A 144179-nucleotide genomic window follows, 5' to 3' on the forward strand; every position below is an offset into this window, starting at 1 on the left:
GCCTTGACGGGTCAGGGCTGTTTTGGCAGCAAAAAGGGGTCCAACACAATATTAGGAAGGTGGTCATAATGTTATGTCTGATCAGTGTATTATAATCCATACAATATAGTCAAATGCAGAATCTTTTCTCTTCACTGTAGATCAACTTTTTTGTGTGAATTATTTAGCTTCAAAAATGTTCTTGTGTTTTTTCTATAAAATAATCATGCTTGCTTAAATATTTTATCATCTAATTCTAATGCAATGACATTTGTAAGATTACAAATTTATTAATGTTTGAAATATATTGTGGTACAGTTTAAGGTAAAGATTGACTACATTCTAACATGATCAAGTTAATCAGCCCATGGGTTGGAGACATTAAGTCTTATGTCTTTATGCACCTCCTGACCATTTAGCATAACTAGCTCAGATCACAATATTGTTTGGCTGATTGGTATTAGGATTAGTGATACTCTGGGTTTTTCCCAAAACCTGTATCTTCCCGACCAGTTCCTGTTCTCTTCATTGTAAGTAAAATGAGCACCATTTGTCTTTAATGGCTCTAGGATGGCTCTTGGAATTGTAGTTCCTGGCCAGTATCAGCATGCGAATAGTTATGCTGATTCAATGGGACTGGTAGTGCTTCTCATAGTAGGGTGTGTCCTTTTACCTATACAACATTTGCATTGTTTTGTTCAGAGTGTCTCCTCCCCTGCTGTATAATCCCTCCCCCTGAAATGTAGATAAATTACAAGGTACAAATCCTTGAGTTAGACTTGATGACCTCAGCGGAAAGACAGCACGTTTTTCTCAATAAAGAATCCTGCTGAAAAAAACCTATCCAAGTTCTCCTGGTCTCTACTTCAAGAAACAAAAGAAGTTCACAACACATTCATACAATTTTTAGTGTGAGTTATATGAGGCAGAACATTGTGACACATTAAAATCACTAACAAAACTTGTGCATGTGTTACAGATGTAAAATCCTGAATCTTCACCGGAACAACTTGACGTCCATTCGTCAGCTGCCAAAGGTTCCTGAGATCCAGCACTTGTGCCTGTCTGAAAACAGTATTTCCTCTCTGGGCGAGTTGTCCCTGCTGAGGAGCGCGCCTCTCCGATCTCTGACCCTCAAATGCAACCCCTGCCAGTTTGTGGAGGACTACCGCTCACGGTGAGAGAAATGTTTTACTTCATCAGAATGGTATGAAACTTGGAAAGGTTTTGGCACTTGCTATGGACATGATTCGAAAAGGTTAAATGTCCCATCAAGTTCCATCAACTGTTTGGTTACCGACATTCTTCAAAATATCTTCTTTTGTGTTCAGCAGAAGAAAAAAATACAATTTGACGATGAGTAAATTATTCATTTTTGGGTGAACTACCCCTTTAAGCGTGTTAAGAAACTTGAAACATGAAAAAATACCCTTAAGTGGTCTTTTATTTCATCATAATATATTATCTGCAAGTACAGCTTTTAAAAAAATATTCTTTTAAGATTTGAAGTACACTACAAGTGCACATACAATACAATTAAGCGCACTTCTTTTTCATGAGGGTATATAGAACATATACAGACGTGCTCAAATTTGTTGGTACCCTTACAGCTCATTGAAATAATGCTTCATTCCTCCTGAAAAGTGATGAAATTAAAAGCTATTTTATCATGTATACTTGCATGCCTTTGGTATGTCATAGAATAAAGCAAAGAAGCTGTGAAAACAGATGAATTATTGCTTATTCTACAAAGATATTCTAAAATGGCCTGGACACATTTGTTGGTACCCCTTAGAAAAGATAATAAAGAATTGGATTATAGTGATATTTTAAACTAATTAGTTTCTTTAATTAGTATCACACATGTCTCCAATCTTGTAATCAGTCATTCAGCCTATTTAAATGGAGAAAAGTAGTCACTATGCTGTTTGGTATCATTGTGTGCACCACACTGAACATGGACCTGAGAAAGCAAAGGAGAGAGTTGTCTGAGGAGCTCAGAAAGAAAATAATAGACAAGCATGGTAAAGGTAAAGGCTACAAGACCATCTCCAAGCAGCTTGATGTTCCTGTGACAACTGTTGCAAATATTATTAAGTAGTTTAAGGTCCATGGAACTGTAACCAACCTCCCTGGGCGTGGCCGCAAGAGGAAAATCGACCCCAGATTGAACAGAAGGATAGTGCGAATGGTAGAAAAAGAACCAAGGATAACTGCCAAAGAGATACAAGCTGAACTCCAAGGTGAAGGTACGTCAGTTTCTGATCGCACCATCCGTCGCTTTTTGAGCGAAAGTGGGCTCCATGGAAGAAGACCCAGGAGGACTCCACTTTTGACAGAAAAACATAAAAAAGCCAGACTGGATTTTGCTAAAATGCATATTGACAAGCCACAATCCTTCTGGGAGAATGTCCTTTGGACAGATGAGTCAAAACTGGAGCTTTTTGGCAAGTCACATCAGCTCTATGTTCACAGACGAAAAAATGAAGCTTTCAAAGAAAAGAACACCATACCTACAGTGAAACATGGAGGAGGCTCGGTTATGTTTTGGGGCTGCTTTGCTGCGCCTGGCACAGGGTGCCTTGAATCTGTGCAGGGCACAATGAAATCTCAAGACTATCAAGGCATTCTGGAGCGAAACGTACTGCCCAGTGTCAGAAAGCTGTGTCTCAGTCGCAGGTCATGGGTCCTCCAACAAGATAATGACCCAAAACACACAGCTAAAAGCACCCAAGAATGGATAAGAACAAAACATTGGACTATTCTGAAGTGGCCTTCTATGAGTCCTGATCTGAATCCTATCGAACATCTGTGGAAAGAACTGAAACTTGCAGTCTGGAGAAGGCACCCATCCAACCTGAGACAGCTGGAGCAGTTTGCTCAGGAAGAGTGGGCCAAACTACCTGTTAACAGGTGCGGAAGTCTCATTGAGAGCTACAGAAAACGTTTGATTGCAGTGATTGCCTCTAAAGGTTGTGCAACAAAATATTAGGTTAGCGGTCCCATCATTTTTGTCCATGCCATTTTCATTTGTTTTATTATTTACAATAATATGTTGAATAAAAAATCAAAAGCAAAGTCTGATTTCTATTAAATATGGAATAAACAATGGTCGATGCCAATTACTTTTGTCAGTTTCAAGTTATTTCAGAGAAAATTGTGCATTCTTCGTTTTTTGTGGAGGGGTACCAACAAATTTGAGCACGTCTGTATATACTGAACTTTTAATAACTTGCTGTCAAAACAGTGGATTGATTAAAACGAATTAGCTAATTACAGCTTTTAATTATTATAGAACGCCATACAGAATCATTTGTCTCCGAAATTACATTATGCCCCAAGTTAATAGCTATGCCAGAAGATATAATTTACTAAAAAAAAAGAGCTGACCAAAGATGTGATAGATAGGTCATTCCAAGCGTTCAAAAAGAGTCTAACCTTGAAATTTGTGCCGTTTCCTCTGCAGAGTGTTCTTCTGTTTGCCAAAACTTCAAGTTCTGGATGGCATTCCAAAGCTACCGGAAGATTCCGTGCCTCCCTCCTCACCAGCAGCATCCAGATTTTGTACCATTCTCTGACACCGAAAGAGCAGAACCTGAAGCCAAGATCTGAATCCAGTGTACTGTACCGTCAGAGTGAACTGTGAAAGCTATAAATGCACTTGTATATAGTAGTAAACTCTCACATGCACTCTTTTGAACTGGTAAAAGTACATTTTTATGACTTATTAAAGCTATTTTTGTACCTGTACTGCATTGACTTAAGACAGAAGCAGCCAAGATATACAACATTATTATGAGAAAAGACTACAAATCACATGTGGCTATACTGTAGAATGGATCATGGTGCTTCTATTGTATTTAGCTCACAGTATGGCAGCTGCATGTAAACCGGGGTATTTGGTTGCTCAATGACCAGCCAACCCTTGGTTTGTTAAGTTCACACTTTGTCCTGAGGGCTGTTTTGACAGGCGAGTCCGTTCTTGGGTGGTAGTGCTTGATGCCTGGCTGGTGTGAAGAAAGGGCACGGAGATTAAATCAGATACAGTCATGTGACACTGGTTAGCAGCAGATAAAACTGATGATGTCACTGCATGCGTTGGCTTAGCGTTTCATGTTCTCTAGGCTTATGTGGACAGACAGACCACTGATTGACTCTAGATCAGTGGGACGGACGCATATGAACAATATCTTAAATTATTGGTGGTCAAGAATGGAAAGATTGGGCCTTGTTCTTCCCTTGCGAAAAATAACCATGTTTTTAGTATAGTAAAAGTGACAAATGTTTTTTTGGCTAATTGATTACCATTTGTATTTCCACAGTTTTACCACAAATATCATGGTTAAATTATGGTTAGAGTAGCAAATCCATGGTTAATTCGTGGTTACCAAGGTTTAACTATAATAACAATGTTTCTTATGGTTTTATTTGTAGTAAAACCAAGTTTAATTTTCGTAAAGGGTTTGTAGGCTACGAGGTCTCCTTTAAGACATTATGTGGGCCTACGTTTTAAAAAGTGTTTAAACTTGTGCTGCTTTTATCGGCAAAACGTAGTGTCATTATCATAGATTTACATATAAAATAAAAAGAGAAAAGTATTTTGTCAATACATTTTGACGTTTAGCCGACACATTGATAGCGCTACATTTGTGAACAGCCGTGAACATTTGAAGTGGTTACATAGCCGCGTGTGCGAATGCTTTCGTGCGAATGCTTTCAATATGAAGGGCTTCATATTGAAAGCATTCGCACACGCGGCTATAACCACTTCAAATGTTCACGGCTGTTCACAAATGTAGCGCTATCAATGTGAGAACAACATTTATTTCATATTTTCAACTTAACAGGACAATGGCATTGAAAGCATTCGCACACGCGGCTATGTAACCACTTCAAATGTTCACGGCTTCATATTGAAAAGCATTCATCGTGACCCGCCATTGTCCTGTTAAGTTCAGCTTCAGCGGCGATCACTAATTCATATGCGCTTCAGTGTTTTGTTTTAATTTTGGTGTCAATTTCAGCGTCACTGAAACCTGAGCTGTGGAGACTGTGCGTGCAAGAAAGCAAAGAACAGAGAGAAACCAGAGATCTGACAAAATTATAGGCCTACTACAGCTTATTAAATCTGTGAAAGCGGCTTTGTTTGTCAGCAGACCTCTGCTTCCCAACGGAGAGCATTTTTTCCAGTGTTCCTCAACTTCAAGGATTCATTACAGCTGCCTGGAAAATGATAACACAATGCAGATATGCTAGCTCACAACAACAGAAAAACAAAAAACCAAAAAGGCTAAAAAGAAATATAAATATGTTAACCCTGTCAAATAGGGAAAAGCTTTGGGTGCTCGAGCCCCTGCCCATTTTCAAAATGAATCAAAAGTGCCCCTCTCAGACAAATATCAAGGATAATATCGTGGTCAATAAAACTAAATAAATGTGATTATTATAACATGACAATGTATACAATAGTAACGAACGGCTCAAAAGTCTGATAATTTCTGTTGAGGCGTTGCCATAACGCGTTGATATGGGTTGCGTGCGTTTTGATTGACAGCTGATTTCCACTGTTCGGAAATGGCTCTCGAGCCAAATATGGTCCTTTCAGAGAGTGTGTGGCCTCGCGGGAAAAAAGTAAGCCAATGTTTTTTTTTTTCATCCATAATCAGAGCTAATGTGTTGATTTAATTACAAATCTATATATTAGCTATATATTTTAAAGTATTACACAATTCACCAATGCCCGTTTGTCATGTATAGGCTATACAACAACCAATCGTGATCTGCCAAAGCAAGTTCAAAGTCCATTGGGCGATGTGAAACGCTAATTTCCTGTTCTTATTCATAAATCGGTTGAAAAATACATGGACAGACGAACTAACGTTTGTGGAACGATTTCCTGCGGTTTGTCTCATTTTATAAATTGTATCACTAACAAAATGGATTTTAACAGACAACAAACAAATCCCTGCAAAAAACCACAGCAGCAAACGTCGCATTAATGGTAAGTAGTGTTAAATTCACTTGTACTTATGTATATTGATACACCGTTTACTATTTCATGAAACTATCAAAGTTAACAAAACCCAAGTGCCACCGGCTCCTACAGGCAGGGGCGGGTCTAGACAATTTTTCGTGGGGGGGCCAGGCTGGGGCACAGACTCAGAGAGGGGTGGCACATTTAAATACATGTAAACAGTGAACCAGTATAAATAGCCCTACACTGGAGGTAATAATACTGTATATTATTGATAACAAAACGTATTATAATGAGTGAAAATGAATTAAAAATGAGCAACTTCAAATTTGATATGAAATAACAAATAACTCAACAGTAGTAGAAGAACATGGGTTGTGGTAAATGCAATGCAAGCATGATTTTTTTCCCATCATAATTGTATATAGTTGTAAACAAGATGGACCAACATAATTGACAAGAGTAGAAAAGCTTTTGAGCTCAACAAGAAGCTGTAGCAGTGTTTATTCATATTTATATTACATTATAAATATATTATATTTGTTTCCCACAGGATTTTGTGAGACTATGCTGGGTAGACATTGGTCCCTCTAGGCTAGGGGTTGCTCCCCAAAAGAAAACTGTTCATTTTAAATTTAAATGCATAAATCTGGTGCATTTTGAGAGAAAAATTAAGTGACTAGATCCATAAAGAAATGTGTTTTTTGTAAACAATTTTGTAATTTAGTAGTAATTTATTTATTGGTTGCATAGATATGAATGGTGATGGTATAGGGCACATAAATGATAGTTCATAAATGGTAAAACATGGAGAGTATGCATTCAAACCATCAAAAATATACAGCAAAAGAGGTTACCTTCGTTGAATTAACTTATTTCTAGAATAATTAGTGGGGGCCTGTAATACATATTTATTATGTGAATATTTAGGCTATAGGGTCTAACTGTTCAAATTACTCATGGTTCAGTCTGTATGTGCTATATTCAGGGAAAAAATAACTACTGTCAAATAAAAATAAAGAAAATAAAAACAAATAATCTAACTATGCAAAAGCACAAATAAATACAATCAGAGCAAAGATACTTATAAAATAAACAGTGCTTTTCAGGTTTTTCTGGTAGATCTAACATTAGTTCTCAGAAATGGAATATCAGTAATCAAATGTAAAATTGCATTGCATGGCCTATTTGACTGTATAAATTAAAGACTGTTATTAAAGTTATAAAAGCTAAAGCAGTGAGTGATTTCCTTGTCTTTTGTAGTTTGATTAACATTAAAAACACAGACAGCAGGAATATTAGTTTGCTAGAATACTCAAGACGGTCATGTTGACAATTTTTGTGTGAATTTGTCCGTTTAGGCGGAAGACTTTAAAGAGAACTCAATATTTGCTCGCTATCTGAGACGCGGGTTTGCGCGCTTCGGATGAGCTACTCTACATTCCTGAAGGTTACAGGGAAAGATGAGGAGTTGCTCTCTCCGTGTGGCTCCCCCCAGGCCTTTTAAGTTGAGGCAGCTTCTTCAACTCATCACTTTTAGGAACATGTGCCCGTTGTCTTCCTGGTGTGTTGCATTGGCATGATGGCTTTTCTAAAAAAAAATTGACATTAAAAATAAAACATGTAATGTAATATTACATTAAAATATGTTTAAGACTAAACTTAACTTGTGCCTCATGTCTCACTTAACCCCACCGCCACATTTTTAGAAAAAATCTCTCTTTGCAATTCAGGATAATCTTCAGCTAGCATCATCACATGGTTTTATATGTTGGTAGTTCATCAACATGTGTGATATAAGTTTTTCTACCTGAATCAATTTGCTTTGGCACAACAGTTAAGTTGACAGCAAGAAAATGTACTTTTACATGCAAAAAAAATATTTTTGTGAAAAAAAAACCTGCTTGCCAGAGCACCATGAGGTCCTCTCCTTCATGGCCAAGGGGAAATTGAAGGGGCTTGAAAACATAATGGTCATATGACCACAAATGAGTTCTGTTGACTAGATACAGGGGGTGTCTCACATTACCCCACTCTCCCCTACTCTTTACAGCATCAACCGTATAGTGTTAATAATATAAAATAACCTTTCATTGAAGTAAAACTATTGAAAGTGAGAGGGAAAAAAATCACATTATGAAATAAATGTTGTTCTCTACTTCATGTTGGCCACTATTATTGGCACCCCTAGAAGTAAAATATTACTCAAGTATTTCATTTTTAGCACATCAGGGTGACTAGAAACATGAAATTGTCCAGCCATGACTTCCTGTTACACAGGATAAAAATATGAGGAAACACAAATTCCCTTAATCATTCATCACAGTGAGTAAAACCAAAGAATATAGTTCTGATGTGCAGCAAAAGATTGTTGAAAAAATAAAAAATAGCTGAATTGAAAATCCCCATTTCCACCATCAGGGCAATAATGAATAAGTTCCAATCAACTAAGATGTTACGCATCTGCCTGGAAGAGGACGTGTGTCTATATAGTCCTAATGCATGGTTATTTGAGTAAAAAAAAAAAAAAAAAAAAAATCAAACAGCACCTATATCACTACAAATTGTTTGGGAGGGTTTCAAGAAAAATCCTCCTCGCTCATCCCAAAAACTCCAGTATAATCAGTCGTCAGATACGACGAACTTCAAAAGGGACCGGCTTCGATGGTCAACTATATATATATAAAAAAAGAGCTTTTTGGCAGAAAATCCACCAGATGGGAATGTTGTGGGCCTTTTTTTTTGCTGAGGTCCTTAACAACTTGTTCAGATCCATGGTATCATGGATTCTAGCAAATACCAACAGATAAAACCTGACAGCCTCTGCTAGAAATCGTATAATAGGCCATGGTTGGATCTTCCATCAGTGATACAAAACAAACATCAAAGTCAACACAAAACTGTGTCATTGAGCACAAAATGAAGCTTCTGCTCTGGCCATCAGTTCCTTACAAAAATGAGTGGGGTGAACTAAAGAGAAGAACCACCATGTTCAATGTTCAGAGATTCTGTATGGAGGAATGGTCTCTGATCTCAAACCTCATCAGGCGTTATAGGTAAAGTCTCAGTTAAAGAGCAGTTATCTTGGCAAAAGCAGGTATCAAAAAGTATTGAATAAAAGGGTGTCAATAATTGTCGTCAATTGTGTACGATTTCTCACCCCCATTTTCAATTATTTTACTAGATTTTGTAATTAAAAAAAAAATAAAAACAAAAGACCAAAAGGATTAACAATCCAGATTTATTTATCCTTGTTAATTATTACCAAGGGTGCTAATAATTCTGTCCATTACTGATTATAGCCTAAATGAAATACCAATATGTTTTGTGAAGAATGAGAGGTAGAAAATGTTTTTGGGATGATCTCAGTCCATCATGTTTTACTATTTCACCCAAGGCTCTCAGAACTGCAGAGCTGTCGCCTGAATCTACACATTACTTCTGTGTCACTTCTGCTGCATCTCATCAGCCTTCCAGGAACTGCAGGATGAAAGCAGTGTTAGCGCTCAGTGTTATTTTTGCTTTAGGTGCATTCTTACATTTAATGTTAGACGAAGAGATATTTCTTCTACTCCAAACATCAGCACACCCGCCAGACTTTGTGCATGATTAAAAGAGGATGAGCATTAAACCCTTCACCAATTTTTATTCCGCTCACAATGCCATTATCAACAAAATATTTCTCTGCAAATCACTTTCAGAATGGAAAACTTGGGTGGGGGGGGGTCTATAAACATAGATATTTATTTTAAATATGAAGTATTAAAGCTGAACACGTAACAGGAAAGCTGGTTTCACCAATATTACATCAACTAATAAATCTACAAATCATATGCTTCCCAGAAAATAAAAAAAGTGAAAAAACAAGAGTATTTCATTTTATATAATATAAAAAACAAGTAAATACAAGCAAATAAATAAAAAAAAAAATCTCAATATTGTAGTGATTTAGCATACATTCAGAACAAATTATTTCTTATTTGAGTAAGCTAATCCAACCATTTTGTTTACATTTTGCATATTCAAATTGTACATCTGAATATTATGTCTCCTATTAATTCTCATTTTCAATGTGCCATTCATTTTTCTGCTGTCTAATGTCATATGTTGGACTAACAGTGACAATAAACCTTGAGGACCAGGTCCAGTAGCACGTAGAACACTAGTACTAGTTTATACTAGAATAGTAGTTGGCAGGTCGACTTGAAAAGAAAAATAAAACAGTAAAAATAGTTATCCACAACGGAAACATTCAACAAAGAGACCAGAAACCAAATCATCCTGGCAGCGTTTGAGAACGTTTTCCTTAGCATCTCTATAAGGCACTTGGTGAAAAGCAAATAAAAATCATGTTTAACTAAATGAATTTGGTTTATGTTTAGGCAGCAGAAATCCCACTAAGGTAAATAAGCACATACAGTACAACATATAAAAAAAAAGACAAGCTTTCGACAGCTACAGTTATCTGTTTGAATTACATGTAAACATTAATGTAGTGACATCTGTTGACCTTGCCAAACTCAAGCATGATACAATATTTCTGCATTGCATTATTCATCAACAAGATGGATGAATTACCAACAAGTTTGGCCGGGGTCAGGTGAGGATTTAAGGCTGATTGGTGACTGCTGCCTGTCCAGTAAGATCAGTCTTAACTGTTAAAAGAAGTTTTTTTAAAGGTTTACTTCAAAGATGGAATATATCTCATATGTGGAGCCACAACTGAACAAAAACCTTTCAGTGCAAGAGTTTCTGGTGGATGAAATCTGTGCTTTTAGATTGTCGTCCAGCCCAAAAAAACAAACGCAGGATATAACAGCATTTAAACTGAACTCATTCACTGCTCCTTAGAAGAAATGACAGACAGACGTACAGTAAAGGCAGACAGCAGGTGTTTGATCTGTGAGTGGTTGGGCGTTTTGGTGCATCTCGGTTTCAGAGTTACACAGACCGGAAGAAAAACCGGTTTCCTTTTCATCGGAACGACCCAAAAGAGCCATCTCACGGCACAATGTTTAAGCGGATGGGTGGGAAACCCAATCCAAACGTGGCAGCGTTTGGCTGTCCTTCCTTTCAATAGGCTCACATTTCTGCCCTGCGAAGGGGCGGTTTATCCCCGTTGCCTTCTTCTTCTTCCTCTTCTTCCTCGTAGTTCTCCTCATTGTTACGTTGGGCCGGTTCATTATCCTCCTTCACAACCGGACCTCTGGCCTCTTCCTGTACAGATACAAAGAAACAGCATTGTGTTTACTACATACACCTATACAAGGCATTGAGTCAGTTTGAGTGCTACAAACCATCTTAGATTTCTTTCACAGAAGAAATAAAGTGATGTCCGTATATTCATCCGAATATTATGGAAATGTGTTTCCGCCACAGAATAAAAAATAATCATTTTAATTGCAAATTTGTATCTTTTTTTTTGTCAGAATTGTGATATAAAGTCTCAATTGCGAGTTATAACGTCAGAATTGCAAGATTTAACCCTCTAGGGCCGAATTTTTTAAAATAAAAAAATGTAAAAAATAGTAGCTTCATCGGAATGGTACGAAACTTGGTGACTTTATTGGTACTTGGTATATGAACAAACAAAACAATTAGGGACAGGATTTGAAAAGTCTAAGTGGTTGCACTCGGATCAAAAATGACCCTCATAGGAAATGAATGGGAAATTGGCAAAAATATGAAAATTCAGAGTTTTTTTGTGCGTACAATCTACAAATCAGCCACGATGCAGAAAAAAAGCACACAACAGTGAAGGAGTGGATCTCTAAAACATCAAGAGTGCAAAACAGACAAATACACTCACACACACACTTATACACACAAAAACACACGCACACACAAATTAACGCGTGTCATTGCAAAAGCTAATTTTGTGAAAATTTTGTGTTACTGTTCATTGAATTGTACAAAAAATATTTTTATGAAAATGTTTATTATAAAAGGTTAATAAAAAATGTTATGCCTGAAAGAATTGCATTTTTATTAAGTTACAATTAAAACAATGGGTAACAAAATGCTTTCCATTTGTTCTCTTTCTAATGCAATGTTCAGGTTTGACTGTATTATAAAGTAAAACTGGCACTTTAAATGACCATTTTAACCAACCAAACAAACAAAAAACTTGACAAAAATAGTCTTTGAGAATCTCTTATTATATATTAAAATCCACAACCTGAAAAAAAAAATAGGCAAATATGTGCAAAAACAACTAGAATTCACAAGCCTTTCTACAGAGAGCTGTAAATCCATCTAGTGGTTAAGTAAGCCGTTACACCTCGGGTGTGCATTATCATTCTAATAATTGAACGGCCCGGAGTCAATTATTCCGCTTATACTACGGTTACCACACCTCAAGACATCGATCCGATTATATATTTAATGGGATTCGTCCGGTTTTTGTACTTAAATCGCTATTGTGAGTAGGACTATTTCTTCCGCGTCTCATCCAACAGCTCTTTTGCTAGTTCCGAAACGTCATTTTAAAGCTGTTAACGAAGGCTTGAGCCGTTGATAGCATTCTACTGCAGTTATTAATAAAGTTATTAGAAAGAGAATGAGAGCGACAGAGAGAGAGAGAGAGAGAGAGAGAGAAAGAAAGAGTGCTTGTGTGAATTAGGCTACCTCTCTAAACAGCGCTGTTATTACCTCGCTAGTGAAAAAATGTCACGTGTAGCCTTTAAGTTGCTCCACTATATAGGCGAACTGATCAAATCGTCAGGGCAGCGCTGACAGCTTTTTGTGCAAACTGTAGTGCGTGTGCGAGCATGTGTGATTTCAGTAATGAGACAGAAAAGCTTGCCTTTGTTGTTTTTCATCTGGACTGTCTAATACTGCTGCCGCCCAGTTGTTGAACGTTTTATATTCACTGTAAATATTAAGATTTACTTTAGGAAAATCGTCTGTCATATTGTTGTTTTTTAGTCCTGTAATTTCCGTTATTACAGTTAACTATGCGCAGTGATATGGAACTGTAATGCGGTCAAGAGAGCTGCCTGGAACTACGTTCGCTGTGCGTCTCCCAGAAAATAACTGCACACCTCAGAACGTTCATCAGCCAATCAGATTCAAGCATTCAACGGCCCCGTAGTATAAAATATGATATTGCATGATAATAATGCTCACTGCTTCCACCAGATGGCACCAATCTGATTTAAAAAAACAAACAAAAAAAAAACACATTATATATTAGGGCTGTCAGAAGATTAATCACGATTAATCGCATCCAAAATAAAAGTTTCTGTTTACATAATATATGTGTGTGTACTCTGTTAATTATTATTTAGATATAAATACACACACAAGCATGTATATATTTAAGAAAAAAATATTATTTTTATATATAAAACATTTATATTTATATATATTATAGATTATATAAATGTATATACAGTATATACATGCAAATATTTCTTAAATATATACATGAATGTGTGTGTATTTATATATAAATAATAATTAACAGAGTACACACACATATTATGTAAACACAAACTTTTATTTTGGATGCGATTAAATCGCGATTAATCTTTTGACAGCCCTAATATATGTATATTTTCTATTATATTCAAAGGGGAAAATGGATCATAATTATTGCATAAATATTAATTATTATCATAAAATTCTCAAAACACAAAAAAAAGAAAGAAAAAATATTATTAAACAAAGATACATTTAATTGATTTTACTTAAAAATTAATAATAATTGATTTCAGGGGTCAGGGCACTTTTGACGCGAAGGTCCTGAGTGTGACTGGAAAACGAAGAACCGCAATTATGTATTTTTCCCCTCAGAATTGGACTTCATAACTCAATTTAATATAAAGCAATTTCAAGTTTATATCATGTAATTCTGATTTTATATCACGCAATTCTGACTTTATAACGCGCAATCAGAATTGCAAGACGTAAACTTGCAATTGTGAGAAAAAAGGTCAGAATTGTGAGATAAAAAGTCACAATTATCTTTTTAATTGTTTTATTCCGTGACAGAAAACAAACTTTCATAGAATACGCCAATATAGTAGGCAATAAACACCGGATGACCTGCTACTTCCAGCGAGATTCTGAAATGCGCATCCATTTGACTCTTTACTTTCCAACAAGGCCACAGGAGAGGGTTTGTGAATGGCAGTGACGTGAATTAATTAATTTAATTAATTTAATTTGAATTTCATATATTGGTCAAAGTACATTTCAAGTATGTAACCAAATACAGGATGCGATTTCGGACACAGCTATGGGTTTGGACCAACATGAGGGTGAGTAAATGATGACTTTTCAATTTTGAGTGCACAGATGTGAATAAAGCATGAAGAACATTCCCTAAATCTAAGAGATGAGGTGAAAATGGAGGATGGGTATTTAAAGTGGAGCTGGACTCATGGAAGTAACTGAACACCGTGGAGGACGCTGCAATCGATCTGACTCACCCAACTGTGGCACTGCCACCGTCTACAGTTACAGCGGCGGCTTGTACAAAAGAATAAGTGAAAACGTACACACGTAAGCACTACACAACTCTCTGTGATACATTACAGTGACAGAGACCATAAAATTGTCTTGGAACAGACAGCTGAACTAGAGAGATTCATGGTCCTGCCTTCTAAGTTTTTGACAAGAAACTCAATGAATGCTACAATTATTTGCTAATTTAGGTCATTAACACATATATAATGCTTAACAGATACTAGTTTTTTATTCGCTTTTATACTATTTTCACAAGTAATGTGTACATTTTTTTAAACTCTTAGTTCAAAACTCCAAACTGATCACTTGTAACACAGCTAGTCATTCTTTCAAACCCTGATCCCACGCTTTCATTACAGTTAACCACATTTTCAGTCCACATAATCATTTCAAACACAAGATTATTGTAATATGTAATTAGAAAATTTGGTTTAAACACCGAAACACAACACGTATTTTCTTCTTTCAATTTAGTACTTTAAACAATCAGTTCAAACAATGCAAGATCTTTTCTCTCTCTCTCTCTCTCTCTCTCTCTCTCTCTCTCTCTCTCTCGCACACGCACACGCACACGCACACACATATATATACATATATATATATACATATATATATACATATATACATATATACATATATATATATATATATATATATATATATATATATATATAAAAAGATAAGATTTATATAGATATATAAGATAAATAACTATAGAAATTATGTCTATAGATTAGAATCAATATCTATAGAAATCTATAGGTGTACCAAATGATTAATTGATTAACCATTAAGATCAGTGGATTAAATAATAGACAAATGTATTAAACTGAACTTGAAGAGGTGCAAATCAAAAGTTTGATAGTAAGAGCTTTATGAAAGGCAGTTACTGTGAAGTTATTTTGTGTAGTGAAAAGGATACTTTGGAAAATTGTGTTATTATTGTGTTGAGAATTATTTGATGAATAGAAAGATCAAAAGAACAGAATTTATTTAAAATGGAAAGTATCATTGTCAAAGTCTTTACTGTCCCTTTTGATCAATTTAATTCATCATTGCTGAATAAATCCACCCCCCCACTTCCCAAAAAAACCACAAACAACCGAGCGCCAAAAACAAACAGCAGCCAACTTTTACAGTTCCTCCTGAACCAAAACAACAAACTTGTGCTTCGTCCACATCATGTCGTACCGTAATTAAGAGAAGGCCACCCGTGACGTTTCACTCTGAGCTACTCAAACTTGGATTTCTGCCTTTCTATGGCAACACTATCAACGCCGAAAGGAATCTGCAGCCGTCAGGAGGTACAAGTAAGAGCTCTCTAAGTTGTTTACATTCATATTATTGTACAATATGTATAATTTGTAATTATTGTATTGTGCTTTGAGAGATTAGTAGGGCTGTACTATTAATCGAAAAATAATCTTAACCGAAATTCAGAACCTATAACCAACGTATTTTTCCCATGTCGGTTATTTCGGTTTTAGTCACGTGACCCCGCCCCGTCAGTCACATCAAGTGCAGTTTGCAGGCACACAGAGAGATGCAGGAGCAGTTATCTTTGTTTATAGATGCCCAGAATCACTATAGTAACTGCATGTTTTACACAGTTTACAGGTCAGTTAATTGCCATTCTCCTAAGCGCTGCCACACACACACACACACACACACACACACACAGAGACAGACAGACAGACGGCGCGCGCAAACCCCAAAGCCAGATCGCTTTCACTTTCGTCCTCATAAAGTTTGTCAAGTAAATGCGTGTAAAGGCTTGAACATTTAAAGCGATTGTGCACTATTCAAAAACAACAATACGGAACCTTATCCGTTCAGGGCTCAGCTTTTTTCTGTGACACCGAGAGCCGAGCCGTGTCGCATCTCTGATAACGCGCGGGCGCGCCCTTAAGGCAGACCTCTTTCACCTGCGTCCTCACAAAGCTTTGTCATTTGTATGTGTTTTAAGGCCTACCAGTTTGAACATTAAAGCAATTTTAGGCCATCAGATGTGTATTATGTTGAACTAATGCCTGATATATTGTGACAAACGAACACTCAAACAGAAGCTCGCACCACGTGAAGATCGCACGCAGAGAGCAGCGCAGAAACGCAGTGTCAACGTTGTCCTGGGACTAAAGTAAAAAGTCACTAAAGTAGCTTAGAAACTCAAACGTTATTGGCATATATTTTAATACCTTTGAAGCAAGTACAAACCACAGCTTCATAATGAATAGAGCCAGTATGAGTAGGCTAATTCACACACAATCACTCTCATTAATGCATTCAAATAAAAGTAATGTAGGCCTATGTGCTAATTTATCTGTATCTGATGTACAACAAGCAGAAATCTGCCCCATAGACAATAACTGCTGAAAGTGAACCGTATCCTTCAAGTATTTTAAAATCACAAAGAAATGCACTTTTTCATTAGAAAAAAAAAATTCCACCTTTAATAGTAGAAAATATTTACAGTAAAAACCTTATCAGGAACTTACTCAAAAACCTTATGAGTAGGGGTGTAACGGTACGTAGTCGTTTAACTTTAACAGTAGGCTTGTTTTAAGCGAGGAACACACCTCAATCCTAGTTCCCACACGAACATATGAAGTATTCAGTCCATTTTATCACGAAATTCAAACGATAAATGCTGTTTTGGCGCTCTTTAATGTGACGACTGATCACTGTATAGGCACGTCAATTCAAGCGGCCGCGGCGCGCACGCGAGTGAACGCGATCATCTCTTCCGGAAGAATAAACATTTATTAATATCTAAAGGTATGTTGAGGATAATACTTACTGAAACGTATCATACTTCGTATCAGAAGTCATTCAGTGTCCACAGCTGTTAATTCACTAGAGAAATCAACTCTTTCACTAAATATAAATCTTTCACTATATATAAATTCTACTTAACCTGTTAGTAGAATAGTAGAGTCTTGATTATTTAATGCTATGTTTAGATAAATCAGTCATGAAAATGACAGTCACTAAGATTATATTTCAACAACGAATTGGAGAAAAAGCATCATTTTATAATTAGATTTAGGAGTTAATGCAAAAACTGCCTTATGTGAAGTTTACATGTTTGCACACAATGTGTTATTTGAGTGTTGATTATCCTATAACTAAACATGAATATCAGCTGAATGGCTCATAGTTTGGGCTCTGTTTTTAATCTTTAATATTATAGTAATAATGTGCTAGTAAGGGCTCCCTATATAGTTTACAGCATTATCTTTAAGAAACTTTTAGTTATAATTTAATTCTTTTAAGGACAGACACCATTTTTTCAGTAAACCACTGTTTAATAAAAAATTATAAAAAGCCATTTCTTAAAACTGCTGTACTAAACCCGTACCGAACCGTGGCTTCAAAACTGAGGTACGTACCGAACCATCAGTTTTGTGTACCGTTACACCCCTACTTATGAGGACGGACAAAAAAGCAAAGCAAAAAAAAGCAAAATAATCGTTCATTAATCGTAATCGAGGTAAAATGTTCAATTAATCAAGATTTTTATTTTTGGTCAAATCGTTACAGCCATAGACATTAGGTCATTTAATGTCGTCTCTCATGACGCTTTGCAGACTCTGCTCAGGCTGTGCGCATTCATGTGTTCTGGGGGAGTCGTGGCTTTGAAAAGGGACCTCTGAAGGGAAGCTCTTCTGCTTTCAAATCTAGCTTGCTATTGCTAGCCTCTAAAAAACTGCACACCCTAGCTTTAATTAAATCACGTAAATCTGAAGGATTATTTTTCATTTTATCATCGTCCAGGAGCAATTATGATCAGCAAACCTTCTCAAAAAGCCACAAATTAAAAATATTTTGTACCTGTTCTCCATTCTCCTCATTATACGGGTCTCCCTCCTCCTCTCGTACCACCTCATGCTTTTGATTTTCTACCAGCTCATCTTGAGCCTGGAGAGAGAAAGCCGCCCCGATTAGGTAACAAATAATTTTTTTGTTTTGTTTTTAGGACTGTGTGTGTTTGCATTTGTTATCCGACCTCATCGTCGCCATCTTCCTGGTACTGCTCATCCAGAGCATCTTCCTGTTGGTCTGGGTTTCCAGCCATCTGCACAAAACACACAAAACTTCAGAAATTCTGAGCTGCGTAAAAAATATTCCCTAGATGTCGGCAAGAGTCAGATTCCCAAACTAAATCACTGTGTCCCAGGTTTCACAGACGAGGCTTAAGTCTAGTCCCAGACTAAAATGCATGAGCTGTTTTAACGGAAAGCAACTTGCACTGACATATGGTAAAATATATAAGTCACATTGTTGTTTTTTTTCTAAGGCATGTTTATAAAAAGCTACTTAAATGCCCTAATTGAACTAAGGTCTAATCCTGGCTTAATCTAAGCCCTGTCTATAAAACCAGGCCTGTAAGTGTTTTTTTTATATACAAAAAAATGCTGTATAGCTCCATCTGCACTGAAGTCTCATTGGTCCACAATCTCATTTCACATGCTTATTAATCATCATGCTGAAAACATGTCACGTCTGCTAGTTAAGAGACTCCAGCTGAAAAGAACTGGTCGCTTACCACCAGTTGTTCTTCAGCGGGCGGCTGGTGTTGATTCTCTATGTTGGGGTGGCCTACGGGCGCCGGCTCTTCCTCCTCCTCTTCCCCATGGGGATGGTGGTGCTGCTGCTCTGCCTCCTCAAACTCATCCTCGCCCTGATTGTTGGGGTCGTCCTCTGGATCAACATCTGCTACTACAGGTCGCTGTAAGATTGACGTATTTATCATCAGTACACATGTTCACACACACAATGGCTTGAATTACTCACATTTGCCATGACAGTTTTATGAGGTCATAAAAAGTGTTAAATATCTTACATGGTATGACAAACAAACATACATCTTAAATTTGGGGGCGGAAAAAAGGAACTGTGATGCAGCTTAATGTGATTATTACATTTCAAAAGGAGAAGACTGAATTACATAAATATGAGCGTTGCGTGTTCAAAGTCAAAATGCTGCGATGTTGTGCATTCTACAGGTTCTCGTTTCGAAAAGTAAGTATCAAGCCATGTTTATATGAATACTGGTGCTTGTATATATGTGCTTATAACAGCATAAGTGAACACACCCCATCCTCATGGTGAGCCTGGTCCTCTTCACCTGGCTCGGGCTCCTCATGGTGCACATTCTCCTCTACACATGACAGAGACACACAAAAATATAAACTTCAGGGCCCAGTAGTTAATCTAGATTTGCAAATCTAGATTTGGAAATCCCATATTTTGCTATCCAGGATCAGGCAATCCATATTACTTTTTTTGCGAGAGAACGCAAAAGCTTAAATAGCTCCTTATGAGACCCCAAAACAAACAAATTTGCATACAATATGGTATGCAGTTGTTAGAAACTACTTTTGACTGGTTAATCTCTGATTATTGGGCCAATGTAGTTTATATACAGTGATTTAAAGGTGCACTGTGTAAATTTTAGCAGTGAGGTCGCCCACCGCTCACCCCTCCCTTTCAAAGCACATTGAGAAGCTATGGTGGCCGACACAGGACAAAGATGTCATCGTCTGAGACCGCAGAGAGTATATATAGCAGTTTGTCAGTTTAGGGCTACTGACTACGCAAAATGGCGACTTCACTGAAAGGGGACCTGTGGTATATGTAGATAGAAATGGCTCATTCTAAGGTAATAAAAACATAACGGTTCATTATGTAAGGTCTTTATACACCATAGTTATGTATATTATATTGCATTTCTGTCAATAGATCCTCTTAAATATTACACACTGCACCTTTAAAAAAATACTTCAAATTAAACATGTTATTTTTGTTTGATATTGGCATCTGTTTGGGAGATTATTTTATTGCACTAATATCTCTTTCTTTTCTTTACTGTACTAAAAGGATTAACAGGTAGCCTAATGTCTACTTCTACTTATTACTTTAACAGTTAAACGAATTCAGAACAAAAAAATATATATATAAATGATTGTATACATTACATTATACAAAAGTTTTATTCAATTTCTGTTCCTGAAAATCCACCCTTCTGCTAGGATCAGGATAATCCATATTTTTTGGATCAAAGGTATCCCAATCTTACTAAAAAGTGACTGGCGATTTGATCCAGATCAAAACAAAAATTGGGTTTGTGATCTAATCCGATTGCAGCTCTTATTTTTCTTTTGAACAACGCATTTTCAAGATTTGATCCAATCCGATCAATTACTTTTGAACAACCGGGCCCAGATATTAAAAATTCCATCAAGCATTGAAGAAATTACTTTTTTGAGACACCACGGGTAAAAGTAGCACTGCTATCACGTCAAACCACATAAATTCTTACCTTTCTCCTCCGCTATCTGTGGCTCTTCTTCTCCCTGGACTATATCAGCATCCATGTTTTCATATTGTGCCTTTTTCCTGGTAAATACAGAAAATAAAAGGATTTATAAAATAAACCATTGCAGTTTCCTGGCTTTTATCACTGTGACAAAAACAGTAAAATAGCCATTAAACTCGCACACATGACCATTCTTCATTAACGCAGAAAGTATTGTTAAAAACGTGTAATTACGGAATTAGTAATAATGCAATTGTCTGTAACTGTGAAAAATAAGAGCAACACAGTCTCTCGTAGTTTTTTGTTTTTATAAAATATAATTGTAATAAAAATCAAAGTTTTAAAATAAATTAATAACTGCATGACTCAAGGGAGGGCCTCTGACCGGAGCATCTCTTGCTGGAGTTGTTGCTCTTTGAGATCGGCTTCTCTGTTCTGCTGTTCCTCTCTCTCTTTGTGTAGACGTAATCTTTCCTCTCTCTCCTTCTGCTGCTGCAGCTGCTGTTTATGCAGGGTTTCCTGACGCAGGTGCAACTGTCTGCGCTCCTCCGCCAGCTGCGCAGCCAGACGCTGCTGCTCCTGCTGCTGTTCGTATGCAGACTTCCCCCGCTCCACCTGTGCGTGCTGCACATGCGCCTCATCTGGCACCACCTGGGGGAAGAACAGAAGATTGAGGGCCTTACAATGGGAAATGAGTTAAATGTTGGAGGACAATGCAGGAAGGTGGACTGGCTAAGATAACTCAATATTTATAATAATAGTGAAAACATACAGAAGCATACACAAATATTGGGTGAAATAGACTATGTTCAGACTATTTTTATTCAAATCAGATCTTTTCAGGCAGACTGTCTGAGCTATTAATTGTGAGTAATCAAATAAGATGTGTGTCCTGACATAACAAACCTATCTGCATGGGTTACTTTGGTAACAAAGTAGGCTGTGACATGGCTTTCAAAACGGATGCAGGAAAAATGAAAAGCATCATCTCACTCTCCAAATAAGCGCCCTGTTGAGTCTGAGTGCAGAACTCCTCCATCGCACAAGGAACGGAGGAGACTGGTATATATATGTATACAAAAAAAAAATCAGATTTTTGCTCGCAGTCTGAACATAGCCATAGTGTGTTTTTACTTAGATGGAACTGTTTTCGATTAATACTTGATACATTCAGGCATCTTATAAGACAGCATTGGCATCTAGTTTTCAAATTTTGCTTCCAGGAACTTTTTTGTAGGTGTTGGGCGTGAGACATAGCTTAATTTAAATTTTGTAGGTGGCGCTATCGAGCCATTTTGCCACACCTAATTCTGAAACCCATATCAATACATTTTCACCACTTCTGACGCGTGTGCAAAGTTTCATGAGTTATCGAGCATGTTTTCATCTCGGAGAAGGTAGTGAATTATGAAGATCTTAATATCCACTTATCAGTAAGATCTTCATCATTCACTACCTCGATGTGACATACTGTCAGTGCACTTTTACCTCTTATACATTCCTGTGTATCTTAATATTTAAGACTACAGTATAATGCACATATGCACATTGCCTCTTGTACATCAGTAACCTTAATTCATTTTCTCATAGCTTTATTTATGAAGATTTTTTTATCTGTGTATATTGTACTTCTATGTATATTTTCATCTGTGTTGTATTTTTGCTTTTTTTTTTTCTTTAATATTGCACTGTCCATGGAGCGGACCTGACTTTCATTTCACTGCTGGTTATATATGCTCTATATAATTGTGTATGTGACAAATAAATCTCTTGAATCTTGAATCATGGAGAAGAATAACAGACAGAGCAATTCCAATAGGGTCCTCACACCATCGGTGCTCGGGCCTTAATAAATGTTTCTTAAGCATCAAATCACCGTTTTAGAATGATTTCTGAAAGATCATGTGACACTGAAGACTGGAGTAATGATGTGAAAATTCAGCTTTGCCATCACAGGGATAAATTACATTTTGAAATGCACTATATTGCAAATGTTTTGGGATGTCTGCCTTTACATGCACATGAACTTTAATGACATCCCATTCTTAATCCGTAGGGTTTTAATATGGAGTTGGCCCACCCTTTGCAGCTATAACAGCTTCAACTCTTCTGGGAAGGCTTTCCACTAGGTTTAGGAGTGTGTTTATGGGAATTTTTGACCATTCTTCTGCAAGCCCATTTGTGAGGTGAGGCACTGATGCTGGACGAGAAGGCCTGGCTTGCAGTCTCCACTCTAATTCATCCCAAAGGTGTTCTATCGGGTCGAGGTCAGGACTCTGTGCAGGCCAGTCAAGTTCCTCCACACAAAACTCGCTCATCCATGTCTTTATGGACCTTGCTTTGTGCACTGGTGCGCAGTCATGTTGGAACAGGAAGGGGCCATCCCCAAACTGTTCCCACAATGTTGGGAGCATGAAATTGTCCAAATTGTCTTAGTATGCTGAAGCATTAAGAGTTCCTTTCACTGGAACTAAGGGGCCATGCCCAACCCCTGAAAAACAACCCAACACCACAATCCCCCATCCACCAAACTTTACACTTGACACAATGCAGTCAGGCAAGTACTGTTCTCCTGGCAACCGCCAAACCCAGACTCGTCCATCGGATTGCCAGAGAGAGAAGCGTGATTCGTCACTCCAGAGAACACGTCTCCACTGCTCTAGAGTCTGGTGGAGGCGTGCTTTACACCACTGCATCTGACACATTGCATTGCACTTGGTGATGTAAGGCTTGGATGCAGCTGCTCGGCCATGGAAACCCCTTCCATGAAACTCTCTACACACTCTTCTTGAGCTAATCTAAAGGCCACATGAAGTCAACCTATCACGGTACCACGCTTGAATTTACTGGGTTCCTGGGAGCAACCCATTCTTTCACAAATGTTTGTAGAAGCCGTCTGCATGCCTAGTTGCTTGATTTTATACACCTTTGGCCATGGAAGTGATTGCAACACTTGAATTCAATTATTTGAAGGGGTGTCCCAATATTTTTGGCAATATAGTGTTTATTTACATAGACATTTCATATTTAAACTTGATGCCTTGGGGAGCATCAGAGATTTCTTTCAATACAATCTTTTCCCAAAAAAAACGTACATTTTAATGTAGCCATACTAGTTTATTGGTAATTTAATGTTTGCATTCAGAATCATGTCGCAGGAGTTCTGACCTCTTGAGCGTGACGTTGCTGCCTTTCTAGCGCATTTTCATCTGGTTGGTTGGCCTGTGGCTCCTCCTCCTCCTCCACTTCATTATGTGGCACATCAAACTCCTCCTCTAGTTTCTGAGGCTGCCCCGCCTGCTCCATCTCCTCCTCAGCCAGCTCTCTCCTCCTCTCCTCGGCTCCTCCCATTTCTCCAACTTCCTCCCTGTGGTGCGATTGAGGCTTCTCGACCTCATGATGGTTCTCCTTCTGATGGAGATCCACATGAGACAGATCTCATTCTCGACCATTTTAAATCAGTGACATGAGTGGGGGAAAAAAACACAGTTTTGAATGGATGATGGGTGACCAGTTTCAATACCTCTAGCTGAGCATCCTGGGGTTGATTGTTTTCCTCTGCATTCCCGTTCTGGACAGGCTGAACAGCCTCATGTTGATGGGGCTGCCCTGCAGCTTTTCTCAGACTGGGCATCTTACTGAGCGTTTCCTTCAGCTGTTTATATTCATCGACCTGAACCTGGAACCCATCGAGACCCTTTACATCAGTACAGCACCACACATCCGAGTGAAAGCTTAATATACACTGGTGAAAGGTTACACAAGATGGTTTGGTGGTTAGCTGAAACAAGAGTTTGAATTCAAGAGCCTGATATAAGGCAGAAGAGAAAGAGATTAAAGGCCATCATAAGGGAAATACAAATAAGAACTAGCGCAATCTATATCAATTATTGTATAATTACTTGAATAATGGATTGAGAACCTAAAGCAACATTTATTTAACTAACAAAATAAAATGAAAACCATGTAGTTTTGTAGTATTTACTCATTTAATTTAATCATATTATTTAGAACTTAAAGCTAAATATATTTCTTTGAAAAAAGAAGAAACAACAACATGGTTTTAATTGTATTTATTTATTTGATATTTAATATTAATATATTATTAATTTAATTATTTAATTAATAACTTAATATTTATACTTTTTAAAATAAAAAGATTTAGTTCAAAAGCATTTTATTTAGAACTTAAAGCAAAATGTATTTAATTGAAAAAAATACTAGAACTACATGGATTTAAATGCAAATGCAACAGTGTTAATTAGTTTGATGTCATTAATACTAAACGTTACAGGTTCTTGTACATCAATATGATACAAGAGGTACAATAATCATACACTGTTCGTTCATTGGCCAGAGGAGAACTGCCCCCTTGACTGAGCCTGGTTTCTCCCAAGGTTTTTTTCTCCATTCTGTCATCTGATGGAGTTTTGGTTTCTTGCCACTGTAGCCTTTTGCTTTTGGCTTGCTTATTTGGGGACACTAAATATTCAACGATATTACTGATCTGCCTGTATTGACACCATTGAATGAGAATTGAACTGAGCTGGACATTATTTTCCTGTTATCACTGTAAAGCTGTTTTGAAACAATCTGTATTTTTATAAATAAAGGTGACATTTGACTTGACAATAGAAAAAACATCAAATCAGTTCATCACACAATGCTAATATATGACTTCAAAAGACTATTCTTTTAAATCATACTATTGTTTAATCATTCTCAACTCACACCCAAGATCCTTCAATCCTAACCTAACCTTTCTCCCAGTCCTCCTTCACTTGGGTACCTGTTTTCTTTTCCATTTGAGTACCAAGTGTTGCCAGCATATGGAAGGAAAATATCACTCTGGATGTGTGCAAACACAAACACACACACACACACACACACACACACACACACACACACGCTAAACCCACAACCTCCCAGCATCCTTCCCAATCATCCTGAGAAAGCAGATAGTGACAGTTCTAATTAACGAGCATCTGTACATCTGGTTACACAAAGCTGCAGAGAAAGAGCGAGTAAACAGGAAGTACAGCATGTATGGCTTATCAGAGTCATGCACATTTTAGCATACTAAACAAGGGCAAGAAGTTGAGAAACGAGAGCGAGTGTGTGTGCAAGAGATCAGAATGGCCTTGTGGAATGCGGCCGGACTTGAAATGCAGGCTTAGTCCAGTCCGACACAGCTTGCATAAGCAGCACGGCAGTCTAACTGAATCAGCAGGATCATGTGCTGCTTTCACACTGAGAGCATTTCTACTGCATAATTGATATGCAGTGCTTTGCAGAAAATAATATAAAACATATTAGCACTGTTTCGAAACCTGGTGAGCTGTCTCGCTTCCTACATAAGCAGCATCCTAACCGTCATGGTTATAGTTTGTGATGAAGCCACATTAATAACACTCCTAAATTGCACAGGAAAAGCAACTTAAAGAGCACCTATCATGGAATTTTGAAATTTACCTTTCATGTAGTGTGTAACATAGATCTAAGTGAACAAAAACATCCTGTGATAGCTTGAAATATGACAGTGCACCGTATATATAGTTATTTTCTTTCAAAAGTAAGAGTCGACTCGGAGTAATTTTTAAGAATCGTTAGAAGACCGAAGCTTTTTCTCTGACTAGATGACGTCAACTTGTCAAGTTATTTGAATACGATACGCCCACTTATTGCGCTCCAAGACGCCAGTGAAAACTAGAAAACATCATGGCCACGAGACGCTGTGTTCTGAAGTGCGACTCAAAAGCAAACTTTTTTCATCTGCCCATGCAAGGATGAGCATTTGAAGACTAAGTGGCTTGAAGACAAACCATACATCGTCGCGATTGAGTGTTTATTATTAGTCGTCAAATGTATGTTTCGCGATCTCAGGAAGCTTTTATTATGGACTTTTATTATGGCACATGGTATCTTCTTCGTCTGTCTGTACCATATATGGATTACATGTGCACAGAGCGCCCTCCGGCTGCCAGTATGAATTGAAAACAACACATAAGAGACTCAATCGCTCATGATTAGGCTATTTCTGCCCATTTTGAGGAAGTATTGAATAAAAAATACTCCTCTGTTTAGAAATTTGACACAGACATATGAGAATCTATCAATATGTCTCCTCATCTGCACACTTTTGAACTAAAAGCCCTGAGGGATGTTGATTTGTCGCGAGTCTTCGTGAGGAGTTTTTTTATGAATGAGATCAGCTGAGGCTCATATTACAATCAAACAGTACCGACGCGGTTTTCATATTCATAACTCCTGACACATATTAACAAATTACTGTCATTATAAGACTTTGATGGGCGTTCCGTTTCCGAAAATATCTGCACAGACTATACAAATCACAACTGACTGGGTCATCTGACCAATCACCGCAGATTAGCGTCACGTAAAGGCGGGGTTTTGAAAAGTGAATCACTAAAGGAATCATTTGAGAATCGCTGTCAAAACAGGTAAAAATAAATGCATATTATAAGAAAACTAAAGTCTTTTTTGTCATTGCATGCATGCAAAACTGTTGTTGGGGACTTCTAAAACAATATTTGGAACATTTTAAATGCCATGATAGGTGCTCTTTAATTGTTGCAACATACAATAAGCATTCGATATTATGTTGTTAAGCTAATGACACAATGCTCTAACAAGTATGAAAATGCATGAAATAATCTAATAACACTAAACTATTATTTAATCAATGCTTTTCAGTATTGAATGAAATATTGAATTGTATAGTTCATAACTGACATTTCTCTCACTTCATCCACTATCTTAGATTTACATTTTTACTAATATATCTCATATTTATTACATTAATGTAAGCAGTTCCTTGGGGAAGAAAACAACTTTACTTACAAATATAATGTGTTAAAATGATATATAACAAAATTATTTTGTACGTTTGTACAAAAATACAATAAATAACATATGATAAGTAGGTTTGCTGTTCACATTCACCATGTTCAGCAAAATAATTCTGTATGTGCAGTTCTGTTACAAATCTCATTGCTTGCACAGACAATGTGACTACTGTAACCTGCTAATATGGGTGTATAAATAAATATACACCATTTGCATGCTGCTTACATGAGCTGTGTGAAACTGGACTTTCTCACAGGATATAGACTACATTGCATCTGATCTGTCAGTGTGAATTGCATGATTTAACAGCACACACACTACTGTTTAAAGCGCATGCATGAACACACACACGCGTCCTAACCTGGGCTGCAGCTAGTGCACTCTTGTGGTCCTCCAGGGTCAACACAAGCTGGTCGTGGGTGGATTTTAGATTCTTGTGCTGTTGCTACAAGAGTGACAATCACAGGCAAAGCTCAAATACTGGCATTCAGGATAACCATACCAAATATTAGTATGGACAGTGTGTTAAAGCTAAATTATTATAATCATAAATACAATCGCCTGATGTGCAATAAGATGGATCATGGAAATTAGGCTAAATATGAATTCTAATTGGGTGAATTTCACACAAAAAAATTCTAAAACATTTTAAAAAATAATACATATTATTTAGACTTCTATATACTTTGACTATATATTAAATAGACCTCTTAATGCAATATATATATATTACATTACATTTGCTATATATATATATACACACACACACATTGCATTAAGAAGTCTATTTTTAAGAAACATTACACATATTGCACTGTGAAATTATTTCAGAATCATAACAATTAAGCACAATTCCTCCCTTTGTAATGTTATAAAATAAATCACATGTCATTTAAATTGATGTGATTGTCATTTTTGAATTTCGATTATAAGCACAGTAACAATTACATTATTGTAATATCTGCTGTACTGATGTAATTTATAATTTTTTAATTAAACAAACAACTGAATATAAAATGCATTATTACATTATATTATATATGCTAAACAAACTTATTTAAATATATAGTAAAAGAGAAATAAATAGAACTATGTATGTACTTTGTTATTGTCATGCATTAAATGTGCTTTTTCTTTACATAAAAATGTAAAAATCTTAATGTCTTAAAATAAGATTGTTTCCTCAGGCTTAATATATTTCCTAATTTTATTATAATATTTTTTTATTTGTGATTTTTGGGGCCGCCAAGATTCACCCATTTATCTGTGGCAAATGGAGCACATGGCTATCCATAATCCATAATAACCATAAAACATATTTTGTAATACTGCTCTAAAAAGACATCTAGTGCTTTTCGGCATTACCCTGGTATCCTGAAGTTGCACATAGATGTCCTGATGAGCTTTTCTCAACTGCTTGTTCTCTTCACGTAGGTTATATACATTATCTGGGAAAGAAAGAGAAAAAGAGAGGCAGCTGAAATGAATGTAGCTTTTAATGCCACCATAAAGAGTCCAGAATCTTTTTGTTGGTGGTTGCCAGGTTGTGTTTACTAAGAGAGAGATTGTGAGAACATAATACCTTTGATCTTAGAAATCTCAGACTCTTTGGTCTGATGAAGCTGGTCAAGTCTCTGTTTATGTTCATCTAATGCCTTGTTGTGTTCATCTCCTTGTAGCTGATGTCGCTCTTGTAGTTCATAATACTGCTTTTTTAGGTCATCGTGCTGGTTCTGATGGTAAACACACACACATACACAACAGTAAATTATCTGTGCTTGCTGTGGGAAGAAAATAAATACAGCATGTTTTAATTGACAGTACATCACAAAACATCATTTTTACACAGTAGACGTGTTTTTCCCACTGACCTTCAAAATCTGATGCTGGGAATGCAGAGAATTAAACCTGACACTGGCATCTTGCTGTAAACAAACAGATACAAACAAACCTGGTCATTTAGTAAACATGGCATCATTTTACCTCTAAATGCCATGCCAGAATGCCACAGGCCGTGATATTCGAGAAATATATGATTCGCATACAAACAACCAGATGAGTATTTGACTGCAGGGCAAAGAGTGAGTTTGCTCTTGAAAAACATTTGCTAACCCTGCATTTCATCTAGTTACAACTCAAGTTTTTCCTGACAAAAAAAAATTCTTCATGCCGTCGCGTTTAAAACAACATACCTTTTCTTTATTGATCGACTGCTGAGCCTCTATTTTATACACAAGATAATCTGTGAGGAAAAGGCAAAAACAAGTATTACAACAGAGACAAATGCAATACATATTATGCTAATTAATGAACTATTGCATTTTATAATTTTGCAGAGACATTAATGCATTTTAAAGGATTAGTTCACTTCAAAATGAAAATTTCCTGATAATTTACTCACCCCATCTCATCCAAGATGTTGATGTCTTTCTTTCTTCAGTCGAAAAGAAAATATGTTTTTTGAGGAAAACATTCCAGGATTTTTCTTCACATCATGGTTTTCAATTGCAACCAAAATGTTGAAGGTCCAAATCAATGCAGTTTCAAAGCGCTTTGAAGGGCTTCAGAGACTGCACGATACCAGACGAGGAATAGGGTCTGATCTAGTGAAACGATCGTCATTTTTAAAAAAAGAAATTACAGATTAATATACTTTTGAACCTAAATTGCTCATCTTGCACTGCTCTGTGGCTGCCAGTGATTGCGCAATCACGTTGAGACGTCACACTAGACGTAGGCAAAAGTACCATCCCAACCAAAAGTGTGCAGACTAATACAAATGCCCTTTACCAAAAAATCTCCATCTTCAACTTCAAAGTCGCCCGACATTGTTGTTTTACCTTTTTTTGTTAAAGGGCGTTTGTATTAGTCTTCGCATGGGCCCTTTGTAAATACGGGGGCGGTATTTCTGCCTACATCTAGTGTGACGCTTTCGCACGATTGCGCAATCACTGGCGGCCGCAGAGCAGCACAAGATGAGCCATTTAGGTTAAAGGGATAGTTCACCCAAAAATGAAAATTAGCCCATGATTTACTCACCCTCAAGTCATCCTAGATGTATATGACATTCTTCTTTCAGACGAACACAATCAGAGTTATATTACAAAAGTCCAGGCTACTCCAAGCATTATAATTGCAGTAATAGTTGCTCTGTTTTTGAAGTCCATGAAAACTGCACCTGTCCATCGAATAACGTGCCCCACGCGGCTCTGGGGTGTTAATAAAGGCCTTCTGAAGCGAATTGATGCGTTTGTGTAAGAAAAATATATAAACACTTTAGTTTTAAATATGGATATTTTTCTTACACAAACGCGTCGATTCACTTCAGAAGGCCTTTATTAACACCCCAGAGCCGCGTGGAGCACGTTATTCCACGGACAGATGCATTTTTTTATGGACTTAAAAAACAGAGCAACTATTACTGCTATTATAATGCTTGGATTAGCCTGGACTTTTGTAATATAACTCAGATTTTATTTGTCTGAAAGAAAAATGTCATATACACCTAGGATGACTTGAGGGTGAGTAAATCATGGGCTGTTTTTCATTTTTGGGTGAACTATCCCTTTAAAAAGTATATTCATTACAAAGAAAAAAAAATTGTTTTAAATGATCGATCGTTTCGCTAGATGAGACCCTATTCCTCGTCTGGTATTGTGCAGTCTCTGAAGCCCTTCAAAGCGATTTGAAATTGCATTGATTTAAACCTTCAACATTTTGGTTGCAATTGAAAACCATTATGTGAAGAAAAAATTTATTTAATTTCCACTGATGAAAAATACATCAACATCTTTGATGAGATTGGGGTGAGTAAAATATAAGGACATTTTCATTTTGAAGTGAACTAATCCTTTAAGTGTGGTTTAAAGATCCAAATACTCTTACCCCGGTTTAACAGACAAGGCTTAAACTAGTCCTAGACTAAAATGCATGTTTGAACTGATTGAACTGAAAGCATATCTTAAAATATGTCAGAGCCATTGTTTTGACTCAAGATGCACACCAGTTATGTTTTCCTCAAGGGCATGTTTATAAAAGCTACTTTAATGCCCTAATTCAACTAAGGCCTAATCCTGGTTTAGTCTAATCCCTGTTTGTGAAACCGGGCCTTAGGATCTTATTAACTTGACACTTGGCATAACACAGCAGCTTTGGGCTGCACCAGTTTATCCATCATGCAAGCTACAGGATGTCATTAAACTTCATAATTTCCTCTTTATCAATTAGTCATTGATGTTGTCATATATTATAAAACAAACTTGCCGTCTTTGGCTTTTTTATGGTCAAATCGCTCCTTCTGAAGAGACTTCTCCAACCTGGAGCGATGCTCGTACACAACTGACAGGAAAAAAGAGAGAAAAAGATGAGAAAGGAGGGAAAGGAAAAGTTAGCAGTTCCTTGGGGAAGGAAAGTTGACCAGTGTTGGGGACAGTTACTTTTAAAAGTGAATGCGTTACTCCCTAAAAAAGTTGTAACTAATTGCGTTAATTGGTTGCTTTTTGTGGAAAACAATGTTACGTTACTTTTTCTCACCTGGGCTGGGCTTGTTTGTTTAATAACGAACAAACAAACTAAACTTCTATTTGTGTCATTCTGGATTGTAGAAGAATAAGACGCAGGAGAAGAAAGTTTAAACCTCTTATTTAAAAAAAAAAAGAAAAGAACATGAATGCAAATGTGATGTTTAACTAAAGTCTGTCATGGAAAAAATATTTTCCAATATTAATAGTGAGCCTAACAATGAGAAAACCAGGAAGCAAAGAAGTCTTGTTAAAGGGTAACTAAACCCTAAACCAACTTTTTTTAGTTAATGATCTGTAATACTGGGGCTTTATTAATACTGTTCATTGATTCGAGTAAATGTTTTGACATTTGAGTATAAAGTGTTTTAATTCTATAAAATATGGTGTAAAACCGCCAAAGTGCTGCCCTCTTAAGGTTGAACAGTGGTTACTGCAGTTGAATTTTCCTATTGGACGTTGTGGTCAGGGCTCTGAACCGGTTCAAGGAACGAAAACGAAAACCGGAAACAAACGAAATTTTAAGAGGAACAAAAACGAAAACGAAATCAAAATCAATTTGAATCGTTCTGAACAGAAACGTTAATTTGAAATGACCATTAACCGGTTAATAACGTTATTTTATCGTTCTCTTTAATATTTTAATTTGGCAGTGACCAATCATGAATAGAGTAGTACAGCATGTGATGTGACGGATCAAGCGTGAGTGAAATGTCATCTATGAATCTACCGGTAACGCAAGTCAGTGTGAGCGCGCATTTACATGCCTCAAGTACATTTCTTTCCCCGCTGAGGTCTACAATGAAAGCGCAGGTATTGGAGGACATTCTTTTCGTATGTTTAAATAAGCAGTACGGACTTTAAAGCTACACTGTGATATTTTCCCCCATCTAGCAGTGAAAAGGTATATGACCATCCAGTGAATTTTAGTTTCTGTTCCTCCCAATTCCGATTTCGTTTCAACTCCTACGGTGGCCGATTTAGTCCAAGATTAACATGGCTTCCAGTTCGACCTCGTCCACATTCGACACGGTGCCTGTGGGATATTCTGTGCGCAGTGGGATGGTTGAAACTCAACTGGCCTAATTATTCGGCTAGAAAGAACTGCAGCTAATCCAGAGTGAACTTTGATGATAGTAATGTTTATTCAGTCATCCAATTGCAAGGCATAAACAGGTTTGCGTGGATATGTACATAAATGTGGTTTCTGTGAGAGAACAAATAAGGATGGTAAATATACATGATAATGACATGACAGAAGATACACAGTTAAGAACTGTATAACTATACTTATAAGTTACATGTGTAAAATGTAACCGTAAACCAGAGCTTATTGTACCATATATAGGCGCTAAATGCAGCTGCATTAAAAGGAGCGGAGCTGCCGCCGCTGCTGCTAACAAGCGGTGTCGGGTTATCAAAGTGTGTGCGCCGCTTTAACGTTAGCACTGCAGTGCGCTCTGTATAACAATTGTTAATATGCCGATCAGACCTGATACATATTTCCATCAACATACATTACAAGCAAATATTTTCTATAAACGAATAAACATTGTTGATAACAAAATAACTGAATGATTATTCAAATAGGTGAGCATTACGCTATTGTATGTTGACACAAAAATACTTCTGAGGTGACATCAACTGAATTACGCGATGACACACTCTGAAACACATCTACAATGACAATAACTATTATTACTTACGGAGTTTTTAACGCACAGAAATACCACACAAGGAAAAACAGACTTTTGAGGAATAAACAAGCCAGGAAAACTCAGTATAACTCTGTTACTGGACGCTGCTGAGATGAAAACTCTCTGCGCATGCACCAGACAAGTCTGAACAAGTTGACGCGCACATGCGCGAGGCAGGGGATTTTGTACAGTGCCACCGGTTAAAACGCGAAAGGCGAAGCTTGAATTTACGGGTATGTCCCTCTTTGGCTAATGTACTTTCAAGATGGAGGGGCAACATGGCGACCACCGTTAGATCCCATTACCTTATGTATTTTCAATGGCATATTATAAACTTGTTACGAGAATACTGTGGTGCTGACGCTGTTTATTCTCCATTATAAATAGGCTTACTTGATTCACGTGCTGTTGGGGGGAGGTGTCCGGGAGGGAAATAGAGAAGGGGAGCGGAACGCTTAAAAAGAGTGAGTTGAGTGGCGGCGAGGAGTTAGTCTCGATCTCTCTGGCGTTTTGTTGTTTTTGGAAATTTAAGACACCTCCTGATACCCGTGTTTTAGGTTGTACACGTTCAGGAAATAAAACACAGCCCGTTGGGTGTTTGAATACCGGATTCTAGTCTCCTGTCTGCTTCTCTGGGAAGTGCACAACGTCACACTGGTGTCAGAAGTGGGATCTATAACGTTACCACAGCTGTATGTTCGGGATTCCCAGAAGACAATGGAGAACAAATCGGTAAGATCGCTCCAGTTATCCGCTGAGAAGTCAGAGGGAGAGTCTCGGTATGGGCGGGACGAGCGTAATCCCGAGGGAGAGCGTGCACAGGAGGAGAGAAATGTGCTGATTAGTTCACTGGCGCCCACTAATCCTTTTCTGCCGCTTTTGCTGAACGAATTTGATCAAGAAGGTTCCCTTAAAGCTAGACCAGAGTCAGCCACATCCTGTTTGAGCATGTCTCGTGCTTTTGGTGAACATATTTGCATCGCGAGCACTCCGATCGCGGGAGGCCGCGACACCGGGCGCATCCGGCTGGTTAACCCGGAACCGGAAGTCAGCGGGAATCATAACATCCGGTCTGGAATGCGGATTGCGGATGAAAATGCCGATAAACATGGGTTAAGGCAGGGGTAGGCAAGTTCGGTCCTAGAGAGCCGCTGTTCTGCAGAGTTTGACTCCAACCCTGAAAAACCCTCACCTGCCTGTAGCTTTAGTAATCCTGAAGACACTGATGAGCTGGTTCAGGTGTGTTTAATTAGGGTTGGAGCTAAACTCTGCAGGACAGCGGCTCTCTAGGACTGAACTTGCCTACCCCTGGGTTAAGGCTAATGAAACATTTTCTTTCTGCCCTGAAGATGCAACCTACAGTCATAATCATCCACAAACAAGCAATATACATGTTAAAGAGGGACTTTTTGGCGAGCTGTACAGCTCAGTTGGCAGTCAAGCTAACCCATTTGGCTCATCAGAAAAAGTTAATACACCTTACTCAGTCGCCCCCCCTTACAACACCCAGTGGCCAACCACACTGCCATTTAACCCTTTCCCCCACCAAATGAGCTGTGTCCACAAGCACTCTGATTTACCGATGATGAGTAATATGAGACAAACTATGGAAACTCAGCCAGTGTTGGGCATGTATCCGACCTCATCAGCTACCGCTCACCGCTGTTTCCTGGAGTCCCCAGCCAAAGAGCCCATACCCACCTGCTGCTCCTTTTCTTACCTGCCAATGCAGTCTGTCACACACATACCTGAACAGGGGTCGAGCAAAACCCGTAGCTGTCTGAAATTGGGGGGCTATGACGGTCATTCTTCTTATGAGGCGTTCCGGAAGAAGTTTGAGTTGGTGGCCGAGGCTAATGGCTGGGATGAAGCCGAGAGAGTGGGCCAGCTCGCAGCGGCTTTAGATGGTGATGCACAACAGGTGCTGCTGGATGTCCAAGGAAGTCAGGGGTATAGTGTTCATGCGCTGCATCAGGCTTTGTCTCGACGCTTTGGAGACATTACATCCTCTATGGCCTTACGGCAGCAGTTTCAGGAGCGCACCCGTCAATCAAAAGAGCCCCTAGGTGTGTTTATGGCTGACCTGCGACACTTAGCCCATCGCAGCTACCCGACATTCAACGAAAGCGTGAGGGATGCATTGGTCCTGGATGCGTTTGTACGGGGATTGACCCCAGATCGGTTACGGCAGCAAGTGCGAATAACTCAGCCATCTAACCTTGATGAAGCCCTTGACCAAGCGCAGGTTATAGAGGGAATATTGGATGAACGGCCCATCGGAATGTTAAGCTACAATAATGTTGGCCGCCCCAGGGTTTTTGCTGCATACTCCGGGGAGCAAACTCAGTCGCAAACTGCTAGGGCGAATACGTCCCAGAGGGAGCTTGTGGTTTGTTGGCGCTGTGGAAAAACTGGTCATTTGCGCCGGGAATGTGCTACCCTGGATGTGGCAGTGTCCACTCCGCTGTCGGGAAATGGACAGGGGCCGGAGTAGAGGTGGGGAGGTGCTCTCGGCCCATCAGCCATTCCAGAACCTCCCAGTGGATCATCTGTTGCCTTGGTTAGTCCAGTAGAGTGCTGCCAAATAGAGGCCAAAGTGGATGGACAACTTGTGCGGGCCTTGTTGGATACTGGATCTACAGTCACCATTATTCATCCTAAATTCTTGACGAGAAGGGTCCTTCAGACTGCTCATTTTCCCCTGGTGACTGTCATGGGTGAGAAAGCGACTTTGATGGGACGTTGCGAGACAGAAATCTGGGTGGGGGGACACAGTACAGTTATGTGGATTTGGGCCGCTGAAATTCTAGAATGTTGTCTCCTGGGTATTGACTTCCTGCACCAGGCAGCTGCGGTTTTGGACTTGAGGGCAGCGACCCTAATGCTAGCTGGAAAGTGTTCAGTGCCAATTCACTTTAATTCTATATGGCCAGGTCCTCAGTCACACTACGTGGGCCGTGTGAATCATAACTCACAAGATCAGGGGGTCCCATGTCAAGACTCCCCCACATTGTCACCAACGTTCCAGTCTATAGAGACACCATTCTCTGGCTCTATGGTAGGACGTTCCACCGTTCCACAACTGGCCGTCTCTGATAGTGGGAACTGCAGTCCAGGTGGGAAAAACTCAGTTTCCTTGCAAACGGTAAAAGACGTCTGGGAGAGAAGTAGTAAGGGTTTGGAAGAACTCCAGAAGCAGAAATTGTGGCGAGTGATGGAACGCCATTATAACCTTTTTGCAGCCTCAGCCGGTGATGTCGGGCAGACAGTATTGGTACAACATTGTATAAACACTGGGGATGCACCACCCATCCGGCAACGTGCACGACGGTTACCTCCCACAAGGCAGTCGGCTGCGGATCACTGCCTAGAAGAGATGAAGGCTTCGGGAATTATAGAGTAGAGCCCGACCGATATATCGGCGGGCCGATATTATCGGCCGATATTAGGCTTTTTCCAAACTATCGGTATGGGCATTTATGATGGCCGATAAATGAATATTTTAAAAAAAATTAAAAAAAACGGACGAAACACCGCTCAAACACATTGAGTGTTGGCGTTTCATAGTTTGTCCACCAGAGGGCACCCTACAACGTGCCGGCTGGCAACACCACCAGCTGATCCAGCAGAGTCATGCTGAGCTTCAGCGCTGTGAGCGTTGCATTCACAACACAGATCATCCTTGAAGTGCATGTAAGTTGGCAACGAGCCATACATTGCTTGAATTGAATAACAATTAAAAGAACATCCCCATCAGTTCTCTTAACTCAAATAACATGACAATTTGTAACTGCCAAGTCCAGTTTTGCTGTTACATGTAAGCCAAGAGAGCTGGTAATTACGCTAGGTTACAGTTGACTGACTAAGTTTAACTCGGACAATGTGACTGAATAAGATGTATTTCTTTAATAGTCTGACAGTTTGACAGCATGAGACGTATCATCTCTCCCCTGCCCGTTATTTTGAAAAAGTATACATATTTCTAAATTATAACTTATCATAGACGCTAACCACAAAGCTAGCTAATGCCATGGCTATCAGTGGGAGACCGCTAACATTAATGCGCCTTGGAAATCACAACAAACTTATTCTGCCTAAATAAAGTAATGATTACTGTATTTATAACTAGTATATTTGTAGTTCCAGTCCCTGCATTGTAAATCATAAGTTAGGCTCGTGAAGAGTGAACGAAAGTGCGTGACTTCGTTCAGACGCAGCATTAACAAGTCAAATAATGGATTTACTGCATCATCATAAGTAGTAGATTTTAGAAGGCAGGCAGCAAATGATGATTGAAAATGGTTTGTTGTAGCTTGATGGATAGAATTAAAAGAGTGCATGTAAAGGGATAAGCAAGTTGACATTGTAATTATAAGGTGGCTCATATTTATACTGTATATAGTTTATATTTTGCTGTTGTTGTTATTTATCAGAACTTCTAGAACTTAACTGAATATTTTTTTTCCAGTCTTGCTCAAAGTTATATTTATAAAGCTTACCACATCTATTAATACTGGTAACTTAGATTTTTTGTTTTTGTTATTGTGTTTTCGTCCAAACGACTTTAAGTTTCATATCTTAAGTTTGTATTTTTATACATTTTATTTATCAGAACTTTAATATATTTTTATGTTCCTCTGTTCTGTTGTGACAATAAAACAAGTTTATTTTTAAACTGCATTATCATGTTATTTTAGAGAGGCTGAGGGATCATGAATAACTACTTATAACTAATGTATAAGGGAAATCTGTTTAAGTGTTTTTTACGCGTTTCTGTTATTTTATTTATTTATTTTTAATATATATCGGCTGATATATCGGAATATCGGATTTTTAAGTGACCAAATATTTGTATCGGTATCGGCCTTAAAAATCCTTTATCGGTCGGGCTCTATTATAGAGCTATCGGAAAGCCCCTGGGCCTCACATTGGTCCCTAAGAAGAATGGAGGCTGGCGTTTCTGTGTCGACTTCAGACGCCTGAATGAGGTGACCGTCAAGGACTCTTACCCGCTTCCACGGGTTGATGAGTCGCTGGATCAGATCGCTGGGTCTAGGTGGTTCTCTTCGCTAGATCTGCGTAGCGGGTATTGGCAGGTGCCCCTCAGTGTTGAAGCGAGACCGAAGACTGCCTTCACGACAGGTACGGGCCTCTGGCAATTCAAGACCATGCCTTTTGGTCTGTGCAATGCCCCAGCAACCTTTGAGCGGCTGATGGAGCGGGTGCTCCAGGGTATTCCGAGAGAAGCATGCCTTGTTTATTTGGACGACATTTTAGTGCATGGAAAAGACTTTGAATCTGCCCTGAGTGCCCTTGACCTAGTCATGACCAGGATAGCCCAGGCTGGTCTGAAATTGCATCCGGAGAAGTGCCAGCTGATGCAGAAGGCCGTGACCTTCTTAGGCCACTATGTGAGTGCGGCAGGGGTGGCTACTGATGATCAGAAAACAGCAGCTGTTCGTGATTGGCCAGTCCCATGCAGCCTTAGGCAGTTGCGGGCTTTCTTAGGACTAGCTTCGTATTATAGGAAATTCGTCCCTGGGTTCGCTACGATGGCTGCTCCCCTCCATGAGTTGACAAAGAAATCACAGCGGTTCCAGTGGGGGCAAGAGCAGCAGCAGGCTTTTGAAAGCCTGAAGGAGGCTTTGTGTCATACACCAGTCTTGGCCGCACCAGACCCTAGATTGCCATTCATCCTGGACACAGACGCCAGCAATGTGGGTCTGGGTGCAGTTCTCTCACAGGAGGGGGAAAAGGGAGAGAGGGTTATTGCCTACTAGTTAGTTAAACTTTATTGTCCTTGAAGGCAATTCTTTGTATAGACAGCAGTAGGAACAGTAGTATACACATACACATATTAACAACACAACACAACACATCAATTACCTTGAATTACAGAAAAATCGTTTAAAAACGTAATTGCCGCCGGTATAAAAGAATTTCTATATCTAATTGACTTACACAAGGGGAGTCTAAATCTCCGCCCTGAAGGAAGGAGTTGAAATTCAGCATACAATGGATGAGTAACATCAGAAAGCACTACCTGGCCCTTCCTAATTGTCCTGCACTCATAAATCTGTGAGATAGTCCTTAAATCGGTCCCCACTATCTTACTGCACATTGTCACAATGCTTGTCAGCTTCCTCCTGTTCTTTAAATTAAGGTTACCATACCAGCAGACGATGGAAAAACTTAAAATGGCTTCAATGAAGCATGTATAAAACATTTTCATAAAAGAAACATCCATGTTAAAAAGTCGAAGTTTCCTTAAAAAATGCATACGCTGAAGAGCTTTTCCTCTAATTATATCGGTGTTTTCCTCAAATTGTAATTTATTGTCGATTATAGTCCCTAAATATTTATATTGTTTGACTACTTCTACCTGCTGTCCCTTTATGATAGAAGGCAACACAGGTGCAGAGCTCTTCTTACGGAAGTCAATAAGCATCTCTTTTGTTTTTGAAGCATTAATATTTAAAAATGAATCATCACACCATTGAATAAAATTATCGATCACTGGCCCAACATCTGGCTCAGACTCAGTGAGAAGAGACACAATCACAGAGTCGTCCGCAAATTTAACAATGTGTCTCCCATTAAAAACACTACGACAATCATCGGTGTATAAAGAAAACAAAAGAGGAGACAAAACGCAACCTTGTGGCGTACCCGTGGAGGACATCAAAATATTCGACACCACTCCATTGACCCGTACTCTTTGGGATCTATTAGTTAAAAAATCCACCAGCCAGCGCACAGTATTTAGATCTAGTTTAAAAGTATCAATCAATTTATTTTCCAAAATGTGAGGCTGAACACAATTAAAAGCAGAAGAAAAATCTATAAAAAGCAAACGTGCATGACTTTTCTTGCCTTCTAAATGTCCTAAAATCATATTCAAGGACATTTAGAAGGCAAGAAAAGTCATGCACGTTTGCTACTACAGTCGGGCCTTCAACCGGGCAGAGCGTAATTACTGTGTGACCAGACGTGAACTCTTAGCCGTGGTAGAAGCAGTCAGTCATTTCAGGCATCACCTCTGCGGTCTCCATTTTGTGATCAGAACGGATCATGCTTCCCTCCGTTGGCTGTTGTCTTTCCGGGAGCCGGAGGGACAGGTGGCACGGTGGATAGAACGTCTGCAGGAATTTCAATTCACCATTCAGCATCGCAAGGGGGAGAGTCACCAGAATGCGGACGGGTTGTCAAGGCGCACCTGTATGGCATCCTGCCCACAATGTGAGCGACTGGATGGATATGTGATGCAGGGACCAGCTGACAAGAACCCAGAGATGGGATTGGAGGCATCTTGTAGTGCAGTGCTACCTGATTCACATGTAGCATGGGCCGTTGAGCAGCATAATGACCCGGAGCTCCAGGTGGTCATCAACTGGGTGGAAGCTGGAAGGAGGCCTACGTGGGAAGAGGTTATGGCTTTTGGATCAGTGGTGAGGGGGCTGTGGTCCATGCGGGATGGCCTGGCATTGAATTCTGGAGTGTTGCAGAGAGGATTCGTGGAACCAGTGACAGGCGTAACCAAGTGGCAGACAGTAGTGCCTAAGTCCTGTCACCGTGTGGTTCTGGAAGCAATGCATGGACAGCCGGGGGTAGGACATTTTGGAGTGAACAAAACATTAAAACGAGTTCGGCAAGAGTTCTATTGGCACACCTGCCGCAGGGATGTGGAGTCCTACTGTCGTCGGTGTGATACCTGCACTGCTAAGAAAGGGCCAACGGGCCAGTCCCATGCCCCGCTACAACAACGCCTGGTGGGCTGTCCCATGGATCGCGTGGGTGTAGATGTACTAGGACCATTTCCTCAGACTCCTCGAGGAAATCAGTTTGTGGTGGTCGCCATGGACTACTTTACAAAATGGCCAGAGGCCTATGCTGTTCCCAATCAGGAGGCAGGGACAGTGTCGGAGGTCCTGTTGGAAGGTATGTTTGCTCGCTTTGGGGTTCCCGCTGAGGTGCATACTGATCAGGGGAGGAACTTTGAGTCACATGTGTTTTCCGAGTTCTGCCGACAGTTGGGCATCCGGAAGACAAGGACAACTCCCCTACACCCCCAGAGTGATGGGTTAGTAGAGAGGTACAATCGAACACTGGCCACCCAGCTGGCCCTGTGTGTGAGTCAGGATCAAAAGGACTGGGATCTTCAGGTGCCGATGGTCCTGCTTGCAAGTCGGAGTGCGGTGCAGGAGACCACAGGATGTACACCAGCTCTCCTCATGCTGGGCAGAGAACTGCGAACCCCATCCTCCCTGTTGATGGGTCAACCTCCGGATGCACCGAAAGCCCCGGCCGGATTAGAGTATGCCCATCAGCTACAGGACCGGCTGCAGTCAGCCCATGAGTTTGCTTGTCGTCAGGCCTTGCAGGCGGGGATACGACAAAAGAGGGCATATGACCATAATTGTACGGGAGGTGATTTTAATGCTGGAGAGCTGGTATGGGTCTATAGTCCGAAGAGGCAGAAGGGACGTTCACCTAAGCTGGATTATGCCTGGGTAGGACCTTGTTACGTAGTAAAGAGGCTTGGGGAGTCTGTTTACCGTGTTCGGAAGAGGCCTGGGGGAAAGACTGTGGTTTTACACCGGGACAGGATGGCTCCATATCTGGGAGAACGGCAACCCTTCAAGAGCGGAGTACAACGGCAGACTGCTGGGGCGACCCACCCTGCGGACGGAGGAGCTGAACACGCAGCGCCAGACAAGGGGTGGGGAACCTCAGCAGGCTGTGAAGAGGGTGACTCTTTGACCCAGGCTCCTGGGGGCACTCTGGATACTCCCGGAGGAGCTGAACACGCAGCGCCGGGAGGATCTGGGGTTCTTCTGGGTCGGTCTGGGTTGGGGGCACTTGAAGATCATACCATGAGCCCTGGTCATCATTCGACTGACAGAAGACATCGTAGAGGAGGCCGTCATGTCAGTCCGGATGTTGAATACTGGCCGACTACCCCTTTAAAAGGTCCCATGGCATGAAATTTTCATTTTATGAGGTATTTCAACATTAATATGAGTTCCCCTAGCCTGAATTTTGTCCCCAAGTGGATAGAAATGTTGATCGGTGTAAAACCGAGTTCTGGCTGTCTCTCTCTGGCTTTGAGAAAATGACAGGCCAGACGAGCCAATCCTGAAGTCTCCTGGTTTGACGTCCAAGCAGGAAGGGTTACCTCCCTTTCCTCCGCCCAGAGAATCTGGCACGCCCATGCAAACACTCGAGATCATTAACGTTACTTGTGAACAAGTGAACGCTGCAGTTTCTCAGTGTTTGGATGTACAAATGAAAACAGAAGTCTTTCTTCAGTTCCTTCTGATCTGTGATCATTGATTTCTTATGTGTAGCTAATTATTTATTATTCGTGCACACTCAGCGGCTTCTCTCTCTCCCGACAGAGCGGTGTTTTCGTGTTTTCTATCTTGTGAGTCAGTGTTTTTGTACGTCCTCGTCGCGTCTATCTGTTCTAAAATGTGCATACAGTCTTTTCTGTTTAACATCAGCAGTCACATCTTTAGAGATAAACCTCACGCACGCCGAAGATTGGCCTTCAACATCCCCGACCTCCAGTACTGCATCTGGCCCACAGCGGAGGCACCAAACGCGGCGTGAGATTAAGCAGAAGGAGGGTAAGCGTGAGCATATCTGCGCTAGGCTAGCCAGCTTTCCCCACAATAAACTGGATTACATTCGATTACTGCTGTTGTGTCTTTGTTTGCGCTGTGTAAGTTACTCAATGCGCGTCACTGACGCTATTCATATAATTGGAACATATCTAGAAATAATGCTATACTCAACACTTACTAACTCGTTCATCTCGCTGTAATGGTAACTTACATTGCATGTGTTACAAAGTTGGTAATAATGATGAAGACGTACTCGGCGTGACTGGGACTCGTGTTTATTCAGAACTCTCAGATATAAACACAATAAACTCGCGCTGACAGACAGCGCTCTCATAACTCAGTAGTTACTATAAATAACTTTGTTAGCAATCGCAACCGTCTCCGTGATGTCCGGTTCGCGAACGAATCATTCTTTTGAATCGGTTCTTTTTAGTAAACCGAACCAGTTCACCAAATCGGACTGAATCGTTCTAAACGGTTCGCGTCTCGAGTCAGCGCTGATCCATAATTTACTTAATTTTAGTTAAGTTACTAACTTTCTGACATGAGTGACAGCCCCTCCGACTAGAAATAAACTAATAACCTGAAGTATATGCTAGTAACTACAACAGTTCACCCTGAACTGAGACGTGCTGAGAACTGATGAGAAGTGAACTCAGGTCCATCCGTCTCTGGCAGACTCGTGCCTGCTCGTGCCTCGTTAAACCACGCCCCCTCCGCTCATTTAAAATGCAAAGATGTCAGCCAATCACAACAGTGGGTGTTTTTGCTGAAGTCTCACAGCAGACACGCCTCTTGAAGCAGGGCATTCAGCCACAGGGCAAACAGCATTATAGAAAAAATGCCTTTTATTTCTAAATTATGACATTTTATGATGTAAAAATCATACTAACAATATAAGTACACCTCAGGAAACACTATACAATAATAGAAAAATGCCATGCCATGGGACCTTTAAGGCATAGGCTACCTGCCAGTGACCTGCAGCAGACTCCAAGAGCGAAGACTGGATCACGGCTCCGGCCCAGAGAGGCACTTCGGGTACCCCAGCGTTTCATGGAGTTCACCTTTCCTCGAGGACGAGGAAACCTGAGGAGGGGGCAGTGTGGCGCTGACGCTGTTTATTCTCCATTATAAATAGGCTTACTTGATTCACGTGCTGTTGGGGGGAGGTGTCCGGGAGGGAAATAGAGAAGGGGGACGGAACGCTTAAAAAGAGTGAGTTGAGTGGCGGCGAGGAGTTAGTCTCGATCTCTCTGGCGTTTTGTTGTTTTTGGAAAGTTAAGACACCTCCTGATACCCGTGTTTTAGGTTGTACACGTTCAGGAAATAAAACACAGCCCGTTGGGTGTTTGAATACCGGATTCTAGTCTCCTGTCTGCTTCTCTGGGAAGTGCACAACGTCACAATACTTTATTACTTGAAAGAAGTAAATATACATTAATGAGCACATATATTTTTGAAAGAACTAAATGTTTTTAGCTAAGAATAGACTAAAAAAGTTACACAGTGTAGCTTTAAGCTCAAATAGTCTGATTTAGGCTAGTTTATGGAATCCGTTTAAGCCTATCCAAGTAGGCTACTAGCATCTATCAAACATTTTTCCTATAGTCTTTCAGATTGCCAATACAGGACAGGTCAATGTTTTCTATAGACGGTTGATGCTTCGTATTAAATGGTATGTTATACTGCATTAATGATCAAGCTTTATTAGCTAACTGAATTTGATTATGGGATGCAAGGACGTGTTGCGCAGTGTTTGCTTTGAAATTAGCAGTTGACGGTGCATTAAAAGAGCAATGGTTATCCAGTTTATTTATTCTTTATTCATGCAATTTTTAAAACAAGTTGTGTTGAAAAAAAAGTTATGTACAAAGAATGTTATCACTCTTCTGAAAAGAATTAGGCATATAGAGGGCCACTTTCCGCTCCATTAAAACAGGTCAATATTTGTCCCGCTGCTTATGCTTTGTAATTAATGCAAGTATTTCTGTTGTGGTTTTAAAAATGTTATGAAATAAATATTCAAGTTTAATTATCATGCGTTATATTATTATTGAGTGAAAATAAGTCTTTATTTATACATATTTGTTTAAAGTATAGGCTAAATTAAAATAACGTTATTAACCGTTATTTTTTCAAATCAAACCGTTTTCGGAACAGTAATGTTTAATGAGGAACGCAAAAACGGAAACGTTAAAATATCGATTCTGCTCGGAGTGAACCGATTGATATTTTTTTCCGTTTTTAAGCCCTAGTTGTGGTACATCGTGACGTAGGATGGTACTTCCAACGGCTCACTATCTGCGCCCCTGGCACGAGCTCACCACGCCCTCAGAAATGTTTCCCCGATCACATGATGAGAACGGCTTCACTCCAGTATGAACTGTCATATTACATGAAGTAGAATCATTATGAATGAAACTGACTTGACACTTGCTTTAACATTGCATTGAAGAAAATACGGTTATATAATGCAGTTGCCAGTACACGTCAGGCTTTTCTTGCGATATTATTGCCGCCCGTCATGTGTACAGATAATTTTCATACATGAGACGCGCTATCAAACCTGACACGCAAGTGGTTGCCGCGGTAACGAGCAACAATACTGTAACGTGCTGGCGTATATAGTCTAACTTATTTGAGGAAATCTGTTTATAATAGGCTTTTAGGTCTGAACTCATTGGTCCTGCGCTGCTGCAGTTAATTTGAATGAAAATACATTGTATGTATATCAGATATCTGATCTATTTTTAGTGCCATAGTATTCAGTATAAGGATTTGACTGTTCATAGATTAGGTCTGTTCTCTTGCGCTGCTGCTTCACTGGCATCGTCTGCATCGGGAGTTAATGCAGTTTGAGCCAGCGGCTCGCATTGATAAGGCTCTGGGTCTGTGTCTACAGACAATTCACCCTCCTCCACTTCAGGTGAAGGTAGGGGAAATGACCGCTCTGTTGCAAAGCTGGCGTCACTCCAGTCATTCTCCATCTTTGCGACTCGCGAGTCAGACAGCTGTCAATCAATCCGTCACTGCGGGTCTCAGGTGCACGCCCTCCGCTCAGTCCCGCCCTCGGTTCGTCCCCTCTGTCTCCACTGGGCTCTGCCCACTTTTCCAGCATTTTTCAAAATTTGCCAGTGGGTGGAGTTAAGCTCTGAGAAGGGGTTTAGTTACCCTTTAACGTTTATTCTTGCAAGAAGGTCATCTGCATACAGAGAGGCGTTTCTCAAACTGTATTTATACCTCACCCCTTCTGTCTCAGGCCCTGGGTGAGGAACTCATAATATAGCCCAGGAGGTTCGTACTAGGGATGTGACAATACAGTTAGTCCACGGTTCAATACATACCTCGGTTTTTACCCACGGTTTTCGGTTCGGTTCGGTTCTGATGGCTTGTCACATACATTTTTTGTTATTCTATTCTTAGGCGACAGGAACCGCAAGAGGTTAAAGAGAAAAAAGACTTTTTTTATTGCAATACTCTTTCTTTAATTTACTTAAAAGAATTTAAAAAACCTTACTTAAACTTAAAACTTTACTTAATAAAAACCCTTGTACACATTCCTAGTGTATTGGATAATATAAAATAAATATTTATAAAGATTTACACTGGCAGCTCAGAGATGTACAGCAGCATTTAAGTATGAAATTGAATGAATGAAAGTAAAAATAAAACACTACATAGACTTCACTATAAAATATACACTGATTCTTATAGCTACTGTATTAGTTTTTCAGTCAAGAGCAGTGAGTGATTTTCTCTTTGTCTTTTGTTGTTGTATTAACATTAAAGGGATATTTCACTCAAAACTGAAAATTCTGTCATCGAGAAATGAAAACAGGTTTGAAACAATATTAGAGTGAGTAAATAATGACATAATTTTATAGGTGAACTGTCCCTTTAAGGACTGCGTGTTCACTGGCTGCGTTGCTGTCAGTTTAAGACCTCTACACATCTAATATTCAGACACGATTGCGATTTTACTTTCACTTTAGACATAACCGACTGTGTTTATGTTAACCTTGTGTGTATTTGACAGTATTAACGCAGTAAGACGACTAGTTCAGTATTCACGTGTTTGACAGGCTTTTAGTGCGCGCGCTCTGAAAAGCGCATGTTAAAACCGGCAAGTCTTTACAACGCATGCAAATAATGAACTTTCGTGATTGTGAATAACTATAGTGTTCCGTGAGTATAACTCTACCACTAACGTGTGATGTGAATGTATGTCGCGTTGTTCAGTATTGGGATGGAGGCAAATTATAGAATTTGTAGAAAAATAATTAATTAAATGCGAAACCGGAAAAACCGCAATTCACAAGCGTGTATTGAACCGTGAATGCCGTACCGAACGGTTCAATATTATATTGAGAATTGTGGCATCCCTAGTTCGTACAAAACATAGCAAAAAAACAGGCAACTCCATTCTTGCCGGTTAGAGCCAACTACAAATTAAAAAGTACAGAAGTTCATAGAAAGTGGAGTCAAGTGTACAAAAAGTTCACAATAGGTAATAGAATTACATATACTTTTTTAAAGATAATTAACATTTTCCATTACAAGTAATTTTTGCTTATTGGTATGGTTGAATTGGATCGTCAAAGGTCAGCAGCAAAGACTACACATGCAGACGCTAGTAGGCAGTGTCCTCGGGCATGTTGGTGTAATCAAGAGAACAGCCGAAGCAGCTTGTTGTGTAGAATCTGTACATTCATGTCGGAATATCAGCAGCAGTGAGAGAGCGGCTTTTCTTGCAGCTTGAGTTGTTGTATCTAATACAAATTAAGCATCTCTAGTTGATTAGTAAAGTTAAATAAGGCGATCTGGCGCTGGAATGTGTTTGTGAAATCATGCGGAGCTCGTGGCCGCTGTTTTCAGTAGCGGTGGCTCGAGCAATCGATTGCTGTTGCGGAGACTTCATTCACGAAATATACCCTAATGTGTCCCTGTTCTTGATATACAATTACTGATTAACATCTTAGGTTTTAATGAGAAAATAAATAAACTTTACTCAGCGGATCTATGTATTTATTTACTACCATAAAGAATCACTGGACTGCAAAATATTGTGTTATAGCAGACGTAAGGAACTATCCAATTTCTGGACACACACACACACACACACACTCCTATCGCACATTTTTTATTTATTTATTGACCTGAGGGAAGGGTTCTGGCAGACCAATCACAGCGCTTGCGGTCCGCGTAGAATTGACGCGTTGTTACGTTTTTGGAGAGGTGCGCGTCAGGCTACGGCGTAGGGTACGGCGTATCCAACGCATCTATGCGTAGGGTACGCCGTACCCTCTGCGTGCACTCGACGCAGAAGTATAAATTGGCCTTAACGCGCCTTTTAAATAACACCAAAGATACTGTTTTTGCTGATCAATGGTGCAGTCATTTTCAGTTGCCTCAAAATGATGATTGTAATGAGAGGATACAAGAAATCAGACCAAAATCAGACCAGCACGCCCATGACGTTAAAATGATAACTGCACCGGGCTGAAACTAGCAAAAAACACTTGCACGCCTGGCGTCGCATTGCGCCGGGTGTGTGATAGGATCCACTGTATTCAACATTTAATTATTGCAGGTTTGAAATGCATATAAAATTGTGTTGTATTTATTCTAGTGCTGTCAATCGATTTAAATAAACCCAAAATTAACCGCATATTTTCTGTAATTAATCGCACCTAACATTAAAGTTTTAAAAAATATTTTATATTGTAATTATTTCACATTTATCCAAATGAATGTAGAAACAACATAAAGACAGTATTTTTTTTTTTTAATTGATCAAACATGTAGGAACTATACAGAAATTGGATAAAGTTTAAATAAAATAAATAAAAATAAACATTTTACTAATTTTGTCAAGTATGATGCAAATTTGTGTGTTAATATTTTAACAATGTAAATTGTATTCAAAACAAAAAAATCTGTCTGAATATGGCTGTAGAGGTTGTGTTTTAAAAGATATAAAATTTTAAGATATACATTTCCGACATGGGTGTATTGTGCAAACAGTCTAACAAATAAAGTATAGCATCCTGTTAACATGCAAATAAAGCATCAGTGCTAAAAATATCAAAACTAAAAAAACAAAACAAAATCTAGATATCCCTCACCAACACAATCTCCTCACAACCAGAATCTTTTACATTACCACAGTCAGAAAGTAAAGTAAGCTGAGCTATTTTAGAAGACTACCCCCACTGTGTGAACCACTGACCCATCGAATGCCACATTCAACCCTTTTTAATTTCTCTCTAATGGCATCAGAATGAAAGGTTCACCCGTCTGCTCTTTTTACACGTAACATGAGCTACACCAGCCCTCCTCCAAAATCTGAAATGCCACAGGAAATGAAGCCTGACAGAGGCTTTCCACCCCATATTTGTGTTTGTCCAGCAGCATAGGTTGTTCATTGAACTGCATTGTTACAGTGAAGTCATGGTATGCATCCTCAGTCCGACCCCTTGCTTCTTGTCTTGTATCCTCTCATTACAATCATCATTACATAACAGACATGTCAAGTACTTATTATACTGATTAAAGAGGCTGTGCAGTGATTAGGACTCAAAGAAAGCAGTAATCACAGGACCTCCAAGTGGTTATAATTACAATTAAAATAAAACTGTTTGTGCAATGAGCAGCACACATGTGCTCAGGAAATAAAAGATATGGTGGCTCAGAAGCAAGTAAAAAAACAAATTTTTATATTAATATAAAATAAGTTTTATTTATGACTGTTATAAATTACTATGAATAATTTAGCATTATCAATTACATAATAATAATATTATTATTAAATTATATGGATTAAATCAAAATATAATTTTTTTTTTCAAAATATTTTTTTTTTCTTAATTATTAATCATATTTTTTCCAAGAAAAAGATCTGACATATATAAATATAATATAAAGCAATTTATTATAAATGAGTGATAAGTTAAAGTTAAAAATAAACAGTTATAAAATCTAAATTGCTTACAGCAGGAAGTTAAATACATAAAAATACTTTTTTTAACAAATATAAAAATGTTTCAAAAAAAAACATTCATCACTTAATGTTTTTTCAAGATCTGAACTATATAAAAAATCTAAATATAACACAAATATTTATTCATGGCTGTTATAAAATAACTATTAGGGATGAAACGATTACCGGTTTCACGATAAACCACGATAAAATGTAGTGACGGTTAGTAATATCGTATAAAATTTAATTATCATTAAAACCGCGTGTGATTATCACGATTTTAAAACTCACGGTAAATCTTGTCCAGTCCACGTCAGTCTGGCTGCAGCGCTGTTTTCTGAATGAGAAGATATGGCAGAAGGCAGTGACAGCACCGGGAGATTTTTCAGATATCTAAAAGGACCAAATCTGAGCCGTTGTCATATTTTGGCTTTTACAAAAGTCCTGAGGGAAACTTAATCGAAGATGGTCACCCTGTCTGCAGAACATGCCAGAAGAAAGTCGCTGTAATAGGGGGAACACTTCAAAACTACGAACGCAAGGCAAGTGGACTTTGACCTCAATACCAAAACTACGTCTGGGAAATAATAACGTGAAGCGAACGAACAAGTTCAGACAAGACTAGGGTGACATTTAAGGGATAATAATCAGGGTTTGCCATTAACAACCGCCATTTGCGGGTGTAAGTTAACGTTATTTCGGCTGCACACTAGCCACTCTGCTGTTGAACTTATTTTATAGTCTTCTCAAAATCCATCTGTTATAATCGCGTTGCGCATTATAACCACTCACACGTGTTTATATTGAGTTTATGAATGCAATGTCTCATAATCAGAGGGGTTCAGATTATCCGGAATTTTGTTCAGAGCGCGCGCCGCTCTCACGCGCTGAAATCTACACTAAAAGCAGAGATGTGTGTGTGATGTACGCAAGCGATTCACTCATCATACAGTGGATGACTGTTTTTATTCTATTTCAGCAGCGAAAATAGTTTCAAACAAACACAGCAGAACCACAGCGCATCTGATATGACTGGCATAAAGTTGGTGAATTTAGGGACCGTCTCTAAAGTTACACACAACATTGGTAACGTTATACACGTTTGAAACTTTAATAGCATTTGAAGAGAATGAAAGTCATAAAACTGGCTGTAAATTGATCATCTAGGTGTCAGGTATGATGCAGACATTTTGATATTTAATAAAATAAACTGTCAAATCATATGGAAATATGGATATGCATTATTTCTCTAGGATACTGTTTGGGCTTTTACACAAAACATGCTAGATTTAAATGCATCATTGTTGAACACTGATGAGAATATTGCTTGAGAATATATTTACAGAGATAATATTAGAGATTATATTTACGATAAATTATTGTTATTTATGCGTTGATATTGACGACGGCCATTGTAAGGAAGAAAATCCCACAGAATCTTGCTTAAAAAAGTGCATAGAGCTGCTTTAGTTTGTTTGTTGATTTTCAAATATAAAACTTGAACAAAACCGTGATAATATTGATAACCGTGATAATTTGGGTCACTATAATCGTGATGTTAAATTTCCATACCGTTTCATCCCTAATAACTATAAAATTAAATAAAAATAAAAAATTAACTAAACCCTAAACCAACTTTTTTTAGTTAATGATCTGTAATACTGGGGCTTTATTAATGCTGTTCATTGATTCGAGTAAATGTTTTGACATTTGAGTATAAAGTGTTTTAATTCTATAAAATTTGGTGTAAAACCGCCAAAGTGCTGCCCTCTTAAGGTTGAACGGTGGCTACTGCAGTTGAATTTTCCTATTGGACGTTGTGGTACATCGTGACGTAGGATGGTACCTCCAACGGCTCACTATCCGCGCCCCTGGCACGAGCTCACCACGCCCTCAGAAATGTTTCCCCCAATCACATGATGAGAACGGCTTCACTCCAGTATGAACTGTCATGTTACATGAAGTAGAAACATTATGAATGAAACTGACTTGACACTTGCTTTAACATTGTATTGAAGAAAATACGGTTAAATAATGCAGTTGTCAGTACACGTCAGGCTTTTCTTGCGATATTATTGCCGCCCGTCATGTGTACAGATAATTTTCATACATGAGACGCGCTTTCAAACCCTGACACGCAAGTGGTTGCCGCGGACGCAGATAGATTAGGTCAATTCTCTTGCGCGGCTGCTTCACTAGCATCGTCGGCATCGGGAGTTAACGCAGTTTGAGCCAGCGGCTCGCATTGATAAGGCTCCGGGTTTGTGTCTGTTACAGACAATCCACCCTCCTCCACTTCAGGTGAAGGTAGGAGAAATGACCGCTCTGTTGCAAAGCTGGCTTCACTCTAGTCATTCTCCATCTTTGCGACTCGCGAGTCAGACAGCTGTCAATCAATCCGTCACTGCGGGTCTCAGGTGCACGCCCTCCGCTCAGTCCCGCCCTCTCTTCGTCCCCTCTGTGTCCGCCGGGCTCTGCCCACTTTTCCATTTTTTTCATTTCATTTGTTTTTCATTTGTTTTTCCATTTGTTGTCATTAAATTGTAACAGGGGTACAATATCAGCTTTCAACCATTGATAATCAGCCATTGATTAAACAACACGGTTACATTTGAGCTTATAAATGAATACAATCACAAACAATTCTGATATACAGAAATGTGGAGCAGATACGTGATTAAACTAATTTGCTTGCTCAAGGAAATGCACACAAAATTCCCTCCAAACTACAAACATTTGGAAAGAACTGAACAGAAAATGTGGCATGCAACTCAATAATTGCAAAGTAACAAAATTATAGCTTAATCTGTCAATGCCAACAGTTTTACAACGATCTGCTTGCTTTGGGTTTAATCTAAAAACAAGGGCCATTTCTTCTTACCCTCTTTGCAGCTAGCATATTGAGCTTGGACAAGCAGACAAACTGCAAAGCCAATCTCTGTAAGACTGGGACAATGAGAGACTGTGATTTTAGGCACAGGTTGAAACAATGTGGTTGCCAACAAAATGTTCTGCAGGGAATCACTGCAGCTCCACACAAAAACAATAAAACATTTCTAGGATTTCAATACCTGAACAGACAAAAAAAAAATGTCTTCATCAGTTTCAAGTTCTTTGTGAATTGCAGCAAAGTTGAATTTGCAGCAAAACACTTTGTTTGATTTCCATGAAAAAGGTTTGCAAACCACTACATTTCATGTATCAGTCAAGTGTCATGTAGACGATTACATTTGTGTTTTAGTGGTATATGGAATCATTTCGTATGGTTTGATCTATAAGTCAGCATGAAACGGAAGTTACAATCATCTTTTTGCCCTATAGTGACATATATCCAAGGAAATCGGCTTCTTGAATAAGTAAAAATGTAGGGCGAGACTTGATTTTGTCCATGGGGAATAGATTGGATCATTGTGGTTTGTTATTGCGGTGATCTCATAAGTGACATGTTGTCCCTTTTAATTCCATTTTGATTTCATGGTGACTTAAATTCACAAGACACATTCTATTCTATAGTATTCTATTCTGTTCTCTTCTATTCTCAAGATAAATGTGAGAAACATTTGTCTCTAAATTAAAAGCTTGTGACATTATTTTGTCATTTTAAACTTGAGAGAAACTTTTGGTTACCAGCCCAGATCTTTCCTAACCACTAGACAACGTTGCTCCATTCTATTCCATTGCATTCTATTCCATTCTATTTTCATGAAATGGTCTTGACTCTGAAACGTTGGTAAGAAATGTCAGTCAATGTATTCAAAGCATTTTGTGGATTGTCGTGTGATATTCTTCAATGTGCTTTAAACCTAAAACTTTTGATAACTTTTGATAACCATTGAACCACTAAGCAACAACACCACAAACAAAGGATGACCTGCATGATTACTCGCAGTAAACCATTTTAGAGCTCGAATCTTTCCAAAGTTGGGGAGAATGTTTCTAGCGCTGTGACGTCATCGACGACGTGTGTTTTTACCTTGAAGCTGAGCGGAAAGAGACTCCTGGTGCTGCTGATATTTCAGGGCCATCTCTTCTGTCCTCTTCAGCTGTTTATGCATCTCGTAAGACACCATCCCGCCATAGATCATCCCGAACACCACTGTAACCAGTAAGAGAGATTGGAAAATCTTCTTCTGCTTCCTGGAGCACACGCCGTTGCCCATGTTCCCTCCTCTCCTGGATTCCACAGAAACGCTCCTGGGAATGCTTTTCTCTTCACTCTTCAGTATAGAAACAACTCTGTCCCCTCCAGGATTCCTCATTAAACATTATATATTCTGGACTGTTGCTCATACGACATATATATCTGAAATGTCTCACGCTTTTCCAAGTTTTCCAAAGACATTCAACAGTTTAAAAAAAAAAAGTAACGAATCCGGTCGTATTTGGTCCTCGTGCTTAGCCGAAGCTCTGTGAATATGTTTACATAATGAAAGCAGTCCTTGTTAACTAATTATCTGAAGTTTAGAGAGGCCTAATCGCACCTTTCGTTACGTGTCACCTAGAGCTACAGCAGATCATCCAGCGCTGAAGGAAATCCCGCCCCTCACACACATTCCATTGCTTTGATTGGTCATGGTTCATGCCAATCAAAAGAGGTTCGCTCTAATGGGAGGGGCGTGTGTCTAAAGGTCTCCGAAAACTGGCCAGAAGCAGAAGCAACTTTTCAGGGTCAAAATGTAGGTATTTTTATTTGAGATGAAAACAAACTTTTTTGTTTTTTTAAACGTAAGACATTACGTAGACTATACGTTGTTGTTGTTGTTGTTGTTATTGTTGTTGTTGTTGTTGTTTTTTAAATAAATAAATAGCCTACTTTTATTTAGCAAGGATGCATTAAATGTATCTAAAGTGACAGTAAAGACATTTATAATGTTCCAAAATATTTATTTTTCAAATAAATGATGTTCTATTCATCAAAGATCACGTTTCCACAAAAATATTAAGCAGCAGCTGTTTTCAATATTAGCTCTATTACATTTCTTGAGCAATAACTCATCATATTGCAATTATTTCTGAAGGATCGTGTGACACTGAAGACTGGAGTAATGATGCTGAAAAATCAGCTTTGCCATCACAGGAATAAATTGCATTTTAAAATATATCAAATTAGAAAACAGTCCTTTTAAATTGTAATAATATTTAATAATATTACTGTTTTATTGTATTTCAAATAAATGTAGCCTTGTTGAGCATAAAATACTTTTAAGTAATGTAAAAAATCTTATTGACTATGCATTTTTGAAATGCATACTATATAATTACAGCCCTGAATGAATTCATTAGTCAGTCTTTTTAACATTCATGTATTTTTATTGTTGTTGTTATTACATAATCTGGCAGGTCACAATTGGCTACATCTTTACAACAGGCTTTTTGATTTTGTAAATGTATAAAAGCTATTCTAACTTCTAAGTCATGCACAGTCACAAAAGACATTAGAACAAGCAGATTTATTCAAAATGATTAAAACAACGCTTTGATTGCAGCAGGAGGCAAATGATGTGGATGTTCCACACAAAACTCTTTTGTTCAGTTCAACTGTTTCTTATTAATCTTTTTGCAAACAAAATGTCTAGTTCTTTTTTAGATCTCTCACTCTCTTTCCCTGTTTCTCTGAGTAAACAAGTCAGTTGGCTCTTTTTAATTTAAAGTTTTAGGATTTAACAATATAACAACCTTATTGAGCATTACGGTTATGGAATTCCAAAGCTGACTAAATTATAAATAAATAGATAAATAGATATACAAAGAAATGTAAAAAAAAAAAAAAAAAAAAAAAAAAAAAAACATAAATAAATAAATATACAAAGAAATGTATTTGTTTATTCTATTTCCTTATTTAAGTATAATTGTATTTTTTCCACATATATATATTTTTTTCATTTATTTATTTCTACATTTATTTATTTCCACTTTTATCTATTTCCACATTTATGTATACACTCTCAAAAATAAGAGTTAAAAATTGTACCTTTTAAGGTACAAGTGGCCGTCACTGGGGTGGTACCCTTAAGGGTACATTTTTGTACCTCTAAGTCAGTGGTAGGCAAGTTCGGTCCTAGAGAGTTGATGTCTTGCAGAGTTTAGCTCCACCTCTAAGAGTCAAACTACCCAACTAAAGGAAACACTTTTCAATAAAACATCAACATCTAAACTCTGTTAAATCTCAATAAGAGCTTCTTTAGATGTCTTGCAGGGTTGGAGCCAAACTCTGCAGGACAGAGGTTCTCTAGGACCGAACTTGCCTACCCCTGGGGCCGGTTGCATAAACCGTTAAGACTAGTCTTACAAGTTAGACAGACATTTTTTTCTTTAAGACTGTTCATAATTTTTTGAAATCAGTTACATAAAAACATAGACTGGCCTAATGTGATACAAAAAGTAAGACTGAATGCCACTTGTCACTGCTAGTGGTTCATACTAGTTTTTAAGACACTGTCTTAACATAATGGCTTAGTTTATGCAACTGGCCCCTGCTCTAAGTAGAGGAAGTAGTATAAATGTACCCTTAGGACCAATTGTGTACCTTTAAAGACACAGTTATACGTTTTGTTCCCCGAAGGAACAAAATTGTACCTTTTTTTCTGAGAGTGTATGTCTTTACGTCTACATTTATTTATTTCCACATTTATTTATTTATACATTTCTTTGTCTGTATGCTAATGAGGGGTGTGTGTTTTACCTCAGACATAGCAATTGAGCTCAGAGTGGCAGTGCTGAAGCTTTGAGGCCACAGTGACACCTTGTGGTGTGACCAAACGAAACGCAAGCCTTTGCAAAAAGTCACATAGGGAATGGATGACTTAGAGATGGGCAATATATCCAAAGTCTTATATCACAGTTTTGGTCATTTAATATCACATTAATTCAATTCAATTCAGTTTATTAGAGGATAACCCCTTGAGATGGAACATCTCGTTTTCGAGGGGTCCTCGACTGTATATATGTATGTAGGGTTCCCGTTCCCACACATACTCTTTAAAAAAACGTCTGATCTGGATTTCTAAAATGTCTTGGCACACATGAACAGAAACCGCATCTTCAACAGATCAACAAATACATACAATTTCACGTGCTTTCATGTCAAATCTGTTATCAGAATGAAGATGCAGATTCTGTTCATGTGTGCCAAGACATTTTAGAAATCCCGATCAGACGTTGTTTACAGCCATGTTCAAAATAAACAGTATGTTTGGGAACCCTACATACATAGTTAGGCTGTGTGTCCACCAAAACGTTTTTTCACTCGGCTGGCTGGCGTATTCCACTGGTCGCCGAGAGTTGAAGAATGTTCAACTTTGAGTAAAACGCAGTGCTCATCAACGCCCTGCCTGCCTAACAGACATTTCTGCCTGGATGAAGAAACATCACCTGCAACTCAACCTTGCAAAGACAGAACTGCTTGTGGTCTCAGCCAACCCAGCACTTCATCACAATCTCTCCATTCAGCTAGGTTCATCAACCATAACTCCGTCCAGGACAGCCAGGAACCTTGGGGTTGTGATTGATGATCAGCTAAAATTTACTGACCACATCACTGCAACAACTCGGTCCTGCAGATTTGCACTATTCAACATTAGGAAGATTAGACCCTTCCTATCAGAGCAGGCCACACAACTCCTGGTCCAAGCTCTTGTTCTCTCCAGACTGGACTACTGTAATGCTCTTCTAGCAGGCCTTCCGGCATGCACTATCAAACCCTTGCAACTGATCCAGAATGCAGTGGCGAGGGTGGTCTTTAATGAGCCGAAGAGAGCGCACGTCACGCCTCTCTTACGTCCTTACGTTCTGCCAGTGAACGACGCCTTGTGGTGCCATACCAGAGAGGCATGAAATCGCTCTCACTGACCTTTTTCTGGACCGCCCCCACTTGGTGGAATGACCTGCCTATCTCAATTTGTGGGGCAGAGTCTGTAGCCATTCTCAAAAAACATCTAAAGACACATCTCTTCCAGCAGCACCTGACCAATCAAGAATAGCACTTATCATTCTATTCATTTTCTGTCTGTCTAATTTATTTAAAAAAAATTAATAAAAAAAAATTATAATAATCTGTTCTGTGCTAGATTAACTGAGACTTGTTACAGCACTTGCATATTGTTGCATATTGTTGCCCTTGACTGTTCGAGTTGCTTCTATTGCCCTCATTTGTAAGTCGCTTTGGATTAAAGCGTCTGCTAAATGACTAAATGTAAATGTAAATGTCATCACTGTCACTTTTCACCCAGCCGTCCAATCACAGTGGAGAAGGGGCGGGACAAATACAACAGTGACCAACCGCCACATTCTGCTTATACTGTACAACGTTATCAGATGACAACAAGTAGTATAATAACGGAACAAAATAATTTAAAACAAGAGCCAGAGCAAATACTTTATACATTGTATCCGCATTTGAATCAATACAGAAACTATTTGTGAAATGAGATACTAGTAACACTTCCGCGGATATTCCGTATAATAACAAGCAAAGAGTCTCAACTGAAAAAAAACGCTGCAATGCCAAAATGCTCTCAAGCGCCCACAGTGAGACGTTTTCAGCAGAGCGCCTAGTTTAAAACACTTTGGTGAACACTTAAGGTGATATTAAATTACTTAAACTGTGATATAAGATTTTGGATATACTCCTGTCTCTAAGTCATTCATTCCCTGTGCGTTTTTGCAAAGGCTTGCGTTTCGTTTGGTCACACCACAAGGTGTCACTGTGGCCTCAAAGCTTCAGCACTGCCACTCTGAACTCGATTGCTATGTCTGAGGTAAAACATGCCCCCCTCATTAGCATACAGACAAATAAATGTAGAAATAAATAAATGTAGAAATAAATAAATATGAAAATAAATAAATGTAGAAAAAAATAAACTTAGACATAAAAACAAATATACATAAATAAATGTGGAAATAAATAAATGTAGAATTAAATAAATGAAAAAATAAATAATTGCGGAAAAAATACAATTATACATAAATAAGGAAATAAAAGTATACTCATTTATTTTTGATTTTTACATTTTTTTGTGTATTTATTTATGTATTTTTGCTTTTTTACATTTCTTTGTATATTTATTTATGTATTTATTTTATTTATAATTAGGCTATGTCAGCTTTGAATTCCATACACGGTTACAGCATTAGTTAGAGCTGATTCATTAGATAGAGAGAAGCCAAAGTTCATTATTATAAACCTCAGGCCCTTCACTTAAAGAAATGTCTCATCTAAAAATGGATTTTACAAACCTGTGTGACTTGTTCTTACTTCTTTGATCACAAAAGGAGATGTTAGGGTTGACAGCCTCAGTCTCCATTTACATGCATTGAATTTTTCCCCTTGAAAATGCAAGGTGAATGAGACTGTTGTCATTGTATAGTACTTAACAAAATAAAGAATACAGGTTTGGAATGAAATGAGGCTGAGTAAACAATGGCCAATACATGTTTTTTCCCTATACATCAGATATAGATTTCCTATAGATTAGTATTAAAGCTGCAGTCCGTAACTTTTTGCACTCTATCGGTTAGTAAACAGAACTGCATGCGTCTTGCGGAAGAACATTGCAGCCGGAGCTACTTCTCTCTGTTTATGTCTATGCCGAGTCACGCAAGGACTGTGCTCCTCCGCAGCGGTTCCTACCAGACCGCTCTGAAATAGTCCCAATAAACACTTATTATAAGTGTAACATAATGTTTCAGGGTAAGACAAAAACACAGTTTGGAAAATGGATTCATGTTGTACATTCTCATTATATAATTTGTGTAAATCTTGAACACAAAACATATTAACCACCATGGTTTGTACTAGTGATTCCAGTAGGCAATGATTAACAGTTAGATCACCTGAAAAAAATTGGTATCTTGTTTGTGGAATGTGAATTTCCTTTTGAATATAGCTGGTCAGTTTGTAAGTTAGTATTCTTAACTTGTTATTTCAACATATAAACGTAGCATATACGTAGGCTATATATAAACTATGAAAACAATTTATGGAGTTTTGACAAGATATTAACTTAGAAAATAATCATTTGTGCAATGCATAACATGCTACCAATGAATGAGATTATTATCTGTATAATTTTCATATAATCAGAAATCAACGTTAATACAATAACCAGATACAAATAATCTGTGTATCAAGGAAGCTGATTCCTGTCATTCATCACATGCCTGTCTTCAGCTGGTGGAACAACTTAAACAATAACTTGCAAACAGAAAGTGTCCACCCATTTCTCTGTGTATATGGCTTTGCTCACCGAACAATTCCATCAGACACAATGGCACACGCCACAATGCTGCTGTTGCTTAGCTTGACTCTCGCTGTGGGACCAGCCGTAGGTTTCTATGGGGGTTCCATGACGTTCACGCCTGGAAACAGATTTCCAGATGGATCAGTGGAGGTAAATCCAGTTTTACCATTTTAAAACCGAATGAGTCTCACTCTGTTTATTTTGTATTCCTTTTATTTGCTCTAGCTCTCTTTTTACTGTCATACGAACTATGTAAAATTGACTGTACGTAAAATTAAGCAATCCAAACTTAGATTGTAAATACAGGTAGTTGCAATATATAAATTAGTATTTATTACTATTTTAAATTTGCTTTTATTTGCGTATTTTCTGTTTTCATTATCATTTTATGTGCTTTTGTCATTTTATTCGTTTTTTGTTTTGAAAATATTTATTTTAAAGCTTTTATTTATTTTATTTATTTATTATTTAAGTTTTAGTCATTTTAATGAACTTAAAATGTAACTGAATTTACCTTTTTAAAGTTTAATTTGTCATCTAATATTTATACGTTATTATATCTTAGCTTTATTTGAATTACTGAAAATGAGAAATTGATCAATATAATTTATAATTTTAATAGTTTTAGGTAACAATAACAAAGGGAGGCATTGCTATATCATTGCAATTAGATAGTGTATATTTGTCAATGGGGCATAGCAGTGGACATGTGGCTTTTTTATATAGCCAAAACTTTAAAGTAAAATTTTCCAAAAGAAACCTCTCCTGAGAAAAATTCACGGACCCACTTTATATTAGGTGGCCTTAACTACTATGTACTAACATTTTAATTAATCATTTGATACACTGGACTTATTGTGTACATGCATGTTTTTACATTGTACTTACATTTTAAAAAATACCTGCATGTAATTACATCTGTAATTAATTTCTGTAGTTACATTTGTAATTACACAGTTGTCACTTCCCTTACACCTAATCCTACCCTTAAACTTACCCATACCACCACACCTGTCCCTAACCCTACCCGTATTCCACCTCAATATCAGCAAAAGTGTTTTGCAATACAATATGAACACAGTAAGTACATTGTACTTATTTTTTGATGTAAGTACATAGTAGTTAAGGCCACCTAATATAAAGTGGGGCCAAATTCACTAGATTAAAACATGTGGTAACCCTGGTATCCTCTATATGTTTTTGGCAGATGCACTTTTACTTCAGAGAGTCCAGCAGGGGTCCCTGTGGTCCACAAGTCAGCTGGATCTGTGACAGTGGAATCTGTGGCGTCCTCACTAACGAAGAGCCTATGGAGACAGGCAGCTCAGCTCAAAATCTGTGGTGCCAGTCAGAGGTTCACATGGCCACCAATGTCTCTAGTGATGGTCCCTTCATTCTGAGGTAATTCTGATGCTGCATTTATATTATACAACTATTTTGTTCTACCTTAAGTTATTGATAACAGTCGATTGATGGTGTCAAAATATACACAATTCATAATTAAATTCCAAAATGCACATACTGACCTTAAAATAACTTAAGAGACCTTAAAAGTTAATAGTTTAGATGAAAGGATTGTAATTATGTTCTGTTGTTCATGCGTAAAGTGAACTCATGCATTTAAACACATCAAATACATGACATTAAGAGGATGCATATTCCTTCGATCAAATATCTTTCAGTTCCTCTGGTTGCTGCTGGGAGGATAATGTTCAGGGTGTCGGTGGATGGACGCTTAACACTCATGTTGACAATGGTCTACGATCTGACACTCAGTCTCCAAACAGATCCCCTGTTTCAGCAGCAATTCCAAACATAAGGTTTGTGCATTTTAATGTATTAATTATAGTTCACATTTGCATTTTCATTAACAGACACAATACTTCCATAAATAAATAAATAATCTTGCTCCATCCAAAATGTAGGATTCCTCAGAACTGCTTCCAGAACATTCAATTGCTGGCACATGACCCAGATGACGATATTGTGAGATGCAGGTTTAATGATGCCAACTGCACACTGTGCCATGAACATTCAAACATACATCTTCACGAGGTAATGTTTATGTGTGTGTTTATATATAGTGCCCACTAATATTGGCACCCTTGGTAAATATGAGAAAAGAAGGCTGTGAAAATAAATCTGCATTGTTTATCCTTTTGATCTTTTATTAAAAAAGTTCACAAAATTCGAACCTTTCATTGAAGTAAAACAATTGAAAGTGGGGAAAACTCACATTATGAAATAAATGTTTTTCTTCACATTGGCGCCCAATTATTGCAACGTCCTTTTGCCAAGATAGCAGCTCTGAATCTTCTCCTATAATGCCTGATGAGTTTGGAGAACACCTGACAAGAGATCAGAGATCATTCCACAGCTCCATGTTGGTGCTTCTTCTCTTCAGTTCACCCCACTCTTTTTCTATAGGGTTCAGGTCAGGAAACTGGGACGGCCATGGCAGAAACTTCATTTTGTGCTCGGTGGCACATTTTTTGTTGTTGATTTTGATGGTTTGTTTTGGATCATTGTCCTGATGAAAGATCCAACCATGGCCTATTATAAGATTTCAGGTTTTGATGTTTTTATCTGTTGGTATTTGCTAGAATCCATGAAACCATGTATCTGAACAAGATATCCAGGACCTCCAGCAAAAACAAAAACAAACAAAAAATAGACTCACAACATTAAAGATCCAGCGGTATATTTAACTGTGGGCATGTCGTACTTTTTATCCCTGCTTGCACCAAACCCATTGGGTTTTCTGCCAAAAAGCTCTTTTTTTGTTTCATCTGACTGTAGAAGCCGGTCCCTCCCAAACAACTTGTAGGAATGTAAGTGCTGTTTGATAATTTTTTTAAGGCTGTCTGACCCCAAGACTCAAATAATCTCTGCAATTCTCCAGCTGTTATCCTTGGAGAGTCTTTGGCCACTCAAAATCTCCTCCTCATCGTGCATTAGGACAATGTAGACACACGTCTTCTTCCAGATTTGTAGCATATTTAGTTGATTGAAATTTCTTAATTATTGCCCTGATAGTGGAAATTGGGATTTTCGATGCTTTAGCTGTTTTCTTACAGCCATTTTCTTTTCTTTCTTTTTTTTTTTTTTGAAGCTTAACAATCTTTTGCTGCACATCAGAATTATATTCTTCACTCTCTAAGGTACAAAAGTGAAAAGATACATCTTTGTACCTTACTCACCCCTAAATGGTACATATTAGTACCTTTTCGGTTTTGTACTTTAGGGCAGTGGTTCCCAACCACGTTCCTGGAGGACCCCCAACAGTGCACATTTTGCATGTCTCCTCAATCAAACACACCTGATTCAGGTTATCAGCTCATTAGTAGCTACTCCAAGACCTGATGTGGGTGTGTCAGACAAAGGACATATCCAAAATGTGCACTGTTGGGGGTCCTCCAGGAACGTGGTTGGGAACCACTGCTTTAGGGTACTGCCGCAGTGACAGCACTGTACCTTTTTTTCTGACAGTGTTTGGTTTTACTCACTGTGATGGATGATTAAGGGAATTTGGCCTTTGTGTTATCTCTTATTTATATTCCCGTGGAACAGGAAGTCATGGCTGGTCAATGTCATGTTCCTAGTCACCCTGGTGTGCTAAATATATAAATATGAATGGGAATTCAGTGATATTTAACTCATAAGAATTCCTAGGGGTGCCAATAATTGTGGCCAACGTGCATTGGAGGAAAACATTTATTTCATAATGTGAGTTTCCCCCCACTTTTAATTGTTTTACTTCGATGAAAGGTTAGAATTTTGATTTTTTTTAAATGAAAGCTCAAAAGGATAAACAATGCAGATTTATTTTCACAGCCGCCTTTGCTCATATTTACCAAGGGTGCAAATAGTTTATTCTGCACATACAGTATATATTCAATATATGTCTTACTCTGCTTTGTAGGAATCATGCTCTTTGCACAAAGTAGATTCACTGGCTCTGGGTGTGCATGTGTTTGAGCTCATCCTGGAGGATTATCCTGTTTCTAACATAACGGTGACTGACGATAACGGGGGCTTCTTTGATGACAGTATCCCCCTCAGTCAGGTTCCTCTGCAGTTTGGTGTTGAAAGTGAGTGAGAATCACATTTGTACACCGTAGCACATCTGCTATTGGCCATTGACTGTCAAACAGAGACTCTCCTTTATGCCATCAAATAAATTAGGAAGCAAATTATATAGAAATAGCCTTTAGGAGAAGTTTACAGAAATCACACAGTTGGATTATTATGCAGTGTACACAAGCTCTTTTTAACAGATTTGTGTAAAAAAAAAGTTAGAAATATTAAAGTCAATCTCTTTAAAATGTTTTTTTTTTAAAAATTACAGAAGTCTAAATTTAATTGAAAGGAATATCAGAAGAATTCATTTGAAAAAGTAATAACGCTGCTGAAAAAGCCAGCATTGCTGGTAAAAGGCTTTTTTTGAGTGCATGTACAAAGTTTGTTGAAGTCCGTTTATGAAGTCACCATTATGGTGATTAGTGTTCCCTTTAATTGTTCACTTGGCCATTGACTTTAGTTGAATTCATTATCTTTCAGAATTTTTTGAAAGTGCATGCTATCACTATTTTCAACAATATGCCATTCTCCTGACTGACATACCTTTTACAGCTAGATTTTGACATATGCGACTTTCCAAATAAGTATGAAAGTCTTTAAAAACAGCAAATTTCCATTTTTACTTAAGTGACAACTTATGTTGTTTTTATTGAAAGAGCTCTTCTGAAAACCCCTGTTATTGAGCAAACTGCTTATGATTATGATTTTATTAGGCATTTTTATTGTTTTTGTTATGCAATGTACACACGCTCTTTTTAACTTATTTGTGTACAGATCTTTTGAAACAGTAGACTATTGATGCTTTGAAACATTTTGCAGTGACATTGATTAATAATGTAATCATAACTAAAACAATTAAAATGTTCAGTTCTGCTTTCAGCAGAGGGAGCAAAAGAAATACATTATTAGCATATAATTCAATAAATCATATGTTTTAACATATAGTTTTTTACATTTTTCTCTACATCATTAATGTTTTAAATATAGAAATATGCAAGTAAAAACGATGCTTGTCCTTAAAACACTGGTTGCACACAGGCAGCTGACATAGTCACACTCAACCCTGGAAGACAATGCCGGTGAACCAGCTTCACCAGCTCCGTTTTGCTTGAGAACAACATGAAAATGCTAGTCCACTAGCTAGACCAGCTCTGTACCAGCATAAACCTGCCTGGAGCATGGAATCCATGCTGGTCTATGCTGGATTTTTCAGCAGTGTAACATTTAAAAGCAATCTCTCTGATTGCAATTCCTACTGCTAATCACAAAGGACTGAAAAAGGCATTGAACTATTCCTCAAATCCATGCAAAAATACTAGAAGGTGTGAAATGTATAATCGTTCGTTGAATAAAGGTATGGATAAAATATTTTAAAAATAATAATAAAGTCAAAAGTGCATTTGAAAGAGTCTAAATGACACAGTATAATTCCACAAATAGAGACATTAATCACCAACAACAGAACATAAGACATTCATTTGTGTTTAATTGACCTGAACAACCGGTTTCTGTCATTTGACAGGTAGCGTGCAAGAGCCAGAAACAATGCAATACATGTCAAAAGAAAAACTCAGTGGTTATTTATATTGCATGTAATTGAAAGTAGAAGTGAACATGCTACAAAACAAATGTTCTGTAAAAAGTTTGTAGATGATGAAACAGATAGAATGTGTATTTTAGATCTGTTGTGCTCATTAATGAACAATGTGCCACTGACACTGTGTATTCTGTATGTTGTTTCTGTGGATTTTATCACAATCGACTTGCAGTTCTTACACCAGCTCAGGGTTGTGTGCCAGGGGTGAACAAGCCAAGTTTCTTGACACCAACTCCTTTGAGCGGAGACGTACACCATGCTGCTGTGGGACAGGCTCACGAGATCACCCTCAAAGCACATATCTCAGACAACAGGTCCGAATTATGTTTGGTTTTACATATTTCTCTTCCACTCAAAACCACTTGTTTTCACTGTCTTTGATCTCTGGATTTAATTGCATTTCGCTTTTTACATTTTTACTTTTCTGTTACTACCAAACTTCAACCGTCCAGCTAACATGGAACGTTCCCAGAACGTTCTAGAAAGTTCCTCTCAGTTATGAACAAACATTCTTCCAGTTAGGTTATTCTTCCTTTGTGTTCAAGAGAACAAAGACATTTATACAGGTTTGGAACAACCTGAGAGAGAGTAAATGATGACAAAACTATCCCTTTAATGTGAACATCAGAGTTAGAGTTGATACTGTATATTGTATCAAAAAGGTCATTTAGTTGTAGTGGAGTGACTTTGTTGAGGAAATTAATTGAACTAAATTTCTTTTTTTTATCACTAGGTCAAACTCATACCTTGATATGCTCAACTGACAATGTTTGCTGAAGCAGGTTTTCAGTCACTTGTGTTGATGTTATGTGATCTTTCTGTTCCTCTTGTGTAGCATCTTTGACTTCCAGGTCAGTGGCCCCTTTAATATGTCAAAGACGCTGACAATTTTGAGTAATGGGGTTATGATGGCAACACTGACCTGGATTCCACAGGAGTCGGATCTGTATCGTCATGTACCTGTGTGTTTCACAGCAGAGACGCTTCTCAGGTACAGGAAAAGGAGATCTGTGTTTAAGTTCACCAGTTATTTGTGTTCTCTGTATAATTTCTCAAGAGTTCTTTTCTGTCTTTTCTTCATCAGTCAGTCAGAAATGAGGTGCATTGTTGTGATTGTGGCAAAATCAAAGGTTCTATCAGGTAAATACATTAACAGGAACATATTTTATGTAAGAAGGGGAGAGTGGGGTAAGATGACCTATCCCCTTTATCTTAGTAACTGTACACTTTTATTGTCATGTGACCATATATTTGGGAACCACCCATCATTTCTGCTAGACTGTGAAAATGAGAAGCACATGGGAGGAGTGGAAGGCGCCCATTTACTTTTTATGTTATTGGTTTGTCAAAGTAAAATTTTAGCATAACAGATATAATGGCTGTTGCTTCAAAGCAAATTTGCCCCAGGTCTAAAATATTTATGATCCATATTGGTGATTTAGCAATGTATAAAACCATGCAAATCATTTATCTAAATATTAGCCTGAATTGGTAAGCCAGCTAGTTTTATCCAAAATTGCAGCTATGGGGCAAAGTGAGCCAAATGCTATGGGGTAAATTGAGCCAGCGTTTTAACTCACCCCACCATAATGCACTGTAGTTCAGTTAAATCTCTGAAGTATAAACTGGTATAATTTCAATGTAATGCTACACAACTGATTTAGTTTATAATTTTCTTTAAAAATAGTACAAAGTACACCGAATCCTTTTCTTATAAGACCCAGAAGATGCTTAATCATATATATATCCACCTGTAATGGCCTAACATGTTCGACATTGCAGAAAAACTACCATGCCAAGAACCATTTGACTAAAATTTTTATTAGTTTCAATGACATTTATTCATTCATTCTAATTATTATTTTTTTAATAATTATTTTTTTTAATTTTACTCAATAAACTCTGTTTAGTCTGTTTTGGGAAGGTTACAACTTTGGTGTTCAACATATTGTTTCAGAAATGCAACCAATTAAATGCATTGAAATTTCAACCTCATTTGGTTGGTTTTATGTTGTTAGTTAGTTAGCTTTAAGAAAATAAATATGACTATTTGTAAAAGGAAATTTGTTTATTGAAGGTGTTTTTAAAAGAGGTAAATTAAATTTCACATGAGTTTGATTCAGATTCAATTAGATGGTTCATTTACACCCAGATGGTGCAATTTACCCACTGACTCGGATCAACTGACCCCTTAACTGGGCTAAATTGAGCCACAGGAACACTTTTTTTATAAGAAGCCATATTTTTAGATCCATTTGTCATAGATGCATTCTGATCATTTAAAAGGATAGCAAACATTCTAAAATTACTTTAGATACTTGCGTTGTACTTCTGCCTTATTTTCTCTTATCTTTTGGACCACATAAGTAAAAGATGGCTCATCTTACCCCACTCTCCCCTATTTGAAAACAGATGTGAATGCTTAGCAAGAACTGGTGTGTTCTGTTGTTTATGAACGAATCCGTGTTTTGAATGAATCTGTTCTTTTCCCGCCAGCGTTTAAAAAAAAAATAGCCTGCCATAATTTTCACAAAAATGTTGTGACTATCTGAACATGCAATATATCATACAAAAACAGACACTTTTAAACAAAAAAACTGTTTTATTCTAGGTTCATGCATTCTTTTTTTTAATCAACATTGAAAATGGGTTTCATAAAACATGATCAAAACATAGAAGGAGTAAATCGAGTTAATCTACACCCCCAAAGCTTGCACAGTCCTGTATCATCCTGAGTCGACATTTCATTCAGTAATATTAAGCAGTTTTGATTTGTATGCTGTTTAATATTGGTGATTGCGTTATTTTACATATAGGCTATATGTTTCCATATGATATTGCTTGTTTCTGCAACTTCTTTGCATGTGTTTTGATCGTCAGCGCGATGTGTTTTAGCGCCCCCTAGCTATAACAGTGAAAACATTCTGTGTTTGGCAGAGAAGCAGTTTCTCACAAATAACAGAAAATTCTGTGTTTGGCGCAGCGATAGTTTGGAGAAAGAGCCACTGAACGAATCCTTTTGGTGGATCAACCAAAATCCTCACCACTTCTAGAAAACGCGTATAGTTCGGTTGAAAAAAATGAACAGTACATTGTGTTGCTGGGCAGTAACAAACCTCAATATTCAAGCGAGTTACCTTCAAATGTATTTAGAAAATATTCATCGCTAATGACGGCAGAGAATGCAGTGAGTTATGAATTGCGTCCGTGCTCATTGCGTACACTATGTAGCGATATGTGTTTGCATTCACATACTTGCGTAGAAGAAGCTGTTTCTTCATGCATAAAAATACACTAGAATCATGACTTAATAAATGCATCATATATTTTAAGGTGAAGCAAAGGTCATCTGCGACGATAGCAGTATCAGCATTGTAGTCAGTAGAGCCTCCATGGAAGGCATTGACCAGGACTGGCTCCAGCTGCGAGACCCCACCTGCTCTCTCACTTCCAATGAAACCCACATCCTGGGCACAATGTCCCTCAACACCTGTGGCACTACGATGGATGTATGGAAACTGTGTTTTATGTTCTTATTTTTGAAATATTTGAGTGTTGCGTTGAAGCTCTATACATTTTGATAATTTTTTCTTCATTTAACACCAACCAGGACTCTGGAGATTTCATCGTCTTCAAAAACGAGATAAACTCCTTTGAGAACCCGAATGCTGTTATCACCAGACGGAATCAAGTTAAATTTGGCTTCTCCTGCCAGTATCCCAAAATAGCCAGCGTGTCCAACAGCTACATCAACCACAAATCTGACTACATCTTCACGGAATCCAGCTTCGGCACATTTAGTTACTCGTTTGAAGTTTTTACAGACAGCAGCTTTAATAGTAAGGTAGATCCCAGCCTTTATCCAGTGCAGGTTCAGCTGATGGACAAGCTCTACATGGGCATTGAAGCCCGTACTGCTCTTCCAGAGGTCACACTCTTCATTGAGTCCTGCAGGGCCACTCCTGAAGACAATCCGTTCAGTCCTGTCTTTTATGACATCATCAAAGATGGGTAAGACTTTATCATGAACTAGATTTTGACATTTTCAAATGCACTAATGAAAGAGTAGAAGTTCATTCATTATACTCAATGCTTGTCATTGGTAATGTTTAAAACACTGCAGGATGGTTGCAAAATGAAAGGCTCACTGGCTTTTGGTCTACTAACACAAAGGCTTCAGGTTCAAGCTCACATAAAAAGTCGCCTTCAAATACACGGTTGACCTTCAAAACCTAACAATGGCTGTCCTCAAAACCATTTATCACTTACTGTGGCTGCAGGTGTGGCTTAATAATGTGAAAAACAAGTGTGAAGCTAAACATTTTGTGCACCTGAACCCCTTTTTTAATGCTAAACACCACTGTATTAGTGAAAGGAAAAGTATTTGTCATTTAATTATAATGTCATCTACTTGTCATCAAGTTGCTCAAAGCAAGCAAACACTTGATCTGCTACTGAGATCATTAGAAGCGATTTCTGCAATCTTATACAATGGAGTTTAATAATAAATATAAATAACTGAATATTATACATAATAAATTGATAAGATAATTAATTAAGACACAATGAATTGATTAAAAGAGACAGTAATGGTACAAAATATTTCTATTTCAAATAAATGCTGTTCCTTTGAACTTTCTATTAATCAAAGAATCCGAAAGAAATTGTATTATGGTTTTCACAAAAATATTAAACAGCACAACTGTTTTCAACATTGATAACACAAAAAAAAAAATTTGGAGCATTGAAGACTGGAGTAATGATGCGGAAAATTCAGCTTTAACATCAATAATATTTCACAATATTATAGTTTTTACTGTATTTTTGATCAAATTATTGCAGCCTTGTTGAGCAGAAGACACAAGAAATCTCAAATTTATTAAGGCATGATGAATGTTCTGTGTTACATTTTCTCTCTGACTTGATTTTTTCTTACCACAAGTAATGAAACTGAACACTCTCAAAACGTGTTCAGAAGTTCAGTTCTTTGGTTGTGTTATTTCAGGTGTGTTATGGATGAAACTGTCATGATTTACCCAAGTGACTCCACAAAATATGACTTTGAGATCCAAGCTTTCAAGTTCACAGGAGGCTTCGATGAGGTATGACACATTCGCATAACAGCAATGTGTCAATTGTGTTGAGCTGGAACATCTCACAATAATAATCGTGTTGACAGGTGTACATTAGCTGCTCCGTGATCCTGTGTGCAAAAGAAAGCTCAAACTCCAGATGTGCCCAAGGCTGCCTCGGTTCAGCCGCACGCAGACGTAGGCGAGACGTGAGCCAAGAAACAGCCAGGCACTACATCACCCAGGGTCCCCTGCGTGTGGCGAGAGAGACTCATAATTCTGCAGGTAAATGAATATGGTTTAAAGGGATCCTATAATGCTTTTTTGCATGTTCCACTTTCTTTAGTGTGAAATGTTGCTGTATGAGCATGAAAAAGGTCTGCAAAGTTATTCTGGTAACACTTTACAATAAGGTTGTATTAGTTAACATTGAACTAACGATGAACAACACCTCTATTCAGCATTAGTTCATCTTTGTTAATGTTAGTTAATAAAAATACAGCTGTTCATGGTTTGTTCAAGTTAGTAACCATTAACCAATGTCAACAAGATTTTAATAATGCATTAGTAAATGTTGAAATTAACATTAACAAAGATAAATAAATGCTTTATAAGTGCAGTTCATTGTTAGTACATGTTAACTAATATAGTTAACTACTGTTAACTAATGAACCTTATTGTAAAGTGCTACAGTTATTCTCTATATTAGTAAGCACTGTTTCTGAACTCCCTGAAATGCCTCAATTATAGTCTTGAGTATGTTGAGAAACATACACATCACTAGCCTGACAAGCCTGACCCACATCAAGATGTTGGGTCTGGAAACTCACCATTGACAGGGCTCAATCCGAGGGGCGTTTTCTCAAAGAAAAGCTTAACTCCAAGTCTTCCAGAGTCGCGGCCAAAGCCGATTCAAAAGACGCTGTTCGTCAGCTTCTTTGTTTACGAGTAGCACGCAGAACCTCCGCAACTCTGCTGTGACGTGCCGTCATTATGTTAAGCCCGCCCACCGACTCTACACACGCTGTGATTGGCCTGACCAGAGTTTGGTTTTTCCAGCTCACAGGTCTACCGAGAGTTGCTAGACGACACTCGCGGCAAAATAAATTTTCTGACGCTAGGGTGCGTCTAGATTTCTAGGCTAACACATCACAATATTTCTCATTTAAATAATTCCCACCCATGGCATACGCAAAAAAAACTCACATTATGGTCAGGGCAGTGGCGTCATTTCACCAAAAGCCAAGGTATGGCAGACTCTGGTGACGTCAACCAGACCAGTACTCCCTCGACGTGACTTTAAGTAGCCTACCCCACACAACTTTTTCCAGTACTTCAAACCACAAAAGTCTGAAATTTCTCAGTGTAGGACAACTAACACTTGATGAAAAAATAAAAACTTCTAAAAAGATGTTACATTACCAATATAGCCAGCAGAATAGTTACCAGCAATCACTATTATAACATTTAAAATCTATTTATGTATATTTTTGTAGGAAAAAAAAACTCATGAAAAACTAAAACTTTTCTTAAAATTGCGAATGAAATTAAGCAGTGAGTAAAGAACGCTTAATCACTGAAGCTGTCAGTCAGATCAACACAATCTCATTGAGAAACTCCTGTTTTAATCAATGAATCTGTCAAAACGGCACATTGAATCTTTTATTTAAATCGTGTCCCTCCGCTTTGTTTATTATAATGAGATATTTGTACGCGTGCAGAACTTAGTAAACTTGCACTAAATATAAACTCATTCAGCGTTTTGAGAGATACTGAGCAGATTCTCACTACTGGTAACTTAAACACCTCTGATTGGTCATTATTTTCAACAGAAATCTCTGTGGTTGGCTACAATACCCAACGCTATAAAATCACGTTCTAAATAGACACATTGGCACCGCCGTTGAGCTCTAATATAACAACCAGATCACTTCATTTACTTGTTTTTCTGTTTTATTTAACAATACAAAAAAGCTACAAGTAGTAATTTAATCCTGCAATAAATATTTTATTACTTGCATTAATCTGACCAGGCAGCCAAGGTATGGCAGCCGCCACACCCTGCCATACCCAGTTGACGCGCATGATTTTTTCCCTCAAACCAGCTCAGCGGATTATCCGGCCTGCCGCCAATTCATTGGATTTTAATGGTCATGTCAATCACAGTAATAATTGCTTAGAACCCTCACTTTAACCTTAACCAATAAAATTAGCTGCAGGGTAAAGTGGTGTGATTGGGGGAAAAAACACTCAATTGACGCTGGGTTCGAGTCGTGACATTTGCGAAACGCTCTTGTAACGCTTGCCCAATCACACACTGATCCAGCCAGTTCAGAAGTAGGGGCTTTCTAGAGACAGAAACTAAACAAACAGAGCATTACTGACACACTGTGCTATGAAATTTGTGAATAATAATGTGTTTTTTGAACATTAAAGCATGAAAACCTATTCTAGTAGATCCCTTATAAAAGAGCATAATGGATCTTTAAAACAACAGTTTTCATTTTTCATTTTTCATTTTTTTTTCCTTTAACAGTGACTGTAATATGATTCCTATGTCATTATTTTCTGTGTAATACTTGCTCTTTCATTTTGTAGCCTCAAAGGATGGTGGATTTCTACACATGAGCACAAGCACCGGGGTCTTTGCAGGACTCTTCGTTGTCGCCATTGTGGTGGTGGCAGGGTTGTTGGTATATAATGTCAAAAGAACAAGATCAGTTGACCGCATGCATCTACTGTCCACTTTTTGAGATCCTTTAAGTGGTCAGTTTGAGCAGACACACCAAAAACACAATGAATTGCAGTTAGAGTCTTTCTGTTATCACTGTATATCTCATACAAGAGCAGTAAATGAACAGTTTTTGAGGGTAAATGGTATAATCGCACAACAATGGCCTTTGGTGTGGCTGGTATTGCCCTAATTCTTTCATATTGTCTTTTTTTTTCCACTTATTTCCTTCTTCACTTTCGCTGAACATGCTTCACTGAGCATAACATGCTTACCGGGATATATAATTATTGAAAAAAACTTTCACTTGAATATTGAGAATGTTCTGGCATGGATAAAATGTTGGAAGAAAATAAATGTTGGTTTTGAATGTTGGAGGGCAGTGACAAGCAATATGCATGTTTCTGTATTCTTGAAATAAAATGTACATTCAAGTATTTATTGTGTTGGTGTGTTGGTCCATGTTGTGTGCAGAAAGTGTTTAATCAGTCATAATTGCAAGGAACACCGCTTTACTTTTCTTCATTGCAAGAATAAAGAACTGGATTCAGCAGCTTGCACTCTAAAATAAATCAGTAAAAATAGAACACAATGTACTGTATTAATTTGACTGAATGTTTCGTATATATTTTTTACAGGTGTACCTTTTTACCTGTATTTAGAATTTTAACTTCATTGCGTTCTATGTTAGGGTTAACGGAAATGTCCGTAAAATTACTGGATAATGTCCAGGTAATAAGCTGCCAGTACTTTGTCTGTTATTTTACCGATTTATTTTTATTATTTTACAGTGCACATATAGAGCAAACAGATAAAAATGCTGAAAAAATTAAGTTTAAGTGGTTTTAAAGGATTTTTCATGCATACTTTCCCCACATGAGATAGAAAAATATAAACATGCCACTCAAAAGAAGCTATTAATATGTTTAACATTAAAAAGCTATATTTTACTTAAGACACTTGCTTTATGAAAGTCAATCATCAGCCCAAACCTGTTTTAGGCATCTTACCGATGCTTACAGTATATGCACAGTTTTTACCTTGCTGTTATAATTAAAATAAACCAATTCCAACAGCAATCTTTCAGATTACAATATATATATATATATATATATATATATATATATATATATATATATATATATATATATATATATATATATATATATATATATATATAACCTAAGAATTGTATTATTTTCTTTATCTTTTTATTTAATTATTTTCATCCCTATTGGAAAATAAATATACCAAAATGTGGTTGCACTTTATTTTACAGTATGCATTTACAGAAAGTACTGGTGGTAACTATGAGTTAAGGTTAAGTTTAGGGCTATAGGCTCAGGGTTAGTTATTACTAAGTACATAGTATGTATATTGGGAACAGGACTGTAAAATAAAGTGCTACCCATTTATTTTATGCTAAGTATACTATAAATACATTTACATATTTATTAATATAAATACCCTGCAATTGTACTTTTAGTATACTAAATTAATATAGTTAAAGTCTGCTAAATTGGAACAACTAATTTTATACTTAATGCACTTGAGATATCTGGAAGTAGTGCTGGGGTCCAACTAAAGATATACTTCATTTGATTGTGCTAATATATTGCATACTTTAGGTACACTTTAAATATCTTGCATTTAAAGACTGATACAGAGATCATCCTATCCTTACTAAAAGTGATATGAAAACACATTTAGGCTTAATAATGTGCATTGTGCAGTAAAGAAGTACTCCAAATTAAGTTTAATTATAATATTTAAATCAGTAAGTCTCAAGCAATATGTCAGTAAATTTGTTAATGAATTTGTACTATGTTTGTGTGAAATAAATGTATTTTAAATACATTTTGGTATAGGGATAGGCCAATTTTGTAACGTAACTGCTCTTAATCCACAATTGTAATCACAGTACAAAACAGTAGTAACACCCAACATTACACTAATCCTCAGTAACAAACCTGCTCATTAGGTTTTATGTTGAAATGGTGTTGAAAAATAGTCTTGGATCCATGTCACCTACCTCAGATCAGATGACTTACTGGAAAGCATTACTTCCTTATGGTAATGAAAAGAAAGTATGTATATGACAAAAATGATGCAGGACAGGAAGTGCATGAGTTTCCAAGAAAGTACATATCCTTAAATGACAGCATACTTGTTTCAGCATCGTAGAGAATAACATTTTATGTGTCATATAAAGTCATATGTATGAAATGTTTTTGAAAAAAAAGCAAAAAAAAAAAAAAAAGCATGCATTATATGATATAATGATTTGCTAGTGAAAGAAGAGGAATATAAGACCTCTAAAATCTCTGTAATTTCCTTCATTTGTCATATTATATTTTATCTACATGAATGATCAAATCAAATATAATGGTAGCTATACAACATATTTGTTTTAAATAAAACCATTCAAAATTATTTGTGTCTTTGACTCATTCCAGTCCAAACTGATTTTTTTGCATGTATTTGAATAGATTCGATTGATATTTTGCTCATAAGCTGTTATTAGACATGCATTCAAAAGGAAACACTTTACAATACAGATGCACTACATTAATTCATGCACAGATAATCTTAAATTGTTTAAGTTTAGGTTTGGTTCTTTATGTTTGTCTCATAAAGAACCAAAGCATGCAAATGATTCATTAAAACAGAAGGCTGGAAGTTTCGATACATTGTGATAATTAACACATTCATTTACACTTTTAGTTGATACTAGATGTCGATAGTGTATTCTATGATGACACATTTCATCAATAGCAATTCAGACTCAATATATTAATCAGACTCTTTATTAGTTGCTGATGCGGCAATCATTAATGAATGGTCATACATTAACTCTTATCTGTGCATTAATTAAGCATAAATGAATGTATATTAGTGCACACATATTGTAAAGTGATATCCAAAAATGCATTTGATAAAAAACATATTTCTTCGATATAAAAAGCTGATTTACTGTATCAAGCCCACCTAACATCATGCCACATGAAACATGCCACATTCCAGCTGGCATATGTTAATATACAGCAAAACATATTATAAGTTTCATTCTTGAGAAAGAATTGTCTTTGTTGCACTAAAGGCTGTCATTTAGTGAAGTTATTAAACGTAATTTCGGGAGGAGTACACCCATCTAATCTTCCAATTAAAGGGGTGGTAAACCACGATTTCACTATTCTAACTTTAGCTAGCGTGTAATGTTGCTGCTTGAGCATAAACAACATCTGCAAAGTTACAACGTTCAAAGTTTAAAGCAAAGGGAGATATTTGCTTTTAAAGAAATCAATTTCTAAGGACTACAGCAAACGGCCGGTAGGGACTACAGACATTCCTCCAGGGTTGGTGACATCAACATCAATATTTACATAAACCCCACCTCCGAGAATATTAAATAAGGGGGGGTGAGGCCATTTTGTATCGCAGCGCTGTTGTGGTATAGTTAGGCTGGAGTGTTGTTGCCGCGATGCCAAGGAAACGCTGTTATTTTCATCCGGATTTCAGGTCTGGGGTACTTGCTTTGTTCAGCCTTCCTTGTGGGACGGGGGTGCGTTGCAGAGCATTTAACATACAGCATGTTATGTGCACATGTGTGTTTGAGACGGAGGGGAACAGGCGCGTGCGGGGCTCCCGCAGCACATCTCACGGAGGAAAACTTCCACAAACTTCGCAAGTTCAATGCCGGATTTGAACAACGTCAGCTGCGTGAGACAAACACTGCCAGTGTGTGGATGCACGACGCGCGCGCTGCACATTTCACGGAGGAAAACTTCCACCATTTTCGGGGATATGCACAACGGCTTGTCCTGAAAGCTGGATTTACAAACAGAAGCGGTTTACGGGCCACAACCTGTAAGTCTGATTTATTTTTCATCTATGTGTTTTCCTGTAATAGGTTAATTGTACGTTGTAGCAAGGAAGTAAACAGATGACAACGCTGTTCTGCAAACCAGTCTGTTAAATGCTCATTCATACTTAACGTTATCCGACGAACACCTAACGTTACAAACACTAACGTTAAAATCTCAACAGCGAACTTGGCATTAGTGTAAATGATTCTTTGATTAGAGCTTTTATGTATTGTTTATCTACAGACATGCTAAACATGGTTCTGTGTGTGATTTGGCTAACTTACTAGTAAAGCCAGTGCTTAGTGTTCGTTTTGGGTTAGTTCTTGCGACAGATATTTGGCTATAATCGTTCTAAAAATACAAAAGTAACAGTGCCATTCAGTAGCTACATCACTATAGATCCGCAGTCTTTACTCTTGAGGAATGAAAAGGTTCTGCTCGATCATCTTCACTAAAATGTTCTGGGTCTGATTCGGGCTCATATGGTTTTATTGACGCCATTGTTTCTAATACTGCCAAAGCACAGTCTATCGGTAAAGGTAAGGGGCGTGACGTTTCCAACAAACGTGCACTAGGCGGTTAGCGAATCACAACACACTGGGCCAGCTAACCAATCTGTGCCCATTGCGTATTTTTGAGGGACTGGCTTCATACAACCCGGAAAGCATCAGACCGTTTTACAAGGAGGGACAGAGCAGTGAAGAATAAAGGTCAAATATATGAAAAATAATGATTTTTTTTTAAACGAAGCATGAACACATGTTACAGTGCACCCCACAAACACAATCAAGCCTTCAAAAGAATGTGTTTTACCACCCCTTTAATACCAAGGTATAAAACCAGCAGCTTACCTCTTCCCATTTTTAGTTCCTGCAGCATCCCTCCTCCTCCCCTGCTCCTCCTTTTGTACATTTTTGCCTGTTATAGGGGGGCAATCGGAGCTTGGGTAGAATATCCTCTCCGAGCCCCTCTATAGCAGACAGCAAGCCAAATCTGTTTACCACTTTAACTAAGATGGGCACACAAACTTGTGAATTTCGATCTCTTTAGTCAGGTGTTTAATTTAGTTCAGGTGTCTTAATTATTCTTAATTAGTGCACTTTAGAAATACTGAAAAATGCAACCATACAGGTCTGTGTTTCCCAAAAGCATCGAAAGCCTGAGTTGATCGTAGAACAATTACCGCCAAGGGTCTCTACGTTCAGCTTAAGCCTTAGGCTGAAGTGATGCTGCAGTGTACTGTCATTAAAATACTTTAAATACCAACCACAGCTACAAACCCATCATTCACCATTCACATAGCAAAGATTTAATTTTAGATGAGAAAGTGAACAAAATGTGGGAAAAAACTGACAAGCCACCCAAAAACAGGATAAAATTTCCTTTAAATATTTCGTATATGTTTAAAAACATCACAAAACAGAATGTTTCAGCAGATCATTTGAAAGTGATTATAATATTGTTGTCATTCTCTTGTCATTTGGCTAAGTTTTAAGTGAAGTGTGAAAATAAAAGCATGATTGAGAAGCATCTGAAATACAATAGAGAGAAAAACAGCAGAACAAACTCATTAGTGAGGAGTGATCTGTCATGAACCATGAAGCATTTAATAAACCCTGTTATGAGAGAACAAAGTATTATGCATTCAAGTGAACTGCAATCACTGAATCATGCTACCTACATATAGATGTATACAGTATGTATTGTTTAATAGTTTTTTATATGCAATTCTAAAAATGCAAACCGTCTTATTCCATTTTTATCTTAACACTTTTTTTTATTTATATATGGCAAAACTGTGGTCCAAATTATTATGCAATAGACATAGTAGGATTTCAGTACGATAAACATTCAGAATTTTGTTTTTCAAAGAAAGTGTTTTATTTCCCTTTTGTGTTGTTTAAAGGGAGGGAGGGGGGGATTCCCAAGCTAAAAAAAATTTCAAACATTTCTGTGCCAAAAATACTCCTTCCAGTTTCTCACAAGTTTTGGAAAGTTTTTTCGAGTATGGGTCGATCTGACGTCAGCAAGGACGGAATGTCTTTGTACGGGCAACACGGGCTCTTCTCCCGGAGCGAGAGAGCAAATGCAAGCCCATTAACGCACTGTGCTCGGCTTTAGGGAAGCCAGCTATGGGGCGCCGTTTGTAAAGCGGCTCACGCTGAAAACAACAGCAACATGTTGTCACATTTAGCTTCAAACAATGTTTAAAAAATTGGTATGAATTTTTGACGTTCACTTTTTAGCACATTTACAACAATATTTGTCAACTTTTTTGGAAAACAGATATTTTAAATGGTTAAATCTAAATATTAAATGTTACACCTAAATGTTCAATCTAAATGTTAAATCTAAATGTTAAATCTAAATATAAATGTAAAATCTAAATATTAAATCTAAATCTAAATCTAAATCTTTAATCTAAATGTTTCGGGTAAAACTAAATATAAATATTTAACTATATTTTTAAATATTTAATATTTAACACTGGTGTCGTCCTTTACACGTGCATTTATAATCCATCATGACCCTCAATGAAATCATTGTAAAATATGCAGAAGCTGCTTACACCTTGCATGGTTAATACTGCAATAATTAATTTAAGTGCCCCAAGTAGTTTTTAAGAGGTTGTGAATAGACGTCCACTGACGTCCTTTACACGTCTAGTCAAGGTTGTGTGAATAGACGTCCACTGACGTCCGGTACACGTCTAGTCAAGATGGTCAAGACGCATAAAAAAAACCTTTATGAAATACAAGATTTAGCCAATATATAATTTATTTTGTTTAAATAAATTATAATAACAAAGTGCCCTCTGTGGTTAAGTGATTGTGAATGTGAACCCACTGCATTTGAGTCATTATTTCAACCCGTTTTATATTCGTTGTTATTATTTTTATGGAATGTATGCATAGGCTATATACAACCCCAAATCAGAAAAAGTTGGGACAGTATGGAAAACGCAAATAAAAAAAAAGAAAGTGATTTCTAAATTTACTTTGACTTGTATTTCATTGCAGACAATATGAACACAAAATATTTCATGTTTTGTCTGGTCAACTTCATGTCATTTGTAAATATGCATCCTTTCCTGTCATTCAGACCTGCAACACATTTCAAAAAAAGTTGGGACAGGAGCAATTTAGGGCTAGTAATGAGGTAAAATGGTTAAATAATGATGTGATTTGAAACAGGTGATGTCAACAGGTGATTGTAATTATGATTTGGTACAAAAGCAGCATCCAAGAAAGGTCTAATCCTTTAGGAGCAAAGATGGGCCGAGGACCGCCAGTTTGCCAACAAATACGTGAGAAAATTATTGAAATGTTTAAAAACAATGTTCCTCAAAGAAAGATAGGAAGAGATTTGGATATTTCACATTCAACAGTGCATAACATAATTAAAAGATTCAAGGAATCTGGAGGAATTTCAGTGCGTAAAGGACAAGGGTGCAAGCCTAAGCTGAACAACCGTGATCTCCGATCGCTCAGGCGGCACTGCATCAAGAATCGTCATTCATCTATAAGCGATATCACCACATGGGCTCAGGACTACTTTGGCAAACCTTTGTCAAGTACCACAATACGTAGTTACATCCACAAATGCCAGTTAAAACTGTATTGTGCCAAAAGGAAGCCCTATGTTAACAGTGGCATCTCGGAGGCATCTGGGATGGACCATCACACAGTGGAAACGTGTACTGTGGTCAGATGAATCAGTATTTCAGGTATTTTTTGGGAGGAATGGACGCCGTGTGCTTCGGACCAAAGAAGAAAAGGATCATCCAGACTGTTACCAGCAACAAGTCCAAAAGCCAGGGCCTGTCATGGTATGGGGTTGTGTCAGTGCCCTTGGCAAAGGTAACTTGAACTTCTGTGAAGGCACTATTAATGCTGAAAAGTACATAGAGATTTTGGAGCATAATATGCTGCCTTCAAGAAGACACCTTTCCAGGGACGTCCATGCATATTTCAACAAGACAATGCAAAACCACATTCTGCACACATTACAAAGTCCTGGCTGCGGAGGAAGAGGGTACGGGTACTTGACTGGCCTGCCTGCAGTCCCGACCTGTCTCCAATAGAGAATGTGTGGCGCATTTTGAAGCGCAAAATGCGACAACGAAGACCCCGTACTGTTGCCCACCTTAAGACTTGTTTGCAGGAAGAATGGGACAAAATTACACCTGAAACACTTCATCACTTGGTGTCTTCAGTCCCTAAACGTCTTTTAAGTGTTGTGAAAAGGAATGGCAACATTACAAAGTGGTAAATGCTTTACTGTCCCAACTTTTTTTGAAATGTATTGCAGGTCTGAATGACAGGAAAGGATGCATATTTACAAATGACATGAAGTTGACCAGACAAAACATGAAATATTTTGTGTTCATATTGTCTGCAATGAAATACAAGTCAAGGTAAATTTAGAAATCACTTCTTCTTCTTTCTTTTTTTTGCGTTTTCCATACTGTCCCAACTTTTTCTGATTTGGGGTTGTACATTTGTAAAACAGTAATATATCCAGTCACCATTAAGTCTGACTTGAACTGTGCTGCCAAGATGTAGTAACAAAATATATTAATAAATCTAGCGATATTTCAAAATCCAGCGATATTATAGATTATCTCGCGAGATAGCGTTCATGCGTTCTCCCGTTCCTTTCAACAACCACGAGGAGAAGAGGACTTGCGGAGAGAGTTGTTTCGATATATTATTAAAAATCTACGGTTGGGTAAGTACATTTTGTAGTATTTGATTTATTAACTTGAGTTTTACTTGTTTAACATGAAGGAACCGAAAGAAATGATGCCCACATTGTCAACAGAGAATTAATTTGAGTTTTGGCTAGAATTAGCTAGTAGGCTAAATGTTACTTTCAACTTATACACAGTATGTTTAATGATACAGTACAAGTTATTACTGTAACCTACTAATGTAGCCTTTTGAGAATTTATTTCAGAAATAATGCTTCCCTCCCCCACTAATCTAACACCCATTTAAAGCAGAACATCTTTTATAGAGTAAAATAAAATGTAATGCATGTTGATTACCTTTTTCTAATGTTTAACTCATGATTCATTCATCTTGTTCCATGTTTTTTTTTTTTTATTATTGAGCTGTAGGATCATTTTTTCAATACATTTTGAAAATAAGTGCAACACATCTATCTAAATTTTTTCCTGTTATTTTAAAAATAAAAAATATTCTGTTCCCTCAGATGCTGTGAATAGGTGGACTCTGAGATTGATTCAGCAATGGCAGAACACCTTAATCACTCTCAAGGAAGAGCTGTTGGTGATGGTTACAAAACATTACAAACAAAATAATAATGTGTTTAAGGGATAGTTCACCCAAAAATGAAAATTGTCGTCATTTACTCACCCTCATGTTTCAAACCTGTATACCTTTCTATGTTCTGCTGAACATAATGTTTAACCCTCTTCATTTGGGAATTACACTCAGGGTCTTTGGGGTCTCCACAGACCCCAGGCAACAAAATGTAATTTTGTAACAAAATTTAAATTTTACTCTGTTTATTAATGTTTTTACTCAACATCTGTGCAGTTTTTGGAGTAATCATTGTTAAATTTATATGAATACATTAAAAAAAATGGATTTCAATGGATTTTCACACAAAATCAGTTTATGTAAAATTCACTTTATAAAAGACCCACATTTCTAACTTTCATTCGTGGGGATAACATGGATAATTTGACATTGTTTAGTGTAAGATTTTTGAAAATACAGTTTTATAATAATACAAAAAAAAAGACTTTTACCAGTAAATGGCTGCAGAGCTCCACTATTTGCTATGTGCTATTTGACTGACTGAAAGACATCTTTCACAAGTATTTTTCAATTGGATTAACATCTAAATGTTATGAAATCACAATTATAACAATTAAAATTAATTAATTTTGTCAAAGTTTAGTATTTTTTTTGTACTGAAAAAAATCTTTTTTTTTCAATGTTACATTATGATTAGAATCAAAAGTCTTTAGAGTTTATTTCAAACATCTGATTTTCTTATAATTCTACAAATTTAATGTACACTTCAGTTACTAACTGTAACAGAACAGAAATTAACAGTTATATTACATATTGAGTAAAAAATACACAACATGAACATCAAAATGCTATGAACTTAACAGCAATAACAAATTGAACAAATATTCCTGTATGTGTGTGTGTGTTTGAGGATGATCCTTTTGCATTGTGGATGTTTTATGCATTGTTGGAAGTGTGCCACTTCATTTCTGTATGCGTGTTCTGTGTTGTTTTTGAGGAGGAATTTTGTCCATTTTCTAAGCGGCCTGAGTGTCACACGAACTTTTTTTGTCATACGAACATAAAAACAGATATCAATCCAATATTTTTTTTTTATTTGTAGATTTAGAGAGTGTTGACAACCGTTCAAAGTCTCATGCCATTTGGACGAAGGGAACAATTTTTTTTAATTTGAGCAAATGTCCCTTGGGGTCAGAAAAGACCCTAGAAGAATGTTTGTAACCAAGCAGTTCTCACTTCCCATTAACTACCATAATCATTTTTCCCTACAATGGTAGTTAATGGGAGGCGAGACCTGCTTGGTTACAAACATTTTTTTTAACATCTTTGTGTTCAGCAGAACATAGAAATGTGGAATTCATAGGTTTGAAACGTGAGGGTGAGTAAATTAATTTAAATTTTTGGATGAACTATCCCTTTATATAATGGTAATTCAGTATTGTGTAATTGTTATTTTAGTTTGGTTAATGGATGTTAAACATTAATGAAAGAAGAAAATCTGTGACTGTTCAAAAACAATAAAATGTTTTGCTAAATCAGAACATGCTTCTTTTTGCTTATGTCCACAAATGTGTTCTTGTTTGTGATGTACACGTGATTAAAACGTTTCATGGACGTTCAGGTATGACTGGACCGATTTTGAACCTTTTTAGAACCTGTCAAGATGTGTAAACCAATACATAATTGATTGCATTTCACGATGTTACACAATGGGGGTGTGATTATTTTATATGCAGGCTTATATATACACACTTTAATTATGCAGCAACACATTTAAACATCCAGAAGACGACGCATTTAGACATCCAGGGACGCGGAGAAAAGACGTGGTTTTCACGGCCAGATGACGTCGAAGACGTCCATTCAACTTTCATTTTGGAACTATTTTTCAACCATGACGGGACGTGTCGGAGGGACGTCTTTTCAACGGCCATTAAACATCTTAATGTTTGCTGGGACACGTTTGGAGAAACTGTATTTGAAGAGTAGGCTAGTGTCACTTTTATGAAAGTGCGAGATTTATGATGACCTGTAGCCATAATAGCCAGCCACGAGGGGTCTCACTTTGACTGGATGTTATGTCCTCACTCATCATGTCATCACTCTGTATATTTCATGTGTTTTTAATGTTTATATGCCCAGCAGTCAAAAACCAGGGTTGAGATTGGCAAAGGAAACAAAGAGAGATAGCCTACATTTTATGCTTTTTTTACAGTATGCACTCTGACTCTGATACCTTGTTCACATTAAATTAAATGTCTTTATCATTGTGACAGCCTCTGTCCTCCATCAGCTATAAACACACACTGACCTCCTCAAGCTTTTATTTTGGCACTTCCGGTTAGAGGCATTTTGAATTTGCATATTAGTTAAATATTTAGTTTCACTCAAAACATTTAGATTTATGCTGCGTTCCAGGCAGGTTTTTGAGCCGGAAAGTAACAACTTCAAACCATGACTCGCGACTTTAGCGTTCCAGGCAAAGTCACGCCAAACTGCCTGAGCGCAATGAATAGTGTGGTAGCTAGATGTAAACAAAGCATGGCGGACAATATGAGGCTTATGCTAAATCTACAATAATTTCTATCGCCAAAGGTGCTTACTTACTTGCTTATTCGAGGGAAATGGAGGGGAAAAACGGCGCATACGGCAAGAGAAGCTGTTATACCCTTTATTTAACGTTAATTGTATATTTGTTTCATAAACACCGCATCAGTACGGGGCTGTCATTGTTGTTTCGCAAGCTATGTGATGTCAAATCTCGTAACTGGGAGTACATCGATCTAGTACGAGTTCACGGGTGGGAAGTCACGGGTTTGACTGTCGTTCCAGTGCACTTTCACGGGTAGAAGGTTGTAAAAGCACGGGTTACGGGTTGCCTGGAACGCGGCATTAGATTTAACATTTAGAATTAGATTTAACATTTAGATTTAGCAGATTTAACATTTAGATTTAGATTTAACATTCAGATTCAACATTTAGATTTAACATTTTGATTTAGATTTAGCATTTAGATTTAACATTTAGGTGTAACATTTAATATTTAGATTTAACTATTTAAAATATCTAAAAGTTGACAAATATTGTTGTAAATGTGCTAAAAAGTCAGACAACCCTGTACAGCTTCCCAAAGAACCCAGCGTTAATGGGAAAGTGGATGGAGTTTGTTTTTCCAGAGCAGCAACAGAGTTGTGCAAGTGTTTTTGTTTGTTCCCTGCATTTCGGCGACGATCATTTTATAAACAAGGCCCGGTTCAACTCCAGATTTGTAGCTCGTCTAATGCTGAAAGATGGAGTGGTCCCAGCGATTAAGGTTCACGGTCGTGCGTTGGAAGAAGGCAGTGAGTAAAACTGCTTCAAATGTCTTTGAGTTGTTATCAGCGTGTAAATGCACCTCAAGTAAACAACATGCAAAACAGTTCCGCTTGCTACTGCTAACTTTAAGTCCTTATAAACCTGGTTTATGTCCTCATAAACCATGAGTAAACATACACAAATATTGTAAAACTCGCGCATGACAAGCCGCTAAGCAAATATATACAGTTACAGTACATACCACATAGAGACGTCCTGCTGTAGTAGTTGCTGCTGCTGCTGCTCCTGTTCAATTTCAGCCTCCGGATCAGATTCTGGATCATTTATGTGTGGTTGAATCTGATTGATAGTCATGGTTTATTTAAGATAACGTTTTCTTTTCCATGTTCACAGCTTTCAGACGCTCTCAAAGCAATAGCTGTGCGCACTCGTGGCTGTTTAGCTCCGCCCACATGACAGGCCTCCAGCCGCTCCGTTTTTTTTTTTCGGAAAGACTCGGTACAGCGTATTTTTCTTTTGTAAGAAATGTTTCATCACCCCCCCCCCCTTTAATGTTTCCATGTTTGTTTAGTGCTTCAGCACATGGCTTTGTCTTTGATTATGTTGACCATGTGCTCCCCTTGTCTTGCCTCCTAGTTTCCCCTTACCACGCCCTCTCGTTTAGTCCTTTGCTGTGTTCGAAATCACCCCCTATACCCACTTTTACTATTCCCTATATTGCTCCACTAATATAGTCCATTTGAGGGACTGAATTAAAATGAGTGAAATAGGACATTGGGTGCGCCGGAAGGGCTGCTGCTTTTGCATTGTTTGTTCTTGCTGTTGAATAATTATTTTAAAGGGTAACTAAACCCCTGCTCAGAGCTTAACTCCATCCACTGGCAAATTTTGAAAAATGCTGGAAAAGTGGGCAGAGCCCAGCGGAGACAGAGGGGACGAACCGAGGGCGGGACTGAGCGGAGGGCGTGCACCTGAGACCCGCAGTGACGGATTGATTGACAGCTGTCAGACTCGCGAGTCGCAGAGATGGAGAATGACTGGAGTAAAGCCAGCTTTGCAACAGAGCGTTCATTTCTCCTACCTTCACCTGAAGTGGAGGAGGGTGGATTGTCTGTAGACACAAACCCGGAGCCTTATCAATGTGAGCCGCTGCTCAAACTGCATTAACTCCCGATGCCGACGATGCTAGTGAAGCAGCCGCGCAAGAGAATTGACCTAATCTATCTGCGTCCGCGGCAACCACTTGCGTGTCAGGGTTTGAAAGCGTGTCTCATGTATGAAAATTATCTGTACACATGACGGGCGGCAATAATATCGCAAGAAAAGCCTGAATTGTACTGACAACTGCATTATTTAACCGCATTTTCTGCAATACAATGTTAAAGCAAGTGTCAAGTCAGTTTCATTCATAATGTTTCTACTTCATGTAATATGACAGTTCATACTGGAGTGAAGCCGTTCTCATCATGTGATTGGGGGAAACATTTCTGAGGGCGTGGTGAGCTCGTGCCAGGGGCGCGGATAGTGAGCCGTTGGAAGTACCATCCTACGTCACGATGTACCACAACGTCCAATAGGAAAATTCAACTGCAGTAGCCACCGTTCAACCTTAAGAGGGCAGCACTTTGGCGGTTTTTACACCATATTTTATAGAATTAAAACACTTTATACTCAAACGTCAAAACATTTGCTCGAATCAATGAACAGCATTAATAAAGCCCCAGTATTACAGATCATTAACTAAAAAAAGTTGGTTTAGGGTTTAGTTACCCTTTAAACATAGCAAACTGGCAGCTCAGAAAAGATTTATCTTGAACTATGCCATGGAAGCTAGCATGCATAAACCGAAATTTAACAATTTAATAAGCAATTAAAAAGGAATTTATACCATCAGTCCCGCTGCTGGCCATCTTGGTGCCCTAAGCTTAATTACTTTATGATGCCCACGCAGGGCCGGATTAACCATTAGGGCAACTGGTCACTTGCCCAGGGGCACAGGACATCTAAGGGGCCCTGGGCACCGTCAAATATTATGTTAGATCACGTCACGTTATAAACGCAGTCCTCACTTTCCTAATTATATGCAGATTTTTGCAACCCGTTCTATCAAAATATTATGTTAAATCACGTCAAAAACAGTGTCTGCAGCTTCCTGCAGCGAGCGAGGGCGAGCGCTGTCCACGTCGAATCACGTGACTTGACGCTCTGAAATTTGAAATCAGTGGGAAGATGGAGAAGTAGTTAAGCGGGAGAGCAAAATTATTATTATTTTTTCAGGTGCTCGAGCCCCTGCCCTTTTTCAAAATTAATCAAAAGTGCCCCTATCAGACAAATATCAATATTACATTGTGGTCAATAAAACAAAATAAATGTCACTATAATAACATAACAATGTATTCAATAGTAACGAACGGCTCAAAAGTCTTTTTATTTCTGTTTATTTTTACATATCAGTCGGTCTGAGGCGTTGCCATAATGCGTTGCTATGGGTTGCATTTTGATTGACTGGCTGATTTCCCACAGTCTGTTTGAAAAGGCTCTCAAGCCATATATGGTTCTTTCAGAGAGCGTCTGTCTGTGGCTTTTAAAAAGTAAAAACATTTTTTATCAATAATAAAAGCTAATGTGCCGATTTAATAAAAAATCTATTTATTATATATTTTTAAATATTACATAATTCATCAATGCCCGTTTGTCATATATAATACACCAACCAATCGTGATCTGGCAGAACAAGTTCAAATTCCATTGGGCGATGTGAAGTGAGCAGTCATTTTCTGTAATAATTCATGAATCGGTTGAAAATTATATGGACGGACGAACTAACGTTTGTGGAACGATTTCCTGCGGTTTGTCTCATTTTATAAATCAAATTGCATCGCTGACAAAATGGATGTTAACTGACAACAAAATAAAGCACTGCACAAAACCACGCAGCAGCAAAAGTCACGTTATTGGTAAGTAGTGTTAAATTCACTTGTATTTATGATACACCGTTTACTGTTGGATGAAACTATCAGAGTTCATGAAGCCCAAGTGCCACCGGCTCCTACAGGCCTTTTATGTGACATGTAGGCTGGAGAAATGTAACGTGAAAGGACTTTATTATATTACCATTTTTGATTATTACGCAGCATTAGGAAAGAAGTCTCTTATGCTCATCAAGCCTGCATTTATTTGATCAAAAACAGCAATATTGTGAAATATTATTACAATAATGGTTTTCTATTTTACTTTAAAATATAATGCATTCCTGTGATCAAAGCTGATTTATCATCATTACTGCAGTCTTCAGTGTCACATAATCCTTCACAAATCATTCTGATATGACGATTTAATGTCAATGTTGGAAACATTTGTGCTGCTTAATACTTGTTGCCCAGGGCACAGGAAATTGTTAATCCGGCCCTGTGCTCACGGTGGGGGCGTCCGTGACTTTGTAGAGCTGAGCGGGGGGAGGGTGGAGAGCATTTTCTTGTGGTGCCCCCCTCAGCACTTGGTGCCCTACACACTGCGCATGATGCGCGTGGTGGGAGCGGCGGCGCTGTAAACCATCGCGTTTGGAAAATGGATGGATAATTAAGCTGCGGGTGCCATTTTCTGCAGAGACGCGGGAATTTATTCGGCGCGACTGTGCCACAGTGCATTATGGGTATTCTCTAGCCATTGAGTGTACGTCAGTTGTACACTCGTTATTGCGGTGCATTGTGGAATTGAATGAGTGCACTCAATATTGTCCACTATAGTTTCGGATGGCTATCCCCTCAAATAGTGCCCTACTTAAGGGTGTGGGGGGCGATTTCGGACACAGCCCTTGTATAGTTCTCATTTCACTAATTGTGCTCACCTGGTCCTAGTGTGCTCCACTCCCTTTATATTGCTTCATGTTTTTGCTGGATTGTTGAGTTGTATCATGTCTTAGACCTCTCTCTAGTAATGTGTTCATACCTAGGTGTGATCTGTCCACAATTCTTTCGGTAGCTTCTTGTATCCTTACAGTTTTTGCTTAGTCTAACTTTTCTTTATTAATTAGCCTTCTTAGGTGTTTTGTTTTTGTTTGGTTCTGTCTCTCAGATTTATAGATTTAGTTTCATTTCTTATTATTTAGCATACTTATCCAATACTTCTCCTGTCATGGACTTGTTAAGTTATTTACTTTACTGTTTTGTTTAGTTTTCTTCCCTTATATGTATAGGTTTAGTTTTTCAATCACATTACTCTAGTGTTTGACCTGCCTTATATGTATTTAATGTTTTAAATTTAGGGTTTTGTTCTTGTGTCTTGTTTCTCCCCCTTTTGGGTTGTACGTCTGTGTTCGAGTCCTGTCCTTCCCAACCTGAGACTCCACTCCCGGGCCGCTCAATCCTGTGCCCACATCTGTGTGGGACTGTCTCTGGACTGTGCAACAGTTACACATTGTTACACACTTTATTGTTAATAAATCACCATCTCATCTCTGCGCTTCGGTCTTATTATTTCCAGTAAGTTCTGACACACAGGCCTACCTTTTTAGATAACTTGTATCAATCTCAGGCAGATTTGTTAAGTAGTTTGCCAGGTCTTAGGTAAATGGCAAACCCACTTAAAGAGGTTGTGCCTGTCACAATTCACCAGTATGAGTGCCTGTGATGACCAGTGGAGGGCACTCCACCCCGGACTGTCACTCCATCACAAACTACATTTCCCATAACTCACTGCTCCTCATCATCCCTGATTACATGCACCTGTGTCTCATTACCCTGTTTACCTCTCCCTATATAAACCTGGTTATCTCAGTCATTCATTGCGAAGTCTTGTTTAGTGTTTCACTGCATTTCTGAGCGTTCTTCCTGGTTTCATGTCGTTTGATTTATGGATTACTTGCCTGTTTCTGGATTACTCTCTTGCCTGTGTTCCCTACCTTGTTGTGTTTGTTTGTTTGGACTGCCTGACTGTGTTTTGACCTTGCCTGTACTTTTGATTACGATTGTGGATTACCCTTTAATAAAGCTGCGTTTGGATCCTCAGCCTTCATGTCTCAGAGCAATACGTAACAGTGCCACAATCCACATTATTAAGCAAGGGAGGAAGAAAGATCTTTCTGGAGATGAAAAGCATGAAATGGTGCAATGTCTTGTAAAAGGCATGAAAACAACTGAAAACTGAACTGAGATTATCGAACTATCAAAAGATTTATGAGTAATTTAGAGCACAAGAACTTAGTCAGGTAAAGGCTTATTCAGGAAAGTTTCTGTCAAACAAATTACTTGTATTAAAATGGCAACTATAAAAAAGCCACTGTCGAGCAGCAAACAGGTATTTGAGACTTTTGGAGTCTCAAAAACCTCTCATGCAGGCTAGCAGTTTTGCATAAAGTTGCATTTTAGCCACCTCTAACCAAAGCTCACAAAGAGAAACGTTTACAGCGGGTTTAAAAGTACATTAAGTATTTTAAATATTTTAAATAGTTTTATTCACTGACAAATGCCAAACTACAATGGATGGTCTAGATCAGTGGTCACCAACCTTTTCAAGCCAAAGATCCCTGACCTCAGCCTTGATGAAAGGCAAGATCTATAGATATTTCATGGCCGATTCAGTTTTTTTTTTCTTTAAGCAAATGTATTTGTTGTTTATTTGCTCTATAACAGGCCAAACTGGCCTTAAACAAATTAGCCATTTGAAATGTGAGGCAACCACTGCATTTTAATCTCAATCCAAACAAAGATACACACATGTAGCATGAGCAGCTGTTTTTTATTTAAATTAGATTGCATAATTTCAAGACTTAGAGCAAATACAGAATGGTTTGACTTTAGCTTTGTGAAATTGTTACATAAGACACACCTGCACAAAACAAAAACAGATTGACTGAATAAAAATGCTAATTCACTCTCTGACAGTAGGTGGGGCTTATGGAAAAGAAGCCCCACCTTCTTTGGGTACCGCTGTAAAAATCCCATCGAAAGAGATACATTCTTGTAACCCCCCTCCCCAATTCAATATTATTTTTTTTCTTCCTATATTTCAAGCATCCCGAAGAGTCATCTTGCTGGGCCTATTTATACCTGGTCCACTTCATGTGTTTTTACAAATCGGATAGCTATCTGATTTATCAGAACGATTCCATTTACACTTGGTCACATAAATGTGTCTCCACAAAACGGATATAAATCTGATCTTCAATTTCCACACTATATGCATTTTTAATGTCACCGAAATCAACAAATATGAGCTGCATTTTATTGATCAACAGCTAATTTCAAAATCAAGGACTGCAATAGGAGAGAGAGGGGCATAAGCACTGATCATTTAGTTTCTTTACTTTTAATGATGATGATGATTGTGTATTGAGCATCTGCAACTTTTACTTTCATTAGGGGCAGTTGATGAAGAGATCAGCGAGCAGTCTGCGGCAATGCGTGCTGCAGTAGCGCCGTCATATCTATAACATCGGTCGATTTGTGCTGTGTGAATTTTGAGGTTGCAGAGAATTAATTTTGTGAGCATATGAGGTATAATGCAGAGGGAGAGAAGCAGCCTGGGACTTCCTTCAGGTCAAGGTAGTCCTCTGGCACGTTTGACAGGTACACCGGCTCCTCCTGCAACACAGAACAAGACACAGACGGACAAGCAGACACTAGACCAAAGGAATGGCAATGGCTGCTCCACTCAGAAATGGAGCTCTGGTCCCAATTAATCCTGGGTCGGTGCTGCACATGCCACAGATGACCCAGCAATTTCTAGAAATAAGAAATTGAGTCTTTTCCGTGTGATTACCAGACATGATGAGAGTGAGTGAACTGGTGGAGTACGTGATGGCCGGAAGTTCCTGTCCGTTAAGCGCATGGACCGAGTTAGTGTGCTTGAGTGAAATAATGGTAATCTGGAGATGCTTGGCAAGAGAACAGTCCATAAGGTTGTCCTCCGCTCCCGGGTCCACCTGAGCCTGGCAGCTGTGAGACTTAGTTGCCCATTGCAGTCTTACCGGGAGGAAAGTTGACGACAAGGATTTCTCAATAGTTAGACAGTAACCTCCCTCCTACTGTCGGGCTGGATCTTTTACTGGACAGATAATCAGAAAATGTCCAGCCGTGCTGCAGTAAAGGCAGAGTCCTCTTGCTCTCTGACGTTCTCTCTCCTTCCGGGAAAGCCGAGCCCAACTGAGTGGCTGACCGTGTTACCGCTGCTGACCCTGGAATAATCCGGGAACTCAGAAACCAAGGTTAGACGTGAGCGCGTATCTCGTTGCTGCAGGCGTGCATCCAAGCGTAGAGCCAGCTCCATGACTCCATCGAGACTCGTAGGTAACTACAGTATGTAGATCTCTCGTTGAACACGGTAAGCCAGCCCATGCAGGAACATGTCCCACTGCGCCTCCTCGTTCCACTTACACTCTGCAGCCAAAGTCCAAAACTCGAAAGCAAAATCGGAAACGGGTCTGTTGTCCTGGCGCAGATCAGCGAGTCTGCGGGCTGTCTCTCGGCCCACTACTGCACGGTCGAAGACCCATCTCATCTCTTGTGAGAGTGTGAGGAACGAGGAACAGCAAGGATGTTTGTTTTCCCACACCGCCGTTCCCCACAGAGCCGCGAGTCCCGATAGTAATGGTAGTACCAACGCCACCTTCGAATGTCATGGGTTGGAGAGAAAAGAACACTGAACATTTTGTTAAGAATGCTCTGCAAAGATCTGGCTCACCAGCATATCTCTCAGGTATGGGAATCCGCGGCTCATGTGGATTGATGATGTTGGGCGGGTTCTGAGAAACGGCCGGTGGGGCTGGCGCAGTGGGCAATGAGAGTTGTTGTACCTGGGTAGTAAGCTCGGACACCTGCGTCACCAAAGCCTGCACGGCCCGAGCTGTAGCGAGCACCTGTTCATCCTGACGATCCATTCGATGGCTGCTGTTTGTCAAATACTCCTGCAGATCAGATCACTGGATCCAAGTTTGGTCAGATTGTTCTGTCAGGCACTGTGATGGAAAAAACCCCAGAAAGATCCAAAAGCGAGTAAAACACCAGTTTATTGAAGTAAAGTTCAATATGTGTAGATCCTCTCAAGACAGTCCAGTTCAATAAGTGTATATAATGCAAAAACTCTTGAATGACAGCAGATGACAGGCTTGGTAACGCAGGGACGCAATGGGAAACAGAAGATCCGTAGGGATGGCTGACGCAAAACTGACGTTTCGACGCTGTGTCGAGAAGCGCAGTTTCGAAACACTGCTCCGAAATGTGATTCAAAACACCCATGTCACGTGACTATGGCTAAATGAAGCTTCAAGTGTTTCATCAGGTGGCGGCTGTCGAGACTGCGTTTGATTGAAAGGGGGCGGGAAAAACCATACAGTCACACATCTGTATGAACCTAATTACCCACAGTTTAAAAGTTAAGTTAATCCATCTTCACCTCGTGGGTTTTTGTGAGAGGAGAGATTTTGTGATAGCAGTGATTTTGTGATATAAGTGAGATTTACAGTGCGCTTCGGTTAGTTATATTTAGGCTAGATTTAAATTAGATATATTGACTGATAGGTAGACAATGACATAGTTATGATTAGGGGTGTAACGATTCATCTACTACATCGATGTATCGATTTATTTTCCTATGATCTAACTACATCGATCTGTGCTCGGCAAGTTGGCCTTCCGGACGACATATATCGATCTAACATCGTTTTAAAAGGTAATCAATCGATTGTATCGATCATAGGAAATAACGTATTGGATTTAAGCACGTCAGACTTTATATGGATGTTTTTTCTTAGCACTTTTAATGATAAAGGCGTTAAACGTTACTCGATTCAGTCTGCCTATCTGTGACATCATCGCAACGCACCAGCAGCAGCGCTTTTGTCGCTGCGTGTCGCTGGCGGTGTGAACGGGGCTTGAGAAAACAAAACATAGCATGGCGCATGGCAGAGGAGAAGCCAACGAGCGAGAAATTATCAAGCCACCAAGAGAAAGAGCTACCTGTACTTTCAACCCTTGCTTGTTACCTGTGCATTCCTGGCACCAGTGTGCCAGCAGAGCGAGTTTTTAGTACAGCTGGCGACATAGTGAACGCACAGAGAAGCGTTCTGCGGTCAGATCATGTTGATATTTTTGAAAAAGAAATCTGCAGAGTCATTGAAGAGTAGTTGGTTACATTTTATCTTTTGTTAAATGTTGTTTGTTTATTAAACTGAGAGTAGTAGCAGGTTCAGCCAGTTTATTCAACCTGAAGAAATGTTGGTTGCACTTTATTTTTGATATTAATATTGTATTTGTATTATTTTAATGTTGAAAAACCACAGCAAAAGTAGCAGGTAAACCTACTATTAATTAAACCTGAAGAGAAGTTAGTTGCACTTTATTTTTGATATTAATATTGTATTTGTATTATTTTAATGTTGAAAAACAACAGCAAAAGTAGCAGGTAAACCTACTATTAATTAAACCTGAAGAGAAGTTAGTTGCACTTTATTTTTGATATTAATATTGTAATTTTATTATGTTGGATAGCAAAAGCAGAAGTAGCAGGTTAACCTACTGTTGAAATGTTGGTTGCACTTACTGTGCTTTTATTGAAAATGTATTGAATATTGAAAATGAGAGCAGAAAAGGTTAACTTCCTGTTAATTCAACCTAAACTGTTGGTTGCACTTTATTCAAATAAAATTTGAATGCATTTGCCATTAATTGTTGTTTACTTGTTTGTTTATATCCATAATTAATTGATATACCGGATTCCCTTACAAGAAACAACAGGAATCTTGGAAACTTCACCTGCACTGACCAGTATCCAGATATTTATTTCAGTCACACAATTTTTGACTAAAAATTTACTGAATCGATTTCAAGTCACTGAATCGTTTCGGATCGTATCGTTCTAAATGAACCAATATCGTCCTTGAATCGTATCGACAACCTCAAATCGTATCGTTGTTAAAACGAATCGTTACACCCCTAGTTATGATATAGTGACACATCCATATGGGCTAAGTTAGATAGTGACAGATAGCACAGCATAAGTTAGAGATAAAGGGCCCTATCTTGCACCCAGGGCAATTGACTTTGGACACCGACGCATGTGTCATTCCTATTTTGCACCCGCGCAAAGCGCGCTTTTCCCTCCACAGAAGCACGTCGCTAAACTAGTGAATGAACTTGCGCTACCTGGGCGGTTCAGCGCAAAAAAGGAGGCGTGTTCCGGCGCAAACAATCCCTGGTGCTATTTTGCTGTTCCATTAAACAATTGCGCCAATGACCAGAAAAAACCTAGTCTAAAGTCAGTGGCGCGTTGCGCGTTGTTCATTATGCTATTTTAAGGGCGCATGCTTGACCATAATGTATAGCGTGCACAACGCGCATACACTTTGCTCATGTAATCTACACAGATGCAACAGTTATTTTTGCAAATCATAAATTGTTACACTAAAAAAATATTAACACATGAGATGACGGAAATCATTGTGGTGTGCCACGAAGATGTGAAAAAATAGGCATAAATCTAGCTTACAAATGATTCAGGCTAATTGTAATAATTAAGGATAAGAACTGTTTGCCCAATAGTGGCAAGACATATATGTATATAAGGACATCTGACAAATTAGTTTGTCCGTCAAGAACCAGGAAAAAAAAAAAAATCGACTGAAAAACTGAAAAAACTGAAAGACTGAAAAAAAAAGACTGTGAAATCACCTTAACCATAATGTACAACATTACAACTTCACTTCTCTGTCTTTCACTGCTCTAACAAGAACATCAGTCTCCTCGGCTGTGAACCGCTCCTGGCGTGCGCCTGGTAAATACGCCATAATAATAGCAATCCATAATGGAACTTGCGCACCTGCTTTTAAAGGGAATGTTGGATGACGCTCGGATTGGTTTATTCACGTTACGCCCAAACCACACCTATGAATAATGAAGCTACTTCAGACCAACCCATTTTAGATTTGCGCTGGGCGCAAGAGCCATTTATCCCGCCGGGAAAATAGCAACAGCGCCGAGACCCGCCCACAAAGTTACTTGCGCTTCGCGTTTTGACACTTGCGTTTCAGATCGTTAAAATAGGGCCCATAGAATTATATAGATATAGATTCATAGTTGATATATAGATAGATATATTAATAGAATAGATAAAAATGGAGGCTCCACGTAAGAGTACATTTGTGGTGTGGGAGCATTTCCATTTGGAAATACCAAATAAAGTGAGATGTGTGTATTGCAACAATACATCATCCATCATGCGCCATTTGAGGAGCATTCATCCTGCCATTTTGAAGGGTGCAGAGGATGGTATCATTCCCCCTGTACCTAGGCTTGCTACTGACACTGCTGGGCCGTCTAAGCAAGGTATGCATTGTTTGAAATATAATTCAGATAAAATCACAAAGTGTTGGGACACTGTTTAGAAAGTCCATAGTTTTAAATAGGTCCCCCACCCCTAAAAACGAACGTCCCAATCACAACTCCTAATCATGTTAAACACAGCTTCACTGTGAATTTTTAAATATAACACTTCACAAACTATGCCACTGTATTAAATGAAAAAACATTTATAGGCCTACAAATTAACCCATCGACAGCCAGTGAAGACATCAGTTTGGTTTTCCTAATTGTTGTAGTTCTAAATTCAGCTTGATCTGTCTCTGTCTGAGCATAAACTTTACAAACATAACTTGTGTGTTTAGAAAGGTTACCAAATAATGAACCAGTAGGCTACTTTTAATTGCTGTGCACTATTTCTATATTTTTTTCAATGTATCTGTCTGAAAGTAGGTTTCATATTTTATCTTTATCTTCTCTTAAAAGGCAGACAGAGGGTTGAGGCTCTTGTTAATATGGTGGTGAAGAATTTGCAGCCCTTCACCGTCGTGGAGGATGGTAACATGTACCATCCTCCACGCTATGTCCCATGTTTTACACATACTTTGAATTTGATTGTGAAGAAGGCCCTAGATCAAAACCCAGTCATCAATGAAATACGGCAGAATGCCAGAAAGTTTGTGGGGTTGTTTAGATCCAGCTGCAAAGCAAAGGACAAGCTTGTGGAGATGCAGGGCTTGATGGGCAGACCAACTCTGAAACTGATACAGGAGGTTGAGACGAGATGGAACAGCGCTTTCGACATGAAGCAACGCTTGTATGAGCAACGAGAGCCAGTGGGTGCTGCACTTTCCAATTTAAAGAGTGATATTGCTCCGCTGAGAAGTTTTGAGTATGATGTTATTCAAGAATCATTGTCACTACTGCAACCATTGAAACTAGCTACAACAGAGTTGTAAGAGGAACAGAGGGTGTCAGCTTCAAAACTTATACCACTATACAGGATGTTGCAGCACAAGCTTGCACAGAAAAAAAGGACATGCAACACAGGAATCAACTGTACAATTAGGTAGGCCACAATGACCATTCTACCCATGTAATTGGCTATAAATGTCATTGTTGCCATTAATATAATTCATATGGTTTGCTCCTGTTTTGAACAGGCTCACACCTGCAAGGAGATCACACTGCCTGATGTGGGGGGTATGAGTCCTTCAGAGCCTTGGCACTTGCTACACTGCTGGACCCAAGGTTAAAAAATGTGGCTTTTGGAAATTCTGCCAAAGCCCAGGAAGCTGAAAAGAACATCACACTGGAGTGTGCTTCGCTGATGCGTTCAAACACAGCAACTCCTGGAGAGCAGTTTTGGTCTTCATCTAACTTTATGGAGATATGTCATCTGAAGAATTATGTAACTTATACGTCATATATGCTCATTTTAATGCACATAGCTCATTTTAATGCACCTAATGACACTCCCCTATTTCTGCAAACCATTCCCTCTTTCCACACAATACCCATCCCACCTTTTCGCAGTCGGCCACGCCCCTTTTTGGAAGCCTTTTCAAATCAAAGATGTGACAAAACCCAGCTGTAGCAGGGGGGTTTCATGACCCTTTAAAGATCCGAGACGACGATCCAGGAAATACCAGAAACCGGGAACAGAGAGCAGAGAACCAAACCTCCAAAGCAAACAGATAGAAACTTTCCTTAATAAGCCTTTATCTAAAGTTCTTTTGTGCTCTAAATCACTGACAAAACTGAATGGAGATTATCGAACTATCAAAAGTTTTCACACAATTTGTTTCAATGTACCGCAATGTTAAAGCAATATGTTTTCATGTCTTTTGCATGACATTGCACCATTTCATGTTTTAAGATTTTTCTTATTGCACGAAGCACTGTGACTTGCTTAATAATGTGGATTGTGGAACAACCTCTCAAGTAGGTTTTCCATTTACCAAAGAAGTCTTGGCAAACTATTTAAACCTGTCTGAGATAGCAGCTATCTAAAAAGATAGGCCAATGAGAAATCAAACAAACAAACACCCATTTTGAAAAACTAAAATCTGAATGTTTATTGTACTGAAATCCTACGGTCACTTGCATGATAATTTGGAACAGTGTAGATATGATTTCATCTGAAAACTGAAAATGTTTTAATCACTCTCACAATCTTTATGATTGACATTTTAATCACAGTCCAAATTTCTAACAATTAAAAGGCAAGTTTAGCATTAGTTACTAGTTGTATGTTAATTCATTTCCATGTCTAGCTCAACTGGTTAATTTTCTATTCAGGGTATCATGTGTTAGTAAGCCTTGTTGTAAACTCAATACTACACTTTGTATAGTATAGTTTGTATTGAATAGTAAAATTTCATCAAGTTGAACTTTGGCTTTTTGATTGCTCCTGCCTGAGATTGCTCCTGCCTGATCGATTGCTCCTGTCTGCCTCCTGCTGTGTCTGTTGCTCTGTAGAGCCTTGCTTACGTTTGAATCTTTATTTTGATATTTCCTCTTTCTTCTACTGCTAAATATAACTTACTCATCACCATACATTGTTTAAAAATTGCCTATCACGTTAAATTTGACATCGCTAGCTTTTAATCTAAATCACCATCACACGTTAGCATTTCGCTAGCCTGTTAGCTTGCTATCTCTGCACCCGGGTCTCCCTTTTTCTGAGTTCATAAGTTGGATTAGTAAATAGTGTCCAGCAAACGATTGTGGTAAGTGGTAAGTTGGATTAATCAACAAACACGGTAAGTCATGTCTTCTACTGTCATTATCACTTGCACTGCATGCCGCATGTTTAATATAGGCTTCTCCGCTGGCGAACAGGGCTTCACATGTGATAAATGTAAGGAGATAGTTAGGCTGACGGAGAAGATTTCAGAATTAGAAACACGCATCCATACTTTATCTGAGAGTAATGAGGATGTAACAGTTTTAGACACTGATTTGGATGCGAATAGCTTAGTGAACTCTGTACATTCTTTGGTTCCGGCTGCAGGGCCCTCGCAGCAGGGAAACTGGGTAACAGTGAGGCAGCATAGTCGCAGACCAAAGAACCGCTTTTCCGTTCCGGTTAGAACATCAAACAGGTTCTCCCCTCTCAGTGAAGCACCCACTGAGTATCCTGTTGAAAGTGCCCTAGTCATTGGCGATTCTATTACACGGAACGTGAAGATAGAGACACCAGCCACCATAGTCACTTGTTTACCGGTAGCCAGAGCGCCTGACATCAAAGCAAATTTAAAAGTGATGGCTTAAGCTAATCGTAAATTCTCTAAGATTATTATTCACGTCGGCACTAATGATGTTCGACTTCGCCAGTCGGAGATCACCAAAATTAACATTAAAGAGGTGTGTGAACTCGCTAGTACGATGTCAGAGGCTGTTTATTGTTCTGGACCGCTCCCTGTAAAAAGGAGTGATGAGATAGTTAGCAGACTATCATCACTCAATGGCTGGTTGTCTAAGTGGTGTCTGCAAAATAACATAGGGTTCATAGACAATTGGAAAAGTTTTTGGGGCAGACCTGACCTGTTGAAGAAGGATGGCATCCATCCCTCATCCATGGACGTGGCCGGGGGCCGGAACCTGGACGTGGGCCGGAGCCTGGACGTGGCCGTGGTCCGGAGCCTGGACGTGGCCGTGGGCCGGAGCCTGGACGTGGGCCGGAGCCTGGACGTGGCCGTGGGCCGGAGCCTGGACGTGGCCTGGAGCCTGGACGCGGCCGTGGGCCGGAGCCTGGACGTGGCCGGGGGCTGGAGCCTGGACGTGGCCGTGGGCCGGAGCCTGGACGTGGCCGTGGCCTGGAGCCTGGCCGTGGCCTGGAGCCTGGACGCGGCCTGGAGCCTGGACGCGGCCGTGGGCTGGAGCCTGGACGCGGCCGTGGGCTGGAGCCTGGACGTGGCCGTGGGCTGGAGCCTGGACATGGCCGTGGGCTGGAGCCTGGACGTGGCCGTGGGCTGGAGCCTGGACGTGGCCGTGGGCTGGAGCATGGATGTGGGCTGGAGCGTGGACGTGGGCTGGAGCGTGGACGTGGGCTGGAGCCTGGACGTGGGCGCGGGTTGGAGCGTGGACGTGGACGCGGGCTGGAGCGTGGACGTGGGCTTGGCTCACTGGTGTGGAGAGTACTGTGGGAACGTGGAGCTCCTCATCCACCGTTCCCACAGTAAAAGATGAGCCACTCAACTGAAGTGCAAAGTCAATATACTTGGCCCATGACCAGTGGATCTTGCCTCCAGGAAGTCTGGAGCTAATAGGCTTATTCAAACCAAAACGAAAAATGTCTTTAAGCGCCACATCATTAAAATCAACTAAGTGACAGAGTCCACAAAATTCCTCCACGTAGTTCTTTATGGCTTGATTCCCCTGGCGTAGATGAAGCAAAGAAACAACTGCTGGGTCCATTTTGTTGGTCAAGTATTCTGTAACAAGGTATCCACTGGAGGCAAGTTGTTGGACCCAAATGCAGCTTTATTCCAAACAAAAACACAAAACAAGGACTTGGCAAAAACAAACTATAAAGAGCTTTAACTAACAGAACTCACCGACAGCGGGTTACAACATTCAATACTTGACAAAGACACATGGCAAACATGAGGGCTAAAATACACACAGACTAATGACAAGACAAGTGACACCTGTGAACAGTGATGAGACAATGAACCTATGACATGACAACACATGAGGGCATGGGAATCACATGACAAGACCAGGAAGTGCATGACAAGACTGTGAACATGACACTAAAACATAAGCAAGAACATGATAAACTTAAAACATGAACAGGGAACAATGAACAAGAACCAACACCAAAACACCCTGTGACAGTAGACAACGGAAAAGACGTATTGGGATTAGCATTTAAAGACACACTAAACTCTATTGGAGTTAGGCAACACGTGTCAGGAGCCACTCATCGCCATAATCATACTTTAGACCTAATATTGTCACATGGAATAAATGTTGATACCGTTGAAATTCTGCAGCAGAGCGATGACATCTCAGATCATTACTTAGTATCATGTATACTTAATTTAGCTAAGGTTGCAAAGCCATCCCCTCGCATCAAAAATGGCAGGACAATCACTGCCGCTACTAAAGATTGCTTTTTAAATAATTTTCCTCATCAGTATCATCTCCTCAGCATCCCAGATAGTATAGAAGAACTCGATGTTGCAACAGAAACTATTGACTCTCTCTTCTCCAGTACTTTAGACACAGTTGCTCCTCTGCGCTTAAAGAAGATTAAAGAAAATAGTCCAACGCCGTGGTACAACGAGCACACCCGGGCCCTTAAAACAGCAGCCAGAAAAATGGAGCGCAGCTGGAAGAAAACAAAATTAGAGGTATTTCGTAATTCGTGGACAGAGCACATGATCACATACAGAAAGGCCGTATAAACTGCTAGATCTGCTTATTTCTCAACTCTCTTGGAAGAAAACAAACACAACCCAAGGTATTTATTCGATACAGTGGCTAAATTAACCAAAAATAAAGCTTCAACTTCTGATGATTGTAAACAGCACAGCAGTAATGACTTTATGAACTTCTTCACATGTAAGATTGATAATATTAGGACACATTTTTTAACCATGCAGTCGTCTACTACAGTATCACATCAGACAGAGTATTGTAGTGTCACTGAGGAAAAATTACACTCATTCACTGCTATAGGAGAAGAAGAATTGGCTAATCTCGTTAAATCATCAAAATCAACAACATGTATGCTCGACCCTATACCGACTAGGCTATTAAAAGAGATGCTACCAGAGGTCATAGATCCTCTTCTTAATATCATTCATTCATCTTTGTCATTAGGATATGTAACGAAAACTTTTAAGTTGGCTATTATTAAACCACTTATTAAAAAAACGCAACTTGATCCTACAGAATTAGTCAATTATAGACCAATCTCAAATCTACCCTTTCTGTCAAAAATACTTGAAAAGGCAGTGTCTTCACAATTATGTTTAGAAAGAAATGGTATCTGTGAGGATTTCCAGTCAGGATTTAGACCGTATCATAGCACTGAGACTGCTCTCATCAGAGTTACAAATGATTTACTCTTATCATCCGATCGTGGCTGTATCTCTCTATTAGTGTTACTCGATCTTAGCGCTGCATTTGATACTATCAACCACAACATTCTTTTGAATAGACTCGAAAATTATGTAGGTATTAGTGGAATTGCTTTATCATGGTTTAAATCATACCTATGCGACCGTTATCAGTTTGTAGCAGTAAATGAAGAGATGTCACACCGATCGCAAGTTCAGTATGGAGTACCACAAGGCTCAGTGCTAGGACCGCTACTCTTCACCCTGTACATGCTACCACTGGGAGATATCATTAGGAAGCATGGCGTTAGTTTTCATTGTTATGCTGATGATACTCAGCTCTATATTTCTTCACGCCCTGAAGAAACTTACCAATTCACAAGATTAACGGAATGCATAGCTGATATAAAACATTGGATGACCGGTAATTTCCTGCAACTCAATTCAGAAAAAAATGATTTTTTAATTATTGGACAAAAAAGCACCACAAGTAGTAACCTAGAATACTGTCTAACACTTGATGGCTGCTCTGTCAAGTCCTCGTCGTCAGTGAGGAACCTGGGTGTGCTCTTTGATACCAATCTTTCGTTTGAAAGCCACGTTTCTAGCATCTGTAAAACTGCTTTCTACCATCTTAAAAATATATCTAAATTACGGCACATGCTCTCAATGCAAAATGAAGTGTTCATGACCTCAAGGCTAGATTATTGTAATGCTCTACTGGGTGGTTGCCCTGCTCGCTTAATTAATTATCTCCAGCTGGTCCAAAACGCAGCAGCTCAAGTTCTTACTAGAACCAGGAAGTATGACCATATTAGCCCAGTTCTGTCAACACTGCACTGGCTGCCTATTAAACATCGCATACATTTTAAAATCTTGCTTATTACTTACAAAGCACTAAATGGTTTAGCTCCCCAATACTTGAGCGAGCTCTTAACATATTATACTCCATCACTTCTACTGGGGTCTCAAAATTCTGGCCAGTTGATAATACCGAGAATATCCAAATCAACTGCAGGCGGTCGATCCTTTTCCTATTTAGCTCCGAAACTCTGGAACAGTCTTCCTAACATTGTTCAGGAAGCAGACACACTCTGTCAGTTTAAATCTAGACTAAAAACACATCTCTTTACTGTGACATACACATAAAACACTTTTTCAATGAAATGATTGTTAGTCTGCATTAACTAGGTCAGCCGGAACCGGGAACACTTCCCATAACACCTGATGTACTCATTACATCATCAGAAGAATGGCATCTACGCTAATGATAGTCTCTCTGTTTTATCCCGAGGTTTACTGCAGTCAGCTGGATCCGGGCCGTATCCAGTTCAGATGGTGGACCTGCGCCCAGAGAAGACCAACACAGGACCCCGCAGTGTCTGAGAGACCGTGATTAGACTCCCCCTGCAACTGCCTCAACGACACGGCATCTCAATAAACCCGTCTCTGGCGTGTTGACTCCGATTGTTTGAATATTACAATTAAATAATACTTAAATCGATATGTCATCCTCAATAAACCCGTCTCCAGCGTGTTGCCTCCAATCATTCGAATATTGCACTTTAATAATTATTTAATCAACATCATCCTCAATAAACCCATCTCCAGCATGTTGCCCCCGGTCCCTCGAATATTCCAATCTATTATGACCTCTGAGCTGTAAAGCTGCCAGAATAATAATACGCTGTTTGTTAATTGGGCAGAGGAGAACTGGCACCCCGACTGAGCCTGGTTTCTCCCAAGGTTTATTTTTCTCCATTAGGTCACCTAATGGGGTTTTGGTTTGCTTGCCACTGTTGCCTCTGGCTTGGCGTGCTCAGTTGGGGACACTACATTTTTCAACTAAACATCGAAATAAATCTAATTAATAAACGAAACCATTTAAACTAAATTACTGATCTAATTATTGATCTAAAGCCCACACTGTCACTGTATGATAATTGAAATGAACTGATGACATCAGCGTTTTTTGCCAGAGTGGCTATACAGCTGAATAAAATTATGCTGCATTATTTTCCTGTTTAACACTGTAAAGCTGCTTTGAAACAATCTATATTGTTACAAGCGCTATATAAATAAAGTTGACTTGACTTGAACTGAACTATCCTTGCATATTATTCATATTATGAATTTTTAAATAAATCTTAAAGGGATAGTACACCCCAAAATGAAAATTCTGTCATCATTTACTCACCCTCAAGTTGTTTCAAACCTGTATGAGTTTATGCTGAACACAAAATAAGATATTTTGAAGAATTGTGTCACAAAGCAGATAGAGCAACCATTGACATAGTATTTTTCCCTACTAGTCAATGGTTGCTCTGTTAAACATTCTTCAAAATATCTTCTTTTGTGTTCAGCAGAACAAAGAAACTCATACAGGTTTGGAACAACTTGAGCGTGAGTAAATGATGTCAGAATTTGTATTTTTGGGTGAACTATCCCTTTAATGGAACAAGGGAATGGACTATTTAGTTTATGAATACGAATCACATAAACTGAAATGGTCCATTCCCTTGTTAAGATTTATACAATGTTCTATTTTACTCATTTAAAATTCTTAATCTATAATATGAATAATATGTAAGGATTATTTAAATTCTTTAAATTTTCAACTGAAATTCGTAAATCTTTATTTTTTAAGGCTTAAAAATTGTCTTGAGTGTACATGAGCAACAAAAGCTTTGATATTCTGACAACAAAAATCATTTCAAACAGACAATAGCTCTAAAACAAGTGCGTCACGTGTGAGTTTGTGGTTGCATCATTTTGTGCCTTTGAAATGTTGGAATCCTGACAGATCATAGATTGCCATTTCCTCCATCAGGTACTGCATGTTAAAACAACAAAACCCCGTTCACAGATGATAAGACTTCACATCTGATCAGCATGTCTTTTACTGCTCTGCTCTTCGCAGAGCTTCTGCTGGTCACTATAGTAACAGCTTCACACTTCTATGGAGGCTCAATGACTTTCAACTCAAGAAGGAACTCTGATGGATCGTACAAGGTGAGAACTCCTTGAATATACTTTAACTAAAGAGCAGCCATATTCTTTGTTGGGTGAATCGTAATGTACTGTAAAACAAGTTGTGTTAACATTTTTACATTTGTGCATTTATTTGCATTTGACATTTGCAGAGAAATCCCCAAACTGCACAATGAATAGTCTTTATAGGGTTGTTAAAAGTGTTAATAAAGTTGAGTGAACTACCACTTTAAGAAATGAAAAATGCATCCATGTTGCAATAAGTTCTGTAACTCAATATGCTTTGCAGCTTTTTTTTATTGTTGTGTGTTGACTCATAATTGTATTTTTAGTATTTGTATTCAGTAAACATGTTTGGCTAAACATTAGCCATTTCTACTAAAGCCACACTAAAAAAATAATGTGTTGGCTCAACAACAACAAAACATTATGCAAAAGTTTTAAATTATGACAACTTTGAGTGAATTTACATTCAACCAACAAGCTACACTGATCGTAGCATAGACACAAATTTTTTAAGTTGATTACTCACTCAAACTGCCAGAGTAATTACAACCTAATTTAAATTTTTTTTTACACAGAATTACAGTCAATATTAAGTTGATGTAGTGATCAACATTATTATGTCAACAGAACGCTACAAAATAATGTTTGCAACTTAAAAGGTTTAATTAAAACAGTAAATAAGAGTTTTTAACTTGCAGCCATGCATTTAAGTTGTAGTAACAGGTGTAACATACTGCTCAGAGACAGAAGGTAGAAGATCCAAATGCAGCTTTTTTGGAGGGGTAATCCACACTCGTAGTCAAAAACAGACAAGAGGTCATAACAGGTAAGCAGTCCAAACAGGCAAACAAAACAGGAGAGACAGGCAAAACGGAACGGGCAAGTAATCAAAGACCAAGATATATGAAACCAGGGAAACGCTCAGAATTGCAGTAGAAACACTAAACAAGACTTGATTGACAGAATGAACAGGCTTATATAGGGTGAGTTAACTAGGTAATGGGGTGCAGGTGGATGTAATCAATGGGTGTTGAAGAGTCCGGGCAAAGGATTATGGGAGATGTAGTCCTTGATGGAGTGACAGTCTGGAGTGGAGTGCCACTCATGAGCACTCACACAGGACAAATTGTGACAACAGGTTTGCTGAATTACTTTTTTAGAGTGCACGTGTCAACCTATCTCAAGTAGACTTGAATATGAATGACAGTTAGTTAAATGCAATCAACAAAACTGAAGAAACTTCACTAAAAGGAATAAGCACCCTAACAGTGACTTCAAACAAAACTTTTTAAAACAATAAATCTCATATTTCATCATGCTTCGACAAAACACACATAATTAAACTATGTGCCATATGTGCTAGCGAATACAGTAAATATAGAAATTATTAATAATGGACTGTTTTGGTGTTTACAACACAACTGAATACAATTCATTTTTACTTAAAGGGATAGTTCACACACAATTGAAAATTCTGACATCATTTACTCACCCTCAAGTTGTTCCAAACCTGTATGAGTTTCTTTGTTCTGCTGAACACAAAATAAGAATTTTTGAAGAATGTTTGTAACAAAGCAGATAGAGCAACCATTGATTACCATAGTAGGGGGAAAAATAATATGGTAGTCAGTGGTTGCTCTATCTGCTTTATTACAAACATTCTTCAAAATATCTTCTTTTGTAAGGCTGGGCAATTTTATCGATTCTGCGATATAAATCGATATTTTTTCTCCCAAGAAAGTATAGATTTTTAAGCCGCGAGTATCGATACATAAGTCCCATTCAAATCCCCGTGTTTACCCCCATTTGTGTTGCAGGAAGAGTGATTTGGTCAGCCAGCCGCTAGTATCGCTGTAGAGCAAGTTACCCGTACTACTAACTTTACACAGACGCCGACCTCTACCTCTTCTTGTTTACGGAGTCAGAGCGAGGAGATTTCAAAAAAATGGCGGCGAATATAAATCCAGCGCCTTCATGCTTAAAAGCAGATGTTTGGGTTTAAAAAGAAGAAGGAAAGCGACGACTTAGACTCAGGGGTCAACAACATGAGTCGCCCGCAAGGACCACACGAGTTGCCCGCGGGTCTGTTCTAAAAATAGCTAACCATAGCAGCTGCGTTCAGTCGCTTCCGTGTTAATTTAAGCGCAGGGCTCCAGACTGAAGCCGAATATATACTAGTGTCTGTAAATAATAAACTGCAAAATTACTCCTGCATGTTATGCGTCTGTGTGGATGACGGGCGCAGCGCGCGCAATCGCTCTTGTAGTCTCTGCCGACACGAACGCATAAACCGTCACTTCATGAGAATTTACCGTTTCATATGAGAAAACTGGGTGCGTCTCATTCAGCTCCTGGTTCAGTAGTCAGGACACTGATCAGGACATAAGTCAATGGGCTGATCCCTGATCTGAGCCCTGACTGAACTAGGGAGCTGAATGAGAATGAGACGCGCACACACGGTCATATCATCATGAACACAGACACTGGTAATCACGGCAACCCGTCAAAATAAAAGTTCGGTTTAATGTGAAGAGATTGACTACAGATTGTAGCCTACAGTAAATTTAGCTACGTCTCTATGTAACAATAATACGTCTCTACTAATTATAATAATTAGGAAATAAATAATACTAATTATATAATTATTAATGGTTGCTTATTTTTCACTTGATCTTTCATTTATAAACAATATTTACTTTTAAACAGCATACAGCCTTTACATGTTTATGTATTATTTACTTATGATTATCATCATATATAATAAAACATTTATTAAAAAAAATAGTGGTATTGTACCGACTACTGGAACTACTACTATACTCTTTCAGGTGTAAAACAGTTTGGATAGTTGTTAATATGAGAATTATGATGCATTATTTAAGAGTTTTAAGTATTATATAACATGAGTAGCTCTCTTTGACTTTTTTTAAAAAGTAGCTCTCAAATGAAAAAAGGTTGGAGACCCTTGACTTAGACAAAGCATCGCGGTTGGTTTGCAAGCTGTGTGACACAAACGTGAAATACTCTGGAAATACTACCAAGTGTCAGTGTCAAGCTAAAAAAGCTGTCAAAGAAACTGTTCAGAACAGGACACTTGCTGCAATTTTTAAAACTCCATTGTTAATTGCAATACTGCACTTTATTTACTTTTCAAAGGCTTGTAAGCTACAGTTTGCACTGTTTCAATAAATGGAACAAATTTTCTCAACACATCTTTGATTCATTTTGTCCAGCATTTGCAAGCTGTAGACTATCTGTCCAGTCAGAGACATATATTGTGTAATTGATGATTTTAGTTTTCAGTTCAGTTTATTCAATCCAAGTAAATGAAACACTCACAAGATGTCACCAAAATCCCTCTGTCCCCTTTAAATCTTTCAGAAAATGATGTAAGTGTATCGAATTATATCGAATTGTATCGAATCGTATCGTTGGCTGAATATCGTGATATATATCGTATCGTGAGCTGAATATCGTGTATCGTATCGTATCGTGAGATTAGTGTATCGCTACAGCCCTATTCTTTTGTGTTCAGCAGAACAAAGAAACTCATACAGGTTTGGAACAACTTGAGGGTGAGTAAATGATGACAGAACTTTCATTTTTGGGTGAACTATCCCTTTAATTGTAATTGTTACACATTAGATAGATCAATTAGATCATGGAATACCGAGTGGATTTGACTATTTTTGTATTATTCCTCACCTCCAGGCATATGAATAAAGAGGCTCAAACTGTAAGAAGACAAGGCCGGCTTGACTGAGACTCGTGGTCAACTTTATTTCCTCTCAATAGATCCAACAAAACATACATTTACACCTCTGGCGCTTACAACAGCCCAGTCTTTCTCAGTATTCACTCAAGTGCTCTCCAGAGCTTTCTCAGTGTCACACACATGGGCCACGAGTCTCCAGTCGGTCTCTCTCCATGGCCATTCCTGAAACAAGACACAGGTGTTTGTCATTTGCACTTGACGTGTTGTCTCCCTTTGGCCCGGTCCCAAATGGCACATTTCATGTGCACTTTCGGTCTTGTGGACTTACAATGGACGCTGATTGCGCGTGTCCGTTAAAGCAGCACTAGGTAACTTTTCAACCTTTATAATATATTTTCAAACCTCTTATGATGATACATCGACTTACAATAGGTTGAATGACACGTCTGCCATAGCCTGACGGGGTCTGTATCATTTTTAATCGTACTTTTAAACTTCGGGTTTCGGGTAGTAACCCGAGAAAAAAAAGAGCTACAAAATTCGACTGTTTAACTGCATATACGTCACTTCCACCACCACCCCCACTTCCTTAAATTCAGACGTGCGAGCCAAACTACCATTTGTTTGCCGAATGTTATAGTCATGGCCGAAGCAGCACAGAAAAATAAGAAACCAAAGGTTTTGTCGGAGAAAAGCAAAAAGAGGAAATGAGAAAGTGATCGGATTAAAGGCAGGACGAGGATCAAGATTGGGCCAGCAATTTGCTCGTTGGCGTGAGCTGAAGGAGGAGGGGCTACATTCTTGCAAGTAAATACGTAAGACGTACAAAATCATATTTTAGGATACCTAACATGTCTGTGATATTTGTTTATTTGTCTTGCCTCAAGCTATAATGCAAATCGATTTTTCAAATTTGCAGATTCATCTATGGTAGCTTGATATTATAATATTGACGATATATGGTTATTACCTACCACTCAAACATTGAATTGAAGTATCTTATAGATTCTGTAAAACGGTAACCAATAGACTAGGCTACTATAATGACGCTGGCTTGTAAACGTGAGCATCGTGATCATTTGGCATTTGAAAAAAATAAAACCCATGAAATTATATTCATATAACATGCTGAAACATATGCCACTGTACCTGGGATGAAGACATTTCACACGCGACGCAAACAGAACACCTGTATGTGAACTCCTCCTGCAGTGTTCAGGGCTATCATAGTTGTCATGTCAACAAATGCACGTGCATCCCCTGATGTAGAATGACAGTTTACGACAGTAGTAGAGGACAATACTGTTTCCCAACTGTAGGGGGACCCCGAGAGCAAAAACTACCTAGTGCTGCTTTAAGTCCACGAGACCGCAGTGTGTCCCATTTGTCGTTTTAGGTCTCAGTTCAACTGTTCACTGTTGTTGTGCTGAAGCTCATTCGGCACCTGTACACTTTCCATACTCGTTTGACTTGCATCTGGCGCTAAGGCGAAGTTGGAGTGCACTTCTGAGAAGTCTACCATTGTGGCCTTAAAGAGATGGTTATGGCCACCCCTGGCTACACCCTACCACCCCTGCCACTGAAGCTAAGCAGGTATGAGCCCGGTCAGTACCTGGGAGACCTCTTGGGAAAACCAGGGCCCGTATGTATAAAAATTCTCAGAAAAATAGTCTTAAGCTTTGACTTACAGTATATTGCCAAAAGTATTAGGACACCCCACCAAATAATTGAATTCTGGTGTTCCAACCAACTTTCAGCAGAGTTACTAGCTACAGACCTCCAAACTTCATGTGGCCTTCAGATCAGCTCAAGAACTGTAGAGAGCTTCGTGGAATGGGTTTCCATGGCCGGGCAGCTGCATCCAAGCCTTACATCACCAAGTGCAATGTAAAACGTCAGATGCAGTGGTGTAAAGCACACCGCCACTGGACTCCAGAGCAGTGGAGACGTGTTCTCTGGAGTGACGAATCACGTTTCTCTCTCTGGCAATCCGATGGACGAGTCTGGATTTGGCGGTTGCCAGGAGAACGGTACTTGCCTGACTGCATTGTGCCAAGTGTAAAGTTTGGTGGAGGGTGGATTGTGGTTGTTTTTCAGGGGTTGGGCTTGACCCCTTAGTTCCAGTGAAAGGAACTCTAAATGCTTCAGCATACCAAGACATTTTGAACAATTTCATGCTCTCAACTTTGTGGGAACAGTTTGGGGATGGCCCCTTCCTGTTCCAACATGACTGCGCACCAGTGCACAAAGCAAGGTGCATAAAGACATGGTTGGATGAGCGAGTTTAGTGTGGAGGAACTTGACTGGTCTGCACAGAGTCCTGAACACAAACCGATACAACACCTTTGGGATGAATTAGAGCGGAGACTGCAAGCCAGGCCTTCTCATCCAACATCAGTGCCTGACCTCACAAATGCTCTTCAAGAAGAATGGTCAAAAATTCCCATAAACACACTCCTAAACCTTGTGGAAAGCCTTGCCAGAAGAGTTGAAGCTGTTATAGCTGCAAAGGGTGGGCCAACTCCACATTAAACCCTACGGTTTAATATCCATATAATTATTGCCCAATTTCCGGGCAATCAAAAATGGCCGCCCTTAACCATTGAATCTGCCAATGGTGAGCCTGCAAGGGTGAAGTCACAGCAGCATGACACCAATTATGTAATTATAATGAAAACATTTAATTAAGATTGAAACTTTAATATTTACATTTATTTTAAAAATGCTTTGCATTGTGCAATATTATCACAAAATAGTATTGATGCTGTGGAATCCTTTTCTATTGATATATGTCTCCTCATTTACAGTTGGAGCAATGATGCGAACATGAGTTCCCTCAATGGCTCCAACAACTCCAGGGAAGCCCGAAATCCTCATAAAAGTGGCTTAATTTTGCAGCATGGTTTGAAGATCAGTTGGAAAGTCAATGAACTACCATACAGTAGTGGCCAAAAGGAATATTGACATATTCACCCTTTATTCTAATATTATTAAATGTGTTAAAGAATTGTAAGCATTGTCATGAACACTAGTGCCCATGATTTACCACCAGAGGGCACTTCACCCCGGACTATTGCAATACTATCTCAGACTACATCTCCCATAATCCTTTGCCCGGATTTATCATCCCTGATTACATCCACCTGTGTCTCATTACCCTGTTTACCTCACCCTATATAAGCCTGGTTATCTTAATCATTTATTGCGAAGTCTTGTTTGTTGTATCACTGCATTTCTGAGTGTTGTCCCTGGTTTCGGATTATTGCCCGTTCCATGGATTACCCTTTTGCGTGTCTCTCCTGTCTTGTTTGCCTGTTTGGACTGCTTGCATGTGTATGACCTTTTGCCAGATTTTTGACTACGATTGTGGATTATCCTTTAATAAATCTATGTTTGGATTCTCAGCCTTCGTGTCTCAGAGCAGTACGTGAAAAGCATATTGTGTAGTTGTGATTGGAGTCAATTGTTTTAGTTGTGATAAAACAATGAAACATGCCAAATTGTGCGAACATAATTTTTGGCCAGGCTGTCATACAAAGAAAGTATGAACACATGCAAAAACAAGAGAGGACCAATGAAATATTAATAACTGATTATGTTGTAGTAAATGGATGCTCTTTTCCTGTGAGCTTTTGTTTTTCTATTTTTGCTAAACAATTTTGTCAGATATAGCTTCACTAAGTTTAGTGTTTTGTTCCTCCCTCATAATTTAAAACATTTAAAATATATATAAATATTCAAATATTTCCTCATTTAAGCAAACATTGTATGGTCATTAAAAAAAAAAAATCCACACATCACTTTTGGCCACTACTGTAAGTTTGGTGTGGTCAGTGCCACAATAGTGCTATTTAAAACTGTTTATTACTTTCATTTCTGCAGTTAGAGCATTGATTTGTTGAGTGGGAGAAGTCATAAAATGTCTTACAATGTCAATTGTAGAAATAATATATTGATGATCAAGCTTTTATCATTTTATCAACTCTCTGTCATCATTTAACTCCAATACATAATATTTTGTTGGAAATTGTGTGGTCTCCTCCAGTGTTGGGGGTAACGCATTACAAGTAACTTGAGTTATGTAATCAGATTACTTTTTCAAGTAACTAGTAAAGTAACGCATTACTTTTCAAATTTACAACAAAATATCTGAGTTACTTTTTGACATTTATTTGACTGACAGCTCTCCTGTCCCCAAGTTGAGAAAAATCGAGAGTAAGTGCAGAGGCGTTGTGTGTAAATGTGTTATTGTAGTTCTAGACTAAATGTGAGCATTTATTCATCTCACTTGCACAATAAAGATTCAATACTCCTCAAAATGAATAAAATCAGTCAAATGCAAAATCAGAGTACTATGCAAACCTCAAATATATAAATTTTAAATAAAATAAATATTTTTATGCATTTAATCCACCTTTATTGACTAATGTCTTGCTGCTGACCTTGAGCAAATATTACTAGATTTTTTGTTTTTATTGGTAAAACGTTTTTCTCCTGCATCCTATTCTTCCATTATCCAGAATGGCAGCACATCTTTACTTAAGCCTGAGGCTTATTATTTCAATTTTGGTATGAAGAGGTCTTTACATTTGCACAAAAATATAACTTTTTTTGCTATTAAAAAAAACAAAACAAAAAACAAGCCCAGCCCAGGTGAGAAAAAGTAACGTAACGCATTACTTTTCTTAAAAAGTAGCTAAGTAACTAAATTAGTTACTTTTTATGGGAGTAACGCAATATTGTAATGGATTACTTTTCAAAGTAACTTTCCCAAGTAACTTTGCCCAACACTGGTCTCCTCCTTTCTGCTGCCAACTTGTTATTCCTAAGTAGGTTAGGATACCTCTTCAGCTCTTTTAAATAATTTATAGGAGCTAAAACCTAGTCTTAACACTTAGGAACCTTTATGAATCACACTTATTCTTAAAGGGTTAGTTCACCCAAAAATGAAAATTATGTCATTAATGACTCACCCTCATGTCGTTCCACACCCGTAAGATCACCGTTCATCTGCGGAACACAGTTTCAGATATTTTAGATTTAGTCTGAGAGCTTTCTGTCCCTCCATTGAAAATGTATGTACGGTATACTGTCCATGTCCAGAAAGGTAATAAAAACATCATCAAAGTAGTCCATGTGACATCAGTGAGTTAGTTCTAATTTTTTGAAGCATCGAAAATACATTTTGGTCCAAAAATAACAAAAACTATTTTATTCAGCATTGTCTTCTCTTCCGGTCTGTTGTCAATCCGCGTTCACTTCACGACTCCATAGTGACGCTGCTGACGTAAGACACTGCTAACGTGTTATCTGGTGACAGATGTTACCAGATAACACGTCAGCAGCGTTACCTCCATTGGCCCTTATCAATCATGGCCTACTAATAATACACCTCTATTGAAATGGCTTTATAACTCTCTCTTGTTTCATCTGGTGTGTGGTGAATGCACTGGCACCGCTGCACTGTGGATTCTACACACTAGTGGTGTTGGAGGAGAGACATTTGGGCGTACAGACTAGTAGTAAATAGTAAAGCGCTATATAAATGCCTCATTCATGCATTCATTCATAAACCATTGGTTATTCCAGGTGGAACTTCGCTACAAGACGACCTACCATTCCTGTTACACATATGATAACTGGGCATGCACATCAGGAGATTGTGGAAATGATGTCAGTAATGTGATTGGTCAAGTAGATTCAAGTTCCAATGGCAACAACTGGTGTCAGTCTGAAGGCGTCATAACAAAGATGGTTTCCACCAACAGCCCGTTCGAGATTCTGTAAGTAAATGTATTATTTAAAAGAACAGAATAATTCACTAAATGTATTCACAAAATATAGATCTGAACAAAATGCAAATATGACATGTCAACATATTTCAACAGCAAAAGTAGTTGCTGCTGGATCTATAACACAGTCACATATTCTGGAGACTGGAGTCTTCTCACTTACATTGACCTCGGAGTGAGATCGGACACCTCAGAGCCCAACAGATCTCCAATCACTACCACTCTACCCTTTGTTAGGTAAAACAGCTTTTAACATAATGAATGGGAGCTTATAGGGTATGTTTGTCTATTCTTTTTTTTTAATCATGATGTGCATTCAACATGATGTTTTATTAACTCTTACAGATCTGCACAGTTTTGGGGCCCTGTAGAAGTTTTGACATGCTCTGACATTTGTGCTTTTTCCAGTTGCTTATAAACACATTAATGGCAAAAGTGTCATTACACTGTATTCAGCACAAACTGGGCTACCATAATATGTGAGCAACATGATGTATGTACATGCTTGTATTTTTGAGAGAATAACGTTTATGCATGGTTTTTGAAAAAACAAAAAAGTCACTGAATTAAGACCAAACATCACACAGTAGATATGTGTCCACAAGACTTTTGACTAATGGGTGTTGTTGCCCTATGGTTTTTGCTTCAAACTCATGTGAGAATCATTGTGCCTGCTCATTCACATAAAACAATACATTGATTTAAATTCTGCGAGACACTTTTTCTTTACAAAGGCCATATGCAAAGAGGCGTGAACGATCATGAATAATGCTGTGATTTACACCTGAGAGACAAAGGAACGCATAATGAGCTGCATAATGGAGATAAGGAACAGGACAAAGGAAATATATTTTTTTTGTAGTTTATTTAGAATATAGTCAACAAAATAAAATGAGAACCAAAGGCACAATGTCCTATGTGGGCCAGTATCAGGTCACTGTGAAATTCTCAAATCTGTGAGATAAAAAAAAAAAAAAACAACTCATAATCTGTGAGGATACTGATAACAGGATCAACTATTGTATTTATCACCTTAATATAATGTCCACTCTTACCAGAAAACATGCTTGCTGATATTGCACAGCATGTGAACAAAATTTAGCATAGGCCTATTATATTTTAAGTTATGTACACCGGTCAAAAGACTGGACACATGACAATTTTTTTATGTTTTTGAAAGAAGTCTCATGCTCATCGAGCCTGCATTTGATCAAAAATACAGAAAAAAAACATTAAAATTGTGAAATATTATTACAATTAAAAATAATGGTTTTCTATTTTAATATACTTTAAAATAGAAATTATTTTGGTGATGTAAAACTGAATTTTCAGCATCATTACTCCAGTCTTCAGTGTCACATGATCCTTCAGAAATCATTCTTATATGCTGATTTATTATCAATGTTGGAAACTGCTGTGCTTCTAAATATTGTTTATAACTTGTGATACTTTTTTCAAAGTTTGGGAGGAGCACGTTCAAATAATTAACCTAATTAAGGCCTGGGACACACTAGACAATTTTTTAATCTTAACCCATTTTTAAACTGTGGGAGACAACAGACATAAGGGCAGTTTCAGCCGATTTTTAGCATTATAATCCTTCGAATGTACACACTAGAAGTGAGAAGATAACTCACGAGATCAAACGTGACCTAAGAAAAAAACAATTGGAGGACGATCAAGGTCGTAGGCTGGTTCTCCTGGTGTGAGTTTTGTTAAACAAAAGAGAAAAAACGAATATGGGTGATCTTCTTCACTTTCGTGGCATGTTTGTGGCTGCCAAGTTTCAGCTGTAGAAGCACGAAACATCCGGTTGCTGAAGCTTGATCGTTCTCATTGGCTATCGCTGGTATCACGTCAGAGGCAGCCGGATCAACAAACGTTTGATATTTACAATTTGTGATCATGTGGAAAAAAATTAAGGACAAAAAGTTGTTTGCGACAAGCCTCGAATTGGACCATGCCCCACCCCCCCTCTGGGTTCAGGCCAAATTCCCCCGGACAGCACGCCAAATATGCCTTTACGCTATTTAATTATATGTAAGTGTGAACTTGTGAAATAAAGAACAATTCTACACTTCATTGATGTTGCTGTATTGTTTTGTGTTGCAGAGTTCCTCAGAACTGTCCCAGGAGGTACAATTTTTTAGCCTTTGATCCTGATAGTGACCAGGTCAGATGCAGATTTGGACTTAGACAAAACAATGAGTGTGGAATCTGCAACCAACCTGCTGGTTTTACATTGGATCAGGTGAAGAAAATAAGATACTGTATATTTACCAATGTTTCAGCCAACAGCCTTCTTCAGGGTACCCATTCACTGCTTCTCAGAGATTTATATGTTATATGTAATATAAGAGTTATATGTTCATAATCAAACAATCAATCCACAAACTCCCGTTCAACTCCATCTTGAAACAAATAATAATAGGAATAACACATCAGGCATACATGCATTCATAAAAATTGTGTTTAAAAAAAGAAGTCTTGACATCTAATAAGCTGGGAGAGCATGTGGTTGCTTTGAATATTTATTGTTACATAAGGCACTCTAGGCATGAAGTAAAAAATTGTTGAATGTGAAAATCTAATTCAAAGAAACAAAAAAATTTATATGGTATGATTTTGCTCATTTATTTCTGAAAATAAAGGACCATTTAACATGCTCCTCTGAATTAATTCAAGGTTGGTGTACACACACTAATAAAAGATACAGATAAAGACACAGTCACACAGACTAAATAAAAAATATATAAATTTACATTAAATAATTTGTAAAACACCATTGAACAACTTACAAGTACAACTTACAAGTAATTGACACCTCAAGTTTACAAACACTGAGCAAATATTTTACCTCTAAAGAGCTTGAGGCGTCTAACATCTGAATTTACATATAAATACATAAAGATTTGACCAATGAAATGCACAATTATATGCCCATAACGGAAGTTATTACATTCTAAGACATCTAGTGTTGTAACAGCCCTAACTATAGTTATAAATAACCCTATAATTAATGGTAACACTTTATAATAACTGCACGCTATGAAGCATTAGTTAAACATTAGTAAATAGTTAATTAATAATTTATAGAGCATTAATAGACATTAATAAGCAGTTTATAAACACAGCTATAAATGCTTTATTCTTGATTTATAAGCATATCTATAATGTGTTTAATATTTGTATTTTCATAAATAAATTATACATTTATAATTTCTAAATTAAGTATTACATTATTTACAAACCAGTTATTCAGGAGTTGTCAGTGGTTCATAAGATCATTTAGAAAGTGCAAGTAAATGATTAATAAACTATTTAAATGTACATTGATACTTATTATTTAGAAAAATAGTAATAGTTACTCAGTGTATTAATAAATGCTTTATTAAAATGTATTCCTAATTCATGATTAATTCAGGTAGATTAATAAAACATTTAGTAGTTGTCAGTTAACTATTTTCATGAGCTCATCTAAAGTGAGGACTATTTATGCCTCATAAAGATTTTACAAAGGAGGTATAAAGGCTCAGTTATCTTCTGAACAGAAAAAGGAAACAAACACATAGAAATATTCATTTTAAAAATGGAGACTGTACAACTGGTAACTTGATATAAAATAAAAAATAAATCTCTTCAATGTCATAGAAAATAATATTCCTGTAGACCTCCAGAAAACATAACTGCCGTAAAATGAAAATAAGCCTCTGCTATCTGATGTAAAAATACATTTCTGTAAAGTGTAAACATTGCTGAATAAAAATGTACCAGTGGATTACACTGGATTACAGGAGTGCCAAAATACAACAAATAAAATTTAGATAAAACAATAATAATATAATAAAATATTTTGCGATGTCAAACCTCCCTCATTACTAACTTTAAAACATTAGAGAACAGCAGTGCAGAAGAGAACTGAAACCAAGTTCGATTGCCCCTCCCCCTGCCCCCGCTGGACAGTGTTCATATTCAATTTTTTGGGTCTGAACCAGGGTGCGTTTGCGTCATCAAAGCAGCAGCCGTTTACCCTGTTGCTTGGTAACAACGGTGACCGAGAAGGTGGCAAAATGCATAGCATTGCTCATCTCACTTTTATATTTTTGTTTTTGAACCATTGGTTTCGTTACCAAAGCTTCAGTAGGCCTACGTAATGGCATTTGCGTCTATCTGCCGTGAATGCACTACAAATGCTCTAAAGAACGCTGAAGGCAAGCAGAGATCTACTGCTCTCTGCTTGCAGTATGTCAGTCACGCTCATCAGGAAAATGAGTTAAACACACACAAACACACATTTACGTAATTAATAGGTTCACTTCCGTGATTTAGTATGATTGCGTTCACATCAGCAGCGAACTGTATGCTACCGGAGTTCACGTGACACCTTTTTAAGCACTCGGGTAGCCTACAGTTCGCTGGTGCGCACCCGAGTTCGGAAGACAGCGGGTGCATTCCATTCGACAGGGTCCCTACGCACTGTTCACTGCTCCCTACTCCCTGAGCACGGTATATCAATTGAAGTGGCCTTCGCTGACAATAATCACTCATTTGGAACGCCCTGTAACGGCATCAAAGAAAGGCAACGGGTGCAGATTATGATATAAATTAATATTGTAATTTACTTTAGGCCTACTTTCAAATTGAAAACCATATAATAAGCATATACATTTACAAAACACACAGTATGTGTCTAAAAAATATAATCAAAACATTGTCCATTAGTTTTATTTGTTTACTTATAAGTTACCTGTATTGACTATGAACAGATTTGAAGCTGCACCTGTCATTCAATTGAAAATACATTTTGATTTGGTTAACTATGTACAAATGTAGGCTATTCTTAATCAATGGTCTTTGTAGCGGTCTCATCTTGTGAGCTTTCTTTCCCAAGTGCAGCTGCATAGTAAACACTCCTGAGGTAAATAAAGTAAAATGTAAAAAATGACAGCCCTCAGGTGCTTCTCAACACTTTTAATTGGTTTACATATTCATAAAATATACGAATGTAACAGTTACTGCCATAACCATTCATAAATACTCTAGTTTGTATAATAACGAATAACGTATAATAATGTAAATTCAAATGCATATGTAAACTCCTCCATGGCAGAGGTGTTTAAAAACTCTTTCAACCAACGGCTCTGCACCATCATTAGTTCAGACCATAGGTTCAGACAGGTGATGCAGTTGGGGGATTTTCTTTCTACTTCCTGTGAAGTGATGTATCGATGTTCCCTTCTTCCCTACGCCGTTCGCAGTACCCTTCGGACTGAACATGTTCGCTCCCTTTGGATTGGAATCTCACTTAAGATGGCGGAATACACTCTGAAGTCCACTTCGCAGTCCACTTATAGTCGAATGGAACGCACCCAGCGTTCACATCATCCAAACGAACCAAACTCTGATGTCAATCGAACCCAGATGCGCACCAAAAGTGCTAGTGTGAAAGCACCATAAATCTCCTTTGTAAAAGCTTTACGAGGCATAAATAGTCCTCACTTTAGATGAGCTCACAAAAATAGTTAACTGACAACTACTAAATGTTTCATAACTGCCTGAATCATGAATTACAGTAGGAATACATTTTAATAAAGCATTTATTAATACACTGAGTAACTATTGCTATATGTCTAAATAATAAGATGTATAAATGTATATTTAAATAGTTTATAAATAATTTACTTACACTTTCTAAATGATCTTATGAACCACTGACAACTCCCACATAACTGGTTTGTAAATAATGTAATCCTTAATTTACACTCTCAGAAAAAAAGGTACAGTGCTGTCACTGGGGCGGTACCCTAAGGTACAAAAGTGAAAAGGTACATCTTTGTACCTTACTCACCCCTAAAAGGTACATATTAGTACCTCAAAAGGTACATATCAGTACTTTAAGAGTGCGTGTTAGTACCTTAAAGGTACATATTAATACCTTTAAAGGTACATATTAGTACCTTTTCGGTTTTGTACCTTAGGGTACCGCCCCAGTGACAGCACTGTACCTTTTTTTCTGAGAGTGTAGAAATGATAAATTGATAATTTTTAAAGTGTAAAAATACAATTATTAAATGCATCATAGATATGCTTATAAATCAAGAATAAAGCATTTATAGCTGTATTTATAAACTGCTATGTTTGGCCGGCTATTAGACGTCTTTTAAATGCAAAATTGCTTGCTGGGCAAATACTATGCCATTGGTCAGTGTTTTACTTTGGTCAGTATTTCAGTTCATTCACACCATTTGTATTTCTTTAAAATTTAGCATAACTGCTCTCTGTCATATTGGCACACATGGATCCTTGGAGTTTATTCATTTGAATTGGTGCTGGAAGATTTCCCCATTCGCAAGATTACTCTGTCTTACACCAACCAACCATCAGAGAAAAGATCTCCACTCAGTTTCATCAGAAACCGACGTGCTGGTAATGGTCAAGGTAATGGTCAAGGAAATGGTCATGGAACTACAACTTATCAACCTGTTTCACTTACCCCACAAACAACATCTAGAACAACCATAAGAACTACAACCACCACAACAACACGTATGACAACTAACAGTGGGACACCGACAACTACCACGACGGCACGAACAACAACCAGGACGGCACCGACAACAACACCCACTACAACCAAAGCATCACCGTCAACAACCACAAGAACACCTACTACGACCACTCTGTCACTGTCAACAACCACAACGGCACCTATAACAACCATAACACCACATACAACAACCACTGACACACAGACAACAACACCTACAGCAACCACGACAACACCAGAAACTACCACAACAACACTGGAAACAACCACAACGACACTGGAAACAATGACACTGGAAACAACAACACTGGAAACAACCACAATGACATCAGAAATAACCACAACAGAAAAAAAGACACCAGCAACAACAACACCAGAAACAACAGCAACACCAGAAACAACAGCCACACCGGAAACAACAGCCACACCGGAAACAACCACAACACCGGAAACAACTGCAAAACTGGAAACAACAGCAACACTGGACACAACAGCAACACTGGAAACAACAGCAACACTGGACACAACAGCAATGCTGGACACAACAGTAATGCTGGAAACAACAGTAACGCTGGACACAACAGTAATGCTGGAAACAACAGTAACGCTGGACACAACAGCAACGCTGGACACAACAGTAATGCTGGAAACAACAGTAGCGCTGGAAACAACAGTAACACCGGAAACAACAGCAACACCGGAAACAACAGCAACACCGGAAACAACAGCAACACTGGAAACAACAGCAACACCGGAAACAACAGCAACACCGGAAACAACAGCAACCCCGGAAACAACAGCAACCCCGGAAACAACAGCAACACCGGACACAACAGCAACGCCGGAAACAACAACACCGGACACAACAGCAACACCGGAAACAACAGCAACACCGGAAACAACAGCAACCCCGGAAACAACAGCAACACCGGACACAACAGCAACGCTGGACACAACAGTAATGCTGGAAACAACAGTAACGCTGGACACAACAGCAACGCTGGACACAACAGTAACGCTGGACACAACAGCAACGCTGGACACAACAGTAATGCTGGAAACAACAGTAACACCGGAAACAACAGCAACACCGGAAACAACAACACCGGACACAACAGCAACACCGGACACAACAGCAACACTGGAAACAACAGCAACACCGAAAACAACAGCAACACCGGACACAACAGCAACACCGGAAACAACAGCAACACCGGAAACAACAGCAACACCGGAAACAACAGCAACACAGAAAACAACAGCAACACCGGACACAACAGCAACACCGGAAACAACTGCAACACCGGAAACAACAGCAACGCTGGAAACAACAGCAACACTGGACACAACAGCAACACTGGACACAACCGCAACACTGGACACAACAGCCACAACATACATGACAACAACAACGACACCTACAACAACCACTACTAAAACCATAATAACCGCTACTGCACCAACCCCTGCCCCAAAAACAACCATTTTACCACTGAGCAAAATACCTCTTCAATTTTCTCTTCAAGGTATGTTTGGAACTTTTGTAAAGTATGCTTCAAAATTATACTGTTATGTTTGATTAAATAAATACTGTACATGCTTTTCAGTTGATGGTCCAGCACCATCTTGCATTGAGGGTGAATATCTACCACGGTTCCTCCACCCAACGCCTCATCATGGAGAACACCTGCAGGCTCATGTAAATCATGAGCTTGAGATCAGAGTGAAAGCTTTTGCATATTTTTCAAGGTATTAAGAAAATAACTTTTGATCTAAACTGAATTTGGAATAGCATATTTGCATACTACCCCTACATATTTCTGCCAGATATAAAGGTAAGGCAGACATATTAAGACTAATAGGCTAGTTAGTATGCTATAGTATTGTCAAAAGTACAGACCACGATACCAAGACGCTTTGAGTGCTGTTGAGCGGAATCGTAAACACCTCTGACGGGCCATTGTGCTCACGCGCTCATCAAATATGTCTGTGATTGGCTACAATGACCAGCGCTTCAAAAACATGTTGTAAATATACATCAATGAGGCTTTCACAGAGCGCTTCGCTTACACAGATACACACAGGAGCGTTTGAATGCACGCGCCTATCAGCCTACTGGTCCGCTGGTCGACCCCTGCTTGTGCTTTCAGATGCTCCTGCTCCCACTTTCAAAAACGCTCCCGTGCGTTGATCATTGTAGACAATCACAGACACATCCGATAAGTGCATGAGCACAATGGCCAGTCAGAGGTGTTTATGATTCCAGCTCAACAGCACTCAAAGCGTCACATTTTTTAAATATCAGTACCGACTTGGTATCACGGTCGGTACTTTTGACAATACTTAGTATGCTATTGCAAATTCAGCCATGGGCTGCATACGAAATTGCATACTCTCTTGATTAGGTACTTATTTTGAATAAGTAACTACTAAAAAAATATGTTCTATATAGTATGAATGTGTGTTCTAGTATGAATGTAATTCGGACATACTACATCCGCCATGCTGTCATAAGGCTTGTTTGAGATTAGCAAAATCTGAGCAGAACCGATCACCGCGAGATGCATGCTGGTTAGAAATGTGTCCGAACGTGGTCCGACTTGCTCTGATGTCATGCCGACGTGTGTCAAAAAACTCTCGCGATGGCAAGGCGGACGTGTCGGATTCTCCAGTCGGGCGCAGTTGCTCACCACCGACTGCGACGATCAAAAGCATGATGGGAAATGACTTGCTGACGACACAGCTTAATGCTTATTGGTTTAAACAACCGTGATGTATGGTTCTTTTTTTAAATGTTTGATTTTAAAACTCTGATATCATGTTTTTATGTGTGAATATTCCCAAACTCTTGGACAGTGCAATCTCTCTGTGGGCAACAAAAATATGGTTGTTGTCATATAAAAAAATATATAAAAACGTATGTAATTAAAGTAAAAAATTTTGATAAACACGTCTTTCGAATGGAAATAAATAACAAAAACTTTGGGTGTCTTGTTCATAATATTTATTTTCATATAAAAGTAACAGAACTTAAATTACATCCAGTTTATCAGCAACAAAGCGCACGAGTGTGAATCCCGCGATATCCGCCTTTGATCTTGCAGGTGTCTGATCCACTACGAGAAGAGAGAACTGTCCGTCTTGCCTGCACTTTTTTCACTCCTCCCCTCACTGCAGCCGCCTAGTCTCGGCTGAATTTCAGGCGAGGTGAGGCAGATCTCAAACAAGCCTATTATCATGCGAGCAGCATCAGTTACGTCACTTCACTGCCATTCACAAATCCTCTCCTGTGGCCTCATGGGATACTTTTTTACTTTTTCAATTTTTGCCTACTCTTTTATGAGTAGGCCTACTGTGAATTCGGACATACTGCTTTTGTCACATAATGTTTAAGAGAATTTAAGTGGTACAAAGACAAATGCTACGATGATTAGTCAGTGTAAAGTTGTGAAGAAATTTTGAAATATGGTTGTGCGCTACTAAAGTTTTGTTTTGTTCTGTTTTTTGCTATCTAGAATCACTGATGTCATCATTAGTGGACCTCTGAACAGCACAAAGTACAAAACTACAACTGGGGAATATGTGATAAACTGGACACCAACTACAGAGAACTATGGCCAACACTTTCCTTTTTGCTTTATTGCAGAAGGACAAAATGGGTATGCTTCATTAAGTAAATATACCTTTTTTAACCACGTTATGATTGTTGAAAAAAAAAAAAAAAAATTCTGTTTTAAGGTCTGATATTTACCACTCTGAGATGAGGTGCATCATTGCAAAGGTAGATGCTGAAGGTAGGTAAAACAGACCCAAATGATAATTCTGTACGATGAATCACTGATATAAGTTAAAAAAAATGTTTTATATAAAATGTCTTTCATTTCATTTTGGGGCTTTTAGACATGTCTATTAGCATATTTAAAGCATCTCTATGCTGGTGTGCTAATAAAGGAGGGTAAAATGAACCTTTAGCAGATATATTATATTGTACATTTAGAAATATACATTATTTACCTTGGAAAGCAGAACACTAGTATTGATAACTAATCTTGCACTATATATTAGTCCCCTCACACTTCAAAAAGTTGTTTACTTACATAGAAATGTCCTGTTCTGAAGAAACGTGTATGCATGCCTATGATTATTAATGTATGATTATTAATGTTCAGGACCCGTGGCACATGTAACCTGCAATCAGAACTCAATGTCAGTGACAATTGAGAGATCCTCCATCGAAAGACTCCATGGCAACCACTTCAGACTGATAGATCCGTCTTGTCAGGTTTACTCCAATGGTACTTATGTCTTCGCCAACACACTTCTAAATGAATGTGGCACAGAGTTTGAGGTGAGACACCCCAGGAGATTAAAAATCAACATTTACAATCAAAATTAACAATTAGATCTTGTGAATTCCAGAGCTAAACTATTTCAAAACGTCTGTTTCTTTGAAGGAGAACAATAATGAACTCATCTTCAAGAATAAAATCGTTACATTCGATGATCCCAGGAATGTTATAACCAGGAAGAATCAGCTAGAAATTGAAATCCTGTGCAAGTACCAGAAAAGGACAAATGTTACATTGGAGTTTGATATTCACAGATCGTCAGTCAGTTTCTCAGAAAAGGGTTTGGGCACATTCAACTATCAGTTTGAGTTTTATGCTTCTGACACTTTCAACAACAGCAGGGATCCAAAATCCTACCCACTTGAGTACAGTGTGAGAGATAAGATTTACATGCAGATTGAACCTGTTACTCCAGTCCTAAACACTGAGGTCTTCCTCGAGTCGTGTGTGGCTACACCTTACGATAATCCCAATTACCCCATATCATATCCCATCATCACCAATGGGTGAGATTCTACAGACTCTTGAAAATCTACACATTCTACCCATGCATATGCTACACAAAATCCTTCTCTTTTCAGTTTGTCACACAAATTAATTGTGCACAAAGTAAACACAAAGTGCTTTTTCTTATTTCAGATGTAACATGGATGAAACGGTCCAGTTTTTCTCAAGCCACAAACCATATGTCCAGTTTGAAATGGAGGCGTTCAAATTTATTGGGCTCCATGATCAGGTTAGAGTGGCATTTAGTCCAGAATATGTATGAGTGGAGTGGAATGAACATATATATACTGTATAGTACCGGTCAAACGTTTGGAAGCATTACTATTTTTAATGCTCTTGAAAGAAGTCTCTTATGCTCATCAAGCCTGCATTTATTTGATCAAAAATACAGAAAAAAAGTGTAATATTGTGAATTTAAATTTAAAATAATGTTTTTCTATTTTAATATACTTTAAAATATAACTTATTTCTGTGATGCAAAGCTGAATTTTGATCAGCCATTACTCCAGTCTTCAGTGTCACATGATCCTTCAGAAATCATTCTAATATGCTGATTTGATATTATCAACATTGGAAACAGCTGTGCTGCTTTATATATATATTCTTTAAATTTATTTTTGTAACTTCAGCATTTTTGTAACTTTATAAATGTCTTTATACTGTCACTTTTGATCAATTTAATGTATCCTTGCTGAATAAAAGTATCTCTTAAAAATATATATTGCTGACCCCAAATTTTTAAACTGTAGATTCATTCATTAACATCTGAGCACAATATATTACATAAAACTGTGAGGGCGATTTGTAACTTTAAAACTTTTTGGGGTCATCCCCAAGCTTGTGTTCATTGTCATTCATTTTCACATAAAACATTTTTGATTGAATTTTAAATAATATTTGTAAATGTTCATCTTTAATTGTGACAGTTAATGATCTAGTAACACTGTGTTTAACATGGTCAATTATTGCTGTCATGCAGTTGCATTATGGGCCATTTACATGTTTTTTAAGCGATTTTGGAGCAAGAGAAAACAGAAAAATATAATCTGATATGGACTCATATGGAAAAGTGAAATAGATTGAAATATTAGTGTTTAACGCTGTTTCTGCCTCTGCCACTGTCTCTTGCCTTTTTGTCTTCTCTAGGTGTTCATCAGCTGCTCAATCATCATATGCGAGGCGAACAATCCCAACACCCGCTGCTCTCAGGGTTGTGTCAACAGCACAGTCACTCAACCATCCCACAGCCATCGCAAAAGAGAGGCTCCCATCCAGACCGGCAGTCACTTCATCTCCCAGGGGCCCCTGCGGCTGAAGAGGAGCAGTGCATCACGTAAGACATCTCTACTTCATGCTTGTGCATTAGATGATTGTATACTAATGGTGTTAATTGTTACAACCTTTACTCACATTTCAGAGGTCACCGTAAGCCAAGGTCTGAGTCTAAACCTTGTTGTGGTCGCTAGCTGTCTCATGGCAGCAGTTGCCATGGTGTGTGGAGTGATTACCTACAGATCCAGAGGGTCAAGTATCAGATACCAAACCGTGCCATCACATGAGTTTTGAGCATGTTTTTCAAAGCACAATGCTCTATTTTCCCCCCTGTGAAAACAGAGAATTTACCAGATTGTTGGTGTGCAAACAAAAAAACTGTAATGAAAATATTTGTTAAAAGGGTTTTTCTTTCATTTGTAATCATTTTAGTAATGTGAACGTAATTTAAACCAGATTAAAACAGATTGGGAATACATCAGTTTAAACAGCTTGATCTAAATGTTTTTCACTGGTTTATATAATCATATTGCAGAAGGAGCAAAGCATGTGTAAATAGAACTAGAGTTGTGGTGGTCTCTGTGTCACTTTATGGTTTTTAGGGTTTTCTGAGTGGCATTTTGTGGTGGTTTTAAAAGGCTAGTTCAGCCAAAATTAAGATTTTGTCATCATTTGCTAGTCATTTCAAACCTGTATCACCTTTTTTTCCTTCTTTTTATTTTTATATACAAGAAGAAAGTCAGTCCAGTTTAAAATGACATGAGAGTGAGAAAATGATGACAGAATAACATTTTATTAATGTGAAATAACCCTTTAACTTGAAGTCGGTTGCTTACTGGCCAATCGAGTACTGGAATACCTAAACTTAGTACGTTTGATTAATTTTGATTTAGATTTGCAATTTAGTTCCTGCTGTCCAATTCTCAACCAATTCGTTACTAAAAACGATTTTCATTTCTATGTATTATGTTGGTGAATATAAATGACGTAATACTTAATGAAAACTGTAACATTTACTTTTTAACTTGATTGTTACAGCATTATACTTTCTGCATTAAACATTCTGATTCATCATGGCTGTTTTGTTGAAATGGTGGTTATTCTGATTCACCCTTTTAAGCCATATTAGAGCAAACATACTGTAAATATTTACTTATAATTATTTATATAAAAATATTTATATAATTTTTTGGCTATATTGCCTATAGTAGTAGGCAAACACCTCTAACAAGTGCACTAACACAGCGAGACAAGATAGTCTCACATAGTCATCATAAATTGCTATAGATACAACGGCAAAAATATATAGTCAAAATATTTCAAAATAACCACATAGACCCAAACACAAGAAGACTGTTGAGAGACCTTTGGTTCTTAAAGTCCCCCTGTAGTCAATAATTGTATACCTTAAAGGGGTGGTAAAACACATTCTTTTGAAGGCTTGATTGTGTTTGTGGGGTGCACTGTAACATGTGTTCATGCTTCGTTTTTAAAAAAAATTGCATTATTTTTCATATATTTGACCTTTATTCTACACTGCTCTGTCCCTCCTTGTAAAACGGTCTGATGGTTTCCGGGTTGTATGAAGCCAGTCCCTCAAAAATACGCGATGGGCTCAGATTGGTTAGCTGGCCCAGTGTGTTGTGATTCGCTAACCGCAGTGCACGTTTATCGGAAACGCCACGCCCCTTACCTTTACCGGTAGACTGTGCTTTGGTCAGTATTAGAAACGATGGCGTCAATAAAACCATACCAATCTGAGCCCGAATCAGACCCAGAACATTTTAGTGAAGATAATCGAGCAGAACCTGTTCAGTCCTCAAGAGTAAAGACTGCGGGTCTATAGTGATCGCTACTGAATGGCACTTTTGTACTGTATTTTTAGAACGATTATAGCCAAATATCTGTGGCAAGAACTATTAACCCAAAACGAACACTAAACACTGGCTTTACTAGTGGCCAAATCACACACAGAACCATGTTTAGCATGCCTGTAGATAAATAATACATAAAAGCTCTAATCAAAGAATCATTTACACTAATGCCAAGTTCGCTGTTGAGATTTTAACATTAGGTGTTTGTAACGTTAGGTGTTCGTCGGATAACGTTAAGTATGAATGAGCATTTAACTCCTTAAGCTTCATGAGCACGTGCACGGGTTGAAGCGCTATTTTTAGCACGAGTGTAATGTTTGTTAATAGATTTAACGTAAAAAAAACATCATTAATCTTGACAAACTATATATCATTCTAAAGGTCTAAACCTCAAGCATCGAGGACAGACCACTGTTTTTCAATGAAAAGCTTATAACGGCTGTATTTTTGCATGAATGTAAGCAATACACATCAAAACAATTGATAAGAAAAAAAGAGCACATACCGTAGTTTCCTAATTACGAGCCACACACGCATCCACTGCTAAAAGTTCCAGAATGAATTTTGGTCAGACTTTTGGTCAGAATTTTGGTCAGACTGGTTTGCAGAACAGCGTTGTCATCTGTTTACTTCCTTGCTACAACGTACAATTAACGTATTACAGGAAAACACATCGACGAAAAATAAATCAGACTTACAGGTTGTGGCCCGTTAACAGCTTCTGTTTGTAAATCCAGCTTTCAGGACAAGCCGAGGTACAAATCCGGCATTGAACTCGCGAAGATGGTGAATGTTTTCCTCCGTGAAATGTGCAGCGCGCACGTCGTGCATCCACGCACAGGCAGTGTTTGCCTCGCACCTGACGTTGTGCAAATCCGGCATTGAACTCGCGAAAATTGTGGATGTTTTCCTCCGTGAAATGTGCAGCGGGAGGCGCGCCCGTCGCGCATGATTCACACTGAACCGCTCATGAATTGCAACGGACGAATATTGTCCATTATGTCACATTTTCCAGTCTTCTCCTCCGACCCTGTCTGTCTCGTGCTTTATGATGGGCAGCATATATCTGAGACCTGTTCCCCTCTGTCTCAAACACATGCATATAACATGCTGTATGTTAAACGCCCATCCCCAGACCTGCAATCCGGATGAAAATAACAGTGTTTTGTAGGCATTGCAGCAACACCACTCCTGCCTGTAGCCTACCACTATACCACAACAACAGCGATACAAAATGGCTTCACCCCCCCTTATTTAATATTCTCGGTAAATATTGGTTTATGTAAATATTGAGGCTGGTGATGTCACCAACCCTGGAGGAATGTGTGTAGTCGCCTACTGGCCGTTTGCTGTAGTTCTTAGAAATGGATTTCTTTAAAAGCAAATATCTCCCTTTGCTTAAAACTTTGAACGTTGTAACTTTGCAGATGTTGTTTATGCTCAAGCAGCAACATTACACGCTAGCTAAAGTTAGAATAGTGAAATGGCGTGGTTTACCACACCTTTAAAACTCATCTTTAATCACCAAAATGAGGTTTTTTTCCCCCCTGTGAAACATATTTATTCATGCCTTATAGCTTGAATGCAACTCTACACCTTTGCTTCATTTAGTAGCCTATATGCGGATCATGAATATTCTAATTAGCCCCACCTCCATTCACTCACATCAGCTCAGAGATCCACTCCGTCAACTTACTAAACGAGGTAAACACTGCACATTGGTATCGCTCTCTACAACATCTGAGACATAACGGTAACTAATATGATTAGCCTTTTGATTGACTATATTATCAAACGGCTAATAATGGGTTGCTATTGGTGTTGACTTATGGTTTTCTACATGGTTTGTCTTAAAGCATATTGAAAACACCACATAGACACATAAACAACATTAAAAACTTGGTTTTCACAACGGGGGGACTTTAACTTCCAAGGGCATGAGTTTGTCTACCACACATACTGTATTTATCCACACATATATTCTGATCTGCCTTGTACATAACACACAATTCCTTTCTAAAGAGAAAATGGTGAGTCAAATGAAATGTCTTTTTTTTAATATACAAACTAGCAAACGAGTAAGAAAACTAATTCTTAAATAACTGCTCACAACATCCACCGAATGTCAAAGTGTGACTGTGCCATAAGAAACCAAATAAAAGAGCCAGTTTGCAAAAGCCCATCTTCACAGCATTTTCCCAGCATTCTTCCTATCATCTGCATCATCTGCACCTGATACCTGACAATATCTAAAATAATAATTTTTGCTGTAAATCTCCAGAGATCTCCGTTGTCTTCGTGCCTGAAAACCTGTGGGAAAGTGTTACTTGTATATTCACCATGCTCAATTGAGTGTGCTTCCACGGATCCTTCAGTCACCATCGCCATCCAATGTAATGACCTGTAATGTTCAAGTTATCCTTCAGCTCAAAACTCTTTATCTGTCATTTACTCGCCTGCATTGTTCCATTTACCATCTGTGCAATAAAATGTTTGTATCTGTTCATCTGTATATTTTGTGATTTTATTACACGGAACGTGAAAATAGAGACACCAGCCACCAGTCACATGTTTGCTGGGAGCCAGAGCACCTGACATCAAAGAAAATTTAAAAGTGCTGGCTAATGCTAATCATAAATTAAGATTATTATTCATGTTAGCACGATGATGTCCAACTTCGCCAGTCGGAGATCGCTACAATTAACAATAAAGATGTGTGTGAAGTACGATGTCAGACATTATAATATGCTCTGGCCCCCTTCCTGTTCGCTGGAGTGATGGGATAGTCCTCACTCAATGGCTAGCTGTCTAAGCATAGACAATTGGAAAAGTTTTTGGGGCAGACCTGACCTGTTAAAAATAGATGGTTTTCATCCCTCCAGGGATGGTGCCGCTCTTCTCTCTAGTAATATGGTCATTGTCTTAGAGTTGAACCTTGACTAACTGGGGCCCAGGTCAGGAAGCAGACACACTGGCTAAACGGACCGTCTGCTAGCTGTCACGTCACATAAGTCAGATAAATCCCAACACAATCCTCTTTTACCTAGATAACATCATATAGAGACTGTGTCTGTTCCTCGAATTAGTAAATACAAAAAACTCTTAACCCCTTAAACCCGAAGTGTACCGTCCCCGGGCAAACCCCCTGCAAAAAAAATTTGCGGGTGGGGGAGGTTGGGGGTTACTAAGCAACCACTGAATGTAATAACATAAAATAGGTATCATTTTAAAGCTTAGAATTTCAGCTTTTCAATGCATCTATTCATGTTGGGATACTCTAAACGAGTGCTGAGTTATTAAAACGGAGTGTACCGCCCGAGGGCGCCACCTAGCTGTGAAATAAATTAATTGTCATATTTTTCAAAACTACTGCATTGATCAACACAAAATAGGTGTCATTTGAAAGCTTAGAGTCTAAACTTTACAATGAATGTAGCCATTATGAGTATCTCCAAAGTAGTGATAAGTTATTTGCTGATAAAAAAAAAAAAATCATAATTTATGGAGGGGGGGGGGGGATTATTATGTTCTCTAATGTGTCAATCGCATCATACAACTCAGATAGTCATGTGTCATATGTAATTTTAAAGGTCTCATGGAGCAGAATACAACAAGCCTAATTGTTTTGGGCTTTGACTAAACTTTTAGCGAGTTTTTGTAAGTTAAGTCCTGCAAGACCCATATGTAAATAATATACTGATGCAGCATTCACGTGGCGTCTTTCACTTGTCATGAAACGGGGAGAATGGCACATCATTATTTACAGCAGATTCTCACAATTAAAAAGAGCCCAAAGTCACCATAATCTGTCTTTTAGATCTATAGATATCCCTCCTTGAAATATGACACACACAAAACAGCACAGAAGCACATGAGCGGAGTACAAAAATAACAGTTGCTTAGACTTGGCATTTTTGCTGACAACTTCATGAAACAAGCTCCGATAGTTAAAATTGACACACCCTTATTTATAGATTCACACAATAAAAAAAAAAAACAAGAACACCGTAATCCGTCACTCTCATCCAAAATTAGTACTCATCGAATTATAACCTTACAGGCGCAAATAGGCTAAATGCTATTGTTGTGCCAAAGTCCCGTTTATGCTTGTAACTTCGTGAAACATTATCCGATCGTTAAAATTGGCACATCCGTATTTACAGCAGGACATAATAATCCGTCACTCGGATCAGAAAATATGACTCATGGAATTATTATACATTAAAACCTAACAGGCGCACATACTCTTACATAAGCTATTGTTGCACTAACATCGCGTTTATCATTGTAACTTCGTGAAACGTTCTCTGATCGTTGAAAATGGCACATCCTTATTTACAACAGATTCTCACGATTAAAAAGAGACCAAGGACACCATAATCCGTCAGTCGGATCATAAAATAATCACTTATGGAGTTATGTAGATGCAACCTGACAGGAGCACATGCTATTTTTGCACTAAAGTCGCGTTTATGCTTGTAACTTCCTGAAACTTTCTCTGATTGTTAAACATGGCACAGCATTATTTACAGAAGATTCCAACGATTAAAAAGAGATCAAGGACATAATAATCCGTCACTCGGATCAGAAAATATGACTCATGGAATTATTATACATTAAAACGTTTCGGTTACTAACGTAACCTCGGTTCCCTAAGAAGAGGGAACGAGTATTGCGTTTTGCTAAAACGCTAGGGGGGAATTCCTTTCCTCGAGATATTGAAGCAAATTTTTCGAATGAACACGATATACGAGCAATAATAAGAATAGACCAGACATAGTCGGGTCAGGAATAATGAATGGCCAGATAATTCGAGCCGTATAAGGAATATGCTTATGACTTATACAATATTCAACCCAGGCCGGACTTATCGAGCCTAAGGGGTTAAATCTGTTTATACAGCAAGAAGCCCAGCTTGTAAAGCCAGAACATCTAAATTATAGAATCTGATAAAAGTGGACGGGGAGGCCCAGCCTGCCGCCGGACAGATATCATTCAGAGAAATGCCAGTAGACCAAGCCCACGAAGAGGCCATGCCTCTAGTAGAATGGGCTTTAATGCCTAAGGGGCAGCTGAGATCTTTAGACTCATAGGCCAGTGAGATAGCATCCACTATCCACAGTGACAGGGTCTGCTTTGTAACCGCGTACCCTCGGGTGCGGCCGCCAAAGCATACAAAGAGCTGTTCAGTTTGCCTGTAAGCAGCGGAACGCTCTATGTATATTCTCAGCGCTCTGACAGGACAGAGCAAATTAGCATCTATTTCATCTAACTGTGATGAAAGTGCCGAAAGTGAAATGACCTGTGCTCTGAACGGAGTTGAAAGCACTTTAGGTACATATCCATGTCTTGGTTTGAGGACGACTTTGGAGTCGTTTGGCCCAAATTCCAGACACGAGGCGCTCACAGAGAGCGCGTGCAGATCACCCACTCGCTTAACTGATGCGATCGCTAGCAGAAAAGCGGTCTTTAGTGACAGGAGCTTTAAGCTCACTGAATGCAGAGGCTCAAATGCAGAGCTCTTCATGGCATCCTGACCGTGGACAGGTCCCATATAGGGACTGAAGGGGGGCGAGGTGGGTGAAGCCTTCTAGCCCCTTTAAGGAAGCGAACAATGAGATCGTTCTTTCCTAGTGACAGTCCGTTCACTTGAATGTGATACGCTGCTATAGCAGCCACATAAACTTTGAGCGTGGAGGGGGCCAAACATGAAGCGCCCATAGATCGGGACGGGCATGCCAGATCTGCCGTTCCGCCTGCATGAGGAGGTCTCTCCTCAGCGGGATCGGCCACGGAGCTGTATCTGACATCTGACTCAGCAGTGAGAACCAAGGTTGATTTATCCAAAGCGGGGCTATTAAAAGCACAGCGCATTTGCTTTCCCTGATCCTCTCTATGACCTGAGGTAACATTGAGATTGGGGGAAAAGCATAAAGAGGAAGGTTGGGCCATTCGTGGGCCAACGCATCTTCGTGCTTGGAGAAATATATTCGGCATTGAGCATTGTCTTGTGAGGCGAAAAGATCCACTTTTGCCTCTCCAAACTTGCCCCAAATTGTCTGAATTATATTTGGGTGAAGAGACCACTCTGCTGGGGACACTTTGCCCCTGAACAGCATGTCCGGACCCAAATTCAGAATGCCTGGCACGTGAGTCGCTCTCAGCGAGCTCAGATTGTGCTCTGCCCATATTAGGGCTTCTTCCGCCATTGAGTGCAGATCGATAGATCTCAGACCGCCTTGGCGATTTATATAGGCTACCACCGACCTGCTGTCCGTTCGGATCAGGACATGGTGGTGTTTTATGTACGGAAGGAAAGCTCTTAGCGATATCGTGACCGCTTTCATCTCTAGACAGTTTATATGAAGGCTCTTCTCCGAGTCTGACCAGAGACCGGAGATCGGCCTGCCCTCGTGAAGGGCTCCCCAACCTAGGTTGGATGCATCTGTCGAGATAACTTTCCACTTCGTAACAGTGCCCAAACTCACGCCCGTCTTGTACCAGACGGGATTTTTCCAAGGAGCCAGAGCTAACACACACCTGTGGTCTACCTTGATTTGCAATCGGCCCGAAAGCCATGCGTGAGCTGGAACGCGGCGATTCAGCCAGCGCTGTAGGGGGCGCATGTGCAACAGACCCAGTCTGAGAACTGGCGCCGCCGAGGCCATGAAACCCAACATCCTCTGAAAGTGTTTGAGAGGAATGTGTGCACCGGACCTGAGGGAAACCGCTCGGTTCCGAACAGAGAGCGCGCGCTGTGACGTCAGCCGCGCGCTCATCTGCAGTGAGTCCAATACTGTTCCCAGAAACGAAACTTTCTGTGTGGGAGACAATAAACTCTTTGCCACGTTGATTCTGAGTCCCAAGCATTGTAAATGGTTGAGAAGCCAAGATCTTTGGTTTAATAACTGTATCTCTGACTGAGCTATTATGAGCCAGTCGTCGAGATATTTGAGAATTCTCATTCCCCGAAGCCTCAGCGTGGGTTAGCGCCGCTTCCATGCACTTTGTAAACGTGCGGGGGGCTAGAGATAGACCAAAAGGTAGCACCTTGTATTGGTATGCTTTCCCCTCGAAGGCGAATCTCAAGAATGGCCTGTGATGGGGGGCTATTTGTATGTGGAAATAGGCATCCTCTAGATCCACAGTGAAAAACCAATCTCCCGGGCGAATGTGCGCGAGGATTTGTTTCATTCTCAACATTCTGAACGGGCGCTTCATAAGGGCTTTGTTCAGATGTCTGAGATCTAGGATGGGTCTTAGACCACCGTCCTTTTTTGGTACAAGGAAGTAACGGCTGTAAAATCCCGACTCGCTCTGTGAGGGGTGTACGGCTTCTACCGCTCCCTTTATTAACAGTTTTGATATCTCGGTTCGAAGCACGTGACTTTTGTCGCTTCTCACCGTTGTCTCTTCCACGGCGCGAAAGCGCGGTGGTCTGCGAGCAAACTGTAGCGAGTAACCTCGTTCTATTATGTTCAACACCCATTTCGACATGCCGGGAATGGCCCGCCAGGCCTCGGCCTTCGAAGCCAGGGGCTGAATTAATCTGTGGGGCGAGTCGCTGAGTAACAGGGACTTGGTGGCCCGATAACCTTGCGCTAAGTTGGCGCTTATGAGGGAAATGTTTCCCGCCGCCTGAGTGCAGGGGGCCGGGGGACATAGAGTATTGGTGCTTGAGTACAGGCGAGCGTGTTTGAGTGCGGGCTCGTTGACTGTGAGAATAATGTTTCCAGCCACCTGAGTGCAGGGGGCTGGGGAACATGGGGGAGTGCTTGAGTGTAGGGGTACATGCTTTAATGCTGGCACACTGCCTACAGAGGAAAAGCTCTTTTTGTGACTCATATGGGTCGCCGTGAAAACGGCGTTTGTGTACAGGCGAGCGCGCTTGCTTGCGGGCTCGTTGGCTGTGAATGTGGCGTTCCCAGCCGCCTTGAAGGGAGCTGGGGAACGTTTTAGAAGAGAGCGAGGTGGTGCACCGGCCGAAGCGGGCACTATCCGCCTTCTCTTCATACCTCTGGCTAGGACCGCTTCGGAGGCTCAGGTTTTGACACATTGCTGGGTCGTGGACCTCGACGCTTCGGCGGTCTGCTGCGGCTCGTAGAGCGGGAACGCTGACCGGGCTTGGAAGCCGCGTGAGGCTGGCGAGCTGAAGGCGGCGCCTTGGTGGGCTGGGCTGGTCCAGCTTTAGCGTGACGGCTAGCGGAGGAGCTGGAACGCTTAGGCAGGAAATGTCGCATTGCCTGCGAAGCCTTCTGCGCCTCAGTGAAGCGCTCCGTGAACCCAACCACGGCGGAACCAAATAATCCTGAAGGCGAAATGGGCGCGTCCAGGAAAGCGGTCTTGTCCGCGTCCTTCATCTCGGTTAAGTTAACCCTCAGAGCCCGACGGCATCGCCCACGACGTCACACGGCACCTCCGATAAATATCTATATTATTTCATGAAACTTTTATCGATTTTCTTACCGTTTTTTCCAGCAGAAAGCTAACGAGCTAGCCATCATGGGGGTGTCTTTGGTGTCTTTGTAGCCTTTACAGAAGGTTTTCTATCCAGCCTGGAACATGTGCATCTTTTTGGAGTTGTTCAGCAATAAATCAAAACGCTTACATCCAAGATATATCCACTTGATGTCCATAATTTATAAATTTTCCGTCATTTTTGCCGCTAGCGCGATGCTAGCTGCCATTTTGGATGAGGGTTTGACCAATGACAGGCTGATCCGTCATCCACGTTGGTGTGCGTCATTACGCATGAACCACAGCTCTTTTATTGTGGAGAGAGAGAGACGCACGGCTAGTGTTGAGGAGATAGAGAGAGAGACGCGCTGCAGTTTTTAGTAGTTTTGTGGAGAAAGTTTGAGGAAAAAGTTTGAGGAGAAAGTTTGAGGAGAAGTTCCTGATAGGAACTGTTTTGAGGCTTGGCACCAGTAAATATCCAAAATCCAAAGAGGCCAAAAGCGCCTGGACTTTTTTTGGAAAAATGTAAATAGTTTTGGTTCTGTATAAGTTATCATGTTTATTCCTGAGTTCCAGGACTCTAAAGACTTGAACAAACTGTTTTCCAGAGGAAATATGCTTAGCTTTTATTTATTTGTGTGTGTTTTCAATAAATATTTGAGTGATTCAATTTCCGTTTTATGTTTTCATTTGTCTTTATGGTCCCATAACTTATTTTACATTCAGGTGACATCAATGCAACACAAATATACTGACAGAGCAACTTGTCTTGAAAAAAAAGAGGTGTGTCAATTGTCTGTGCACAACAAGGTTGATGTTTTACAAGCTTTTTTAGTAAATAACACCAGGCGGAAAATTAATTGTAAAAATACCCTTAGGTCTTAAAGGGTTAAGCCACAAATGGCGCTCCAACACCGTCAGGCTGGCCATACATCTGCCGATCGCCTGAGCATTGGCCTTGGCCGCGCAGGGCCAAGTCAGTGGCGCCGCGCAGATCCTTCAGAGCCTTGTTGTCAGGAACAGACTCGTCCAGGGAACGGAGGAGTTTGGCCTGGAAGACTTGAAGCACCGCCATAGAGTTTAGCGCTGACGCCGCCTGGCCGGCGGAGGCGAATGCTCGACCGGCGAGGCTGGACATAGTGCGGCAGGCCTTGGAAGGGTGCACAGTCTTTGACTGCCATCCTCTGGCGGAGGGCGGGCAAAGGTGTGCAGCGACGGCTTCCTCGAGGGGAGGAAGGGCTTGATATCCTTTTTTCTGAGCGCCATCGACTACCGAGAGCGCTGGAGAAAAGGAGGATTTGGCGCGAGAAGAAAATGGCGCCTTCCACGATTTTGTTAGCTCCTCGTGGACTTCTGGGAAGAAGGGAGCGGGTCTTTGAACGGTCGGTTGACGGCGGTTTTCGAAAAACCACTCATCCAGTCGGCTTCTCGTGGGCTCCTCGGGCTGAGACCAGTCAATGCCGAGGTCATCCACGGCCTTGGTGAGCAAGTGCATAAGCTCAGCGTCGACTGAGGTTATAACGCCGCTAGCCGTACGCGTCGAAGTGGCATGCTCCGAGGCGGCATCCGACCACCCGCTTCCGAATGCAGCAAGGGAAAGGCTGTCATCCTCTTCCTCCTCCGGTCCGCCGAATGAAACAGCAGCAGCTGCCATGCGAGGGGAGCTGTGCTGTTCGTCGACGAACAACACGGGCGATGGCGAGGCACGCAGGGAGCGTGAAGAATAATCTGACTAACCTTGCGAGAGTGGGTCTTATATACCCTTGGCTATGCAAATTCTGTTGCCCCTTGTGGCGGGAATTTGGAAGGACCTGATTGGTCCGTCCCGCCCCACGGTCTCACTATAGGTTGCTGCAGTTGCAGCGGCACAGCCAATCAGCACGCAGCTGCTTCCTGCTGAGAGTTGTGCAGCTGCACTGCGTATAAAAGGTATTTTTGGAAAAAAATTTGCTTCAATATCTCGAGGAAAGGAATTCCCCCCTAGCGTTTTAGCAAAACGCAATACGAGAGTACTCTCGTAAGGGAACCTAACAGGTGCACATTCTCTTACAAAAGCTATTGTTGCACTAACATCGCGTTTATCATTGAAACTTCGTGAAACGTTCTCTGATCGTTGAAAATCCTTATTTACAACAGATTCTCACGATTAAAAAGAGACCAAGAACACCACAATCCGTCACTCCAATCAGAAAATATCACTCATTGAATTATTACACATTATAGCCTGACAGGAGCACATACGCTAATAAACAGTAGCTTTAAAGTCGCGTTTACGCTTGTAACTTCATGAAACTTTCTCCGATCGTTAAACCTGGCACAACCTTATTTGCAGAAGATTCCCACGATTAAAAAGAGACCAAGGACACCATAATCCATTGCGTCAATCACGAGACATTCCTCACAGATGATATGGTGATCAGTGCAGTTTTGCAGAATATGGCCATTTACGTTATATAGCAGCTAGGGGGTGCCCGCGGGCGGTACACTCCGGTTTAGATTAATAACTCAGCGCTCGTCAAGAGCATATAAAGCTGAGATTCTAAGCTTTAAAATGATACCCATTATGTGTTATTATATAATATATATAATATATTATACATAAAATTGTAATAATATAATGTTTTATCAGCAGTTTCTCAGCATTAGATTGTCCAAATGTAATAATAATTTATATTTTCTAAAAATATTAAAAGTGTTTTAACAAATAATACATACTTTTTGACTCTCCTTGCTATAGTTTAAGTTATGTGTCTTTAAATTTGTGTATTTCACTCAGAAAACAACAGTTTTGTAAATGTCAAAGACTGAACAAAAAGGCTACCTTTGTTCTAAATGCTGTAACTTTTGATTACTTTATGATATCGCCACAAAATTTGATCCAGATTCAGACCACATATAGGGGAATATCACCAAAAAAGATTTTTTTTCTGCTGCCCTATTTCCTTCCTGAGTTATTGGATGTTAAATAAGAAATATTTGTAAAATTATTTAAAAAATATTTTAAAATATTCCCTTTTATCAGCAGTTTCTCAGCAATATATTGTCCAAATATAATAAAAATTATATTTTCCAAAAATATAAAATGTTTGCTAACAAATGATACCTACCATTTGACTCTCCTTACTATAGTTTTGGAGTTATGAGTCTTTAAAGTTGTATATGTCACTCAGACAAAAAAAAACTAAAAATACCTTCAGGGTGTAAGGGGTTAAACCAATTTAACCCCCTCGAGTCAGCCGTCGCACCGACTCGCTTTTTTTCTTATCAGTGCCAAAGACACTCAAATAACTCAAATAACATTTTTTATCATTCAGGCAAGTGTTATACATAATTATAATGTGTTATGTTTCTACTTTTATTTGTGTACACTCATAATAAAAACAAAATGTTATGCTTTTTGCAAAAAAAACAAAAAACAAAAAAAACATTATAAAATCCCTGTAAAAGAAGTCTGATTTGATTCTCTTCAGAAATTGACCTCTAGCTCAGTAAAAACTTATCACACAAATATGAGACATATGTCTAAAGAAATGTTAAAATGTCAGGTTCTAAATAATGTAAAATCAAAATGAAAACAACTATTATCTGTCCGTCATTCGCAAGCCTCTTCATTATCCGCTAATGCGCCACGCCCACGGAGCGCGAGTTCCTTTGAGATTCAAATCAACGTCTCAACTCAAACACTTACATTGCTTTGAGACGCGGTGAGGAATAATCTGAATAATTTAAACAGAGAATCTGTTTATTTTTAAGAGTAAATGCCAGCTGATTGTAAGTTTAATTTTGAGACTTCTTTCAAAAACATTAAAAATAGTAGTCAAATCTTTTGATCATTTAAAATATAATAGGCTTTTGTAATGTGCCTTTGTTAGCTATATCCTAAATAAATTACAGCAAAATATATCGTACTCGGTTACTTATGTAACCTCGGTTCCCTGAGATAAGGGAAGGAGTACTGCGTCTTAAGACGCTTTGGGATATAGGTTCTCCTATTCTCGAATACTGAAGTGTTTATAAAATCACGCAGTGCTACTGCCCAGTCAAAACGGGGTTGAGACTTCTCGCGCGCTATTGGCTGGCCAGTGGTAACTGCATGAACCAATGGCAGATCAGCGTATCTGAGCGAACCTATGGGCGCTAAGCCCTTGGTGCTGGACACAGAAGCCCGCGAACTGACCGGAAAAGCCCGCGAAGGGCGCCCTTAAAATACGCTGTAATGCCCCAAAACGTCAGGTTAATTCGACTGAAGCGAAGGTCACCCGTTGTTTCAGCGCCATTGCACGGCCGTCTACGGAGTACTCCTCCCCTTATCTCAGGGAACCGAGGTTACATAAGTAACCGAGTACGTTCCCTTTCGAACGGTCAGTTCGTACTGCATCTTAAGACGCTTTGGGAGCCTATTTAATCCTGCCGTGCTATGAAGCGCAATGGTATGTACTCCCTCAGTTTGAGCACTATAAGGGGGCCCAAGACTAGAGTTATTGACACATCATGATATATATTTTTATGTATATATATATATATATATATATATATATATATATATATATATATATATATATATATATATATATATATATATATATATATATATATATATATATATATATATATCCCTATTCATACTGGGCTCATAGAGGCCAGCAATTTAAGGGGAAAAATATTCAGTCATGCATTGTGA

The 144179-nt window shown here is 38.8% G+C and overlaps 2 protein-coding genes across 3 annotated transcripts; one reads left to right on the forward strand and one right to left on the reverse strand.

The window, feature by feature from the left end:
• Positions 1-9177: 9177 nt before the first annotated feature.
• golim4a (golgi integral membrane protein 4a) lies at positions 9178-54987 on the reverse strand. Of its 2 annotated transcripts, none has more exons than XM_079825425.1 (16): positions 54410-54987; positions 31875-31949; positions 29804-29853; positions 29483-29536; positions 29194-29344; positions 28977-29059; positions 27973-28056; positions 24268-24423; positions 23913-24155; positions 21130-21395; positions 20748-20824; positions 19522-19586; positions 18972-19154; positions 18432-18500; positions 18257-18343; positions 9178-11170 (listed from the first exon to the last, which is right to left on the reverse strand). In XM_079825425.1, exons 1-16 carry the CDS (start codon positions 54693-54695, stop codon positions 11036-11038), a joined length of 2064 nt encoding a protein of 687 aa, XP_079681551.1. In that variant the 5' UTR covers positions 54696-54987; the 3' UTR covers positions 9178-11035. The 2 variants fall into 2 exon arrangements, with proteins under 2 accessions (XP_079681551.1, XP_079681552.1); XM_079825426.1 differs by having other exon boundaries at positions 9185-11170; positions 23913-24152; positions 54410-54985.
• Positions 54988-60643: 5656 nt separating this feature from the next.
• On the forward strand, positions 60644-74731 carry LOC307131508 (uncharacterized protein). Its single transcript, XM_079825210.1, has 13 exons — positions 60644-60824; positions 61882-62075; positions 62357-62494; positions 62600-62729; positions 64597-64765; positions 66524-66665; positions 67187-67342; positions 67436-67491; positions 69685-69860; positions 69962-70362; positions 71357-71453; positions 71531-71708; positions 74022-74731. Exons 1-13 carry the CDS (start codon positions 60702-60704, stop codon positions 74174-74176), a joined length of 2115 nt encoding a protein of 704 aa, XP_079681336.1. The 5' UTR covers positions 60644-60701; the 3' UTR covers positions 74177-74731.
• The last annotated feature ends 69448 nt before the right edge of the window (positions 74732-144179 follow it).

Source organism: Gobio gobio, assembly GCF_949357685.1.
Source record: "Gobio gobio genome assembly, chromosome: 9".
Classification (NCBI taxonomy): domain Eukaryota; kingdom Metazoa; phylum Chordata; class Actinopteri; order Cypriniformes; family Gobionidae; genus Gobio; species Gobio gobio.

Bases quoted from the DNA above. Each gene is read 5' to 3' on its own strand.
- golim4a (XM_079825425.1), bottom strand. From the start codon at position 54,695: ATGAGGAATCCTGGAGGGGACAGAGTTGTTTCTATACTGAAGAGTGAA. The intron at 24,156-24,267 runs GTATTGAAACTG...GATCTCCATCAG, and splicing joins CCCAGGATGCTCAGCTAGAG to AAGGAGAACCATCATGAGGT. The intron at 19,587-20,747 runs GTAAGAATTTAT...TGTCATGTGTAG, and splicing joins ACAGATAGCGGAGGAGAAAG to AGGAGAATGTGCACCATGAG.
- LOC307131508 (XM_079825210.1), top strand. From the start codon at position 60,702: ATGGCACACGCCACAATGCTGCTGTTGCTTAGCTTGACTCTCGCTGTG. The intron at 60,825-61,881 runs GTAAATCCAGTT...TGTTTTTGGCAG, and splicing joins TTCCAGATGGATCAGTGGAG to ATGCACTTTTACTTCAGAGA. The intron at 71,454-71,530 runs GTATGACACATT...TCGTGTTGACAG, and splicing joins TCACAGGAGGCTTCGATGAG to GTGTACATTAGCTGCTCCGT.